Raw genomic sequence first — 141,143 nt, 5'->3', positions numbered from 1 at the left:
ACATGGAGAGGAGAGGGTCTCCTCATGGGGGCCGCCATGTTTAGATCACATGACAAGCTGAATACTTCTCACTTGTGCTGCCCTCATGTGCTTTCGGAATCAGGGACTAAAAACGGTTCAAGGAACGAAAACCAAAACCAATAACGAATGAAATGTTTTGCAGAACGTAACCGAAAACTGGAACAAAGTGATTTTCAATTATTCCGGAGTGAAAACGTTATTTTTAAATGCTGGAAACCAGTTATAACTGGTTAATTTTGTTCCAGTGATTTTTTCATGAAACTAAAGGCCAAAGTGTTTATCACAGTATATTTTTGGAACCACACCACTTCATGTTGCCCGAAAAAATTAAACGTGCTTTGAACCTGAAGGAAGCTGTTGCATCAAACATTTCTTTGCCTAATTGTCCGTTGTGGATGTCGTATTCTGTGAATAAAGACCTTTTTTAACAGCTATGTATAATTACCACATATACATGCACAGCTAATTCAGATACAAGGAAAACATTGTTAGATGTAAAAATTACTTTTCTCAGTTGTTTCCAAGTCTTCACAGAATTATTGTTAGATTTGATGCATTAATACAGATTTGATGTTGCTGGGTTTTGACTCAGAAGGCAGCAGATCTTTAATTACAATTCTACTTACACTGGTAGCCAAAAGTCTGGAATAATGTACAGATTTTGCTCTTATGGAAAGAGTATTTTTATTCATCAAAGTGGCATTCAACTGATCACAATGTATAGTCAGGACATTAATAACATGAAAAATTAAAAGAAAAAAGCTCAATGGGGTTATGATCCATAACACTCTTTTCCAATTATCTGTTGTCCAATGTCTGTGTTTCTTTGCCCACTCTTATCATTTTCTTTTTGTTTTTCTGTTTCAAAAGTGGCTTTTTCTTTGCAATTCATCCCATAAGGCCTGCACCCCTGTGTCTTCTCTTTACTGTTGTACATGAAACTGGTGTTGAGCAGGTAAAATTCAATGAAGCTGTCAGCTGAGGACATGTGAGGCGTCTATTTCTCAAACTAGAGACTCTGATGTACTTATCCTCTTGTTTAGTTGTACATCTGGGCCTTCCACATCTCTTTCTGTCCTTGTTAGAGCCAGTTGTCCTTTGACTTTGAAGACTGTAGTGCACACCTTTGTATGAAATCTTCAGTTTTTTGGCAATTTCAAGCATTGTGTAGCCTTCATTCCTCAAAACAAAGATTGACTGATGAGTTTCTAGAGAAAGCTTTCTTTTTTGCCATTTTTGACCTAATATTGACCTTAAGACATGCCAGTCTACTGCGTACTGTGCAACTCAAAAACAAACACAAAGACAATGAAAAGCTTCATTTAACTAACCAAATAGCTTTCAACTGTGTTTGATATAATGGCAAGTGATTATCTAGTACCAAATTAGCAATTTAGCATGATTACTCAGGGATAAGTTGTTGGAGTGATGGCTGTTGAAAAATGGGCATGTCTAGATTTGATCAAAAATTACTTTTTTCAAATAGTGATGGTGCTCTGTTTTACATAAGTAATGTCCTGACTATACTTTGTGATCAGTTGAATGCCACTTTGGTGAATTAAAGTACCAATTTCCTTCTGAAACAGCAAAATCTGTACATTATTCCAAACTTTTGGCCGCCAGTGTAACTGTTAATTAACTGTATGCTCGTTATAATTTCTATTTGCTAATGATCCTGCATCAGTGTGGAGTGGCATGAAACAACTCACAAATTACAGGACTCCTACCCCCAACCTCTACTGCAGATTTGAAAGGACCAATCTCACACCCCACACCCACTCTGACCTTCACTTCACACAAACACCAACACCTCCTGCAACCCCCCTCCTCCCCCCTCCTGCTACTCAACCTGCACTTAAGATCTGTGAAGATGATGTGAGCCGTGTCTTTCGGAAACAAAAGACGAGGAAAGCTTCAGGCCCAGATGGCGTCTCATCAGCGTGTCTTCGATTCTGTGCTAACCATCTGGCCCCCATCTTCACACAGATCTTCAATAGATCACTGGAGCAGTGTGAAGTCTCATGCTGCTTCAAATGCTCAATCATTATTCCTGTCCCAAAGAAACAAAAATCACAGGACTTAATGACTACAGACCTGTCACCCTGACATCTGTGGTCATGAAATCATTTGAGAGACTGGTGTTGGCCCACCTGAAGAACATCACTGGACCCTTTCTAGATCCCCTTCAATTTGCTTATCGAGCAAACAGGTCTGTGGATGATGCAGTCAACATGGGATTGCATCATATCCTGCAACATCTGGACAGACCAGGGACATATGCAAGAATCCTTTTTGTAGACTTCAGTTCGGCTTTCAACACCATCATCCCAGCTACACTCCAGAATAAATTACACCAACTCTCTGTTCCCATGTCTGTCTGTCAGTGGATTACCAGCTTTCTGACGGACAGGCAGCAGCTTGTGAGACAGGGGAAACTCACTTCCAGCACCTGTACAATCAGCACTGGTGCCCCCCAGGGATGTGTGCTCTCCCCACTACTCTTCTCCCTCGATACCAATGACTGCATCGCCAAGGACCCCTCTGTCAAGCTCCTGAAGTTTACAGACGACACCACTGTCATCGGCCTCATCCGAGATGATGATGAGTCTGCATACAGAAGGGAGGTTGAACAGCTGGCTGTCTGGTGCAGTCTTGAGCTGAACACACTCCAAACGGTGGAGATGATTGTGGACTTTAGGAGGAACACCCCAACACTGACCCCCCCTCACCATTCTATACAGCACTGTGGCAGCAGTGTAGTCATTCAGGTTCCTGGGCACTACCATCTCACAGGACCTGAAGTGGGAGACACACATTGACTCCACTGTGAAAAAGGCCCAGCAGAGGTTGTACTTCCTTCGCCAGCTGAGGAAGTTCAACCTGCCACAGGCACTGTTGATACAGTTCTACTTATCGGTCATTGAGTCTGTCCTCTGCACTTCAATAACTGTCTGGTTTGGTTCAGCTACGAAATCAGACATCAGAAGACTACAAAGGACAATTTGGACTGCTGAGAGGAACTTTACACTTCCAGAGTGAGGAAAAAGTCTGGAAAAATCACTCTGGACCCCACTCACCCTGCCCACTACCTTTTTGAACTGTTGCCTTCTGGCCGACGCTTCAGAGCTCCGAGCACCAGAACTGTCATGCACAGGAACAGATTTTCCCTCAGGCTATCCATGTCATGAACAGTTAAATTGTCCCATTGAGCATTAACTATGTGCAATACACAGTTAAGACTTCTTTTATATATTTATCCAACACATCCAACCTCTTCTGCCATTTCATTCCTCTGAAAAAAAATTAAAAAATTTTGCATTGTAAATAACAGATTTGTATTTGCACTGTACATAACAGATAACAGATTTGTATTAGATTGTGTGTGTCTGTGTGTGTATGTATGTATGTGTATAACTATTTTTTATTTTTTATTATTATCTATGTCTTGCTGCTGTTTTTGTATTGTTTTTGTATTGTTGTACACTGGAAGCTCCTGTCACCAAGACAAATTCCTTGTATGTGTAAGCATACTTGGCAATAAAGCTGATTCTGATTCTGATTCTGATTCTATTATGATAAATTGCTTATTTTTTGTTTATTTTGAGGCAAGTGGCTTATTTTTCCAGACCAGGTCGCTTGTTTCTCTTGTGAGATCTGGCAACACTGTAGCTGGTATTTCACCCACCCCTTAGTGCAGAGGACAGGCATTTTAAAAAGAACGTCATTAATTTTATTTTGTTCTAACGGTAACCATTTGGAAGGAGGCTGTGTATCTTTTGAACCAAAATGAAAAACATTTTGTTTTTAGTCCCTGATCAGAATTATCGTAAATACGAGTTTCCCACTTGGAAGTTGCATGAACGACCCCTAAATTCGAAATTACGATCGTGAAACTCTGAGATAATTTTGATTTTCAGTTTCAGAGTTGGGAGGAGATGTAATCACTTCCACTCCCGGTTAGGGAAAGTGTTAGGTAAGGGGTTCCCTATATCTTTAATGGCGGTATGGAGCTCCCGCTCCTTTTTGGAGTACTGCCTGCAGCTGTATCCTTTTCATATTAACCTGCACAACACAACCAAAATTACTGAGGTGCACTCTTGAAGGCCTACCTTAGAAAAGAAACATTTAATAAGAAATGTATTTCATCATATAAGCAACATAAACTTGGAATAGGTTCAGGATGAAACCACAGAGGGCCGCAGAGAAAGTTTAGGCTACAACAATCCTTATAAAACTGTTCAAAATATTGGTGCATGAATATGAGTGTTTACAACAGGATCAGTCTGGTTGTCCATCTCATTTCCATAGGTGAACCAAAATATAAATATATAGAGAGAGAGAGCAATTTTCTGCCTATGACAAAGAAAGCTTGTTCTACTGCCTAACAGTAGCCTACATAATATTTGCTTTAAGTGGTATTATCCTAATTTAATTAGAATAATCTCACTGAATTTAAACACTGCTTTTTTGCTTACATCCTTTGACTTTGTAAATCCGAAAACCTTCTGTGGACAGAAAGATCAGTACTCCATTCATTTGTTCTGAGGCAGAGTAATTTCATATGACCCATCTCCTCTGAAGATTTTAAATTTGATTTAAGTAATCTACAGTATGTATCTCCAGTTGTGGATGGGTGAAGAATCAATGGGATTATTTATAGCTTGACACTGAACTTCACAAAGAAACCTGAGTCTGATGGAACTAAAGAGAGGCTCTAAAAATCTGAGCTACACATTGGTTTTTAAAACATCTTCAGTATTTTACAAGCATGGTTTTCCCATAGAATTATATACTGTTGGTGTAAGAGAATAATGACTGTCCTGATAATATAAACCTATTGATATAAACCCAAGAGGGCCTTGTTACCCAGAGGGGGGCAGTCTTACTTCACTGTGGCTCATAGAACTAAATACAAATCCAATTCCTGGCTTTTCAACAAGGACTTTAGTTGCACAAATACCACCAAAAATGCAAGACCAAAGATGCTGCAGAACACAGAAGCTGACTTTGCAAATCTACTGATCCCACAGGAAATACCCTTATTGAGGCCTCTTAAATTCATTTGACATGGAGCAGGTGCTCTCCATATTTTCAAATACACCAGCGGGGTTCATTCGGTTCAGTAAGTTGCACAGCTCTCAAGAGTAACAGCTACGAACAAAGCAGGCAATTTTCTTGAAAAGCATTTAAATGTTAACCATGACGCATGAAAACATAACACACAACACAAAATAGAGAATCACAAATTATGTAATAATTCTGTGAACAAAATAGATTCATGTTGTGTAAACATATACATATAAGTGTACTGCAGTCTTTAAAAAGCACATTTGCCATGACATTGTACAGCCATTCTTGTTGTGTTTATGGAGGGCTTGTGGCAGCTTGCAGACATCCTGTGTTTCCACACAAGGTAACAGGATAGCTGATAGAAGAGCTGGCCATCAATGAGATCACCAAGTGTTTTCTTTTTTAAGTTCCTCTTTTTCACTAGCTGTTAAACTATTTCAAAGCACCTACTGTATGTTAGCGAGAAAACTTCGTTTTGTTTCTAAATGTCCATCACTGTAGACATAGAGTACAGTGAACATCCTCAACATCTGTTAATTTTGTCTCAACAGCAGTAAACAGTGGTTACAAATTTATAATTAAAGAATTTACAAATTCATTTTAACATTTAAAATTATACAAAAGAATACAAATATATAATATTACAAATACAATCTAAAAAGTATATAGGCCTACTATAGAACCTCAAATTAAATTTATGAGGAATGAGAGGATCATGACTTTATATAGACACTTGTTTTTTAAGGTGAAGTATGTAATTTCTGCAATACTAGTGCCACTGAATGTAACTGCAAAAATAAACAATGTTTTCAAAACAGCTTTCTGAATACACCCTTCATCTGCCATTGGTCAAACAAAGATAAAGTCCCGCCTCCAACTCACGCAATTGGTTGAGTAACGTTGTTGGGGCAGGTCTAAGCGGGTTGTTCAAAACAAACACAGGATTTTTATCATGCCACTGAGAAACAGCGTCTAGTTAGTTTTCAAGAAAATTAACATGTGAATAGCTTACAGTTGTTTGTGCACATTAAGCTGGGCATAAAAGTATTTTAAAAAAAAACAAAAAACAAATACATACTTTGGCTTAAAAAATAATTAAAAAACAGGCAAATGAACAGAATGCTTGCAAATGATATTCACAATTTTTACATTATAATTTCAGCACCACCAACCAAAGGAAATGGGACTAAATAGAAAAAAAAAAAGAGTCATCTGCCATCACAATAAATGGCTCTGTGACAACAAGAGATAATTCAGTACAGATGCAATTTGACTATTGCTTATATTATTCTGCCTAAGGGTGTCATATTAGGCAGAATAATGCGTGACAATAAATAATACTTAAATGTGTTAAATGTGTCTTCTTGTGCTGTGTGATACTGAGGTAACGGATGGCTGTGCACAGATGGCCACATCTCCCTTAGTCTTTTTGTAGGACTGTGGCAGATACCGGTGTCTTCAGCTGCCTCTCTCTGCTGGCCTTGGCCACAGTGCTGTGGATCTCTGCTTCATAATCCCTGGCCTTGGCCCTCAGTTTGGCAATGCTACAGCAGCGGAACTCCTCTGGACTGGACATCTCTGTCCCCTCCTGATCTCGCGTCCTCTGAACCATGCTGCTCACAGGGCTACGAATAGCTGATGATGAGGGTTTGGGCCAAGTGGGGCTTCCTCTCTCCTGTTTCCTGTCCCAGCATGGGCTGTTGCTCCCATGGATCTCTGGAGCTGTGCTCCTGCTGGACAAGTCGACCTGTGTATCATCACTGTCAAGCCTGCCGCACTGCTTCTCTGCCTGGCTCTGGAGCTTCATCTGTCTGCGCATTTTAGCCCTGCGGTTTTGGAACCACACCTAAATAAACAAAGATTATGCATTTTTTAATTTTCTATTGTTTGCTATTTATTTATAGTAATGAGATTAAATTATGCAATGTATAGTGTAAAAAGTGTGATTGTTACCTAAAGAAGCCAATTCTACCTGATCTGACTCTTAAAATCAGTTGTGCTGGTTTAACTAATGTATTCAGGCTGATTCAGATGTTAAATAATATTTAGGGTTAGGGTTAACTTGAATCAAACCAGTTAATTTAAATGTTTCACATGAAGCACATTTTTAGGTTAACATTACACTGAAAAAATTGTACTAATTTTAACTGTAAAAGGATGTAAAAATGCGACAGTAAAAAGTAATTAATTTGTTAACGGGTAACTACCTTAACATATACGGTAAAAAAATTACAATATCTTTAACAAGACAATACAGGTAATTGTATGGTAAAATATTTTAAAAAATATCATTTTACCTTATAATTAACGGTAAAAATTTATATTATATTTAACAAGAGAATATATGTACTTTTTACAGTAAACTATGTAATATATCAACTAAATTATGGTGAAAAACATTAATCAGGCATTCCCAGAAGTCCCTGCTTGACCCATCACATTTCATTATATTTAATGGGAATAGTTATGTTTATGTTGTTTAGTTAATTTTTATTGCATTATTTTAGTGTCACATGTGTTATCCTGATGGTGTTTTGTATTTGGGTGAGGAACACTGTGCATTGTACATGTGTATTGGTCATTGCTCCTAGAAAGGCCACTCTTGATGAATTGTTGTGGCCTTTTGTAGTTACTACAGTGATTTGCAATACATTTTAAAGTGAAAAGAAGATTTTTATAGTTCCAGAAGGTTAGTATATTAAGTTTATATCATTTAATTATATAACCATAAAATAAAAACGATGACTTCTTTACTTTAGCATTTGGTTAAAGGTTGAAGAATTAATATTGTCGCATATTAAAAAAAATAAAATTCAAACAATAATTGTTGGACCCTATGCAGTACTGCCATGGACCCTATGCTCATTTATGGGTGGGACATGTCCCTACTAAATTTTTTGCCATGCAAATTTTGTGCCCACCACTTTTTGAAACAATTTTCATTAGGAAAGTGCCTAATGCAGAAGAAACATCCCCATTTCTTGAGCAAGAGTTTCCAATTAATTTGTGTGCATTATAATAAGTGGTGATCCAACACTAGAGTTTGTTATTTTTACTGTTTTGATGAGTGCTCGTTGTGGCTGTTATCAGTGTCATTGAGTGACAGCTGGCAGCGAGGTCCTCTCATGCACACTGATGTGTGATCTACTCGCTCCACTGCTCTGCAGCTTACGCTCTCTTCCAGTTAAATCACAATGCAAAACGCAAACAGATGTGTTAAAATTGTCTTCAAGAAGGACTATCAAAACAGTAAAATATTATTTGACTATCTGCACATAACCTAAATAATATGAGTTACGCCACTTTGTGACATCACCCCCCTCCCCCAAATCTGTCCCCACCACTTTTTTAAAACAAAGTGACGCTAATGTCAAGACCCCTGGTGTAGGTATTAGTATTGCTCTTAGTATTAGTATTAATAGGGGCATTTGAACAACTGAAAAGTGTGTGGTGGTGGGGGACATTTTCAAAAAGTAACATTAATCTCACAAAAAAATGGAGAATGCCAAACGCAGTGCTCAAAGTGACTCAATTTGAGTAGTACTGGACAAAATACATTTTTAAAAGGGGGGTGGGAGGTGTGGGCATGTTAAAAAATGTTTAATCTAGGCAAAAAAATGGCAAAACTAGCTACATAGTGGTGGAAAAAATATACAGAGCATTATAAAGAAGCAAAATGCTACTTAAAGCAAAATTCTAATCTGAAAAGTGGTCCATGGAACATCTATAGGAAATATTTTTATAACATTGTTCTGTGCATCACAATTATAGTAAAAGAGAGTGGAGTGACAGCAACCTGTACTCTAGCCTCAATCAGGTCCAGTCTGAGGGCCAGGGCTTCTCTCATGAAGACATCCGGGTAGTGGGTGCCCTCGAAGGCCTTCTCCAGCTCTTCCAGCTGCCAGCTGCTGTAGTTGGCCCGTGCTCGCCGCTGCTTCACTGGCCGGGGTTCATCTGGAAACCACATCACAGCCACCAGTTAGACAATTGCCAGAGGCTGACAAGGAACTAATGACTCTAGATTGCATAATTAGAGCAGCGTTCATTAAGCCCTCTTCAGCAGAGCCGGATAATTGATTGTTAGTTATGAGTTGTTAGCCAATCCTTTGTAAACATTTCCAATCCTATTAAATACTGTTAAATGAGGATGGACAATTATGAGAGAATATGACTCATAAATGGCCTCTCTTAATGAATGCTAGACATGTGATTTGTTAAAGGCATATTACCCAAATTAAAAACAACACCTTTGTGGGCCACCTAGTGTAACCTGTCAAGAGGTACGATATTTTTCTTTTAGGCTCTTCACCACACTACACATTATATAAGATGGAGATCTCTGTTCTCAGATATATTTTATAGCTCTCAAATATACTTTTTTCTGATTGGTCAATTGTGGTAAACTGTGATGAAATATTTTTGTATAATGGCCACTAAACAATTGTCCCAGTAAATCACTCAAAGTTCATATCCTTCTTCCATTTTATTAAAGTTTAAATAATTAGCTCAATAAATAATGTAAATCAATAGGCCTATTTAATGTCTATTAGCTTATTAGTAAGTGGCCTTGTAATACGGTGGATAATGTATAGTCAGAAAAATAAACTCCTTTAGGGTGACCCTGAAATTCCCCCTGCCGAAATTATCTTTTCGGATAGTGACTGTCTGACTCACTATACATTATCCATTACTTATTGAAGTGTTTGCTTGCTCGTTTAAATGCAAAAAGCTGTATGTATTGACTGCTTTGTCAGTCAAAAAGATTATATTGTTAATTAAAGTCAATTAAAAATGAACAATTAAAGAATAAAAGATGCCACAACAAACATGACAAATGATTACAATGTGCTCACCCATATTCTCCGCATGGTGCCTTGCGGCCTGAGTGGCCAATAGCAGAGCCTGTTTGCAGGGCTCCGGCTGCAGGTAGCTGCGCAGGAGTTCGTAGCTGAGCAGGGGCCCAGGGATGAGGATCGGCGGTGAGTTCAGCCTGCTGGGGAACGCTGGGAAGAAGTGTGCAGCCGTAGAATGGAGGACTGCAGGAGATAGAGGAGACACCAGGTGCCCAGTGCCAAACATGGCCCACGTTCAGCAAGGTCCTGTCAGTCCAAGGGTAAGACAAACTCTGGCGGTAACTCAAACTCAGTCCAGAAATAGTTTAAGTTGATGACTTCTTGAATAACAGATCTTCTCAGAAGATGAAAGACTTATTAGAATATCAGAATTGTCCAAAAGTGCAATGGATGAGAACATTTCATGCTCCATACAAAAGACAACTTTTTTCACCTGTGTCAGGTGTGAGTTCCACTTTCATGGATGTCCCACCCTCCTCAAGTCACATGACCCAACTTTGACCATCAATCCCAGTAAAACTGGGCTGGGTTTGAAGCAAGCATCCAGTCATAGGGGACCATTGATTCCACGGTTCATTTAAGAGAGGTTTCTTACAGCATCACTCATGGCCATGATGACGCCTAATGCTTTCTAATCCACACCTCAGCTGCACTGAAGAAATAAATGTGTAACATCCCCCCAGTTCCATTTGGGGAGGGGTAAGGAAAGGCCTGTAATGCTGAAGTATTTCATAGACAAGTTCAGGCACTCATCAGCTTCTGTGTTCACTTATAAATATGACAAACCAGACATTTGGAATTGGAGTGTGGCAAGAGGATGAGAAAAAAGTGCCATTCCTGAGTCTTGAATGCTTTTAAAGACACGTACAACAACCAGAGAGGCCTTAATCATGTACAAGGGTTTAGGTCTTAAACAGATGGATATTAAATCATTAAGGGAGAATCAAAGGTTTCGCAGCTGAGAATTGTTCAATAAGAAAACCCAATACAAACAGAGCTTTAGCTGAAATCTGCAGAGAGCACAAACAAACAGTCTCTGTTTACACGGTAAACACATCACACTAATTGGCCCACATAATTGACATTCATTTACAAGCTCATTTGTGGCATTTGGGTGTTGGAATGACATTCATTTGTGATATAATGTGACTGAATTAAAAAAAAATCCTTCAGGAAAGGCTTTGATGAGTTTTTATAACCAGTGTGCTTGTCTTTGAAAAAAACTGTTAGTGGGGAATGGAGAATGTGTGGCAACTGGGAATTCTGCTGTCAGATTAAAACCAATGCCTTTGTTCCAAAAGACGTCTAAACCTGTTATCTCACTCAAAGCCTCCTTCACATTAGGAATAAGATCACCTGTCCAAACAAGGTGTATTGTTCAGGCCTGAGTTGAGGACAGAGTTCACCAACAATGGTTCTGGGTCATGGATCTCTGGTCTTTGAAAACAGATCACTTTTCCAACTAATACTGAACTGTGCTTAGAGTGGAATGCAAAGCTATTCATTTCAACATGTCAAATGGGTAGAAGAAATTGCAAGTGCATACTGTATTGTGACAGAGAATTATGGGCCAATGACAAATAAGGATGTATGGGATTCTTTAAAATGCCTATACCAAGTTCTTAGAATGTAATCTTTGTATTCATGATGGTTTCTCACATTTTTGAAAAAGTTTTTAAAAATGTATATTAATTATGTAAAAAAACAGGTCAAGTGGTGTAACCATCAAGTAAAAACTACTGTACTTAAATACAATCCTTACACCTTGAATACACAACTATATTATAAAATCAAAGATCAAAATATCATATTTGTCATGTCATCATTTTTATTTGTATAGCACTTTTCACAATACATTTTTTTTGAAGCAGCTTCACAAAAAATTATACTGTAATACTGTAATCATTGTTGGGTAAGTTACATAAAAATAGTAATCCACTACAAAATACTAATTATTTATTTAAAAAATGTAATCAGATTACTTTACTAATTACTTAATTGAAAAGTAATCACATTACTAATTACTTTACATATAAGTTACTTTCTAAAACACTTTTCCGCTCAACAAATTCAAAATAATGTCTATATTTCTTCCTTGTTCATTGTTACACACAAGTCATATACTCAGCACCTCACATTTCTCCTTCACTATGACTCGTCACAGGGCCATAATTCATGTATTCGACATAAATAATATATTAGAAATAAACCCTATAATGTATTTAAAAGTAATGAAATGACTTGAAATTCAGTCAATGTAATCTGATTACTAATTATGTTGTAATTGGATTACACCCAACACTGACTGTAATATATAAAGAAATTGCCAAAATGACAATAATAATAATAATAATAAAAATGACTTCCTAGACAAACAATCATGAGGGTCTACAGGGGTCCTCTTTGCAATATAATTTCCAGTTTTATGGTTTCCTTGACACTTGGAAACAAAATGTCTTTAAATGTATCACAGTGGCAGACACATTTTTTTAAAGATATTAATGATATTTTATAATACAAATGCTTATTTAAAAAAAACTATTAATAAAACACTTGCTGTTTTTTTCAAGAATTTCAGCCTTTTAATGGGACTCTTTTTACTACAGTTGAAGTCAGAAGTTTACATACACTTAGGCTGAAGTCATTAAAGCTCATTTTTTAACCACTCCACAGATTTAATATTAGCAAACGATAGTTTTGGCAAGTCGTTTAGGACATCTACTTTGTGCATGACACAAGTAATTTTTCCAACAATTGTATACAGACAGATTGTTTCACTTTTAATTGACTATATCACAATTCCAGTGGGTCAGAAAATTACATACACTAAGTTAACTGTGCCTTTAAGAAGCTTGGAAAATTAATTAGCCAATTAGCTTCTGATAGGAGGTGTACTGAATTGGAGGTGTACCTGTGGATGTATTTTAAGGCCTACCTTCAAAGAAGAAAATCAAAAGAAATCAGCCAAGACCTAAAAAAAAAAAAAAATGTGTGCACCTCCACAAGTCTGGTTCATCCTTGGGAGCTATTTCCAAATGACTGAAGGTACCACATTCATCTGTAAAAACAATAGTACGCAAGTATAAACACCATGGGACCACGCAGCCATCACACCGCTCAGGAAGGAGACGCATTCTGTCTCCTAGAGATGAACATAGTTTGGTGCAAAAAGTGCAAATCAATCCCAGAACAACAGCAAAGGACCTTGTGAAGATGCTGAAGGAAACAGGTAGACAAGTATCTATATCCACAGTAAAACGTGTCATATATTGACATAACCTGAAAGGTTGTTCAGCAAGGAAGACGCCAATGCTCCAAAACTGCCATAAAAAAGCCAGACTACAGTTTGTAAGTGCACATGGTGAGAAAGATCTTACTTTTTGGAGAAATTTCCTCTGGTCTGATGAAGCAAAAATGGAACTTTTTGGCCATAATGACCATCGATATGTTTGGAGGAAAAAGGGTGAGGCTTGCAAGCCAAAGAACACCATCCCATCCATGAAGCATGGGTGTGGCAGCATCATGTTGTGGGGGTGCTTTGCTGCAGGAGAGACTGGTGTACTTCACAAAATAGATGGCATCATGAGGAAGGAAAATTATGTGGATATATTGAAGCAACATCTCAACACATCAGCCATGATGTTAAAGCTCGGTCGCAAATGGGTCTTCCAAATGGACAATGACCTCAAGCATACCTCCAAAGTTGTGGTAAAATGGATTAAGGACAACAAAGTCAAGGTATTGGAGTGGCCATCACAAAGTCCTGACCTCAATCCGATAGAAAATTTGTGGGCAGAACTGAAAAAGCATGTGCGAGCAAGGAGGCCTGCAAACCTGACTCAGTTACATCAGTTCTGTCTGGAGGAATGGGCCAAAATTCCAAGAAGCTTGTGGAAGGCTACCCAAAACGTTTGACCCAAGTTAAACAATTTAAAGGCAATGCTACCAGATACTAACCAAGTGTATGTAAACTTCTGACCCACTGGGAACGTGACGAAAGAAATAAAAGCTGAAATAAATCATTCTCTCTACTATTATTCTGACATTTCACATTCTTAAAATAAAGTAGTGATCCTGACTGACCTAAGACAGGGAATGTTTTCTACGATTAAATGTCAGAAATTGTGAAAAACCGAGTTTAAATGTATTTGGCTAAGGTGTATGTAAACTTCTGACTTTAATCACTTCTTTTCTTTTTTTCTTTTTTTTTTTTTTACTTTTAGCCTCACAAATATAGTAATTTTATATAAATATTCATATATGTATTAAATCATTCATTTTAATTCAGAAATTGAAAACATGTTAGTCTTAGAAAATGTATATTCAAGTTTTTTTTTATGAATTGGATTTGTTATGTATTTTTGAATGACTTGGGTCCTAAAAGATCCTGACTATAAAAAATTAGTGTCACATCACTGAATCTTATACACATTTCAAGAAATTTTTTCAAGAAAAGCATTTTTAAGGTGTGTGTAGAGCCAAAACGACTGGTGACACAATAATGTTTCAAAAAGTGTTCAGTAGATGATTAATAATTTGGATCTAGATGTTCTTACTGAAAGCAGAAAGCATCACCCTCAGAACATCTGCATCACTGGTGTTGAAGGACGAGTGTCGTCATGATCTCTCTGGGAACAAAACACAGGTGCGTCAATTAATTCTCTGAAACATTTCACCTCAAAATCATCTTCAGCCACCCTCTATCCGCTAAGCAGATCAGACTGCGGAGAGATTTGAGAGCTGTCACCAGCATCAGTTAACCGCTAATCCCAAGCTAACTTTGATCAGATCCAGACATTGACGGCACACAGCTGGCCCGATCTATGTTCAGTGAGTCACTGACTTTGTAGGCCTCAACTGCATGGAGGACAAAGACTCTTCAGACACCTGTCAAAACATCAAGGGATATGAGTCCTACCTGTTTTCCTCAAACTTTAAGAATGGTAATTACTTGAGTATTCTTGTGTATTCTTGTGTATTTTTTTGCACCAATAACCTGGCAGAATTCAAATTTGGTGGGCGGTTACTGGCCCAAAATAAAAAGAGCCCAGCCCTATGATATTGCATGAGTAAAATTAGATATTGCAAATGATATTCAAAAGAGCCCAGTCTCCATGATATTCTGGTCCCTAGATCTGGGTTTTTTCACCTGTTTTATCATCTACCAGGTGAAATCTGTTAGTACAGTCAATTAGAAAAGCCATAGCACAGATCTATTTAATAAGCCACATGATTGAAAGTATCATTATTTAGCACAAACAGTGCACAACGAGTTATGTAAGTTAGGGTTAGGGATTTGTTCGCTTTCATCACTAACCAGACTGAGCCATTCCTAGATAATTAAAGGAAGCATTAAAATAGCAATGCCGACAGTTCTTACTGGTCTATATTGATCTTTTAGGCTCACAGTTGTCCGAGACTGTGTGCAGCCATTTGAATACACAGGGGGCTTAACATACAGATAGAGTATTAACAGTGGACTATAATGTTGGCAGGGTAATGCGTCTCTATAGCACTTAAGACCAATTGAGATTTAATTTTAGGCTCAAAGTGTTTGAGAGAAAGAGTGATGAAACAAGACAAGAGCATGAAAAATCCCTTGAGAGTGAAATCATAATTAAAGCAAATCTTTGAAACATAAGATGGGAAATAGACTGCTTAAATGGGTCGCCAACATCAACAAACAATTAATATAGCACACTATTTGAAATGCTCTTTAATTCATGTTGCCATTACCCAATTCAAATTAGCTGGTGGCTAAGAAATGAATGGCACGTGTTTTCATGCAGCAACAGGCAATGATTCTTGCATTATTTGACTATTAAAGAAGGCTTAAACTGCCACAGCAGTCCTTGCGACACGTGTCATATTAAAAGTCCTCTGAATACATAAAGAGTTTTAGTATGAAACAACCCAAATTTTAAGTCATTTTGTAGCAAATATTTTGACATCCGTTGATTCTTCATGAGCGCAATGTTTCACGGTGTTTTGCTAGTTCACACAAGAACTTGTGTGCGACAGTTAACATACTGCAGTTAACAAGATTTTTCCCTTTAAAATGACTTACATTTTGTCTTGTTTCTCACCTAAGCCTATCGCAGGCCTTCAGAAGACTTGAAATATGACACAAAAGTCACATGGAGCACTTTTTATGACACTTTTGGGTGCTTTTTTAATTTTAAAATTACTGTCTACTGTCATTGTATTGAAAAGGCAGATATATATTAACCTCCTGAGACCCTAGCACAGGGGTCCCCAAACTTTTTTCTGCGAGGGCCACATAATTTTTCCTTTCTTTAATGGGTGGCTAGGGATGCAGCGATTAACCGGTTTCGCGATTAACCGCGCTTTAAAATGTCACGGTTAATTAATCGTAAAGGTTCTGCTAAACCAAGTGTTTCTGTTACACAGAACGGAACTGCTGCAGCTTGCGCAAAATGAAAACAAAGTTACACTAGCGGTGCACCATCTTAAAATGACGTGCTTATCAGAGGCACGGAGGCTGATTCAAAATCAAAACATTTACTTACTTATGCATATTAATTAGTGTGAACTGTGGGCTTGCTTCTGGCTGGTGAGAAGTCCAATGTCAGGTTCCATTCCTGTCACAGCCAGTCTCAAAGACTGATGCAAATGTTCATCAGTGAGTCTTGATCTCATCTGAGTTTTCATCAGTTTCATGCATATTTCAATAGCAAAGATAATGTCTGTTTTCTAACAGGTTTCCTGAATACTCCTGTTACAGTTCGGGAAAGGAGGATCCGGGAACCGGAGTAACAAACAACAAGACTTTAATTAACACAAACGCTGAACTGAAAACATAATGACACATCGACAAACACACACACACACACACACACACACACACACACACACACACACACACACACACACACACACAGAGCAGCCACGTGCGTCTCTCTCTCTCTCTCCCTGGCAACTCAGCGCTGGGTGTGAAACCTCATGGCTCAGCCACGCCCTCCTCCTCATCACATTCCTCCACCACCCGATTCAGGCCGGGGTGCCATCCGGACTGGCTTACCACATCTCTGGAGGGGAGACGCTGCCCTTCCTTCCGTTCCCGCCTCCCAATGGTCTTCCCTGCCTCCTGAGAATCTGAGAGAGATCAGGGAAGGTAGGGGGAGAGAGAAAGAGCGAGCGGGAGAGAGAGAGAGGAGAGAGAGAGAAAAGAAAACGCTCTTCTTCGGCTCCCTCGGGCACGCCGCCCACTCGAACCTCAGCAGTTCCTCCGCCTCCCGGTGGACGGCAGCGGGTCCTCTATCCCCTGGTGGCCAGCAATGGCTCCACCGCTTCCTGGCAGACGGCAGCGACTCCACCGTCCCCTGGCGGACAACAGCGGCAAGTTCTCCCGGACAGCGTGCCCTTCCTCCTTTCCCAGGTTTCGGCATCAGTTCAGGAAAGGAGGATGTGGGAACCAGAGTAACAAACAACAAGACTTTAATTAACACAAACGCTGAACTGAAAACATAATGACACATCGACGAACACACACATACACAGAGCGTGCGTCTCTCTCTCCCTGGCATCCCCGGCTCTTCCCTTGTCTCCCTCACGCTGATTAGGCAACTCAGCGCCGGCAAGCATCCTCACAGCCCAGCCATGGCCTCCTCCTCGTCACAGCTCCCCTCCCTCTATTTGCAATTAACCAGACAAACAGATAGTCTGGCCCCAAACTCCTGCCATTGGTTGAGCCAAATTCTGTTATGTCAGGCTAGTCAGGGTGCTTAAACTTTGCATTGTAGTGAAAGCAACACAGAGCCACAATGTTTACACTTTTGGTGGGTATCAACAATAAAAGGCTTACTTATAGTTGTCTATGTAAATTAACCTGGGATAAGAGAGTAAAAAAAATTAGGACTGAAAAAGTGACACACTTGACCTTTAAATTAAATATTGAGATAATTATAACTATAGTTATAACTAAACCACTTTTTTAAATACTGCATTAAGACACAACTGGACTAAGAATTGTTTACACAAGCAAATAAAAAATAAAAAAACATACTTAAGTCAATCCACACAGTCTGTAATACTGGCTTTGAAGTGATCAAATTCTCCTGGGGATATGCCAGGACAGGCTCTTGGATGACAGAGAAAGGGAACAACGCATAATATCATTAATACACATTTGAGTGACACTTAAGAATACACAACACCTGTAACACCAAACATGATGGATGACTGTACACAGGAGTCATGGGAAAGTGTGCTTTAATTGGCAGACTATTTTATTTTTATTTTGTTTTTGTCTGAATACACTTCCTAGTCCAAAGTGCAAGTGAAAATGTAGACCAATTGGCCACTCTAATATGGTTCTTCAGATGAGTCCATGCAAAACAAAATGTAATCTTTCCCTTACAAATAAGGACAACAATGGGATTCCCAATTAAAAGGATATATGTGTAAAGATAAGTATATTTTGGTGATCACCTATCTTTAGAGGCCCTCTATTTCTCTTTTTGGTAATTGTATCTCCCAGGCAGTGAGCTAATTGGTTTAGTCTTGGATCACTGGCAATGGGATAAACCTGAGAGCCCAGGCTGCTTTTCATGTCAAAACCTTCAAGTAGAGCGGCTGCGATCCAAAAGCAATCACACTTCACACTTCAAAGCGCCAGGGAAAAGGGAGGCGAGAGCCGGTCCACATTTTTTCCACGCTAGCCAGGCACAGCTCATGCGTGGAGGGAGAGGAGATGATCTAAGGCGAAGGTGCTGTTGAGGAACACAGAGCCGACAGGTGTGCATGGGCAGGTAGTGGCACATCTCAGTCCTTCCCAAAGCTGAGACATAAGCCCTTCACTCTTCTCTGCTATACTCTTAATGTTTGATGACAACTCTCTTATTTGTGGTCACTTGCTGGTAGTTCTGGATTAAACCCGTATAAAATTTACCTTGGTTGCCATAGCTTTTATCAAAATACCAGTTACTACAGTCATTGATACTAAAATAAAACTTTGGGAACTTGATATAATCAAAAAAAGAAATTGTTTGACAGAGGTTCCATGGAATATTTTACATGGTTTTCTGAACACTGCCATGATAATCCAGTGGTATTCTTTTATTTATTTATTTATTTATTTATTTATTTATTTTATTATTTTCTCCCCTTTTCTCCCCAATTTGGTATGCACAATTCCCAATGCGTTCTAGGTCCTTGTGGTGGCGTAGTGACTCCACTTCAATCCAGGTGGCGGAGGACGAATCTCAGTTGCCTCCATGTCTGAGACGTCAATCCGTGCATCTTATCACGTGGCTTGTTGAGCGCGATACTGCAGAGACCTAGCACGTGTGGAGGCTCACTCCACGGCATGCACGCACAGCTCACCACGTGCCACACCGAGAGCGAGAACCACATTATAGCGACCATGAGGAGGTTAACCCAACGTGACTCTACCCACCCTTGCAACCGGGCCAATTGGTTGCTTAGGAAGCCTGACTGGAGTCACTCAGCACGCCCTGGATTCGAACTTGCGACTCCAGGGGTGGTAGTCAGCGATTTTACTTGCTGAGCTACCCAGGCCCCATCCAATGGTATTCTTTAAAGTATCTTGGAATAGCATGTAAATACCGTGGTATATGAAAACGGTAATTATACGCTGAAAAATGAAAAAATACTCAAGGCACCATTTGGGGTTTCTCAGCAGCAATACTAGTAGAACCTTCTGGAGATCCCCCAAGCCCCCTTTTCTGTTCTCTGACAAACTCACTCTTACTTCCTACAAGAACTCTAAAGAACTCTAAGGAGTGTCAATGGTTCCTTAAGTAACCGCATCACAAGGGAAAGACTTTGAGGCATTTGAAATATATCTTGAAGTTCCTTAAGTACATAAACCATATCTTTAAGGTTAATTTAAAGAGTTTCTGGAGGATCTCCAATGGGTACTGCTGGCATGGCAGCTGAGGAATCCCAAATGGTGCCTCAAGTATTTTTTTAATTTTACAGTGTACCATACCATGTTCTGCACTATATGTCGACACCCCCTTCTAATTAACAGGCTATATCCAATTCCAGTCATTTCTATGAGGACAAACACTCACTGAGCACTTAAAAAGAAAAAAGAAAACTTCACTCATTTATATTTTGGAATCCAGTTGAATATTATATATTATTTTCCAGTCAAGTTTATTATTATAATATGATACTGAATTCTTTTTTATGTTGTTATTGGTGTTATTTTGAAGATTTGTTTTACACAATGGTAATATACACTCACTGAGCACTTTATTAGGAACACTATGGTCCTAATAACGTGCCTGACGTGGTCTTCTGCCACTGTACCCCATCCGCCTCAAGGTTCGATGTGTTGTGCATTCTGAGATGCTATTCTGCTCACTACAATTATACAGAGTTGTTATCCGAGTTACCATAGCCATTCTGTCAGTTCGAAGCAGTCTGACCATTCTCCATTGACCTCTCTCATCAACAAGGCGTTTCCGTCCATAGAACTGCCGCTCACTGGATTTTTGTTTTTGGCACCATTCTGAGTAAACTATAGAGACTGTTGTGTGTGAAAATCCCAGGAGATCAGCAGTTACAGAAATACTCAGACCAGCCCATCTGGCACCAATAATCATGCCACAGTCGAAATCACCGAGATCAAATTTTTCCCCATTCTATTTGTTGACGTGAACATTAACTGAAGCTCCTGACATGTATCTGCATGATTTTATGCATTGCACTGCAGCCACATAGTTGGCTGATTAGATAATAGCATGAATAAGTAGGTGTACAGGTGTTCCTAATAAAGGAAAGTTTTGTATAGGGACCCCTAGTGTCACTACATCGACACAACGTCGAGTGAGTGAGAGATAGGGAATGTCATGGTTACTTGCGTAACCTCCGTTCCCTGATGGAGGGAATGAGACGTTGTGTCCCTCCTGCCACAACGCTGAACTACCCGCTGAAATGGCCGGACCTTGTCTCGGCTCCTCAGCATAAAACCTGAATGAGTGGTTGCATACCAGCTCATTTTATACCCGTATGTCCGGGGGAGTGGCATGCAAATACCACTCGCCAATTTTCATTGGCTTTTATCAAAGACCAGAGGTTGTCTCGGGCTCCCAAGGGTGACCCCTAGTGTCACTACATCGACACAACGTCTCGTTCCCTCCATCAGGGAACGGAGGTTACGCAAGTAACCAGGACATTTTCCACCTGTTGTCGTGGAGTGATATTAAGTCTGTAAAAGCAGCTGGTGGAACAAGTTGAAGAGAGTAAAATGTTTGGATTTGGTATGATTTTTTTGACCACTTCTCTATTTTGGTTATATTGTCCTTTCAGTTGAAGTGTAATTTGAATCTAGAAACACACTACTAAGTTTTTATGATTTTTCTGTCTTTGTTTATATTGCTGGTGGAATGGAAGTTATAATAGGATGCAGACGGTGCCAGAGAAGAACCTCAGAATTAAATTGCACATGACCCAGCCTATTAGCGCTTTGCGTGCGCAGTTTCGCCAAACCTATTTGTGCTAAGACTTAGCGTATGCTAGCCCAAAAATATCAAAAATTCATGACCATGCCCATTGACTTTGTGTGTATGACTTATCGCATAGTGTTGAGTTTAGTGCTAGCGCTCTTAAAATAGGGCCAATTATCTTTAACTATATTTTTTATTTCATTTAACATTTTGAATTGGCTACAGTGGTATTTCGGATTAATTTAAATTATGATTTAAAATAATTTTTATGTAATTTCAGAATCAGAAGAATCAGAATCAGAATGAGCTTTATTGCCAAGTATGCTTACACATACAAAGAATTTGTCTTGGTGACAGGAGCTTCCAGTGTACAACCATACAAAAACAGCAGCAAGACATAGATAATAATAAAAAATAAAAAATAATTATACACATACGTACAGACACACATACATACATACACACATACACATGGGTAGTGCAAATCTAATACAATCTGTTACATACAGTGTAAATACAAATCTGTTATGTACAGTGCAAATGTTTTTTTGTTTTTTTCAGAGGAATGAAATGACAGAGGAGGTTGGATGTGTTGGATAAATATAAGAAAGACTAAACTGTGTATTGCACATAGTTATTGCTCAGTGGGGCAGTTTAACTGTTCATGAGATGGATAGCCTGAGGGAAAAACTGTTCCTGTGCCTGACGGTTCTGGTGCTCAGTGCTCTGAAGCGTCGGCCAGAAGGCAACAGTTCAAAAAGGTAGTGGGCAGGGTGAGTGGGGTCCAGAGTGATTTTTCCAGCCTTTTTCCTCATTCTGGAAGTGTATAGTTCTTGAAGGGGGGGCAGGGGGCAACCAGTAATCCTCTCAGCAGTCCGAACTGTCCTTTGTAGTCTTCTGATATCTGATTTCATAGCTGAACCAAACCAGACAGTTATTGAAGTACAGAGGACAGACTCAATGACTGCTGAGTAGAACTGTATCAGCAGCTCCTGTGGCAGGTTGAATTTCCTCTACTGGCGAAGGAAGTACAACCTCTACTGGGCCTTTTTCACAGTGGAGTCAATGTGTGTCTCCCACTTCAGGTCCTGTGAGATGGTAGTGCCCAGGAACCTGAATGACTACACTGCTGCCACAGTGCTGTTTAGAATGGTGAGGGGGGTCAGTGTTGGGGTGTTCCTCCTAAAGTCCACAATCATCTCCACCGTTTTGAGCGTGTTCAGCTCAAGGTTGTTTTGACTGCACCAGACAGCCAGCTGTTCAACCTCCCTTCTGTATGCAGACTCATCGTTATCTCGGATGAGGCCGATGACAGTGGTGTCATCTGCAAACTTCAGGAGCTTGACAGAGGGGTCCTTGGCGATGCAGTCGTTGGTGTAGTGGGAGAAGAGTAGTGGGGAGAGCACACATCCCTGGGGGGCACCAGTGCTGATTGTACAGGTGCTGGAAATGAGTTTCCCCTGTCTCACAAGCTGCTGCCTGTCCATCAGAAAGCTGGTAATCCACTGACAGATAGACATGGGAACAGAGAGTTGGTGTAATTTATTCTGGAGTATAGCTGGGATGATGGTGTTGAAAGCCGAACTGAAGTCCACAAAAAGGATTCTTGCATATGTCCCTGGTCTGTCCAGATGTTGCAGGATATGATGCAATCCCATGTTAACTGCATCATCCACAGACCTGTTTGCTCAATAAGCAAATTGAAGGGGATCTAGAAAGGGTCCAGTGATGTTCTTCAGGTGGGCCAACACCAGTCTCTCAAATGAGTTCATGACCACAGACGTCAGGGCGACAGGTCTGTAGTCATTAAGTCCTGTGATTTTTGGTTTCTTTGGGATGGGGATGATAGTGGAACGTTTGAAGCAGCATGGGACTTAACACTGCTCCAGTGATCTATTGAAGATCTGTGTGAAGATGGGGGCCAGCTGGTTAGCACAGGATCTACGACATGCAGGTGAAACGCCATCTGAGCCCTGTGCTTTCCCTATCCTTTGTAGTCGAAAGACGCGGCTCACATCATCTTCACAGATCTTAAGTGCAGGTTGAGTAGCAGGAGGGGGGTTGCAGGAGGTGTTGGTGTTTGTGTGAAGTGAAGGTCAGAGTGGGTGTGGGGTGTGAGATTGGGCCTTTCAAATCTACAGTAGAACACATTCAGGTCATTAGCCATTTGTTGGTCCACCACAGGGTTGGGGGCAGGAGTCCTGTAATTTGTAATTTGTTTCATGCCACTCCACACTGATGCTGGGTCGTTAGCTGAAAACTTGTTTTTCAGCTTCTCAGAGTATCTTATTTTAGCCATTCTGATTCCCTTATTCAGTGTGTTCCTGGCCTGATTGTACAAGACTTTATCCCCAACTCTGTAAGCATCCTCTTTGGCCTGATGAAGCTGCCTGTGTTCTGCTGTAAACCATGGCTTGTCGTTGTTAAATGTTAAATAAGTCCTGGTAGGAATGCACATATTGTCACAAAAACTGATATATGATGTAACAATTTAATTAATTATATTTATTTATCACACATTATACATTTGCACATATACAGTGAAATTCTTTTTTTTTTTTTCACATATCCCAGCTAAGCTGGGGTCAGAGTGTGGGGTCAGCCATGATGGGGTGCCCCTGGAGCAGTTAGGGTCAAGGGCCCAACAGTGGCATCTTGGTGGTGCTGGGGCTTGAACCCCCAACCTTCTGATCAGTAACCCAGAGCCTTAACTGCTGAGCCACCACTGCCCCTTATAACAGTATCTATGAGCCCATCCAGATTGGTGTCTGCAGCCTCAAAAACACTCCAATCAGTGCAGTCAAAGCAGGCTTGTATTTCCAGCCCTGCTTCATTGGTCCATCTCTTTACAGTCCTTAATACAGGCTTAGCAGATTTTAATTTCTGTCTGTAGGTTGGAAGAAAATGAACCAGACAGTGATCTGATAGTCCCAAAGCTGCTCTAGGAACAGAGCGATATGCATCCTTTATTGTTGTGTAGCAGTGATCCAATATATTTCTGTCTCTGGTTGGGCATGTGATGTGCTGTTTGTATTTGGGCAGTTCACGTATGAGGTTTGCTTTGTTTAAATCCCCAAGAATAATAATAACTGAGTCTGGGTATTGTTGTTCCATGTCTGTGATTTTATCAGCCAGCTGTTGCAGCGCTGTGTTCAAACACGCGTTTGATGCGATATACACACTCACCAGAATAAACATGGAAAATTCCCATGGCGAGTAGAAAGGCTTACAGTTAATAAAGAGCGCTTCCAAATTAGGACAACACATCCTCTTTAACGTTGTTACATATGTACACCAACATTCATTGATGTAAAAGCATGTTCCACCACCTCTCGTTTTCCCCGTTAACTCAGCGATGCGATCCACTCTGAACAGCTGAAAGCCTGGCAGATGTAAAGCGCTGTCCGGAATGGATTCACTCAGCCAGGTTTCTGTGAAGCACAAGGCAGCAGAGGTTGAAAAGTCCTTGTTTGTGTGTGTGAGGAGATGTAGTTCGTCCGTTTTCTTAGGGAGAGAGTGGAGATTTGTTAGATGAATGCTCGGCAGCATTGTTCGAAAGCCGCGCCGACGGAGCCTGACCAGTGCGCCTGCTCGTCTCCCTCGCCTGCGTCTTATAGCGCGTTTAAACAACACAGCTGCGCCTCCAACTAGAATGTCAAACAAAATGTCCAAATATTCAAAATCCGGGAAAATATTGACTGGTGTATGCTGTCGAATGTTCAGCAGTTCATCTCTAGTAAAACTGACTGAAAAAAGATTACTAAACACAGGACAAACAAACAAAAATAACAAAACAATAGAAGCGCTCCACACCGAGGCGGCCATCCGAGGCGCCATCATGATGTATAATGTTTATGAGCAGATAAACAATTATCGAGATACACCAATCAGCCACAACATTAAAACCACCTGACCAATATTGTGTAGGTCCCCCTCGTGCCGCCAAAACAGCACCAACCCGCATCTCAGAATAGGTCCAAATCCATGGTCCAAATCAAATTCTTTCCCCATTCTGATGGTTGATGGGAACATTAACTGGTGCACCTGACCCTTATCTGCATTATATTATGCCCTGCACTGCTGCCACACGATTGGCTGATCAGATAATCGCATGGATGATTGTTGGTGCCAGATGGGCTGGTTTGAGTATTTCTGTAACTGCTGATCTCCTGGGATTTTCACGCACAGCAGTCTCTACAATTTACTCCAAATGGTGCCAAAAACAAAAAACATCCAGTGAGCGGCAGTTCTGTGGATGGAACAAGTGGGACCTAAACATTATTAGGCAGGTAGTTTTAATGTTGTGGCTGATCGGTGTATATTGAATATCTTTAACAAGCTGAAAAATAGAGATATCATTTTTGGAGATATATCGCCCCACCCTTGTCAGATGGTGAAAAGGAGCCCCTGATTGGACAGTTGCTTAAGGCCTCGGAAATCGTAACCCTGCTCAGACCTGAATATTTGACACTTTTCGCATGAACTGAAACAGACTGTGTGAGAGGTCCCAAAGCCCAACATTAGTGCCTGAACTCCCAATAATGGAAATAATAATAATCACCTTAGCTAGCCCCTGTATGGTAGTTTGTCGTGCTAATCTGTTAAAACTGTTATTTATTAACAGCCATTTTTAGTGTGCAATCATATTCAAAACCTATACACACCATCTAACCCACACAAACTAATAGCATATATCCATGTTAAACACTTGGCAGTAAATCTTTTTCGTAGCAGGAAGGGCATGCCTCTTGAAAAGGTTAGCGTTTGTCATTGTCAATAGCTCATCAGACTCACTCACAGAACCAACAGCTCCGCCCAACCCATTCTGTCACTCATCTTTGTTCCACCCCAGTGCAAGTCAGCCTATGAGAACTTGCCTGGGAATCTGACCAAAAGCATCTGGGGCAAGTCGATGACACTCCACTAACAATGTTTTTGAAATAAATCTGTGTTATGAGCAGTGTTAGGTGTAATCTAATTACAAGGTAAATAATTACTGGAATTGTATTATTTTTATACAAAAAGTAGTGTAGTGAATTATTTTTCAAATTCTTGTACAGTCACTGACTTTTAATAAAGTTACTTTACTTGGTTTACACATTTCTAAAATATTATATATTGATTGATTGATTGATTGATTGCATTACTTTATTACTCCCCAAAGGGTAAATTTCTTTATTACAATAGCACATAAATATTAAACTGCAATTATTAAGAAAAATACATACAATACAACATACTGTATATACAGCAACACTAAAAAAATAAAAATAAAAAAATAGTTAAAATTACAATTCACAGTAGTGAATTAAAAACACCAATGGCATTGGGCGGAAATGATTTTCTGTGTCTTTCAGTAGTACACCAGGGCATGATAAATCAATTGCTAAAGGTGCTCTTACAACTCATTATAGTATCATGTAGTGGGTGTGCAGAGTTACTACCCACAAATCATGGACAATAACTTCTTCTCAGTCACCACATTTAATGGGTGCATATTAGTCCCCTCGACAGACCCTGCCTTCCTCAGCAGTTTATCTATACTGTTGGTATCCACACCTTTAACACAGTTTCCCCAGCACTTCCAAGTATTTGTATGACTGTATCATGTCATCATCCTCCCCCCTGATAGAAACTGGAGAGGTTCGTTCTTTCTCCTAAAATCTAGCACATCTTTGTTTTTTCCACATTTAACCTTAATGATTCTGCTCAATCAAGTCAACAAAATCACCAATAACTCCCCTGTATTCTCCATCCTCACCCCCTTTCACACATCCTACAATCACTGTGTCATCTGAATATTTTTGTAGGTGACAAGTCCCAGAGTTATATTTGAAGTCAGTGGTATAAAGTGTAAATAGGAAGGTAGCCAAAACCGTCCCCTGTGGAGCCTCAGTATTACTGACCACCACCTGATCTGACACACAGTCCTGCAGCCAAACCTAAGGTATGTAGAGTATATTTAAAACATGAATTACGTTAAAGGGATAGTTCACCCAAAAATGAAAACTCTCTCATCAGTTACTCACCCTCATTCCATCCCAGATGTGTATGACTTTCTTTTGTTCTGGCCACTATTCACTTGCATTGTATGGACCTACAGAGCTGAGATATTTTTCTAAAAATCTTCATCCTCATTTGTGTCCTGCATACACATCTGGGATGGCATAAGTGTAAGTAAAATCTGTCTGTTTTATGTGACAGTTGAAAGGCATGCACCTCCTAACGAGTCAATGAACAATGAGCAAATATAGACATTATTTTGAATTTGTTGATCAGAAAAGCTTTTCTGTGAAAAGTGTTTCAGAAAGTTACTAAAAAGTATTTAGTAATGTGCTAACTTTTTTGGATTAAGTAATCCGTAGTTATTTAAGTTATTTAAGAGTACTTTTTCCAAGTGTATTTGTCTGCGTCCTTCAAGACGACAAGGAACACCTACTCGAAGTAACGGCCCCCTTTGGATCATAATGCGATTCTAAAATAACTTTTAAAATCCTATGCTATCGCTGCATGATTCAAATTTGACAGAATAACTTATGTTAACGTATGTTAAATTATGTCACATATCATATAATGAATCTGAAGATACAAATGGTGACATTAAACATTTCTCTGTTCTGTTTTCTCCAGTTAACTGAAAAGCTAATCGGTTTACCTATTAGCTTATCAATTGCTAGCTTCTTCTCTTCATTTTCATCACATTTCTCCTCACTGTCACCACATAGGTCAGGGCCGTTTCTAGGCACCACCTGCTGGGGGTGCGCCAAAGAGGAACCCCCAAATCTATGCCCTTGCTTGTAGTAGTCTTGCAGGAGGCAGACCCTTCTTACTTTTTTTGAGCAACCTACACAACACTGGTTATGAAACACCTAGCAGGTGCAATTAGGACTGATTAAGCACATCCAAATGATGGTGAAAATTGACTGCAGCGTCTCTAAGGAAATTAGGAAAGCGTTTAGTCATAACACTAAAAAAAGACAATCAAGACATCTAGCCTTTGTGCAAGGATACAAATCAGTGCTTGACTCATACATCAAAAAAGTTTTCATACAAATTTGAACAAATGATCTGCCAATTAACTGACAACAGTGTTTTTCAGTCTAATTTTTCACAGAACGTGAAGGTTAGATGGGTGGCAGCAATTTTCTTTGACGGCACAATTAGGAGAAACAAATCAAAGGAGGCAGCGTTAAAAAACACTGATGAAGTGTGAAGTCCCCTGCATTCCACTTATGACATGTTAAAAGGAGAGCGGAGAGCATGCATGAAATCGACTGGAGAAGGAAGCTCCTTTCATCAGGCGGACTTTGCTTAACATGCTGAGCGGCTGTCAGTCGCGACGGAGGACTGCGTTCCCCTGCCACCAGTGCGGGCATGTCCACCATTCTCCTTCTACAATACACAGATAACCCGCTTCCTCAGCCTCCACTGTAACCAGACACCCACACACTCACTCTCAGCCCGGCTCTAAACAGCCTGCCCCGATGCACCCTTCAGACAGGGGTCTTTGGTCTGTGTGATTGAATAATTACCGCCACAGTTAATTTAGCCGGAGCTGTGAGCGACGCTCACCAGCATGCCGGTGCACTGTTCTTCTTCTTTCCCCCAGACTCCATACAGAGGTTTTTAGATGAGATCAGTGACACTGGAAAAGAACAACTTGCACTTTCATGGCAAATAGACTTCCATCACAGCATTTGTTGCATAGCTTAGATCTGTCAGGGATAAAATGTGAAGGAAGGGGAGCCGAAGAGCTCAGATTCACTCATTTGCAATCATGCAAAGAAATATCATAGTCTTCCCTCATTTACCCACAAAAATAGTTATTTTACAAACAATACCAATCTTGTTGTGTTCTCAAAAGAGAAAAAGTTGTAAAAGAGCGACAAAGATTACAAGAAAACAAAACTACAAATAAGATAAGATGTGTTTCTTTGACTCATTGTTTTATTACTTAAAGCAGTAGACAAAAAGATGTATGCCAGCAATATTCCCAGTAGACACAAATATTACTGAAAACTAAATGCTTCTTAATTTGATGTTTTCCCAAATATGTGAACGTCCAGCTCTTCAGGTTTATATCAATGATTACAGGATGAAAGTCAGCAGTGCATGACACCTCGAGTTATAGTGAAACTCTGTGTAACATGTTTAAAACGGAAGTCTATGTCGTCCCCTCCATGCGCAAGACCTTCATGGATTCTGCTATCATGGAACTTGTGTCGATCTGACCGTAGATGCCCACTAAAAACGCCTTATGGAGCAGAATATCAGCATGCTCTGAAAAAAAGAGAAAAGAACATTACAGTGGTATTTCCTATTTAATTTAAGCAGAAAGAAATGTTTGAAAAAAAATAAAAAAATAAAGAAATAAAAATAGCAAAAACCGTTTTTACATGAATGCACTTACAATCTATGGTGCAAGGTATTGTACCAAAATAAACTCCTGTCATGACTGTAATTCTGGTAAACATGGTAACTTTCACATGATGGGGACTGTTTACATAGAGAAAAATTACAGGAATTACAATATTTTGGTAACGCATAACCAGAAATTCATCCACAGCTAAAAAGCAATTTAGACAACTTTAAAGCTCAAATAACACATTTTCGTAAGGAAGAATGAATATAAGCGCTTTAACTAAACTACAAGCTGCCTATTTCTGCGTTTAAACACTCTGGAATGCCTTGCCCCATAGACTTTCATTATAAGTGCATTACTGTAAATCCAATTTGTATCTGCTTTTACAAAATGAGAGACAAGCCATTTTATTTTCTGTATTTTCATGTAACAACGTGCCTTAGATGCTGCTTTAGTAGAGTTTAAGTAGTACTGAACCCAGAACATTCCTTTAAAACAATCTCATTTAAAAACAAAACAAAACATTGCTTCACTGAGTAAGGTCAGAGCCTGTTTGTATACCTTGACAGAGGAGCACATATTCAGGCAGGTTCCTCAGGGCTGTCTGCACCACATCAAAGTTCCCACTGCCCAGACAGTACATGAAGGTTGGCAGGAATTCAGCAGCCATACTAAAGACAGCAAAGATAACAAAGAGAGTGTATTTGTACATGGCATTTAGATTTGATATACATTATATAATCTATAGACTGTAAGGAAGCGCCATCTCACTTGGGGATGTTCTGCATACACCGCAGAGCCAGACTGAATGCCATGTTGCGGCACACCTCTTCAGGCGAACTCATCAGTCTCTGAAGATCATTCTGATAATACATAACAGGTTAGTTGTACTTGTTTAATCTTGCTATTTTTTGTCAATGGTGCAATGTAACCATGTACTTACAACAAAATACTGAATGATTTCTGGATTCCTTTTGGACTTCTCATCCACTTCAGTCAAACCCTCAAACACATCTAAAAATAAATAAATAAAAAGTTTGTTAAACAAAGAATTTTTTAAATATGAAATAAATAAAAAACATCTTTAATAGAATTACATTTTTAATTATTTTATTTTAAATATTTATAATGAATTCTAGATATAATTGAATTTTTTTATTTTTTATAAATGTATTTATTATTGTAAATGTTTTACTATAAATATAAATTTATATAATATAATTATTTTTTTTTTTTTTTACAAATAATTGCATAATTTGAGAATTTAAACGCATCATCCACAAATATCCTATCCCTATCCTTTGCATGTTTAAAGATATACCTTATTGCATTTTAAAAGAGTTCTGATAAAATGTCTTTTAGCTACTGATGGGAGTGTAGTACTATCAATTCCATTTCTGTATGGGCCACTTACTTAGTCTACAGGATAGCTTGTTAGGAGGCAGGTTAAAAAAAGTCTCACCCTCAATTGCTTCTCCTTTGGAGATCTTCTTCAAGCACTTGGTCATGTCAGCTGCAGTCAGAGGCACGGAGGCTGAGATGTTAACCAACGGGAGGGAACCTGAGGATAAATCCTCAGCTGAAAAAAAGACAAAGGAGGTTTTTCCATGAAGAGCATCTCTCATGTTTTTTATTTTCACTGATGTGGGGTGTTAGGTACCCTACCGTCTCTGTCCTCAGCAGTGCTCTCAGAGGAACAGGACTTCACAGGCAAAGTCAGTCCAGCAAGCAAAGACTTGAGCTGAACCAGGTCAGGATTCTCTGTGGAGAGTCCCCTACAAGAAAACAAGGAAACTGTTTAGAGAAAAAGCAATAAGTTACAAAATAAAATTGAGGAAATCAAAATGCAACATTGGGAATGCTTGATAATGCAGGTTTGAGCTACGCAAGCAAAAAAATCTCTTACTGAAGAATATCCGAGTGTTTCTGAAGGAAAGGCACAGCAGACGCTGCATCATGGGTAATGTATTTTTGAATGAACTGCACAAATTTGTTTATGATCAGCATACGAGATGATCTTCTAAAGTTCTGAAAGAATGAAACATTAAAAAATACAGAAGGAAGGTTCCCAACATAGAATTGCTTATACAGTTCTATTAAAAAAAAAGTACGAATTTAATTTTTTTTTAGCAGCTTGGAAAATTCCAGAAAATGATGTCAAGCCTTTAGACAATTAGCCTCTTTGCTTGACATCATGGGAAAATAAAAAGAAATCAACTAAGACCTCAGAAAAAAAGTTGTGGACCTCCACAAGTCTGGTTCATCCTTGGGAGCAATTTCAAAACGCCTGAAGGTACCATGTTCATCTGTACAAACAACAGTATGCAAGTATAAACACCATGGGACCACGCAGCCATCATACCGCTCAGGAAGGAGATGCATTCTGTCTCCTAGAGATGAATATAGTTTGGTGCAAAAAGTGCAAATCAATCCCAGAACAACAGCAAAGGCCCTTGTGAAGTTGCTGGAGGTAACAGGTAGACAAGTATCTATATCCACAGTAAAACGAGTCCTATATCGACTCGGCAAGGAAGAAGCCAATGCTCCAAAACCACAATAAACCGCCAGACTACAGTTTGCAAGTGCACATGGGGACAAAGATCTTACTTTCTGGAGAAATGTCCTCTGGTCTGATTAAACAAAAATTGAACTGTTTGGCCATAATGACCATCGTTATATTTGGAGGAAAAAGAGTGTTTCCTCCAGCAACTTCACAAGGTCCTTTTCTGTTGTTCTGGGACTGATTTGCACTTTTCGCACAAAACTACGTTCATCTCTAGGAGACTGAATGCATCTCCTTCCTGAGCGGTATGATGGCTGTGTGGTCCCATGGTGTTTATACTTGCGTACTATTGTTTGTACAGATGAACGTGGTACCTTCAGGCATTTAGAAATTGCTCCCAAGGATGAACCAGACTTGTGGAGGTCCACAACTTTATTTCTGAGGTCTTGGCTGATTTCTTTTTATTTTCCCATGATGTCAAGCAAAGAGGTACTGAGTTTGAAGGTAGGCCTTGAAATTCATCCACAGGTACAACTCCAATTGACTTCAATTAGCCTATCAGAAGCTAACTGGTTAATTGCCTAAAGGCTTGACATCATTTTCTGGACCTTAAATCATGCCAGTCTATTGCATACTGTGGCAACTCATAAACAAACACAAAGACAATGTTAAGCTTAATTTAATGAACCAAATCGCTTTCAACTGTTTTTGATAAAATGGCAAGTGATTTTCTAGTACCAAATTAGCAATTTAGCATAATTACTCAAGGATAAGGTGTTGGGGTGATGGCTGCTGGAAATGGGGCCTGTCTAAATTTGATCAAAAATGACTTTTTTCAAATAGTGATGGTGCTGTTTTTAACATCAGTAATGTCCTGACTATACTTGGTGATCAGTTGAATGCCACTTTGGTGAATTAAAGTACCAATTTCCTTCTGAAACAGCAAAATCTGTACATTATTCCAAACTTTTAGCCGCCAGTGTACATATACAGAGAGTAAAAGGTTTAGACTACACTTAACCCCGGATTAAAACCTTCTAAACCCCTGGTTAAAGTCATTTTTAACCCTGGATTAACATTTAGAGGCGTGAAGAGCTCATAACTGTACTTAGAATTGTACATTCAATCTCAAAATGCATCTAAAGCCTTATGCATAAATGTATAAATAAATGCATAAATAAAGATATGTTGTAAGAGATTGTTGTACATGATGATAGGCAGTCCATGTTCCCTGTTCTCTATACCTTTAGAACTTTGATGAAGGAAAGCATACAGTCCTGCAGTGCCCTCTGGTGGTCAGAGTGGAACACCAGCGGCTGCAGCAGCTCCAGGATGGCCAGAACATCACTGAAGAAGGTCAGATGGTTCTGCTGCCTAAACTCCTGCAGGTTCAAATGGATGCGGCCATGCAGGAGAGCAGCGATCATGGGCAGGTGTCTGAAAAATATTATACATACACTTGCATTTAACTTAACATATTTACAAGTGAAACATAATATTCATCTGGAAGTATTGTAGGGTGGGATGTGATTGTATCCATTGGAATTTAATTTTACTGTGAAAAAGTAGTAGGCCTATTCTGCCCTGCAAATGCAAAACATAGTTACTACACATTTTGTGAAAATTGAGTTATGACTGAAATCGGGTCTCTTAGACTTTGCTATGTGATGTGAAAAAAGGTTTAGCTCAACTATGCTCAGGTTTAGAGAAAAATTAGCGTGAACATTTGATAATCCACATTTGGATGGACAACTAAAAACTTTTCTCAAAAGCCATTTTTTTCCAGTGTTGGTACCGGAGATGGATCACTGGTATTAAAATGAATGGGAGAAATTGGAATGCACAATGGTCAAGGGATGTAGCAAAGGAAGTCTTCCGAAGTGATGATGTTGGTTTTGGGTGAGAACAGACCAAAACATAAACTTTTTCACTGTACATCTTGACAGCAATTTCCTTGGCGATCATGATTTCAAGCTCGATTACACTACCTATAGCGCCATCTAGCGCTCTGCAAATGCGTCAAGCACTAGGAAGTGTACTCAAGCTTTAAATCATGATCGTGCCTAAAGACTGTTACGACAAGATGTACAGTGAGAAATTTGTTAGAGTTTTGTCTGTTCTCACCCAAAACCAACAGGATCGCTTCCGGAGACACTTATTAAACCACCGGAGTCGTACTGATTACTTTTATTCTGCCTTTATCTCTTTTTTGGAGCTTCAAAGGTCTGATCACCATTCACTTGCATTGTGTGGACCTACAGAACTGAGATATTTTTCTAAAAATCTTCATTTGTGTTCAGCAGAAGAAATAAAGTCATACACATCTGGGATGGCATGAAGGTGAGTTCCTATAAATGATGAGAAGATTTTAATTTTTGGGGTGAACTATCCCTTAAAGTCAAAACAAAAATTACAAAACAAAAATTGTTTGATTTTGATGAAACATTATTAAAACAATTCTTTTAAAATAAATTATGCAAAATAAGAACAGAGACGGTTCAATTTTGATTTCATGCTATCTTTGAAGTTTAAACAAATGCAGCACTGCTTTACAAAACCAACCATGACTTTTAAAGCATGTCTGATTCTTAAAGGAATATTCCAGGTTCAATACAAGTTAAGCTCAATCGACAACATTTGTGGCATAATGCTGATTACCACAAATTTTTATTTTGACTCGTCCCTCCTTTTCTTTAAAAAAAGCAAAAATCTGGGTTATAGTGAGGCACTTACAATGGAAGTGAATGGGGTCAATCTGTAAATGTTAAAATGCTCACTGTTTTAAAAGTATAGCCACAAGACAAACAAAATGTGTGTTAACATGATATGGTAACATTTTATTTTACAGTGTCCTTGTTACACAAATTATATGTATTGACTAGTAATAACAGTCAATTATGCATAATTACAAGCAACTAACCCTAAATCAAACCCTAAACCTATAGTAAGTATATGTTGTAAATTAGTAATAACCAGTAATTACTTGTGTAATTACACTGTAACAAGGACAGTAAAATAGTGTAACCCATGATATTAGTGTGATAATATTGCTTACTAACCTTTTCTGTATAAGTTATAGCCAATTTTACAACTTTGTTGCCATGACAATGTAATGTCAACAAACCGTAAAATTACTGTAAAATTACGATATAAACAACTTTACAGCTCAAATAATACACAAGTTTTAACAGAACAATAAATGTAAGACCTTTCATAAAATGATAAGCTTCACATGTCTGTCTTCAAACCCTCCAAAAATTGTCCCCATTCACTTCCATTGTAAGTGCCCCACTGTAACCTAAATTTTTGCTTCTTATTTTTTTTAAGGAGAGACGAGTCAATGTAATTTTTTGTGGTAATCAACATTATGCCACAAATGCGGCTAACTGAGCTTAACTCAGTGGCGAGTTCTCAGGGCCAGCAAAGACTTCTCTGCTGGCGTAACATGCCTAATAAATAAATATTTTTTCATCCTTTCATTCTCATTGACCTTTTTGCCTATGTATTTTCAATTGCTTTCAACTTCTAATTAATCTATAAACGAATAGCAAAAAAAAAAAAAAAAAAAAAAATGTATCCTATCAGAACTTATTCCTCGATGCTTACAAGCAAAGTGTGACAACTGTTTCACAAATCGCATGCCTGAAGCAGTGCGTGAGTTTGAGCTCCACTCCGTCAGGCCTTAAAAATTTCCACAGAATCCCTCAACAATGCAAGTGAATAGGCATCTAAAGTCAGACTGTCAGATTCATCAGCCAATCAGATTGATTTACTTGTTCTTGTGGGTATGGTTTTTAGGATATGTCCCGGTCCAGGCCTTCTAGCTGGCCTTGAGTGACGTAATCACGCTTTAAGTGATGTAATTTGAAGGCGAAGAGCGCAAGATCTTGCTGATGAGTCGGCTGTCATCACTGCTGGTATTGCCGTTGAGAAAGAGATCCATGATCTTGCGATTGATTAATTAAAAAGGAAAGGAGGACTGATTTTCACTACAAGCAAATTGGTAAATGCTTTTTGCATTGTTATAGCAACATCAGGAGTTTTCTAAGTGTAAATTAGGCTGCTTAAGCATTCAGTATCAGATCAAGTTTTGAAAAGTAACCATGTACCCTGACGAAACAAAATGAATTGCAAGCTAAATTTAAAATCGCAAATATTGTTAGAGATATTTGTTTAAAATTTCAATTGGTATTATTAGTTGACTGACACGTAATGTATGATGGGCATACGGTGTCTTATTCATTGTGAAACGGTGTTTTCTTAATGGCATGAATCGCACTGAAGGCCTAGACTTAAAATGCATGGGACGCGGCTGGCTTAACTTGAATTGAACTTTAAGCAAAACCAAACAAACCTGAGTAGAAGCACCGGATGTGACACAGCTAGTTTCCTGCAGGCCAGATTGGCATCAGACACACGGTTCTCTGCTGTTTTGGAGTCTCCTGTGTCAGCTAGCAGACTGATGAGACGATGCACTAAAACATCCAACTGTGTAAAAACACACACACAAACAAACAAAGTATTAATCTGCCCAAACATTGTTAAAGGGAATCTTATTATCTGAGGTGTCAAAAGCTGCATTATTTACCTTGCAGGTGCTGCCATCGGCTGCTCCCTCTCCGCTCAGTGTGGTTTCTGGTAGGCGGACGTGTTGTATGACCTCCGGGAAGTTCAGGTAGATCTGCAGCAGCAGCGTCTGACACCTCTTACTCATTATGCTGCAAATACAGCATAAATAAGAACTTGAACAGGCACAAAGTGCTAACATGCAAAATTTCATAAACAGTTGACCTAATGTTATAATAAAGCCAGTTAAAGGAATATTCCATGTTCAGTACAAGTTAAACCCTAGGCATACTTCCATTCTGATGCGAACGCCCAGCGTCTGCATACAGTCAAATGCGAGCCTGTCAAAGTATACTCCATATAACTGTGCGCCCATACACAGGCGGATGGCGCATGCACACTATGACTGCTATGTGACACTGGACTTTCTCTTCAGGTGTTTTGACCAATAAAGACATCTTTATATTTCCTCAGACTCAAGTTATACAGATGCAGGTATCTCCAGACCTCCTCACACACACACTCTTGACTTGTACATCCACTGATGTTGTTTTTACCTTCACCTGCTGTTGTTTAGCGGCGGTTACATCATCTTCTAGCGCTTCTTCATGACAGCAACAGCTCAAAATGTAAGTTTTGCCAATTTGTGGACCCACTAATTAGTGCAAATAACTCCAAGAGCATGCGCATCCTGCACACTCAAATATGCGCGGTTAAAAAAATTGGGCTGCGCGTGTTCAGTACTCGCACACTCTGCTAATGACGAAATTTGAGTCACGTGTCCTGTACGTGTGAAATTGGTTATAATTTTACACAGAAAAGGTTAGTAAGCAATTTTATGACACTAAAGTCATGTTAACATGCATATTGTTTACATCTTGCGGCTATTCTCCTGAAACAGTGAGTATTTTAATGTTTACAGATTGGCCCCATTCACTTCCAATTTTAAATGCCTCATTGTAATCCAGATTTTTGCTTTTTTTAAAGAAAAGGAGGGACGAGTCAAAATTTATTTTTGTGTTAATCATTATTATGCCACAAAGGCTGTTGATTGAGCTTAACTTGTATTGAACCCGTAATATTTTTTTAAAAGTGAGGCCACACTACAAACGCTACATAGAAACACTACGGACATTACAAAGAGAGAGATTTACATGGCCTAACCAGAAAAACATCAAAGTGGCATGACAGACTTAACAACAAAGTCTTCGTGTTATTACCGACTGAAGAACACACACGCTCGTCCAGCCAAGCGGAGGCCCTCTAACCGACACTTTGTTGCCTGATTGTGGTTTACGCCTGCTAATCTGCTGTTGTGCTCACAAGCAGCAGATACAGAGAGAATGCCAAACACACATCCGTTTATCCCACACAAGAGCAAACACGCATTTTACATGGCAACATTAACCAAGCCTATTTTTTACCATAAAACAGCTTAGCCCAACTTCAAAATATTGTAATTCTGGGGGTAATTTTTTCATTTGACCTTGTCCAAAGTTTTTTTCCCTCCTCATTAAGGGGGTTTAATAACCAAAGGCATATTCATGAAAGGAGGAGGGCTGTAGTCACACAAAAAGCCGCAGTCTGATCTCATTGACAGCCCAGTCTGCGCTGCGATTCACAACAGAAGCCAAAGGAAGAGCTAGAGTCTTAATCCTTGTGAATTCATTATACTTCACTGAGCTCACTTACAGATCAGAGCTAAACGACTTTAGCTGCCTCTCATTTCACACCACAAGAGCTAATTACTAGTCCTCCTGCTATTGTGCCTGACAGAGAGTGTTTCTGCTGTAAGTAGAGGAAAGGCCGGCTATCATGCACATTTATCAACCCCTTTTAAGAGGCAAGGAGGAAGTTCAGTTCTTTTGCTTTGTAATGGCAGAGAGCGTGGCCATATGTTTGGTAACATGGGGCAAACCATAACCTCCACTTGACACTGGTGTCCTTGCTGTTAAAGTTTTTTGGCCATTTTTTTAATTGATAGATCTTGTGGTCAGGTTTTTCCAATGGCCAATTCTGTATCCGATATCTAGAGAGTGGGGTGGATGGTGTAATGCTAATAAGTGCCAATCTGATTGGCTGGTTTCACTTTCACTTTCAGATGTAAAAGTGAAATTAAACAGGCACCACATGTGACTTTCTGATGTAAAAGTGAAAGTGGAGATTTAGAGTAAAAAAAGAACTTACATTTGGATCAGTTTCTCACCCACACCTATCATATTGCTTCGAAGATATGGATTTAACCACTGAAGTCATATGGATTACTTTTATGTTTCCTTTGTGATTTTTGGAGCTACAAAGGTCTGGTCACCATTCACTTACATTGTATGGACCTACAGAGCTGAAATATTCCTCTAAAAATCTTTGTTTACGTTCAGCAGAAGAAAGAAAGTCATACACATCTGGGGTGGCATGAGGGTGAGTAAATGATGAGAGAATTTTCAATTTTGGGTGAACTATCCCTTTAATGGAATTGAGAGTTCACTGGCCACGTTATGAACACAGTTCCAATTTTACAAAGGATTTATTTTCTAGAAAAGTAAATAGATTTTGGGGATTTTTTATGATGTTTGTACATGATAAAGGATCCTGTTACCTGTTTCCCCACTTCTTAACACAGCTGATGAGATACTCAGAGACTTTCTTGATGTTGTCCAGATCTGAGTGGAGACAGCTATGAAGCAGGGGCAGGCGGGACTGGAGGAGAGAACAGGAGACCTGGTCCAGGGTGTTCTTGGAGTTGTGTGAGTCACGGCAGTTCAGCTCTGACTCAGACAGGATGAGGTCCACCAGACTCATTAACTCCTCAGAACTCAGCTTAAACACAAACTTCTCTGTGCGCTTCTGCCGAGACACATACAACCCCAACGCATACTTTGATGCCAAAATCATCTCTTATATCTAAGGTTATAAAATGTATGGCAAAGCTGTCTTGCTTTGAGCTACTGACCACTGAAAGTAACCAGGTCTGGGTAACGATATAACTGGTCTTAAAGGTGCACTCAGTAATTTTTCCTCATTAAAAAGGTTTAACTACTTAAGACATGAATTGTAATTTTGCAATATAAGTAGGAAATCATGACCACTCACATTAAAATGAAGACTCCAGTCATATCAGTAACATTATTAAAGCTGTTTTATTCTACATGGAGAGAGTCCACACATGGGGGCTGCCATGTTAGAATCACATGACCAGCCGAATACTACTCACTTAATCTCAGTAACCGTCCTGTTATTTGATACTTTCACTCATTGATTAAAGTAATAATGGCTGACTGTGAATACTAACTTTCTACAAATAACTGAAAACTATTGATTTTAAATGATGCTGCATCCAAGCCTCTAGGTGTCAGTGTAAGTCCAAGATGACAGAAAGACAAAAGTTACTGAGTGCACTTTAAAGACTTTTGTACCATTTTATAATTTCTTTCCTGTTTCAAGTATAAGGCCCCACCAAGTTGCTGAATACTGAAAAGGTGTTGCTATGTAAACATGCATTATCATATGTTAATGTTCTCACAGTTATGTTAGTTTTAAGAAATGGTTTTGGTTTTATCTTTAGTCTTAATCTCAACTCTGGTCAAACCTGGGGAGTTTTCTGATCCCGCCCCTGCCAGATTCGGGGAATGTGACTGCAGGCCCAGAGGAAGTCCAGAGCTGAGGTTGGGTCCAGTCTGGAGAAAAGATAAAATACAGAGTCACACACTGTGGAGGTGTGAGAACAGAAGAAGACAAATGGCTGATAAGGAGGTGATTACCTTTGCTCTCTGTGCTTGTTGAGCAGAGAGCTGATGCACTGGTGCAGAGTACTCCAGTTGGACTGGTGCGTAAGCAGGGCCAACAGATAAGGCCTAAAGGATGGGGCCACACATACACCACTGCCTTTGGTCTGGGACAGACAATAAAAGAGTTAGACACTGATGGTACATAACACAGAGTCTCGTATAGCCAGACTTTTGATTGTCTGGTGCACACTGCAGCTTGTTCTAGCTGAGAACCACCCAATTAGACAGGAAGAAGCTGTCTGACCAACCACAGTTCGCTTATTTTTAAATATGATTTTTAGGGGTACAATATACAGTACAGGTCTTTTTAACTGCTAATAATATCTAAAAGAAAACTGAATATCTTTCTAAAATTCCATTCCACGAACCTCACAAACTATTGCTATATAAAGAGTTCTTCAACTATGCTCATGTAACCTCTACACCTGACTTTGTTTCCCAGTGGAGTAAAAACTTGTGCTCCCTGTCTCCTGGAAATTGAATAAAGCCAGGCAATCAGACTGGAGCTTGGCATTTTGAGTAAAGTCATGCAATTTCATGTCTGTGGGCGGTTTCTCTGAGGCCGAGGCAAAATATCTTTGAATTTTACCTTGTTTTGGGCAAAGAGCAGCTTCTGCTGAAGATCTGAGCACACAGAGGTCACCTCGGGGTCAAGCAGCTCCAGCCAGTCCACCAACAGCCCTGAACACGAGCCAGGCTTCTTTGACTCAGATCTGCCAGGAGGGACACACATCAGACATCAACTCATTCTATACAATATGTTCTTAGTAGAGAAAAAACATGACACATTATTCAGATAATAGTGTCACAATGTGTAATTGGTTACCCTGCATGTCACTATGGAAACTTGGGCGGTTCGATGCCAAATAAAAAAAAAAAAAAGGGTTTACAATTTCAGCTGTGTTCCTTCCCCACCTAGAAACAGTATCACCAGCACAAAATAAAATTAAAAAAAAAAAAGCTATCAAGCGCTGTTGGCTCTGTGATGAGGCACTGTAGCCATGATTTTAAGAATGACTCATTATGCTCACATTTTGGAATCCACCTCTATTTTCACCCCTCGCTCCTCTGTTTCCTGTAGCAGAAGAGAAATCACCATGGCAACAGGCCCCGCTGTGTTTCCTGGGGTTCCAATCTCTGTACTGACGGTCATGAGCAAGGACAACAGCTCCTCTAGATATGGGGACTTTATCTCCATGAGCCCCTGCAACACTAAAGCACACAAGTTTACATTAAGATTATATTAATTAACTTTAGTGAATGCATTATGTATCACAATCTAGCAATTAATAATTTTTACAGCATTAATCTTGGTTAATGTTCATTTACAAATACAACAGACAACTATAGAAGTGGGTGCAGCATCACAAAAAAGCAAAAGTTTTCAGTTACAGGTGCCGTTATAGAAATATCTTTACATTTATTCCTTATACCCATCTACATTTATTCCTTTATTGAAAGTTTCCGATAACAGGGGTTTACAGTAGTATTTAGTTGGTCATGTGATCTCAACATGACGGGTCCCATGAGTGTGCGACCAGCTCGAAGTAGAATAAAGGCCTATTCACACCAAATCTGTAACCAATTTGCGAGATGAGCCGCCGGTGAAAGGTCTATTCTCACAGAGACAAAAATGAATAAAATCAGTAAAAATACAATATTTGTATATTTGCCCACTAAAAAAAACAATTTCACCCCTGTACAGTAGTTCGCTGTTCTTCAAACATATTTATTATGGTTTACTGCACATTCAGCAGTCAGCAATCAATAGAGCTGTTCAGCTTGTAGTCCACAAACCCGGAAGAGAATTCGCTATGCGTTCCCTCTGGATTTTCCTATGGGTTTTTATAATGGGGTTTTTGAACTTATGTGTAAAATAAGGTCTGTGGTAAACATTACTTAACGATATTTGGACAATTTGTTCTACAACATAAATTACACACTTTCATACCTAAAACGTGAATTTTAAAGCCACCTTGCATTTAAAAAAAAAAAAAAAAGTATGTAATTGAATAAGGCTTCAAAAAATCACGTTTGAGGTATAAAAGTGTGTAATTTATGTTGTAAAACAAAATGTCCACGTTTCATCAAGTAATGTTTACCATAGACCTTATTTTACACATAAGTTCAAAAACCCCATTATAAAAATCCTGAGGGAACCCATGGCGAATTCTCTTCCAGGTTTTTGGACTACAAGCTGAACAGCTCTATATATTTTGCGCTGTTAAGGCATTTATTCACCTTATTTGGCATAACTATTTCATTATGTTCTTTTTGATTAAGATGAGTAAAGAGCAGTGTTGCATAAATCTATGTCCCATGTCTTTATTTGCACAATTTTGCTACAAGTATATTCCAAATGAACTTCTGAACCCAACTTCTTTTGGAATGCCTAGATAATTCAACACAAGTTAGGCTATAGTGATATAAACACACGTGTACATTGAATTAAAACAGGTATGGTATACTATTAGGGCTGCCAACTTTCTACCAGCCAAATACAGGACATTCCATCTTTAAATACGGGACATTTTTTTCCAGTAAGGCTCCGGTGCGAGATGCTGCTCAAAGGTTAAAGAGGTCCATCTAGGGCTTATTTACATAGGAAAACAATTGGAAAAGGGCATGGACGGACGCAAAAACATGTTCGGTGTGAAAGGCCCCTAATACACTAAAAATGAAAACCGCTTTAATACAACAACCAGGACGAATCAAATTTCTATCAGTCTTCACTTTTAATAAACACTACTTTTTGCCAAATGAACGAAGCTGCGATCAGTGGAGAAAGACAATATTTTTGTCAAACGTTTTCTTCCCCGTAATTAAAGTTTAAGACTTATCCGTCTTCAGAGCTTAATGAACCAACTTTCCGTTAAAATTAGGGTTCATCAGTTTGTAGACAGAATATGACTAATAGGTCAAAAATACTAGGCTATATCACAAAAAAAATAATCTGGCCTTCCAGGGCTACTGTATATCAAAACACACGTACACCAGAATGACTTTTGTAAGGTGTAAAGTCTAAACAATGCCTTAAATCCAAAACAGAGAGCTTGCACGCTTACTTCCTGCTAAATAAATAACCATGTGGTTAACGTTTCGATGCACACAAGAGTCTTCATCAGAACTATGAAAGTGTATTTCTCCTTGGATTACAGTGTCATTGTTTTGCCAGTAAATAGAGTTTATTACAAGGAAAATGTAAGAAAATCAAATTAAGCATTTTAACTAAACCTGTACTGTCTTGTAGTTTCTTATTGCAGCTTTTCTTACTGTAATTTTGCTGAGTCTCTCTTCCAGAACAAGCTCTGGGTAACATTTTACAATAAGGCTCCATTTGTTAACATTACTTAACATGAATTAACAATGAACAATACATTTACAGCATTTATTAATCTATGTTTATTTCCACAAACGGTATACTAATTTATAAAAAAAAAAAAAAAAAATGTTGTTTATGTTTACATTAGTTATTGCACTATGAACTAAAAATAAACAATTGTATTTTTTATTTGTACTTACATTACCAAAGATTAATAAATGCTGTAAAAAAAAAAAAAATGTTTTTCGCTGTTAGTTCATGATACTTAATGCATTAACTAATGTTTACGAATGCAACCTTATTGTAAAGTGTTACCGAGCACTGACATTTGCAATGCAATGTAATGTTATGGCATGAATTACTGGTGTTTTTGGAATCGCAATGGTGAGAAACAACTATCATGCACTTGAATGCTATATGTTTGACAAAATGATCCTGCTTTTCACTGAAAATACGACAGAAAACTGCGCTGACTGTCATTGATCTTTCCCCGGCCTCTTCTGTCAAGTGTGGCCTCAGTGTACATTTAACAGATGATATCGCACACAACTCACGCTAAATGTGTTTGTTTCAGGTCAGTTTCTCTCGGTTTGTAAAAATTTTCAGCAGTTTGGGTGTAAGACGCTAAAACACAGGACAAACTGTGTCCTGTATGGATTGCATACGGAACACAATTTTGATACCTCAAATACGGGATGATTCCGTATTATACGGGACGGTTAGCAACCCTAAATAAAATGATGCAATAGAACATTAAAAAAATAAACACAGGTTCACAGTATTTTCTTTATAATTATTTAAATAAATTCCATTACAGGAATACTTATATTATCAAGACTTTGAAAATAGCAGTGAGGTTTGGCAATTTGTTAGCTACACTCGTAGTAAAGTACTGCATGTAAATTTGTTGAATCCAGTGTGAATGGCACCATAGGAATCCACTGTTCCTATTCAAAAGCTTGTTCACAATGAACATTCACACCAAAAATTCAGTCTTGTTGTGAATAGGTATCTTTTTCTGAAAAAATGATGTCTTTATCTTTTGTGAGTATACATCATTTTAAACATTATTCAAAAATACTATTAATTTATTTATGAGCAAAAGAGTTACTGAGTGCATCTTTAACCAACGTTAACTACTACGACCGTATTATAAAATGAATTACCTTTTCTTTCCTTTTTTACCATTTTTGCACTCTTGTGAAATACACAGGACCAAAAATTAAAAACAAGCCATCACAGCCAAAACCACATCGCAAGAATGAGAACACCCACATGCTTGGTTTCTGAGTAATCTTGACTTCAGACCTCCAGCACCACTAACTTTCGTGTGGATCTATCTTTCATAAGTCACCCCTGGCTGTTAGAGCTGTTGCTGGACATAAACAAGCTCTGCAGTGGATGAGTGGTTCTGCAGAGTGAAATTGTTTTTGTTTTGGAGAGGTTTCAGAGCGGCATGGTAAAATCATAAAGAGAAACACATTCAGGACAGAAACGTTGATGCCGGGGCATGAGTCAAATGCAGCCGTCTGGAGAGATTGACTAATGCTGGCAACCACTCCAAAACCAACACACATAGCTTAGCTGCCTCTAGAGATCTGACTTACCTTTCTCTCCACATCAGTTGGCCTTACATTTGCCACAGACATTTCACCAACAAAAGCTATTCAAAAACATTTTCCATGGCATGCATTGTTTTTAAAGAACCCCATGTGATTCTAGAGGAGCTTTAATTAAAGTTAATAACATCATACATAGTCAAGTGCTATGTAATGTAGGCAATACAAACATTTAAAGGGGTCATGTCATAATTAATTGTTATAAAATATAATAATAAAACAATTAGATTTTTCTCCATGAGGTTCACTTACAATATGTTAGTTAAGTTATATAGAGCAAAACCTCAATGTAGAGTTTTTGTCTCTAATCCTAGGGTCTTCAACAGGGGGTCCGCGGTGGTACTGAAGGGGGTCTGCAAATTATTATTTGATCCACCATTGGCATCTGTAATAATCACTGTAATAAGCACGTGAGCGATAGCGAGAGAGAGGAGTATGAATTTTAGTCTATTGACAAGTTCGCAGCTGCATGCCAAATCTTAAAGTGTGACTAAACAGCGCTAGTTAGCAGAAGGGCACAGCCTGGACAAACCCTTCACGCGCCCATGCTCATCACGAGCCGCTCACTGCGCGACATACATCAGGTTTTGCAGCACTGCAGTGGAGGGTCGCGTGAGTAAACGCATCTGCTCTGCTTTGGTCACGCTGTGCGGTTGAGCAGATGACAGCCTACAGTTTCTTTTATTATTAGTTGCGTTTTGCTTTCAGAACAATAGCTTCCTTGCATGGTGTAAATAAATAGTTACTGCTGAGATTATCAAGCTGGCGTACACGGTCCTCAACGTTTGACACACACAAGACGGTGACTCTCAAATCAACATAATTAAAGGTGCACTCATGCAGTCATTGTTTTCCTCATTACAAATTTGTACTCAATGAAATGAACAGCAATTTTGAAATATATGTATAAAATCGATCACTCATATGAGATGAAGACTCCATTTTAGTAACCTTATAAAAGTTGTTTTATTCTGCATTTCTGTCTGTCTGTCTGTCTATCTGTCTGTCTTTTTCTTTCTTTTTGGAGGAGGTTTGGCACAGGGATTAACAAGGAAAATTAAAAATGTCACTTCTTGTCAAGAATGTTGCAGACCCAAGCTGGTTGGCTGGTTTTAGCTGGTCGGTTAGCTGGTTTCAGAGGGGGTTTGAACACTTTTTAGCTGGTCAGGCTGGGAGACTAGCTAAGACCAGCCAAGACAACCCTGACCAGCTAAGACCACCCTGACCAGCTAAGACCACCCTGACCAGCCTCAGCCTGACCAGCTAAGACCAGCCTGACCAGCTAAAAAAAAAAGTGTTCAGAACCCCTTTAAAACCAGCCTGACCAGCTATGACCAGGCTGGGCGACCAGCTAAAACCATCTTATGCTGGTTTAAGCTGATCTTTTCAGCAGGGCAGCATTTAATGATTATTTCATTGGCCTTGCAATGTAAACATCATGTAGTATGTACATACAATATTATGGTAGCATACCATACACGTTTTTATAGGCATAAAACGAAACACTAAATTTTATACAATATGTAATGGGGGTCCTGGCTCCGTCTCTCTACCCACCAAGGGGTCCTTGGCCTGAAAATGATTGAAGACCCCTGCTCTAATCCTTAAAATTAAAGGCTGCTGTGCCTTTAAAGGGATAGTTCACCCAAAAATGAAAACTCTTTCATCATTTACTCACCCTCATGCCATCCCAGATGTGTATGACTTTCTTTCGTCTGCAGAAAACAAACAAAGGTTTTTAGAAGAATATTTCAGCTGTGTAGGTCCATACTATGCAAGTGAATGATGACCAGTGTCCAGTGAGTTAATCAATGTCTTCTGAAGCGATCCAGTTGGTTTTGGATGAGAACAGACCAAAATATAACTCTTTCTAGAGAACAGACCAATAATATACATTTTTCACTGTAAATCTTGACAGTAGTCTCCATGACGATCATGATTTCAAGCTCGATTACACTTCCTACAGCACCATCTAGTGCTCTGCGCATGCGTCAATCACTAGGAAGTGTAATCAAGCTTGAAACCATGATTGTGCCAAGAGGCTGCAATGGCAAGATGTACAGTGAAAAAGAAGTTATAATTTGGTCTGTTCCCACCCAAAACCAACTGGATCACTTCAGAAGACATTGATTAAACCATTTGAGTGTTTCTGATTAATTTTATGCTTTTTCGATTCAAAGTTTTGGCGATTCAAAGTTCTGGTCATCATTCACTTGCATTGTATGGACCTACAGAGCTGAGATATTTTTCAAAAAATCTTCATTTGTGTTCCGCAGGAGAAAGACATACACATCTGGGATGGCATGATGGTACATAAATGATGAGAGAATTGTAATTTTTTGGTGAACTATTCCTTTAAGAGTTCAACATAAATGTCCTCTTTGCATGTAAAATGAGATCCAGTGCTTTGCTGCATGCTGCGGGTCAGGTTCAATATAGGTCTAATATAGTTGCACAAGGTCAGATTGAGACGTTTTTTCAGCTTGACCACGTTTACACCTGGTGTTACAATGCATCTCATTACTGTGTCTGATGCTCATCACTGTGACACACACCTGGGGCCTCATGTATAAACGTTGCATATGCACAAAAATGTTTGTACGCCGCTTCTCACGCTCAGGATTAGACTTATAAAAAGTAAACTTGACGTGAAAATATGCACACCGCCACACAAGCTCTACCCCTTGCGTATGCACTCTTTTATTGCTGTGTGTGAACTGGCCACTCCAGCTGGACAAATAATGAACTGAACAGACTGATTATAAACTCCGATTTTCATTTTATTCACCACATTTAGAATAAAAAAGTATGTAGCACTTGAATAAGAATGAATCATCAAGCCAATAGTAGGCTATATTAGTATTATGTAACTAATTGAAAAGGCATTCAAAAATAAGCTATAAAGCGGAAATATTGGTTTTGGATGCGCTGTGTTTGGAGGAATTTCCCGTGTCATCATAGAGAAGGAACATACAGTAACTAAAAATGACAGTGAAGATTTCTTAGTTTGTGATATTTTCTGTTCCCAAAGGCTATTACAGGAATCATGTACTGAGATAAGAACAGCATCTGAATAAAGATGATCTGTGATGCACACCTAATTCTGACTGACGTGAAACAGCTTGGTAAAATGGACAATATAAGACAGGCACTGCTGGAACCATTCAGTAGTCGAATGCACCATTGGAGGGACATGTCTCATCAGAAACAGTATTGTACAGCTGCAAACAGGTACAGCAATGCACATAAAATGCACATCAAATGTGCTGCCTGCTCCACTTCATCCCGAACCTCATCGCAATGAAACCCCCGCTCTTGTCTAATAAAAACATCATGAAGTACATTTGCAATTCAGCTGTTTTTTGAATATAAAATACCAGTCAAATATAAAATCTTAGTAATCCGATGATATCAGACAATGCTGCACAAAGAATTTTAATAATTTTCGTTTTGTTTCCAGTATTAAATATTTAACTTCTCAATAAAAACACCCTTAAAACAATTTAAAATGTTTTCTGAGAAGCAAAATTGCTCAAGTTAGATTTATGTCTGCAAAAATAAAAACAGTTTGCCAAGGGATATTCAAGATATATTCTTTGAAAACAAGTTAATATCTTATTAATTAATATTTCTCCATGGTGCAGCACCTAACCTTTGGGCACATGTGACATTTACAGTCTCTATTATCTTCAATAATACAGTTTCTCGGATCGATAAAAGCAGTAATCACGTGTCTGTATGGTGAAATGCATATGGTAATCGTATGCAGATTAGTATATGCATAGCAAAAACAGGTGTTATACACTCCATATATGGTACACTGTAAAAAACAATCCTGTTAAATTTACGGTAAAAAACTGGCAGCTGCGGTTGCCAGAAATTCACTGTAAAAAATAAGTAACCACGCTTCAGGCTTTACGGGATGTAATTTTGATGCCTGTATATTTTACGGTACATTACCGTTTATATTATTAAATGATACTTTAACCTTCTGAAACTGTAGAAATCTGCTTTTCACTTTATAATGTATCGTTACTCACTGTAGTATTTACAGAAAGGCACATGATGACATGAAGTTCATCAGTAGTGGCCTTTCCAAGAGCAATGTCCAATAAACATGAAGAGACACTCACACAAACACTAAACACCATCAGGGTAACACGTGAAATTTAAATTATACAATAAACATCAACTAAACTACATCAAATATAACACAGAACACCCCAATGTAGATAAGTGATATTAAAAATAAGAAGAAACAACTATTCCCATAAAATATAATGAAATGTGATGGGTAACGCGGGTTTATTATTTAAATAAACCCGATTATTGTTTTTTAAACCATAATTTTAACAATAATTTACCGTAAAAAGTACATGTACTCTCTTGTTAAACAATATACATTTTCACTGTACTGTAAAATTACATGTATTATTATTATAATTTTTACCATATATTTTAAGGTAACTGCCTGTTTACCAATTAACGTTTTTTTTACTGTAGCATTTTTGCAGTCATTTACCGTTAAAATTACGGAAATTTTTTACAGTGTTATTTTGGGGAGGAGACAGGGTGCGGAATGAATCACGTACATGTACGCACAATCTTCTGCTAGCTGGGATTTATTAAGGGAACTATGCGCAGGTTCTGGCGTACGTACAGTTTTAGAAATATGATTTTTTTTGTGCGTACACAAAATTTGACTTCAGTGCTTAAGCAAACTTTTAGGAAGAAATCTAAGCAGAGTTTTATACATGAGGCCCCAGGTCACTTAAATGCATCTTCTGTGACCACTTGTGTTCGGATTTGAAGGGGAGAGTCTCTGTTTCATGATGACATACTTCAATCACTATGTCAGTGTGTTAATGTGTGATAATAAAGTGCAACAAAGTCAGAAAAGACAAAAAGCGAAAAAAAAAAGAAAATTGTTTGGTTGAAATTTTATCTAAGCACAAACGCAACATGTCAAGCAGAATTATCCATTATTTTAGTGGATTACCTTTATTAAAGGAGCTTCAGGGGTTTGTGCTTGTCATCTATGTTGATATCAGACACACTAAAAAAGATCCATGAAGCTCTCGTTATTTTGTATGTATCCGCTTTTTAAAAACGTTCCAATTGGACGGTTATTTGCTTTTAAAGCCGCTTGTAACAGTCAAAGTTTAATCTCTTGTTTTAGCGCAGCAGTTGATTGGCATGTAAGGGGCTCACTGCTCCACTGCTGCTGGGACGCATACAGGATAAGCGTTTACACCTCAAATGCGATGTGGTCACATGCGATTTTGACCACATTCGTATGTGTTTTTTGTAATCCAATCACAAAATGGTTTGGACCCCGTTTATACCTGTATTTAAGGCTGACCACATGTCATCAAAACACATCTTAATACCAGGTGAAAAAAAATAAAAAAATAAGGTTTTCCTAACAGATTACACATTTTAATATGTAATTGTTTTCTGTCCACTCTATTTTATAATTAAATCAATTATAATTAAAGGTTTGTATTTATTTACCCATTAAAGAGTACTCCCAATCAGTTCCACACAATGAGGTATGGATATTCTAAACTGATTAAGAACAAACAACAACACTGGTATAAGATCAGGATCTTCATCGGTTGATACTGTTTCGGAACTGGATTGGGAGAGAAAAGTAGTATCGGTGCATCCCTTCATATGACCCCTTTAAGTGAAAACATGGGGAACTCTGCACTGCTAAAATACCTTTTCTTGTGAGTTCAGGTTCAGCATTGCATCTCTCTCCAGCTCTCAGTGAGGCAATGATGCCCCTCACTGCCACCTCAGAGTCCCTTCTGTACGCCAGCGCCTCAGCCAGGTGCAGAAACCCTGTACGAACTGATGACACAGGATGCAACTGAATACACCTTTAGTGCATGCGAAGACTAAAAACTAGCAAACTGATGAGGATCAGGTGTATTCCAACTTCAATCTGAGCTCTGTGCTTCCAGTTGTAAATGTTAAAATGCTGTTATCTTGAAAGAATAATACACCGATCAGCCACAACATTAAAACCACCTGCCTAATATTGTGTAGGTCACCCTCGTGCCACCAAAACAGTGCCAACCCGCATCTCAGAATAGCATATTCTTCTCATCACATTTGTACAGAGCGGTTATCTGAGTTACTGTAGACTTTGTCAGTTCGAACCAGTCTGGCCATTCTCTGTTGACCTCTCTCATCAACAAGGCATTTCCGTCTACAGAACTGCCCCTCACTGGATGTTTTTTGTTTTTGGCACAATTCTGAGTAAATTCTAGAGACTGCTGTGTGTGAAAAACCAACATTCATCCATGCGATTATCTAATCAGCCAATCATGTGGCAGCAGTGCAGTGCATAAAATCGTGTAGATACGGGTCAGGAACTTCAGTTAATGTTCACATCAACCATCAGAATGGGGGAAAAAAATGTGATCTCAGTGATTTGAACCGTGGCATGATTGTTGTTGCCAGACGGGCTGGTTTGAGTATTGTGTATTGAGTAATGTTGTTGTGTAATGTTGTGGCTGATCAGTGTATATCTAATGTAGATGTGACCTGACCTGGCGAGGCTTCAGGATTAGGACCCACTCACCATCTGTGATGCGATGTTTGTGAGAGTACTGAGCTGCCAGAGATTTCAGCTGGCTGTGGAGTGGCCCTGCCTCCACCGCTGAGTTCTCCAACCAGGTCAACATCTGCACCACTGCATTAAAAAACAGCGAGGAGAAGCCAACGTCCTGAGAAACCAAACTCTGAAAAAAAGAGATGAGTGAGCAAAAGAGAGAAAGCACTTGTTATGGTAGTGAGTATGAAGGTATGAGTAGGTTCCATGCCTGGTAGAGATGGAGTTGGCGCAATAGAGGGCAGGAGATTGTGTGGCTGTGGTGCATTGCCATGACCAGGGCTCCAGCGTGGGCGGAGCCTAAAAGGGCTGCTAAAGCCTGTAGGAGTCGCCCAGCTGCGCCGCCCTGCTGAATGCGACCCTGACGTGCACGCAACACTTCCTGGGCCAGGGCTTGTTGCAGCGCTAATGCTAGAGGTCGGACTGGGGGTGGAGGCCAGCGGGGATCCACCTTCAGTGGGAAGAGCTGAGGCAAGGAGAGAAAAAAATTCTAAGATTCAAAATCAGTTCAACTACAAAATCATCACCATAAACCTGAAAGGATATTCTTGACACTTATCTTCTTAGTATCAATGGGTTATTTTACTTTTTCATTTGCATCTTTTATTTATAGAAACAGGAAATAGGACAAAAAGAGAGGGGGAATGGGATCTGCACACTTGCAGCTCAGACTCAAACCTGCATTACCTGCATGAGCACAACAGCACAGGTGCTAACAGCAGTAATATTACATTATTAGGAATGAAATGGCATAATTAATTCTTTGGTAGGAGAAAGAATGACTCTAATAATAGAGAATAAACAGATCAAAAGTAGATCTCTTACCTGTAGTAGGACCCCAGCGAGATCATCATCTGGGCCCACGACTGGCACCTGACTCACCCCTCTCATCTTCACAGAGCCATGGGGTGTTTCCACAGTAACCTTTGCCCTGCTCACCTCTGAGCTGTCTGAAACACATTAGATCAAAGAGATCATTAGTGCAACATCTGATCACATTGCGTGGTAAACACTGAATGAATCATGATGCTAATCAGTACTGACTGATGCCGTGGTATAAGGAATTAGATCCTGACCTCTACGTTGTGGGAGTGCAGCACTGAGTAAACTGTGAAATGTGTGTCCTCCTGTGGCTCCTCTCTCATGCTGGACCTCCACCAAATGAGCCATGTAGTCTACAGAAGAACATGTAAAAAAACATTACTGATCAATGTTTTTGCTACTTTTTTTTTATTTATAGGGGTAGTAAAGAGAGGACAGGAAATGATGAGGAGAACAATGGGGAAAAGGATCGGGAAATGACACGACTCGGACTTGAACTCATATCTCTCGCATGAGCACCATGGCTTAACGTGTCTGGGCATGCGCGCTAACTGCTAAGCCATGGCTCCAACACCCATTCGCCTTCACTGCAAACCCTTATATTGTCATTGCTGGAAAAATCCAGTTGTCTTAATTAAACATTACTTGTCAAGTTTTAGGCTCATAACTTAAATATCTATGTTCCTTGAACTTATTTTTAAAAAATCCACAGACTTAAGTTTTAAGTGTTAATAACTTAATCTATTGAGTACAAAATTGAGGCTATGGGGAATAACCATTATGCATAGCGCTTGAATTATGCATAGCGCTTGAATTTAAATATGTTTACTTGGTCAAAGGGAATATACACTGATATGACAAAACATTGACCACCTGCCTAATATGCTGTTGGTCCTCCGTATGATGCCAAAACAGTGCCGACCTGCTGAGGCGTGTACTCCCTTGAAGGTGTCCTGTGGTATCTGGCACCAAGACATTAGCAGCAGATCCTTCAAGTCCTGTAAGTTGTGAGGTGGAGCCTCCGTGGATCAGACTCGTTGGTCCAGCACATCTCACAGATGCTCAATCAGATTGAGATCTGGGGAATTTGGAGGCCAGGGCAACACCTTGAGCTCTTCATCATGTTCCTCAAGCCATTCCCAAACAATGTGTGCAGTGTGGCAGAGCACATTATCCAGCTGAAAGAGGCCACTGCCTCAAGGAATACAACTGCCATGAAGGGGTGTACCTGGTCTGCAACAATGTTTAGGTAAGTGGTACGTGTCAAATTAATATCCACATGAATGGCCAGACCCAGGGTTTCCCAGCAGAACATTGCCCAGAGCACAGTCCCTCCACAGGCTTGTCGTCTTCCCACAGTGCATCCTGGTGCCATCACTTCCCCAGGTAAACGGCACACACGTACATGGCCGTCCATGTGATGTAAAAGAAAACAGGACTCAATGGACCAGGCGACCTTTTTCCACTGCTCCAAGGTCTAGTTCTAACGCTCACCTGCCTATTGTAGGTGCTTTCAACGGTGGACAGGGGTAATCATGGGCACTTTGACCGGTCTGCGGCTACGCAGCCCCAGACGCAGCAGGGTGCGATGCTCTGTGTGTTGTGACACATTCCTCCCGTAACCATCATTAAAATTTTGTGCCACAGTAGACCATCTGTCGGTTCGGACCAGACGGGATAGTCTTCGTTGCCCTCGTGCATCGATGAGCCTTGGGCGCCCAACACCCTGTCGCCAGATTGTGGGCTGTCTCTCCTCGGACCACTGTCGGTAGGTACTCACCACTGCTGACCGGAAGCACCCCACAGGCCTTACTGTTTCAGAGATGCTCTGACCCAGTCATCTGGCCATAACAATTTGGCCCTTGTCAAAGTTGCTCAGGTCTTTACTTCTGGCCATTTCTCCTGCATTCAACACGTTGACTACGACAACTGATTGTTCGCTTATCATCTAATCTACCCAGACCTTGACATGTGGCCTTGTTAGGAGACGATCAATGTTATTCGCTTCACCTGTGAGTGGTCATAATGTTTTGGCTCATCAGTGTATGTGGGCATTTAAATAGTTGTTATAAATAATACTACAAAAGAGGCTTTGGCTCTTATTTATAGAATTATGTTGTTTTGTTGCAAATAGTTTAGTGTGATCTGTGTCCCATCAAGTTGGGCCCTGTTAATACCATCTTCTCCTTTTGCATGTGCAACTTAAGTACAGGTGTCTATGCATTTCTGTGGAGAAATAATTATTGATTTAATGATTGACCTAGAATCAGTTATAACCTTCTTTATTTAAGCTGTGTTACTGTATGACCTAAATTTGAGTCCGTTCAATCACAGTTATTTAGTAGAAACAACAACATTTATATTGCAAATCTAAATTAAGTCTACTTGCATCTATTACCTTAACTTAAATAGTTAAATTAATTCTATATGATCAAGATAAGTTAACTTAATTACCCAATTTTTTGTAGATGCCATTACTCAATTCAATTGAGGGAACGAGTTTGCTCAATCAATTGAGTAAAGTCAACCTATTAAGGTTTTCAGTGTTGTTAAAATCATTTCATACACACTGAATGATAAACTAATGTAGTGCAGAGTGAAATAAATGTCCTCACTCTTGTCCATGATGTTCTGCTCTAACGTCTGGGGGTCGTGGGACACAGCCTGGTCCAGATACTGAAGCAGTTTACTCATGCTAGAGACAGGGATTCCGAAGGACTGGACAAACAACAGCAGCTGCTGCAGCTCCAGATCCTGTAGGGCTGTGAGTTGTCAAAGACACAATATTTGATCTTATCAGCAAACTTTACTACAAAGGCAAGAAAACATATAAGAACCCTTTGGAATTACCTACATTTACGTATAAATTTGTCTTAAAATTCGGGTTGATCTTCATCCAAGTTACAATAATGAACAAACACAGTCTGTTTTAATGAAAACACACAAATTACTGTATTGTTCTTGCAAATATTAAATACATCATTCAAATATTCACAGTGTAGGCTGGAAAAAATACAGGTGCATCTCAATAAATTAGAATGTCGTGGAAAAGTTCATTTATTTCAGTAATTCAACTCAAATTGTGAAACTCGTGTATTAAATAAATTCAGTGCACATAGACTGAAGTAGTTTAAGTCTTTGGTTCTTTTAATTGTGATGATTTTGGCTCACATTTAACAAAAACTCACCAATTCACTATCTCAAAAAATTAGAATATGGTGACATGCCAATCAGCTAATCAACTCCTGCAAAGGTTTCCTGAGCCTTCAAAATGGTCTCTCAGTTTGGTTCACTAAGCTACACAATCATGGGGAAGACTGCTGACCTGACAGTTGTCCAGAAGACAATCATTGACACCCTTCACAAGGAGGGTAAGCCACAAACATGCATTGCCAAAGAAGCTGGCTGTTCACAGAGTGCTGTATCCAAGCATGTTAACAGAAAGTTAAGTGGAAGGAAAAAGTGTGGAAGAAAAAGATGCACAACCAACCGAGAGAACCACAGCCTTGTGAGGATTGTCAAGCAAAATCGATTCAAGAATTTGGGTGAACTTCACAAGGAATGGACTGAGGCTGGGGTCAAGGCATCAAGAGCCACCACACACAGACATGTCAAGGAATTTGGCTACAGTTGTCGTATTCCTCTTGTTAAGCCACTCCTGAACCACAGATAACGTCAGAGGTGTCTTACCTGGGCTAAGGAGAAGAAGAACTGGACTGTTGCCCAGTGGTCCAAAGTCCTCTTTTCAGATGAGAGCAAGTTTTGTATTTCATTTGGAAACCAAGGTCCTAGAGTCTGGAGGAAGGGTGGAGAAGCTCATAGCCCAAGTTGCTTGAAGTCCAGTGTTAAGTTTCCACAGTCTGTGATGATTTGGGGTGCAATGTCATCTGCTGGTGTTGGTCCATTGTGTTTTTTGAAAACCAAAGTCACTGCACCCGTTTACCAAGAAATTTTGGAGCACTTCATGCTTCCTTCTGCTGACCAGCTTTTTAAAGATGCTGATTTCATTTTCCAGCAGGATTTGGCACCTGCCCACACTGCCAAAAGCACCAAAAGTTGGTTAAATGACCATGGTGTTGGTGTGCTTGACTGGCCAGCAAACTCACCAGACCTGAACCCCATAGAGAATCTATGGGGTATTGTCAAGAGGGAAATGAGAAACAAGAGACCAAAAAATGCAGATGAGCTGAAGGCCACTGTCAAAGAAACCTGGGCTTCCATACCACCTCAGCAGTGCCACAAACTGATCACCTCCATGCCACGCCGAATTGAGGCAGTAATTAAAGCAAAAGGAGCCCCTACCAAGTATTGAGTACATATACAGTAAATGAACATACTTTCTAGAAGGCCAACAATTCACTAAAAATGTTTTTTTATTGGTCTTATGATGTATTCTAATTTTTTGAGATAGTGAATTGGTGGGTTTTTGTTAAATGTGAGCCAAAATCATCACAATTAAAAGAACCAAAGACTTAAACTACTTCGGTCTGTGTGCATTGAATTTATTTAATACACGAGTTTCACAATTTGAGTTGAATTACTGAAATAAATGATCTTTTCCACGACATTCTAATTTATTGAGATGCACCTGTATGTGAGCCCCAAAGCTAATGACATCAACAAAAGCTAATTAGAGTCAGGAGTTGGCAAACCTGGCCTCCAATTAATGAAACATGATTGGAGGTGTGGGTAAGAGCTACTTTGACTTATAAAAAGCCCTCACAAATTTTGAGTTTGCTATTCACAAGAAGCATCTGCTGACATGGACCATGCCTTGCAAAAAAAGAGATCTCAGAAGACCTAAGATCAAGAATTGTTGCTTAGCCTAAAGATGGAAAGGGTTACAAAGTTATCTTGAAGAGCTTAGATATTCATCTGTCCACAGTTAGACAAGTTGTCTATAAACAGAGATGATTTTGTACTGTGGCTACTCTCCCTAGAAGTGGCTGTCCAGCCTAGATGACTCAAAGGGCACACTATAGAATGCTCAATGTGGTAAAAAAAAAAAAAAAAGAGTCCAAAAGAGTGACAGCTGAAGGAATCACTGGAACATCAAAAAAAGAAAGTCCACCTTTTGGAGTGGCCCAGTCAGAGCCCAGACCTTAACCCAATACAGATGCTGTGGAATGACCTCAAGAGAGCCGTTCATACCAGACATCCTAAGGATATGGCTGAGCTGAAGCAGTTCTGTAAAGAAGAATGGTCCAAAATTCCTTCTAAATGTTGTGCAGGTCTAATCCGCAGCTACTGGAAATGATTAGTTGAGGTTATTGCTGCCAAAGGAGGATCGACCAGTTATTAAATCAAGGGTTCACTTACTTTTTCCACAGCACTGTGAATGTTTAATGGGATGCATTCAATGAAGTCATCAAAGATTATAATTGTTTGTGCATTGTTAGCTTAAGCATATTGTGTTTGTCTATACTTGTGACTGATGAAGATGAGATCACATTTTATGACAAATGAATGCAGAAAACCAGCTATTTGCAAAGGGTTCACATACTTTTTCTTGCCATTGTATTTTGTGTTGTGTTTCTAAATAAGGTTGACATGATGTTTCCTTATTAGTCGATACAATGACATGTAGCTTTGAACTCAAAGTATTTTTATGAATGACCAAATGCAACATTTGCATGACCACATTAATATCCATGAGCTAAGCCAGTAACATAAAATGATTTGTAATTTTGCCACCTGCGTATTAAATTAAATCGGTACTACCGACACCTTAGAGAAAAACTGGTATTGTCAAATTTTTTTCTTTTCAATTTTAGTATCAACTTGAGCATCAGAAGTTTTGACATTCCTATTCGTAAATACATTATCACAATCCATACCTGCATCGACCAATCGGGAGACTTCAGACCGGATCATCCTCAATTTCAGCCAATCGGGCAATAGAAGAGCTTCCTCAGACGTGTCAACCAGGAATGCAGTAGGAAGGGGCTTTTTATCAGGGAACCAGATATCCAACAGGGTGTAGAACTCACTTTCCCCTGAAAACACCACATTTACTACATGTAGAGCACAGTATCAATCATAGCGCTGCAACAGCACACAGAGCTGATACCCACCTTTGGGTGGTCCTAAAGTGAGCAGAATGACCATAGCATGGACCACCAGAATGTGCATAGTGGCCGTTTCTCCTGTAGTCCATCGCAGGAACACTTGGTCTTGAGACTCCGACTGTTGGGTTACAATAAAATAATGTCTTTCAAATACATACAAGCAAAAGAAAAAAAGGAATTTGTGGAAAGAATGTCCATCCAACTTAATTTTCAACTACCCAGCTGTAGAGGTCCTCTCCGTCTTTTGTCTTCCTCATGCGACTGATATAGGTGGAGAAGATGGAGATTAGAGCGGAGAGAACGGCATCAGACTCCGGCCTGCAGGAGTGCTTGGAGAACAGGCTGTTCATAATGGTGGAGCGCTCCACTATCAGCCGAGCCACATCCTAAGACGACAAGGAAATGCCAGCCAGGAGAGAGTAAACAGAGAGTAAGGCTACAAGCTACAGGTTAGACTTGATTATTGGACCAGTGCAGTGCAAGTATAATCTGAAAACCCATTTAACATAAGCAGCCATAAGTGGTGTCCTAAACCACAGAGCTCACCAAGGCCAGGTCATTGTGGTGTGCCTGCTCCTCCACTGGTGCATGCTGGGAAAGGTAGATCAGGTATGCACTGATGGTTTGAGGATCTGTCTCAACGTGAATGGCCTTGGGAAAATGTTTCAGATATTGATTATGTTGTAAAATGCCTGAAATCTACCACCACTTACCATTTCAGTTTGATAATAACATAACCCCTTGTAAGCTGTGGAGGTAGACTGACCTGTTGCAATGCATTAGAGGTCAAGCCTCTCACACTGTCAAACAGAGGAAGCTTAGGGAGGTCCTGAAGGAGCCACTGGTAGCCTGGTAGTAATTCAGTATCTCTGGAGTCCTCCTCCATGAGCTGATCTCTCTCCTCTCCATCCTTAAGCCCTCCCTCCGTCAGCACCAGAGACAAACCCTGATACACATATCACAATCAACTAATCTCATTTAACAAATTTTAATGAACAAAGCATTTGTGAATGATTAATTAAACAATTTTGTGGATCCTTGCATACAGTTAGTTACATACTTGCATGGCAAGCACTCTAGAAGCCACCTGAGAAGAACTAAGACGGCGAAGGAAGTAGTCCAAAACCTCACATGTGGTCTGTTCATCAGCTTTAGGACCCAACAGTAGGTCCTGCAGTCGGCCAAGCAACTGCCTTTGCTTTTGCTGCCTCTGCCAAGCGAGAGAAACCCACCATACATTTTAAAAGGGACATTTCATGGAAAACATTACTTGCTTTTTTGTTGTACTGTGTAGACATACTCTAATATTCATAAAACAAAGTCTACCTACACCGTTTATTGAAACTAAGCTGTAAAAAGTGTCATTCAAAAGCTATCAATGTTGGCTAAGCATCATGTTGTGTAGTGACCTGCCACATTTATACATCCGAGGCATATGTTTTTAGCAACTTGGTCCACCCTAATGAACCTCAGTGTGAACGTCTCAGTACACAGAGGACAGCCAATCATAACAGATGCCATTTATATATAGAAACTTAAAGGTAAAGTAGCAGAAACAGCCTGTTTAATTCTAAGCTGCAGAGAGAGGCTGGAAAATGGACATGTAAAACTAAAACAGTGCAAGGAAACTTGACTAACATTTTAAGTGGATTTATAAAGCTACAAAGTGTAGACTATGGCCCCTTGAGAACAAATCATAAATGTAAGATCATGCTGAGCTTTACTTGTCTTTTCTTCACTCTCTGCTCTTTGCTTTCTCCTTCCTCGTCATCATCAACAGAAGAGGTGTCATCAGCAGCGTCATGGAGGAGGAATTCGCACAGGCACTGAACAGGCAATACGTCCAAAGACCCTTCGCTGGACTGGACGAGATCAGCCAGCCATGGCATAGACTGAGAGGAGGCCTGGTTGGGGTATAAAAAAAAATTATGACAACTTAACATGGCAGTAACTCCGCAAACAAGTTATTTCTGAGCAAGTTTATGAGAGTGTGTGTTTACTTGTCTCTGGATGATATTGAGAAGGAAGTCAGGGTTACGGCTTCGGCAGAGCAGATGGCCTAGACGTAAGGACTGGTTCAAACTCTTCACTTGGTCCAGGATGAGAGGTGGTGGTTTGCGTGGGGGACCCCTTAACATAAAAGTAAACAAAAGACAGGATCAGTCTCTTTAAAAATGGTACCATTGCCAGGCTGTACTCACAAAGACCAATTTCAAGCAAATGAAATATTTTAGAGCTGAGAATAACATTAAAATTTCACATTCACTATAAAAATGTCCATGACTCTTCCAGGCTGAGAAAAACCTTTCCATCAACACAGGAACCCTGCAATAGCTGACCTGCATTGGTGAACTCAATGGTGTTATCTCAAACACTAGGGTAACAAACAGGAAGTCATACTTTGGGTCAAGGCTGGTGAGCTGTGACAGCAGGAGGCTGTTGTTCTCCGTTATGGTCTGCTTGGTGGAGGCAGCTGCAAGATGGCTCTCAAAGGCCAGGATCTCCTGCCTCTCCTTCTGAGAGATCTGCAGCTCCCGGTTGATCATTTCCGTTTTGGTCTCCTCGTCGGCCACCGTGCACGGAGGGTAAGAGTAGTTGCTGAGAAGAAAGCAAAATAAATAGTAAAGGTTGCTTAAATGTTTGTAAATCCACATTTGTATCGGCTGTGATATGCAGAATTCTTACTTTGTCATAACCATCTCCATGAGCATTTTCAGAGTGGGGTAACCATCCCAGGCTGCCAAACCTGAAACCAGTAACAGCATCAGTCAGCGATCTAATGTCGTTCAATTATGATGTTTTTATGAAATGCAAGTACTGCATCATATCTGGTCCCCTCACCAATTTTCTGTGGGTTGAAGGCTGCCACCACAAGCAGCAGGAGCCAGGCCTTCCAGTAAAGTGTTGATATGGCTAGATTTGGAGGTTGATACCTAACATGGAACATTTAAAAAGTCATTTCACCCCCTTGAAATCTAAACAGCTTATAAACAGAGTAAAGGATGCCAGGAGCTCTAACCACAACATATCTTTAAACCTGCAATGCTATTAGTCCTTGATTCTCAGTAATTATTTATAATAGAAAGCTGTTGAATCACTTAAAATGAATACATAAAAGCAAGAGGGAATAAACTGGTGAAAGGCAAAGGCTGTACCCTGCAGGCAGCTGGATGTTTTCAGGGTGATGGTACGTGCAAAGGTTCAGCACAGCGTCAATGAGTTGGATCCTCTCCACCCGCAACACTTCCAGGTCTAGAGATGATGAAGCAAGAACAACATCAGCACACAACCAGTGTTAAAGTTGTGTTAAAAAGTTAGAATAGACTAACCAGGAGTGCTATCTTACCATCAGACTGAACTCCAGCAGCTCTCTTCACTAAGTGATCAGCCAGCTCCATTGCATCAGCTGGGCCCAAGGGCAGATCACGAGACAGACCGATCACCAAGATGCGCATCAGTGTGTCCTCTAGCAGGGGAACCTCAGAGCACAGCCGAAGAAAGAAACTAAGAAAGAAGAGATATGCTTCAGCTTCATATATTGGACAGAATTAATTCCTATTTACCAACAAACACTGTTTCTGTAAAATAGTTAGCCAAAGATTATCTCTTACTTTCTGTCACTCTCAGGTGGCCAGTTGTCCCATTTGTAATATGTCTCAGGCTGCTCTGTGAAAAGCACCTTGTGAAGGCTTTCAAAACAACAAAAATATAGGTAAAATAAACATCTGCATTTTTAATAGACTAACATAACAAATGTTAGTGAGTCATCATGAATCTTTATTTGTGGTCACACACAACAACACTATGAAACAGTGTTAAGTTACAATTGAGCAACCTGGGGTACAGGGTCTTGCACAATGGTGATAGTTCAAGGATTGCCCCTTTCAAGGTTTGAACCTACAACTTTTCATTAACAGCCTAGATGTTTATTCACTATGCCACACCATCCAACAATGTGGATGGTATTGTACTTTACTGGTATTGTCATATCTAAAGATCAGAAAGTGAAAATAAAGAGGGATGGAAAATTTAAAATTATGTTTTGACACACAAGAAACATCCTATTTGGGCAGGATTAGTTTTCTAAACAACGTTTGAGTTACAATTATTACCACCCGACATCTGTGATTTCATGTACCGAATCGGATGGGACTAAGATCTCTGTGTTTATTACTGAGGTGGGAGTTTCTGTTTTCTAAATGTGGGCGTTACAACACAAGGTTGAACACATACATTTTTTTTTTTTCCTCCCCAATTTGGAATGCCCAATTCCCAATGCGCTCTAAGTCCTCATGGTGGCGTAGTGACTCGCCTCAATCTGGGTGGCGGAGGACGAATCTCAGTTGCCTCCACGTCTGAGACCGTCAATCCGCACATCTTATCACGTGGCTTGCTCAGCACGTTACCGCAGACGTAGCGCGTGTGGAGGCCCATGCTATTCTCCGCAGCATTCACGCACAACTCACCACGCGCCCCACCGAGAGCGAGAACACCCTAAATTCGAACTCGTGACTCCAGGGGAGGACCAAAATATAGGTAAAATAAACATCTGCATTTTTAATAGACTAACATTACAAATGTTAGTGAGTCACAGGGGGAGGTAGTCAGTGTCAATACTCGCTGAGCTACCCAGGCCCCGTGTTAATTTAGGTAATTAAATTAACTTATCTTTTAAACTTTGTTTAAATTTTAAATTGACTATATATTTAAAAAATACATTTTAAATAATTATGTAATTATTTATTAATTATATATTATAAATGACTTATTATAAAAACCATATTAAAATCAACTTCACATAAAAAAGGCTGCTTAAAATAAACCCACAGCAATAAACAAAACTGCCTGTACATTATATAATTATAACATTGTGTAATTAAGCGGAGAAATTGAGGTATTTTACCTGACACTGATATTACAGCGGCCAGTCTTAGCAGTTGATTTTATTTTCTTATTTTTTCGTTGGATGGCAAATACATATTCTACATCCATATTGAAAGGTGCGCAGCAGGCTGAAGATTAGTTCAAGTAGTTTAAAATACACGAGGAGGGGCATTGTGAAAATTTTATATCAGCAATCACAGACATTTGCATTCGGATGGGATTAGATTTCTCAGAGGACCCTTAAGTACCAAAAAAAAGTAGGTAATTTTCTCTGAAATTTTTACAGAGGTTGTGTGAAAAAAACACAGACTTGTCAGATTTGGATGTGATTAAAATTACAAAGTACCTCTGTAAAACACACATTTACCTAACCTTCTCAGGGAAAACTATTCCCTTCCGAATAGGGCTTAACATTAAAAGTGGACCACTGGGAGCAAAAACACTAAATGATGATGTGACCCATTTAAAATGGTCCTACATTCCTCTTTTCCATACCAGTGCACGTAGTCTTTAGGTCCCACTTTACTGATGGTGGGAACCACAGAGTGTAGCCACCACACAGCATCTCTCTGGATAGCAGCAATCTGGTTCTGAAAGGCCCTCAGTACCTCCAGATCTGAAACACAGATATGGATATATCCATGTTAGCATCCTAAACACACATCTGCAAAAAGACTTGAAGCACTGAAAGTACAATGTATTTTACTCTTTTTCTCTCCTTTGTCCCAGACGATGCCAGCCTCTTTGACCTGAGCTGTGATCCCCAGCATCATTGACACTGTCAACAGATCTGTCACTTGGATGACAAAACGTTCCTAAGAACGGAAGAAAGAGTACAGTAAGTTTCTAAAAGCTAATAAAGCATATATAGCTATGCAAATACAAACTCCAGAGGATGAGTCCTCACTTTAAACTCCATGTCCACATAACTGGCCTCTTTCCTCTCCTGCATGAGGCCCAAACAGAAGGACTGGAAGTTGATCTCATGCTTGGTTTGTTTAATGATTTCCCTGAGTAAAGCCCGGGAGGCCCGCAGGTAATCGTCCTTATTGGTCAACAGGTCCTGGAACACCATGGCCAGAAACTGGAGGGACATAATCAAAACACATGGTGAAGAACAAATGCTTATTAAGGCCCTAAAAAACTTCATACAAAATCAAAGAAAGAACAGGTTTTTGACTCAAAAGTTTTTGAGTTTGTTTCTGTGGTTTGTAACAGCTCGCCTGGGCAAACTTTCAGGAAAACTTCTTCCTGGCTCCTAAATACCTTCTTACTGCCATTGGTCCACATCATCGGTAGGTGTGAACTGAAGGTCCACCTACTTTGAGATGGACAGCTAATTCTGTTTACGTTGTTCAGTCAGTCAAAGTCAGTCAACATGAACACACCGGTGTGCAGTTATTAGTGAGCTGGTGCAAATTTACCTAAATCTGTACGATAGTTCTCATAGAGACATTTTCCAAAAACATGTCATGCTATTTTTGTTTTGTTTAATTAGTCTACAAAAGGACTCAAATCTGCTCAAATACTCTCAAGTGCCCATTCACTCATGTGCCATCTGCACCGAAATCCATTCACACGTATGCCAAAAGATATGCCTCTCTTCTCATCATTCTTTTGTCTGTATTCTGCACATTACCACTCTTTTATACACTTATCTTTGCAGTAGTATCAGTCTCATCATAAATTACAATAACAGAGTATAACCGGCACATATTATGGCCACATATAGCGTGTTAGCTCAATAGCTCTATGAATTTAGAATGTAAACGACAAACATTTTCTACTGCATATATATTACTTTAAAACATCAATGAGTGGTTAAAACAGATTCCTTTACTGACCTCATGTAAGGCATTAAAATGTGTTACAATGACTTTATCATTGATAACACATTTTAATGTCACATTAGTTAAGGTTTTACATGTAGTCATTAGCGTGCTCATGCAGCGGGTGTCTGAATGTTCGCAAACAGTATACCGTTGGTCAGCTGTTTAGAACTTTTTACATCTGAATGCAGAAGGAAGAAGAACTTCTCCAGAAGTATATCGGGGCATTTACACTCTACAATACAAAATTATAGACCCAATGAACTAAAAACACTATTTTTTTGTGGCTTTAAGCCCTGTTAGCTTCAAAACCATCTATATCCAAGCATACTTTTAGCAGATTTACACGTTTCAAATTTATTGTCAGAAAAATACACCAAACTACTGACTAATTCCAACTATTTCCCTACCAACACAGACTAGCAATAGCAAGTAGCAAATCATGTTTTTGCCAGGTTGGGGGTAAACTAAAGGCTATTGGCTATTTTATTTTTTAAGGAAGTCTTTGTTATATCCAGCCCCAAATTCCTGTTTCAATTTGGAAATTGTGTGTGTAAAAGCATTACATAGTGTATTTATAAAAGTCACTTACTGAAAGCCATAAATGTAAATCAGTTTGGGATTTTATCCTCTTAAATATATAATAATTTCAAAAAGATATACAAGTAACAAAACAAGAATGTTTCTTAAGCTCAAAGTCACCTTGGGTGCCTGCTCTGGGCTGTGTTGCAGAACTGTATGGAGCACTTGCATATTATTGGGATTTCTGGCATTTGACAACTCATTAAAGATCACAAACTTCACCATGGTGCCCAGGTTATCTCTGTGAGCATTCAAAAGCTCCCTGCAAAACAAGTTAAAATAAATTGTTAAGGAAATAAAAGCATTTATACTTTACAGTACAATATTTCTGTGAGAGTACAGGTCAGAAGGAGTGATGCTGACCTCACACACAGCATGTAGTGGTTGAGGAGAACTTTAGGTTTGAGACGGATCTTGATGAGGTTAGAGATGACCTCCATGTCGTCTGAGCCATGTGTGTTACAGTTCATACACAGAGACATGAGAAGATCCTGTGCAGGACGTGTCAGCTGGAAAACAAAGAAAAACAATGATATGTCCTGATTTAATCAGACTGTAACTAAAACTATAAATGGGTAGTTGATAAATAACATGTCTATGAACTTTTTTTCCACATCAACTTCGGATGGAAGGTGCTGTGACGACACATTTACTCTTTAAACATTTCCTTGTTCTTGTACCTTAGGATTCTGCAGCCACATCTCAAGTCTCTGCACGGCCATCAGTCTGACTTCTTTATAACCACAGGTGGCGGTGAGAAGACGCAAAAGGTTTCTGGAGACATTGTCCATGGGCTGTCGACGGTTCAGCTGATCCCTCAAAACATCCAACACATATTCCTCCACACTTTCAGCCAACTCTTCATATCTGCAGCCAAAGCATATGAAGGTTACAGCTACAACTGCGGTTTGAAAAAAATGTCACAATCAAAAACAGACTTACATACCTTGGCATGACCTGTCCATCATCCTCTGGACTGAGTTTCTCCTCTGCGATTAACAGCTCAGTTTGACCTTCATCTTCATCTGGAGTAGAAGGATGAGGGCTGTTCCCTAAAAGTCAGAATATGTGTTAGTAAAAATATTATCCAGACCAATAAAGAAAAAAAACAAGTGCACAGTCCCGGGCCACTAACCTGCACTGAGATCGCCCCCTGATCGCCCGGTTTCTGTCTGGAGCAGCATACTCTTGGGAGGCATCTTGGTTGAGAAGGCAGTCTGGATGTTGTCAACAAAGGTTTTACAGTGCGAGCTGTCCACCCATATACGTTCTCCAAGAGAGTCCTCTATGTAGACCTGAAGAACACCACAATGGCAACAAATCAGTTTTTCAGGAATAACAAGTTACCGATACTGTTATGTATAAGCTGGACAATGTGTTGTAAATTAAGTGTTGAAAATTACTTTTACAAATATCTCAGGCCAATTTTCATCCTCCTCATAGGCGGCCATCAACAGGTTGCAGGCCAGAACGGACACTAGGTTGTTCCCCTTGGCCTTGAAGTTAATGGAGGCGTCACGGCGGAGCAAACTGCAGAGAGCCTGAACGTAGACACAAAACACAATAAGCTCATCATCAGCTGCAATGGTAAACATCATCACTACAAAATGACAGATAAAGATGCTCTCTACCTCTATCACACCCTCAGTGGCAAAGACATTGGGTTTGATTTTGGCCAGAAACATGAGGCTGAGGTAAAGGGTCATGTCAGGCTTGGCCCGGTTCATCTTCAGTTGTTTGACGGCCCCGCAGAGCACGCCCTCAATGCGGTCGTCATTGCCTTCTGACTCTGCTGCCTCAATTTCATCCAGAAGAACAGCAGGGGAGACTGCAACACAAGCAAACATTTGATTACATTATAATTACACATTGGGCCTCATTAATGAAACTTTCACAAATATGTGAGTATATTGGGAGTATTTTACACGTAAAATGGAGCTTCAAGAAAACTTTCCTCCGGATTCATGAACACTTCGTACTCCCCATATTTGATAGCAAAACGTGTGTATGTTAGTGAATTCCAAACATTTGTAAATAGAGTGCACGTGTAAGTTCATTCGCAGTTATCATAATCCACGCTCATAAAGACGCCATATAAGAAAGGCTTCAGACTCACTAGTAAATAAGAATAGGAAGCTTTTAACATATATGTTTAACATACATATAACGTGTAACATATAGTTTTTTTTTAATGGAGTGCATTCACATAGTAAAATATTGATGTGCCCCCCATGCCAAGCAATTCTGCTGGAAAAACGGTATAATATTTATGAAGCAGAGTTGGGAATAAACTATACTTTGAAGAAATAACCACAAATTTTAAACCCTCCAAAAATTGGCCCATTCACATCCATTGTAAGTGTCTCAATGTAACTTCGATTTTTGCTCTTTTTATAAAAAAGGAGGGACGAATCAAACATATTTTTTGTGGTAATCAACATTATGCCACAAATGCTGTCGACTGAGCTTAACTTGTACTGAACCCGGAATATTCCTTTAGGGTAAACACATTGAGTTGGTTATGCCTGTATAAGGCTTCAATTTCAATATGCCTACCTAAATACAGCTGCTGTTAGATACCTGACAAACTTCAAGCAGTGTTTATTTAATTTGTATATTTCATATTAATCTCACCTTCAATAGGAACCACAGATGGCTCTTTAATGGAGGGAGATATTGATCTCTTATCAACAGCAGCCACCTCAGCCAGGCGTGAGAGGGCACTGGGTGGAGTAGAGGAGTGCTTGGGCCGTTTAGACAGGCTGGACAGGCCCGAGGAAGAGGGCAGTGTTGAAGACGCCTCTCTCTTGCGGTCTGGAGGCAAACCTGTAGACGGCGGTTTCAAAAGAGCAGGGTTTGCTTTCGGCTCACTGCTCTGACTCTTCGCCCCGAGTGCAATGAAATCACCCGGAGGTGGGTGACCTGTGGGACATCACAAAGGGACATCAATGTGAAGGCATGTCAGAACTTTTCTTAGAATTTCAATGACAGACTTTCCACGTTCATTGCTTAAATTCTTACCTGATGGTTTGGCACTACTAGGACGCCTGATGCTGGTTGGCTTTGGTCGATTCATTGTGACACAATTTCAAGTTCAAACGTTTTTAAACTGTAAGATATATAAATTACATTGCAATAGAGGAATTATTATTATATTATAATACTTTCACATAAGTTGGATTCAGGTAAACAATAAAAGCTGAAACATTTTGTTTAAATGGCCAACTTGGAGCTGATAACATTCATAATAAAGGATGAGAAAACAAAATTAACGATGTATGACCATAAAGACATCTTATTTTTCTCTATATTAATGTTTTCGGTATTTATGTGAAAGCTAAATCTGATAAGTCTTTTATTGTATACAATCTTGGTAGCTAAATTCTTAGCATAAGACATCAAACATTAACGGAAAATGGATTTAGAAATAACGTCTGGCGCAGAGTCTAACATCATAACACATCCAAAAGACTTCTATATTAAGTGCAAAATATTCATTTATTTGTAAACTACCTCTGGTTTTGAAAGGCGCTGCTACATGATTAGCCGTGGGCAGTTTTTCTTCTTCGGTTCACTGGGAGAGATTATTAAGCGTGCTAAGCTCCACTGCGCCACCTACAGTGCTGGAGCTCGACTCAGTAGGTATTTTAGAGGATAAGGTTGCGAATTGCGATTTCAAGCTGCCGTGACATTTGAAGAAATGGAAAATACATCTCTGTGACTGTTTTAATTATAGTTTACGATTCTTCAATGCCTCTCACACCTATTTGAATCATTACAACACTGGGAATGTTAAAAGCATTTGGCGGGCAGGACATAATCGCCATACAAGTCACGAGTCACCAGTGGTGGAAATGGCCGAGATTCACTTGCGGGACTGGAGACTGTAGTAATTAAAGCTGCAAGTTTAGGACCTGTGAGGAGTCTGTTTCTCAAATTAAAGACTGATGTTCTTGTCTTCTTGTTGTTGTGCATCTGTGTTGTCCACCTCTCTCTCTGTCCCAGTTAGATCAAGTTTGTTTTATTCTTTCAAAACAGAAGTGCATGGAATATCTCTCAAAAGAACAATAAATTGATGAATTTGAGGAGAAATATGTTTCTTTTTAGTTATTTTTAAAACTGAATTTTGACTTGCAAGTGTAAAGTAATTTCACTGTACAGTAACTAAAAAAAATGCAATACCTCAGTATGGGTGAATTATGGACAGGGCCAGAGCCCAGGGGCCCTTTTCTAATAGGGGTCCAGGGGGGTGCTTGGGCTGCAAGGTCTCGTGACCCATCAACTTGGGTCGCAATGTTTATACACGCTTACATACGTGGGCCCCAAAGCCTAGACAAGGCTCCTTCAATAGGGCCCTGTGACTGTATAAGACCTTGTAATTTCATTTCAAAAATTTCTGCTATCGTGTTGTGATGCACTTATCGTTTTTATGTGAAATCTTTTCTGATTTTGATAGAGTAAAAGCAACTGTAACGTTTATATTGCTACTGATATCGAAGCAACGTGTGCTAACTTTTTTTGTACATTATTTAATAGAAAAGGTGTGTTGAAAATGTGTGTTTCAAATGTGATACAACAGGGTTTTGAGGTATATCTCTTAATCATAATTACTTTACATCCATGCCCACCACAATAAAAAAAAGGGGCCTAAAAGAAAATTGTCCCCAGGGTCCTCACTAGTCATAATCCACCCCTGTACCTCAGCTGGAAAAAGACACTATTTCCACACTTCATTAAGTAACACAACCACTTTAACAAAAAGAAATGTTACTTTATTACAAAGTTAACATATTAAATTATTTCTTAAGGATTATGTGACATTATTTTCTTAGTAGGCTGGATTAATGACAGCTGAAAATGGGGCTTTGCATCATGGGTAAAAATGTTTTGTTAAAATTAAAATTTTATTACAATTTTATTATAAATAAAAACACAAATCACATATTTCAAATAATAAATTGCAACATTTCTAATGTTTTTGCTAGTATTTTTGATCAATTTAATCCATCCGTGGTGAAGAGAAGCACTTGTTTTCAAAAACAACAAAAAAAGTCTTATTAGTGTTCTAAAACCTTTGAATGGTGGCGTATAATATAATATAGATTATATCTCTGTAATCTTGGTCGAAACTGAACATTCTGAACACATCTCTTTCCTTTTTTTTTTTTTTTTTTAATTGCCAAATCTACTGGATTGTAATGAATGGGCATGTGCTGTCAGTCACGCTAAACCACGCCCACAGCATTGCCCGTGTTTATACGTCATTGTCAAGACTGCAGAACAGGCATTCTCGAAGAATACAATAAAAACGGCTCAGCATTTATTTGTGCATTAAATTACACATACACTTTTGTACTTTTAGATGGTATTGTGAGCAAAGAAACCCGTATATTTGTGCATTCTTCTGGTGCGTGGATTTGTGAATTGAGCGCGTGTCGATCTGTTGCGTGAATGTGTGGATCGGTTGCCCGTGGATTCCCGTGTGCATCTGTCGATCTGTTGTGTGAATGTGTTCTGGCCACTCACATTGCGCAAACACAGACGCAGAAGATCCCACGCATTTATGTGCTGAACCCTAAGAGCTTTCGTGGGATATTTAGTGGAGAAAAGATAGAAATACTCTTTATTCCCCTAACCAGGGGCGTATCTAGTGGGGTGAAAGGTGGTAACGATTCTAGGAGCCCAAAGATCCAAGGGGCCCCACAACAAATTCAAAACTGTATTTTTTAATAGGAAAGAGGCCCAGACCAATATACAATCAGAGGGCCCAGATGACCTTGCTACGGCCCTGCCCCTAACAACTGTAGCCAGTTTGAACGGAACGCCATCACCCTGTGAGTCACAGAAGCCTTAATCATATACAGCTTTCATAGATCCTGTGACCATTTTTTATTGCACAGTGTTCATGTGCCTTAATAGATGCTTACCTTGATTCTTGTTTACATGATGCAAAAGTTTAAGAAAGGAAATTTGGATATCGTGTTCATTTATTTATTTATTTGGTACCACTTTACAATAGAAATTCTCTCATCATTAACTCACCCTCATGCCATCCCAGATGTTTATGACTTTCTTCCTTCTGCTGAACACAAACAAAGATTTTTAGAGGAATATTTCAGCTCTGTAGGTCCATACAATGCATGCGAATGGTGGCCAGAACTTTGAAGCTCAAAAAAGCATATACAGGCCACATAAAAGTAATCCATGAGAATTCAGTGATTAAATTAAAAATGTAATGTAAAATTCAATGTTAAAGTCCTTTTACTATGAATTCTCCTCCCTGCCCAGTAGGTGATGATATGTACAAACAATGTGAATCACCATAAATAAAAGAAGAAGAATGTGAAAGTGAAAGTGGAGATTTATACTACAAAATTACTTAAATATTGATCTGTTTCTCACCTACGCTTATCATATCTCTTCTGAACGCAATAATTTAAACACTGGAATCTTATAGATTACTTTTATGCTGCCTTTATGTGCTTTTTGGATCTTCAAAGCTCTGGCCACCATTCACTTGCATTGTATGGACTTAAAGATCTGAGATATTTTTCTAAAAATCTTTGTTTGTGTTCAGCAGAAGAAAGAAAGTCATGCACATCTGGGATGGCATAAGGGTGAGAAAATTATGAGAATTTTCAATTTTGGGTGAACTATCCATTTAATGCATTAGGTATCATTTTTTACAGCATTTATTAATCTTTGTTAATGTTAGTTAATAAAAATACAATGGTTCTTTGTAAGTTCATGTTAGTTCACACTTCACGGTGCATTAACTAATGTTAACATATACAACTTTTGATTTTAAAAATTTATTTTATGTTGAAATTAACCAAGATGACAGAAATAAATGCCATGTTAACTAATGCTGTTAAGTATTGTAAACAAATTGATCCTTATTGTAAAGTGTTACTGTGTTACCATTTATTTTATGGCAAAATTGACCCATTGATGTTTTATCCTTGACTTTCACAGCAAGTAATAAAGAACAGCATCAAATTATTTGAAACTAGTCTTTGGCTTAAACCACGTATACTACTCAGGCTGATTAGATGTCTCTGGGTGGCACTGTTGCTATAAAGCCTTTGGGGACTACAAGGAATAATGTTTCCAAGAATCTTCACGTTAAGAATGATGTCAGGCATGGAAACAGACATTCCTGTGCATGCCAGACAAAAGAAAACAGAACTTTCACCCAGAAAAGAACACCACAGAATGCACACTGTAAGGGACTCAACAGAAACAACACGTGCTTGTAATCCGACCTCGATGGAGAAAATACACATATGTGCCTGGTTAAGTTGCTGTAAGTATTGTCAAAATTATACTCCTTTGACAATTAACTGTCTGCTTCTGAATTCTTCCAGATATCATTTATAAAAACATGCATGCTGATGCTAAAATGTTGTGAGTGGAACAAAATATCACGTTTCCTGGCAAACACAAGTAAGACAGATTTGCAGAGTATCTTTTAAAAGTATTTCCCCTGGATCTTCCTATAATTGGAAGACTTGCACGCTACTAGGGCTCACTACTTACGGGTCTGCCACACCAAACTGCCCACTTGTTACACAAAGTGTTTTTCACATTAAGAATATTTTGATGATGTCAGTGACGTGCTCTAAATATAAATTCAGTGTCACAGAAAAAAAATAAAAAATAAAAAAACTATATTTCTGGACTCATACCTCGCAATTAATTGGTTCTACTGTAGGTCACTGACTCTCTCACATGTGGAGATGATGATAAAGACATGATTTTCTGTTGACAGTATGTTTATATAAAGAATTAACACTGTTTATACATATCTTGGAAGATTAAAGCAGCTCTGTCCAATGTTTAGCTAAAGCTGACATGATCTTAATAAATTCAGGATGTGTTTCCACTTATTTCTCCTTTATATTGATTTCAACATGGTGGTTTCCCACAAGTCCCATAGGAATCCCACGGAAAGCAGAATGTCAGTCCATCTCTTTTTTTGTGTTATTTGAGCTCCATTTGTCTTTTTTTCATTTAACAACAAACAGAGGTACGCATGTATATAGATGAATGTTGCTTTGCAGCCTAAGAAAGGTCTTGAGAGAGAGAGAGAGAGAGAGAGAGAGAGAGAGAGAGAGAGAGAGAGAGAGAGAGAGAGAATAAAAGAAAGAAAAAAAAATTGGTCCAAAGATCAGGTGTGGGTTTATTTCCACCTTTTAAGTACTATTTATAATGGAGAGATCAACTTTCATCAAACTTTAATTGATTATTAACTTAATTTAAACCTTTAAATAGTTAACTTCAGAGCTTTCCATACATTATTTTGTGCTTTTGTCTCAATATAAAGCTAAACTAAACTATTTTACCATCCATGCACAGTGAATAGCTCTGTAAAGTTGAATAATTTTTTCATACAAACAAAAGGCATGATGTTTTCAGTTGTCATATTGTATAATTTTCTGCACTCAATATACTTGTTGATACAGATCTGGGACTATAATAAAAGCCAACCAGAATTCTGGGCATGAAAGAATCAAGAACATAGAAGCCCAAACATTTATATCATTAAACCCATAAGCTCCTCAGAACAAAATGTATTTGTGTTGTCACCTGCTACATGCAAAGACAAAGAAAGAGAAGACGAATGAACAAGGTAGGTGGAGCTACATAATCTGCTACATAAACAAACAATAAATAAATTAACATACTTATGCTTAAATTAGTGAAAAAGTAAATATGAACATGTTTTAATCCAAAAATACATACCGGAAGTTTACATCTGTATGCATAAGTCTTTTTTCACCCCTTTTTTATTACTTAATATAAAATGTTCAGATTTAGAATACAAAAATATTCACATTTACATTATTTTTATTAATTTATTTGTGTGCATTTACTCATTTCTTTCACATACAGAAATAACGTGGCAATGCGTTTTTTCGAAATCAGTAGCAAGAGATACAGTATATGCATAGGATTAATCAAAGGATGCAGAATGACACAGCAGTTGCCTTCCACGTGGAACTAAAATGAGGTGTGACCCGAGCAGCAGGTGTTTGAAACTGCTTCGTAAGCTTATTTGCATCAACTGGGAGGATAGAGCAATCTTTTTCTGAGAGACAGGTGGCGCTGTTCTTTCCTTTCCTTGCTTGATATGTGCGACACAGCAATTTATGATAAACATAGACGGTTGCAGATAGACCACAGAATGAAATAAATGGGTGTAAATGAGCTCTGATAACGGACTACTCTTACCACAAATTTATTTTGAAAGACTGACACACAAATTCGACCTAGCTCAATATAATTCCAGCGACAGTTGTAATAAATCTTCCTTTCTTGTATATATAATTTGTTCTCTGGATTCGGTTAATTTTTCATTCTTGGCGATTAATAGAACAAAAATTAATAGAAAACTTTTAGAACTCTCTAAAAGTGTTCACCAGTTGCGTCTATTTCTGGTCTCCCCTGGTTTCCCGCCTGGCTGACGTCAGCATTAAGTTATTTTCATGAATGGAGGGGGCGGTCACGAGGAATCGGTGACGTCAGTGCTTGCGGAAGCAGCGAGTGGAATGTTGATACATTGTTGTTGTTTTGTAGTTAATTTAGTTCAGCGAAACATTTCACTTCGATTGCAGGACGCGTATTCTGACCGAGGCAAGGCTCAACCTGTTGATTCCCGGACACTCTCGGAAATATCTGCGCACTCCCGACTGAAATTCCGCGTTCACGCAAGGTAAAGTGTACGAGCTTTTCAGGGAGATGTTTTGAAATTCCTCTCGAAATTGCTGATGTTCTCACGATGACGGAGGGTAAGGATTCAGCCTATCCGTCATATTTACCCAGTCGACCCGTGTATTTTAAAATATATTTTTTTCTTTAAAACGGCAAAGTTTAATAGGAAACTACAAGTAATATAGAAAATAAACTTACTTTAGTAGTTATGTAATATGTGATGCATTTAATTGTAAAAATACAAATGTATCAGTCAGTCTCGTATATACACGTGTTGCAACTTGACAACAGGATTACGCTTATTTATTTCTGCTTTTGTAGTATACTAGAACAAATCGCATTACGAAAGCATTAAGAAGTTTTTATATATATATATATATATATATATATATATATATATATATATATTCGTTCACATTTTAAAGTGAATAAGTCAATCGTAGGCAGTGCACCTTTAACCAACGGCTTCTCGTTTTACTTCTAGAAAATACGATAGCAACTTTTTGTCGTTTTTATTTTTACCTGTGGCTAATTTCAAAAGAATTCATATTACGACATAAGGAGATATTATGTGGTCTTTATTGAGGAATTCTGTGACAAAATGGCACCATGTGTGGGGTCGACCAGTACTAGTGGAAAAAACGTCGAGTTCTCACGAGCGTCCGGACTCTGAGCCGCGTGGAACTATTGCGTTTTCTCTTTAATCAACATGAGGGTTCAAGACAAGGTTGACTTTATGTCGGATCCTCAGTGCACGTCGCCGTGAACGCGCAATGTGTGGGGAATATTAGCTTACTTTTAGCCTCGAAGAAGCTCTTGCGAAAGGTCGGCGCCACTAAACCGCTGTACCTGCCTTTATTACTGCGTGGGAGGTGTGTGTTATCGTAGTCTATTACAAATGCGCATGATTGTCGAATAAATAAAATATCATAACAGTGCAGCGTAGGTCAGAAGGCTCTTTCTCCAAGTCTACCAAACTCTAGGACAGTGAATAAGATCTAACCATATTTTAAAAATGGAATATTGTCATATTGTTAAATGAAGAGCACCTAAAAAAAAAAAACAAACAACGATGAAATGGAATATATATAACTTTATTATGTGTGGATGATTGGAAATATTTAAGAACAGAGGTTTCTGTCCACTTTATTCTGGCAGGTTAATACTAGAGCTACGCCCACACAGGAGAAATGAGTCATAACTGGATAATGTGATTCATTTCCACAATGGATGATAAAATAGCTGTCCTGAACCAATTTCAAGTCATAAAAACAAATTAGAGTCAGTCCCTTTTCTGTAATTAGAGGAACGCATTTAAACCCAATGCTCAAAGAGAGTATGTGTTGAACTATACTTGGTATGACACATGACCGTTTAAGGAGAATATAAAAAGACCACTGTCCACTTGTGAGGGACCGCTTTGGTCCACTCTGATAATTTGGCTTTGTGCTTTCAGAGTCAGCAGAAGATCAAGTGTTGACACTGAGCTGCTAGATCAGCACCAGGCATTGCCCTGGAAGCGCCCTGTGTGCAGAGCGAAGGGGATACTGTATTGGTTGGAATGTTTGTCGTTGCACTGCGTCTGAGATGCCAATGCTCTACCAGTTGCTGGGGCCAGATTAAATTGAGCTTTCATATGTTTCATCGATTTAAGGGTGCACTGTGAAGGACCGCACAGAGAATTGCACAGAATTTTCAGAATGACAAGCGTAATGTCGGGACCATTGTACCATCTTGAGTGGAAAATCTTGGAGGAGGGCAACCTTGCCATGTTTCCTTTTTCAAACTGTATGTGTGACCTCCACAGAGATCTGCAGTGATTGCCTCCCACATCTAGTACGTTGTCTTCTTGCTTCATTTAGAAACTCGGGGGAAGTGCACGCACTGCACTGTCATGAGACTCACACATGGGACGGTCACTAGAAGGGGTCAGGCATTTGTGTCCTGTCACTAAGTAATGCTCTGTGAGTAAACGGTTTTTGATGTTGGTGTTATGCTGATCATATGATGTCAAATTTGAGTTTGAGTTTCTTTTGATCTGGTTTCAGATGCGTATTGTTGTAGTATCAGGTACCTCACACCTCTAAAGCGGTGGCGAAAAAATTGTGGTTTGACTGGAGCATTTGGAGAAGCGGAAGAGACTTGTACAGTACTCTTTGTGGTTAGGGCATTGGGTTTAGAAAGTGAATGAGACAGCGGTAGTTGGTGAGTTAATGACTCAAAATGAAACACGGGAACTCCGAAACCTGTTCTCACGACAAGTGCGCCTGTTGTTTTCTGTTTGAGCATCATGTCTTGACCTAGGTTGCGACATTTTCACCAGTCATCATGAATCCAATCTGGTCTCATAGAATCACGTTACTGTACCTACATTTTTGCAAAATGATTTTTACTTGGCTCGTTGTACATATTACTGTAGTTTCCTGGTGAAATATACACTTGAGGCGCAACAACAGACTTTTATTCACTTTCACACACATCACACGCACGCAAAAGGGCAGATTATAAATTTATAATTACTTTTAATACATTTTTACGTTTGCATTACATATCCAAGCTTGTTCAGGTGCGATCAAACGGTGCGGTAGCTCAACTGATGAAACGTTGAACTTCAAGCACAAAGGAAAGTGGTACGAGTCTTCCAAGCCGACGTGTGAGCCGAAAGTGTCATAAAAGCACCACAAAATGAAGTGGTTGCTTCAGCCATTGTGTCTTTGATTTCACATTTTCTTTTATTATACTGTTGGTTAGGTTTTGTTTTATTTTTTTTTTTTTTTTTAGGTTTTATTGATTTAAAACTCAATAGAGCATTAACCTTAAACCTCATCTGTTTGGGAGAACATTTTACTTGCTTTTAGTGTCACACAGTGAACATTTCACCTTGAAACTGCCATGATATGTGTAATGAACCACGTAAAATCAATTTGCAACATAACTGAAGATCAGGCTGTATGAATCAAAGTCTTATTGATTTAAATATGTCTGTAAAAGAAATCACTTAGTCACTGTGATTAAATAATTTGATTGTGCCAGAGAAGATAAACTGTGACGCTTTTGAAGTCGTCGTTTTGGATATCTTGGAGAAGCATATGTCTTATTGAGAGTGAATAGGGATGTCTGGACCACAAAGCTGCAGCCTGCTCTTTTTCTGCTGCCCAGTTTCTGGATTGGAGAGGAGTGACCTCACCACACTGTGGTCAGGTCTGTGGAAGAGCTGTCTGGTACTTGTTTCTCAAGACCTCATTTGAGTAACTGGATGTTTATATGTCTATGATGTGTTAATGCTGCATTGGACAATCCTCATGTCTGTCCCGTTTTTTTATGATCATTAGTTAGGCATAAATGTTTAGTCGCACAAGGGCGGAGATTGAAGAGCTGATGTTACGTCAGATATGCATTAAAAATGAGTGGTGTGGGTTGTAATTTGGTGCCACACTTTATCTACTTGTTGCTCTTTACTTATTAACCACGTTGCACTGGCTTCCCTGTTGTACATTCTGGGCGGGTTTGTTTTTGGTTTGTGAATACTTGACATTCTTTCGAATCCCTGCGTCCCCAGTTGGAAAGGAGCTTTGCTCTTATAGCTACCTCTCCGCCCCAATCCGCAGAAAGTTCCGGCGGTCCCGCCAACTGTTCCCAAGGTTCCACGTACTTTTCCTTCCACCCGCGAAACAACAGGATTTTCCAGGAAACGTCAGTTCGGGAGGGTGTGATTCCCTGCCGATTGTCCTTGCTTTTACCAGTAAACAGCTTGACTCACAGCTCTGCTATGCTCTCCATTTCCTTTACATAATATCACTGTGAAAACGCTTCTGGGCTGTGGAATAGAGTGGGCTGGAACCAAATGAGACGGAGCTCTCCACATCTCTGTGAAAAACAGAGCCAAGTCTCTTAGCAAAGACTTCTCCAGCTCACTCACACAGGAACGTAGCAGCTGGCCGTGAAGTGGAGCAGTATGTCTGTAAGGTGCTGAGCCCAAACATATTAACTAATTGGAGCAAATGAGGAAAACAAACAACAAGGACAAGCCTGCCCTCCATTAATAATGAGAACACAAGCACATATGGGTTTGAAGTGTTGTTTGCTTAGCCCAGGGCCTTACACACTAACTTTCATAATTGGTCAAAACAAGAGAATCACACATTTAAAACATGGCAACGGTGACGTCAAATTCCATAATAGGGGAGTTTCTTTGTGGGTTGTTTCTGAGAAAGTTTGCAAAATCTCACAGCTCAAATATGCAGTTACCAAGCCGTATTGCTCAGGGAGCCTAGTACGTACGTCATTTCTGTAAACAGCCAAAGCATGCAACATTATTTGTGCGGGCCAGAGGTTTAATGATCTGCCTCGTTTGGTTTATTGAGATTTAGATGTTATGTAAGTAATTACTTGACACTTAAGTAATGTGACACTGAGACTTGTGTAAATCATGGTTTGTAATAGATGGAAAATGTCGCGATATTTGTCAGAACACCTTGACAAAGGCAATCCTTTCCATTTTAATCGAAAGTTGGGCAGAATCATGAGTTTCTACACTAATGTACAATAGACAGACCAATCTCACTGTGAATTCAGTGACAGGCTGAAAGATCTTGAGCTGAAATTGATCTGTATTTACTGAAATTTGAACCACTGTCCCAGTGGCTGAAGCGCGTAGTGTTGTTGAACATATGTGCATATGTGAGCTCCAGTTTCCGGGTGAAATGTCCACAGAGGGGTGACCAAAAGAGAGTTGTTTTTAGTTGTAAAGGATGCAATATAGTAAACAGGAATACATATTTTAACCCTGTGCTTAAACCTCAAGCCTATACTTAACCGTCAATGGAGTAAATAGTAAATGCAACCTCTAAATTGTATTCATCATTAATTATGTGAACATGATTACTTCATGGTTTCCATGGGACCAGATACCGTGTCCCTGAGACTACTAACACAACCCGCTATCAGTAGCAGCACATGAAAACGTAAACGCATTTGAATTGATGCAAAAATGTCTGATGTGAGATGGCGCTTGTCAGAATGCGGTCAATGTCAGGGTACTAGAACATTTGGAAATATTAACAACATAATAGTTTGTTGTAGGTGTTACTTCTGGGCTTAGCACCATGACCAACATCCCATGATGCCACTGACATGTCTTAACAGCTTCACCTTATGATTACTGAATAGTTTCAGTTCTGTTTGTGCTTACATATTCCTTAAAGCACTACAAATCAGGGATGCTGCTGTGTATATAAAGATGTGTTATAGGGTAGATCTTAAGTAGTAAGGCAACCCAACCACAGTAAGCTGCCTCAGTCTGGGAAGTAAGTCGTTTTTTTGTACTGTATTATTGTTTATTCTTAGCTTGACACAAAAGGAATGTTGATGTTGGGATTTCCAAATCTGTCCCTTACATCCATTTTATGAGGTAATTGTTCAGTACATATTTGAAACATGTTGAATGGCTTCTCCACCACAAGGCATTCACAAGCAGATTTATCCATTTTGTCTTTTCCAACCAAAATGCTACCCTTGCAGGAAATAAAATGGCCAACTCCTTGGAGTAATTTAAATTCTAACAGGCTTATTAAAAGATGGCCAGTAAAAATAATCTGCTCATAAGTGATATTTATCTCTGTTCTATGTTTTCTTCAAACATAACTTGTCTCATATTTTATTTCAAGCATGCTCTTCACTGACACTTTTGTCGACTTGGTTAACAAGTACACTAACTTAAAAAATTATTAGGGGCAAAATTGTTTGGTGTGGTGGAAATTATGCCACATCTGTATGGCGCAATTTTTGAAAAAGATTATATAATTCATTTTCACAAAAAAATATTAAATTATTATTATAAAAAAATAATAAAAAAAATAAAATAAAAAAAGCTGATGTAGTTTCTGCGACACTAGCGCCACCGAACGGAATTGCAAAAATAAACAATGTTTTCAAAACAGCTTTCAGAATTTGCCTCGTCTGATGTTGTTCAGTCAGTCAGATTGTTCAACCCCCAACTCATACCATTGGTTGAGCAACGTTGTTGGGTGGTGTCTAAGTGGGTCGCTCAAAACAAAAACAGGAATTTATAGCGCCAAAGAGACACTGTTTACAGTTTGAGGAAATTAACCTATGAATGGGTTACTAAGAGTTTTCTCTGAATGTTAAGCTGGAATAGAAGAAAGTATTTTAACACTGAAAATGTTACATACTTGAGCTTTAACTCCTTATTTAGATTATAAACATAATAATTTGTATTTTTAGAATGGATTTTCATACTATAATGTTGAAAGTCTATGTCTGGGACGTCTGGGTAAAATTGTGTTTGTTACATTATTTTAATTGTTATATTAACCCTTAAACTCTATGGCAGAGCTAGTCAACTGGCGGCCCACGGGCCAAATCCGTCCCGCCAATCATCATTTTCTGGCCGTCCAACTGATTTTTTTATTAAACTGCCTCGCCGTCTGAAATACCAGAGCGCTCTCTGTGCAAAACTCAGCGTTCATAGGCGCGAGCCTCAGCAATCAGCGGTGAGTTTAACAACGCTTAATGGCGCGTGCTACAGTACTCAACCTTCATCAGTTGTCCAGACCGCAGCGCGTGTTTAAGCTTTTCTTGCGATAGTTTAGTTACACTGCTTTGCTAAACATTGATCGCACCGTTTAGGTGAGCGTTTGATAGCGTCTCTTTCAAGCAAATGTATTTTATATAATTTCTTAGTTGTGTAGAGTTCGGTCAAATCTACAGATGTAAAAAAATGATCGCAGTTGTTATAGAAAAGTTGTCAGCACGTATGCACATTAGGCAACAAAAGCAATCGATTATGAAAACTGAGTGTTCAAAGAAAATGCGCTGAAAAGTTTGCTTTTATTCACTATTCTTGAAGTGTTAAATGGTCATGTCTCATCTGTGCAGGGTCTCTTCAAAAAGTGATAATGTAAAAAAAAAGTGATAACTGAACCTGGAAATATCCAGATTATATTTGGTTCTATACAGCTGTGAATCAGCCCTCTCAATCATGAACAGCATCAACTCAGTTTGTTCTTCTTTTCCCTATGATTATCTACAGAACTCATTACCCCCTCACTGAATAGGATGATACTTTATAGAGAAAATGGAAGAACATTTTATCTTTTCTTTAAAAAAATAAATAAATAAATTACATTGAAATGTATTAAGTAAACATGGCATTTCTGTATGGCCACTGTTTTCATGTGGGTTGATATTGTGAGAGGGCTTTAGCAGATCTAAATGTTCCTCCACAATTTTCATAATTTGTAACAAAAAAAAAAAAAAAAAAAAAAAAAAACTTTTTTCAAAGTAAAGTTGATTAAAGATGATTTGTTAGTTAAGAGCCAGTTTTTATGAAGGAATTTATGGACAGACCTTAAAACATGATAACTCAATATACAGTAATACAGTATACCCTGTGAATATTTTAATATAAATAAACTCTAATATTAAGGGTGTTTTTTGCTAGCTAAAATGAATAAGGAATATTTTTTTTTTGCCCCTGCCAAGTTTTCATCTGGATAATCTGGCCCGCACATGAAAGTAGTTGAAGAGCCCTACTCTATGGCAAAATAGAGAAAGGGGGCGCAATATTGTGAAAAAAGTTTACCCTTAAAACGTTAAAGTCTCCGTATACATAAGTCAGGCAAATGAGGTATAATTTAAAAGCTTAGAATCTGAACTTTTCAAAGATAACACTTCGCATTTGTTACTTAAAATAACAAAATAAGGCATCAAAACATTCGTGTTGAAAATTTACCCCAGAGGTAAAGTGGTACAAATATTTATATAAATATAAAAGTCCTTCACATAGCAAATAAGTGGACAAGTCATATATCAATTGAAAGCTCTCACTCTCTGGAATGTGACTGTACAGTTATTTTTGTTGCCCTAATTCCACAGTTCAAAAGATTTTCAAAAGAATCACAAAGTCAAATATAATTTTTATAAGTACAAACATCTCTTTTATGCTCTGATAACTGCTGCTGTACACCCCAAATATCTAAAAACTTTATATATGCTTTTATCTTAGGAAGTTCTCTAAAAATGTATTGTCTGTGAGCTTGCGTGGCTGAATAATCCATCTTAGATGTCAAGAATATGCCATCCAGAAGGAAAAGCATGCAAAACAAATCATCAGAAAAATATGTTTTCGACTATTGATGATAATAGTCTTTAGTAGATAATAGATTTTATCATCAATAGTCGAAAGCATATTTTTCTGATGATTTGTTTTGCATGCTTTTCCTTCTGGATGGCATATTCTTGACATCTAAGATGGATTATTCAGCCATGCAAGCTCACAGACAATACAGTTTTATATAATCGCAAAGGGGAGGATCTCAGCATTCTAATGCACATAGATAGAGCTTCTAGTCCACTCAGAGGCCAGATATTCAATGAAACAAAAAGGGTGGTGGTTGAACGGAAAATTAGACGGAATGTCTATGGATGAGCACATCTTTGAGGGCTAAAATGTGTTTAGAGCGCCACCTACATTTCAAATCTGTATATTGTGATGGAATGTGATAGAGAATTATTTTCTTTCTTGTGCTTTCTGCCACCTAGTGGAATAAAATGGGACTTTTCAAAGTGAGGTAGAGTGAACAGAAGCAGAAATACAAGTTTACAAAGTTAGGACAACAACAATGCATGAGTCTTTTTTTATTATTATTTGGGTGGTTCTTGAAAAATAATAATTTTTTTGTAATTAGTACACAGTATGTGTGAATGGTGAGCTTTTAAATTTGTGTGAAAAATTGCAGGCGTCAGCTTGAAGATGATTTTTTTTCCCCAGTTTGGTTTTTAATGAGACCTTCATATAACAAAAAAGGGAAGAAAACAAAGTTGAAGTCTGTTTGTTTTAATAACCATCCCATTGGGCAAATGTGCCTGAAGCTGATGAAAAAGCCATATATTTTATTCAATTTTGTATGTATCTCACCGATTCATTGTCTTGACAGTACACAGCTCATTAATTTTTCAGTTTTGAAAACTATGCTTATGCATTTAAATGAATAGCATTTATAGTTTTGATGTTGTTGCTGTAAGTATACTGTAATAAGTAGAACTAAATATAAAGTGGAGTGAAATTGGTTATATTTAGATTATTGTAGTAGCGGAATAAGAACATTATGCGTAGTATTAAGTATGCAGCTCTCTAAATGGAAACTAAGTGGGGCCCCTTACTTTTCTTAGACTCAGTATGTGTTTGGAATGTGGCTCAGTTATCCACACTTCATGCACTCTCTGTGGCTCCCTTCACAGGGCCTTTCCCTGTAACATGGATTAATTTTTGTGTTTCCTGGTCTCACAATCCATGATAATAGGACTAGTTTTCTTATGGCCTATCAAATGTTCAACATCAAAGTCGGTGTCTCAATCCATAAATTGTGTCCAGGAAACTATGAAAACATGACTCTGGCCTTGGGACATTAGGGCTTTTCCTCTCTGTGAGGGCTGAGCAGGAAAAAGGGGCCCCTATCAGTTCACCCCAGTTCTCAGTGCACATGGAGAGAGGGGGACCATGTGCTGAAGGAATTTCAAGGAAGTGTGTGTGTGAGAAAGAGCTGAAAGGCTGGAGGCACCATGAATAGAGCGGGAAGCATTTTTTAATCTCGATTCCATGGTCCTCTCTAGAAAGAAAAGCAGGGTCTCCCCTGTCACAGCCATTTTAAAAGCTGGCACATTGAGCCAACTTGCTGTCTAGGAAAGTTCGTTTTGTCAGAGCTGGCCTTGTGTTGATTGTGACACAGTTTTAGATGTTTATGCTTTAAGACAGTTCAGATTTAAAATTTAGAGTGATTCTGTTTAAAGAGTACATTGTTTAAGGAAATCATACATGCTTGCTCACAGTTACACTTACCTTTTAACTTTACTTTTTAAAAATGACTAAATATATCACATAGTTTCCTTGTTGCCTGTTTGATTATAACAAAATGAGTCGAGGGGCCCTAACGTAGCCCTCACATCAAGGGCCAGATGGTATGAATCAAGCCTCGAGTACTGTTCATGGTGGTGTTTGGTTACAACTGCTCAGGTCATACCTAATCTATACTCTTTTGTCCCGTCATAACTGAAATATTTAAACCAGCAACTGATGCATGTCTGGTGAGGTTTACCAAGACCAAATCAAATGAATGACTAAGAATTTACCAATCATGCCAAAGGCAGTGAATCTGACTGCTCACCAGTCAAAGATCCTTAATGTAGCCAATACCAAAGAGTTCCCTCCAAGACAGTGATGACTTAAAAAGGTTGAGGTATGAAGAGGTTTTAATGATAGGACTGGAGAAATGCAGGAAGCTGGGACTATCTGTACAAGATATGTGCTCCAAATGGAATGCATCTTTCATCCTGGAATGAAAGGCGAATATCACGAAGGAAAAAAATCACACATGAGATAGTTGCAGGTAAAAGCGTAGGTCACATTGGGCATTCCACAATATTTTCCTTTGTAATTAGTTGTTTCCATTCAAAATTGTGTCACTGGCAACTGGAGTTTTGTGTCAGCACTTGGCACACTGTGTGCTATATATAACAAGCACAGTTAAATAAGGACATGAAACGAGTCAGGAAAGCCTCATGTAACAGGACCAAGTCTTTCAGCCACAGTTCTAAACTTGATAAAGTACATTGTCTAAAAGCTCAAATATAACAGTGACTGTATAAGGGAAACTATTCCCATGTGACAGACTACCTCCTGGAATGTTCCATTTACTGAATAGCAAAGAACAGGCTTGACTTAATTAAATCTAAACATTACATTCTAAAAATGCCTCTGTGTGTGGTCTATACCACTTCTTTGTATATAAGCGGAAGGTAGGTAGGTAGATAAATTGATAGATAGATTGATTCTGACGCTCCCGAAATGGAACCCGAGGAACGCGTGTTAATCAGTCCAACGGTTTTCTTTTTTTCTAAGTTGGCAATGGCGGGAGTCTCGAGGCCATGAGCTCGAACATTCACAATGACATTTTTTAAAAATAGCGCAGCGGCCAAAATAGCATTGCATGTACGGCTAAAAGGAGAGATCAGTCACAGTCTCATGCCGAGAGCTGACCTGCTTCTATTGTACTCTTGTAACAGTCTAGTGAGCCACATCGTGAGAACGCAAGATCAGCAAATAAACAGGGTAACCCTTGCCTTATATTTTGCAGTGTTATACTGACCTCTGGTGATAGCTTTAGGTAACTTCATTTAACTCAGCAGTTTTATTGTTCTGTTTTGATCTGACACAGTTGTATCAATTTCTACCTTGCTTACTTTAGGTGTGATTATATGTTCATTTTTTTTCTGTCATTTTCTTTGAGACAGATTTTTGAGGAGTTCTGACTAGCTGCTTGTATGCAGGGTATGACGACTCATTTTAAAGCAGGCAAAGCTTTAAAGGTAGGAACATGTACCTGATGTTCATAGATATGATATGATCTATATCTTTGACGGACATTATCTAAAATTATCAGTATCTAGATATAACTATTATTATATATTATCTAACTAAACATTATACTAACCCTAAAAGAACACTTTTTTTCCACAGGCAGTCTAACTAACCCAAAATTCTTAATAACCTGGACTGACTGCTCCAAAAAAATAAATAAATAAATAAAAAAGAAGAAAAAAATAAAAAAAAAGAAAAGAAAAAGAAAAATATATATATCTCAGACCCCCACCCCCATATATTGCACATATATTGTACCATATTTCTGCACTAGCCACTTCAAATAATCTCAACAATCTCTTGTTACTTTTTAAACTGTAAAATCTACTATAATAATGCTACACAACTCACTTTGATTCCTTGCAACATATTTGCACCTGCACCACCTGATTTTATATTCACTATTGTTTGTATTGTTCTTCTTGTTTATTCATTGTTTGTGTATATTGTTGATCTATACTGTGTTGTTGTGCATTGAAGGTTTTTAAATGTATAGTTCACCCAAAAAGGAAAATTCTCTCATCATTTACTCACCCTCTTGCCATCCCAGATGTGTATGACTTTCTTTCTTCAGCAGAAAACAAACAAAGATAGTCTGTGTTTTGTTTTTGCTCTCTTGCTTTGTAGGAACAAAAGGATTATATATTATTTGTATCGAATTAAACGGACTTTAAATAAACTCTGACTCTCTGTTGTCTTATTCCATGGTTCAGGTAAAGAAGGAGGTGGGTGAGAATGCCCCGGCGCTCAGCGACGACGAGCTGGTGGCCATGTCGGTGCGGGAGCTCAACCAGCACCTGCGCGGGTTAACCAAGGAAGATGTGGTTTGGTTAAAGCAGCGGCGGCGCACGTTAAAGAACCGTGGGTACGCCGCCAGCTGCCGCATCAAGCGGGTCACGCAGAAGGAGGAGCTTGAACGACAAAAGACAGAGCTGCAACAGGAAGTGGACAAGCTGGCCCGTGAAAATGCCAGCATGCGGCTGGAGCTGGATGCGCTTCGTGCCAGGTACGAGGCCCTGCAGTGCTTCGCCCGGACTGTCACCCGTGGGCCTCCCGGCAAGGTGGCCACCACCAGCGTCATTACTATTGTCAAGTCCGCCAATCACAGCCCCAGCTCCGCTCCCTTCTCGGCACCTTCGTAGTGCTGGTTGACCTTGCCTACCTAGCTTCTTCTGGTCCAATCCGGCTCTAAACCTAGACTGGTCCATTGGTTGCCACCTGACCCGCACTGAGAGGTAGTTCAGTGATCTGACTCAGCGGAGGGTGGAGGCATCAATCTGCGTGATTACAGAAGCGGCATCCATTTTTTTCTATCTTTGTCTTTACACACTCACAGATCACAAAAATACACTTTATATTGTCTGTGCACTGTGCTATTAACTCCCGGCACCGGCAGGGCACATTGGCCATTTATTCTACTTCATCACAGGCTTAGACTTAGCAGAGATGAGCACATGTTAAAGTATGAGATAGTACTTGATTTAGACTGCCATGGCAGCACTGGTCCGACATCTCTGATGCCTGTGGCATATTGCATATACATTAGAAACGGAACAAAATATTGTATCATTAAAGGACATAACAAGTACTTGGAGATTATTGCAAATTTTCCTAGTTCATTATGTCATCTTGGAATACGTTGTCTCAGACATTGCGAAAGAGCAGTAAAATGCGACATTTTCGACATTTCCTGGTTTAAACCATGTGTAATTCACACAGTCCATGGTTTAGAATGGTATTATCTACATCAAGGGCAAATCATTATCCTGAAGCATTCATTGCTGATAAAAACAGGGAAAATTAACCATTGGGAAATAAGTCGAGCCTCTAAAAGTCAGCAGTTTAAACATAAGAATTCTAAATGGGAAAACGGCACTTATTTTACTGTTGAATTACAGTATAATTCTATGAAGCTCTTGCATAGCAGACTGACGCATGTCAATATTTTAGCCGGAAATGACAGAGTAACTGAGGTTCTGGAAGAGGGCACTTCATGGTGTTTTTGTGATATTTTTAATTATTCTTGAAGTTTAATGACAACGTCTACTAAGCAACACATCTGTGTTGTCAGTTATCTCAAAAGATGTACTGTTTTTCCTGACCTTTCTCTATACAATGCCATAAAAATGGTAGGTAATCCATATTGGACACATATCCTGTGATAATAGTAGTTGTCTTGGCAAAAAATGCTGTTCAGTTATAACCTGTATTTTGCAGAACTGAGTTACAAATACCGTCAATTTAAGCTCCCAACTTCGTTATATAGAAAATTCTGTCCACTCAGAAAGCATTCCAACTTCTAAGTCATGAGAGGTGCCACTGCCGGTGTTGGTAACCCTGATTAAATGTATATACAATGCAATTATTTGATATTTTGTCAGACTCTTGGGTGTCCTGATGCAAAGTTGTGTTGGATGTTGTTTAAACACATATAGCATTTATGCTCTGTTGTTTAATTCTCTAAATTGATCCTTTGTAAATTCAGGTGGCTGAAATCAGGATTGTCTCTTACCTAAGTGGCTATGACTGTTCCTCCTCTAGTGAACTCTTCCACCACTGCAGAGAGCATTAGGGAGTGTAGTGCTGTTGGGAAGCCCACTGCTAGCCCCAGGTCTCTGGGGTCCTGTTGTGATCTTAGCACACAAATTTTATATCTCCATGAGTGTTTTATGTGTCATTTTATCCCCAAATGGTATCTAGATCTGATTTCTCCACCGTCTCTATATTTTATTTGTATCCTGGACATGAAATACCTTCAGTTAATTTTCTGTTTAAATTCAGTGGTTTATTTGACTGAGTTAGTTCAGATGTTGTAGTTCAGTTCAGTAGTTATTTCTTTTACTAATCACACAACAGTGTAGCCTTAAAACCCAAATTCACACTTTCTCTATGTACATAATCTCAGTACATATTACTCATCACATTATTAGTGTTTACGTCAAATGTTAGCATTAACACACAGACGCTATTGTAGATTTTTATTATGACAGTACAGATTTTTGAAACATGTGACTTCAGTATTGGTCATTTATATGGCATTGTGTTAAACTGACCTTTAGCATTTCAAACCACATCAAGATGTCTGTTTCTGGATGTGTCCTTTGCAGTTACACATGATGTGCAGTTCTTTAAATGTGACTACAGCTCTAGTTGGCATATCCTCTTTTGTTGGACGTGTGGGTTTTTAAATTAAGGTCTTAACTTTCCCTTTAGACCACGGATTACATTAAGAGGAGACAAAAAGCCCAGGAATTTCCCATTTGTCACATTCTGGCCAAATTTTCTGTTCCTCATATGTCCACTGTGTTACATAATATTAGAATTCTTCGGAATTTTTAATCCCTTGAAAGAAAGTGCTACATATCACTACTACTACTTTATGGAATAAGAGTGTACAGTGATAAAGTATACAATGCTTTTTTTGGGAGGGGGTGGGGCAACTGCTCTTTCTGTGCTTTACACTGACATCTGGTGGTGATCTTTAATATTTCTTTATTTTTCATAATGCTGTGAGCGAATGCTGATGACACCAAGATCTGCTATGTCTTATCTTGGACTATTGAGGCATTGTTGCTTTGCTTTGTTCGTTTCAGCTGCCACCAAAGCCATAACCTACCTATATGCTTACTTTTCAGTTCAGTTAATTTATTTCAGTTTCATTGTAAATTAAATGAATCTACACCCTCCGGTAGCTAGACCATAATGCCCTAATTCATACTAATAAGGACAGAACATGCTGTCACGGGACTGATCAAAGTTCTGTCATTTTACAGTGATAACAGTGTTCCTTTGGCCAGTTTAGAAAGCAATAACTGTACCCATGTCGATTATTACTAAATAGACAAGATTAGTACTGAAAGAAGGCATTACACGTATCTCTACAACTTGAGCATCACCCTGTGATCTGCTAGACTGAGACCTGTAGACAATTCCTTATTCTGAAACAATACAATGCAGTAAACGATTCTCCTAACACAGTTAGATGGTGAAGATGGTCACTAAATTAAGTGGGTACTTTTTCCTGTCTTTTAATTCTATGTATGCTGTATGTGGCCTTCTGGGCTGAATAAGATAAATTATTCTATATTTTACACATGAATATATCTATTTTTCAAAGTATATAATATGTGCTCTGTCAGTCCTTAAAAGCTTTTTACCATGAATGCACATAGGAATTTTAATCAACACACTTGCCTTTAAAAATCATAGAGAAACTCCATGACATATAAAGTATGCTGCTCCAAATTATTACTTTATAAGTGTCATTGTAAAGATTAAACTGTATTGGGGGAAGTAGTCATGTTAATTGTAGGTAAACCAACATACTGCCTTTTAAATTTAAGCATGTCATCTTTTTAAGTACTGTATGAATGGGTGTGGTTGTTTTGTAAAATCTTTTCATGTGCAACCACGTGGAACAGATTTGCCTGTTTGATAGGTCTCGTAGGCGTATTTGTTCTGCTCTAGCCTTTAAAAAATAGCGATTGTAAATACAGACATGAAATGCATCAAAATCTAGGCTTGAATTAATCCTATTCATGATTCTTACCATTAATCTGCTTGTATAACATTGAACATTGATATTTATTTTTGATTTTGTTTTATTTTCAACATAAATTATTTTATTTACATTCTTTTTTCCTTCCATGAACTACACTCATGTACAAATGAAATCATTGTTGTTTTTTTCATTCTGGCTAAATATGAGGTGGTAAATTATTCCTGTACAAAGTCTGCAGTGTTTGTTTTGTACTTTTAAAATAAAGCTTTTTCTCATGTTATCTTTGGGTTTTATTCAGAAATCATGTTTACAAAAGAAATATTTAAAAAAGCAAATCTCTTTCCCTTTAATCATTTATTTCAAATGAGAACATGTTTCATCAGTAAACAAAATGTAGCTAAAATATCAGTTTTCAGTTACCCTTTAACATTTATTGTCTGTTGACATACAAAGTGTAGATATCATACTCTGATTCACACACTATTCATGACTTAACTATATGTTACATCACTTTCTTCTCCAGCATCTGTAAGGCAGCAACCATTGGCACAAGGCAAATTCATTAGACAGACGAGTCACATGTAATGCCTTCTCCTGACATTTCTTCAACAAAGAGAACATACATGGCTCTTTTATGGATAAATTAAGTGGATTTGAAGAGCAACTTTGAAACTAACCCTATCTCATATGGTTGTTTAATTGTGTAGTCCAGATCTTTGAAGATATTATTTTTTAAATAAGATCAAACAAATATACCTATTTACATAGAATACATCAAATGACAACTCTGTTGCCAGATATAACATGGTTTGAACTAAGACATTTCAACAGCAAGGACTTCAAAGACAGTTCAATTCTGTTTATAAAGAACGGACCAGGACTAACTTTGAGGTAACAAGAAGTACATACATCACCATTTCAATAGCTTTGAAGGATACTTGACTAAATACATATTATTTTGTATTGTTTATAAATTCTTTTAAAGCAAACCATTAAATAAGGGCAAGAGTTTTGAACTGACAAACGTTTTGTATTATTACATTAAACTAGGTGAAAATGACCTTTAATGTTAAACCGTGGGGTACTAAACAACATAATTTAACATATTAACATGCCCTGGTAACACCTGCATAAATTATGAACTTATAATGACATAGGTATACCAAATAATGGCTGAATACGAGTTATCTTCAATTAAAATACACCAAGTGGAGACTCGCCTCTCTGCATCAGATCTTACACACTTTGAAGGCATGGTGTGAAAATTAATGAACCTCCAAATCAAACGGGGGCACTGCTCAGCCTCCCACTTTGTCCATGTGGTGTGATTGATACAAAGGTTTCAAAGAACGGCAGATAACAGTTTGAAGTGCAAGCTCCAAAGCCAGGGTGTCTTTGAGAGCCGGTTCAATTCATCATGAGACCCAGCAGAGGGCTGCTGAGCAAATACTTCAAATGGGTAGATGCAAGATCGGCTCCCTAAAGTGTCAGTTCCAGATTCATGCCGTCTCAACAGCTCCTGACGGCTCATGTTTATCAGCCACTCTTCAGAACGGTCAGATCATCCACTGCTACAATATATCAGTAGAGGATGAGCTTCTGGACTACAATGGGCAGAGAGCATTCCCTGGCACCGTATTCACTCTGAGCTGTTCAGCTCTGATGATCCCTTTTATATGCTCTTTTGTTTTTTAAGAATCATGCACAGATTTACATTATTAGTGTCCTTATTGAAGTTAAGAAGAGTAATTTTTGGATTAAATAAATAGACAGATCAAGACAGTCAAGATTAGGGCACTAGAACTCATCATCCGTGTCGATCAGCACCACTTTGTCAGATTTCTTTGAACTCTTGGATGTGCTGACTCCTGCCTTGCCATTCATGTTGGGTTGCACTACTTCCTGGGTGGACTGCTGGGTGTACTGTTGGTAGGCCGGCGAAAAGTTGTGGATTGCATCCTGAACCATGTCTCCAGGGTTCATGGTCTCCTTCAGGCCACTGGATATGCTGTGCATAGGTGCTACATTTTCTACAAAACAAAACAATAGAGAAAAGCATCAAATGTCACATTACATATTTGCGATGACATTTGAGACTTCAAATGAGGAAATCCAAATGCTTCGGTATGCTATGATCTCAAAAGGTGTGTGAAACTTGAGAGGATATTGGTTTTTGATATTGGAGTACATTCAATTGCATTCTTTAGAGAAGGCGGCCTGAAATGAAATCCTAAAAGTCTTAAATTCTGTTTTGATGAAGAAAGAAACTCAGATACATCTTGGATGGCCTGAGGGTGATTAAATTATCAGCAAATATTCATTTTTGGGTGAACTATTCCTTAAAGCCAGGGTTTTTGAAGGCCAGCAATGATCTACTCATACATATCAGCAACCATTAAATAACATGCTGTTATACATCTACATCACACTATGAAAGAAGACCTTGCACTAAGACAGAATATTACCATTCAAACTGACATAAGGATATCTGATTGGATGAAATATAACTCAACAGTCAGACTTCTTGGAAGTCAGAATACAAACCTAATTCACCTTTAACATTCAGTAGCGAGACTGGCATTACAGCCTAAATGGGTTGAAATAGAAATTTTCTTCGCCATCTTGAAAATCACAAGAAGAAGAATATGAATAATCTGTTAAGCGTGGAGTATGGCTTTTGTACCCATTAGGCTATGCTCGGAATAGAATACTAGCAATAGCTTACCGCATACTGAGCAGTACATACAGAAAATTAATATAGTATGCACTATACACATCCTGCATACTCCAAAAATAGTATGTGTGATATAGTAGTAGTCCTTCCAAATATAGCCATAAGATGGACATTGCAGGAAATCAAAATAGAGAAAATTTTGTTTTTGGGTGTGATCTTAACTTAGCATATTGTTTTACTACAACCCCAATTCCGAAAAATTAGGGACAGTATGAAAAATATTAATAAAACCAAAAAGGAGTTATTTGTGTATTATATTCACCCTTTTTGGGTGTGAATCAATACCCTATTTTGAAAGCACCATAACTACACATAATATGATGTTTAACCTTTTGAATTTTATTGTTTTTTGAAAATGTACAGTAATTTCAAATCAGATGATTGCAAAATGCTCTAAAAAAGTTGAGACAGGGGTTTTCAAAAAACAATGAAATTCACAGGGAAAAACATCATATTATGTGTAGTTGTAGAGCTTTCAATATAGCAAAGGGTGATTATAATTTACAAATGAATTTCTGAATTGGGGTTTGTATAAGAAAACACCAGTTTAAGATAGATCATTTTCTTTTCTTTTTTTTCTTTTTTTTTCCTCAAATAAAATGGTGAGTTTCTCAGCACACAGGAGTTATTTGAAGCTCTTTGTCTTGCTGGTGTGAGTTGAGTTTTCCAGCAGTCCTCTGAACTCTGAGTCATAACCCTCCCAGGAAAAAAACTTCCAGTTGCCTCATAAAGGCTCACTAAGTTTTTAAGATCTTCTGAACAAATTAAAAAGTTCTGTTGTGTTTATCGGAAGTGTCAGATTTGTGAGAATCCTTACCTGGTGCTTGACTCTTCTTCTCGCGGTAAACACTGGAGGTAAAGGCGTAGCGGAGGGCAATGGAGGCGAAGAACATCTCGATGCAGATTATGAAGTTTTGCCAGCCAGCTGCCACTGTGCCAGCACCCACCTCATGCCCATCGATGACCAGAGCTTCTGGGATCACACCACAACGCTCCAGAATAGCCAGAACCATACCTGAGAAACAGACAAACAAAATCATTTGCATTTATATAGGGCAACCAATCGTCTAAAAATTAATTTCATATAAGATAGAGAATGACAACATTCTGTATACTGTATCCATAATATCAGTACTAAGGACTTAATCATTTTGAGTCATTTTGACCCAGAAACACATTGAGATTTATACACTTAATTTTTTTATGTTTTTGCTTCCTAATGATGTGATTATGTTTCTACTCCAAACAGCTTCTAAGATATAATCATTTAAATGCTGGCTGAGTGTAGAGCGGAGGAGGGCGGGGCCGGGCTGGAATGACGCACGCCCGGTCCCCAATCAGCCTGATGGGGCGTGCGAGGGATAAAGGTGGCCGGGGACGACAGTTTGAGAGAGAGAATTACAGGCAGCTGCCCTGTGTGTGGTTATGTTTGTGTGTTTTTGGTTAAGTTGATCATTAAACTATTATTTATATTCTCAAGCCGGTTCTCACTGCCTCCTTTCCCTCTAACCCCCTTACACTGAGATTTTCCTTTATTCTTTAGTACATGCAGGACGCACACACTGACTGGGGCTTCCTAACGTTAACTATTCTGATTAATAAAATATGTTTAATGTTGTTGAATTTAAGCAGTTAACTTATGTTTAATACACACAAACAAAGATGCCATTGATCAGTAAATAATGATGGAGAAAAACCTTCTTAACAGCTTCTTTCTTAATAGCTTTTTTCTTAATAAATCAGGTTTTATACAGGGATGCAAACTCATGAGAGGTGAAAAAGGTGAGGAAGTCATAGCAGATATTACAGTTGATTTGTTTGTTCATTTTAAAGATTTTTTTTAAGTGTTTAAAGTACCTACACTTAAAGGTTCTTTACTGACCTTAATATTTCTATTTAGAACCATATCTTCCTGAAGAACTCTTTTGTGCTCAAATGGTTCTTTGCGTAGGGCATTAGGGGTTCTATATTCCCGCCTTTTTGGTTTTTTGAATGTAACTGTCAATAAATTATTTCAAAGCCACCTCGTCATTGATTCACTTGCAGCACTGAAGTCCTGGCAGCTCAACTGACCAATTTCACAGACTGTCAACACTCTCCACAGAGAGCTTTTTTTAAAAATATTTATCCATTAGTAGTTTTAGCAGGAAAGTTATCAGTGATAACCAATCCCATTAGCACAGTTAAATGGGAGTGAGCATTTGCTTATTTTTCTTTCGCTTCACTCTATGTTTTTGAAAGTGAAACCGTAGTGAATTAAAGTTTACAGTTTATGGTAAATGAGCTGTTTGGGAGCAAGAGGTTGGCCAAATCTGAAGTCATGATTTTTAACACTTTTGTAACCGCTATGGCAGTAACTGTTCATGTTGGGGAGATCACATTTTCTCAGCTCATTCACATCATAAGACAAATATACAGTAAACTGTGTGGCGAAACTTTCCCCAAGCTGTTACTATTTTATGCATTAACATGACTAATTGAGCAAATTTATTTTTCTTGTTGCAACATTAACCTCTACACATTCAATAATTATAAATTATTTTACTCAAAGCTTCTTAACCTTTAGATTTAGAAATGTAGCCACAATGCCCAAATAAAACCTGCATCCAGTTATTTTTTGCAAATATATTTAATAATCCTAATGAGAATTCAAGAAGATAGAACCTAGAGCTCATGACATTTGTTTTTCTCTCCCTGCAGGACATGAGACTGATGGACCAACTTTATTGCTTATAACCTCTAAATAATAAATCACAGAACGAATGAAACGATGCCTGTTATCAGACAACAGACGGTTTTGTCACTGCTTGATAAAGGCAGCACAGAACATGGGTATGTTTTTGCAAAATGTTGAGCAAGTCCATATTAAGCACTTTAAATTTTAACCTATACAAAGTACAACTTTCTTTAACTGGTGGCTTCATAGCCATAAGATTTGTTTTTTTTAAATTTTATAGATCGCTACCAGAACATACAACTGTGACTAACTCAAGAGGTGAGCTGTCATTTAAAAAAAATAAAACTACTGACATTATGTTCTGAAAAAAGGAGGTAATTTGGGATTTTTATTTGTTTTCAGGTATCCATCCCATTGGCAGTATGAGTTGTTGGTCACACTTTATATTAGGTGGCCTTAACTACTATGTACTAACATTAAATACATATAAGACTATGTATTTACTGTGTAACTACATGTTGTTCTGCAAATTTCTAACAATTGCTGCTACTGAGTTTGAGGTACGGGTAGGTTTCGAAGTAAGGGTAGGGTTAGGGTTAGAATTAGGGATTTGAGTTATGTTTTGGGGTAAGGGTTAGGTTAGGGGTAAAGTTTATAGTGTAACTACAAATGTAGTTAAATGCAAGTACTTTAAATGTAATTACAATGCAAAAACATCTATGTACATAATAACTGCATTGTATCAAATGGTTAAGTACATAGTTAAGGCCACCTAATATAAAGTGGGTCCGAGTTGTCTGCTCTGATAACAGCATATTCCTGCCTTAAAGCTATCAGATTATGTGAGCTTTAAGTAGTCCTTTTTATCCCTCTTTCCTTTTTATATCAATTTTTGCCATTAATTTATACACTATGATTATTTAATATAATGTAATTTCTTTGTCTCATAAGTTTACATTTAAAAAGCAGCTACACTATGTCTTCCAGCTGTGTTCTGTGAGGATACTTCTCTCCGCTTCTCCACAAAGCAGAGTGATAAAGACTGAATTTGTGATCCATATAGAATTTTGGAATATTTACTTGGGTTTATGCATAAAAATTTTGCCCAGTCTCAAAATAAATAAATAAATAAAATAAAAACCTATCACACTTTATTTCACTTTTTCACATTGTGAAGGGCTCACTCACATTGTCCACATATATTGAAACACTGACTCTGAACCTAATTGTAACTGTGTATTTCTACTCAGACAGATGCTGTTGGAGCCCATAACTTCTTTACCTACAGAGAGGGGTTGCCACTCAATTACACAGTGATGGACGGTGAAGACATCATACAGAGGATTGTGCAGATATTTTAGTGAAATTTAGCCTTCATTGCATCTATTTTGTGTTTCGATGGGACTTTGCTCTTCCTTGAACATTTGGTTGTCTCTATAAAATATAAAAGAATGTACACGTTTCTGTCCTAGCCTTGATGTGTGGAGCAATGCGGGTCTACTAATTCATTTGCATATGCATTTGACTCTTTCCAGTCAATAAATTGTTGATGTATTAATGTAAATATGCATATATAATGTATATATATATATATATATATATTATTTTATAAATGAGTGATTTATGCATTTTGAATTATTTAATCACAATTTATTAATTTATTCAGCTAACAATTGCTGTAAAAGCATTATTTTTTCCACAAGTTGTCATTTAAACAGAAAATAAAAGTACTTAATTGGCACATGCCTTACTTTTATTTATGTATTTGTTTGTTTGTGTTTATATTTAATATAAAACCATGATTGAGGCTATAATGTTTTATAGGAGCAGAAATATAGAGCAATAAAAAGGTTCTTTATAGCACTTTTGAAGTTCTATATAGCACTTTCAAAGGAAGGTTCTTTATGGAACCTTGAAAAAAGGGTTCTATTTAGCACCAAAAAGGGTTCTGCTATTGTTACAAGCCAAAGAACCCTTATTTGGTACTATTTAGAACATTTTACTTAAGAGTATAGGATTGTCATGATTATGAAATTTGGCTGATGATTAACTGTTAAACAAATAATTGCGATTATGACGATTAATTGTCATACAAATTATCATACTTTTGTCATAAGTTTATTTGTGCTTCATAAACTTTAAGTCTATTCATATTTAACTTTTACATGATTTCCTTTAAGGCTTTAAAAACTTATGAATGACATTAAAAATAATATTTTAAACATCAAAATATTTCAAAATATCTGTGTCACTTTTTGGTCAACTTCAGTCTTGGCCCATTTTGCATTTATGCTGTTGTTGCTGGAACCCAGCCAACCTGAACAGCTATTATTTTATATTGTATTACAGTATGCAATAGTGAAATATTTCTGTGCAAAATTCTTCACTTTCTCACGTTACTTTAAGGCTCTCCGATTAAACCCACGAGCCCTTATTTCACATGAAGATCTCTGAGATTCTGTTTCTTCATTCTATCATCTCCAAAAATAGAGTAAGTGGGCATCTCCTCTGTGTCACTGCATGTCATTAACGCTTTGCGTATGAACCCACAATGACAAATAACATTTGCCATTACACGATCGTTAAAGTGAAACTGGAGCGCTTAGCGTTCACTAAAATCCTCGTTTATGTTTGCGGGAGATTGACGCGAAACTCCACAGACGGCGCGTACATCACAGCACTTCAAGTCCGGTTCAGAAGCGGTTAATCTTCACGCGCACTTCAGGAGCTGCACTCAGTGCAGCTCAGTGAGACAGTTGAAGTTTCACTGAATGAGACACTCAAACTGTTGTTCCTTCTCTTATTTGGACAGTAAAATGTAATTGGAATTGAAAGCGTACAATAATCCTACGATCAGACGACTATTTAATAAATGCTACAGGCCTAAAAGTAACACATTCAAGTAATTTTAATAAAGAAAATGTAGAAAATTTTACACAAACAATTTGGGCAAAGTATCTTCAGAAAAGGTGACTAGCTGAAAGTTGAGTAGTTTGCATCCCTGTTTTTAATTAATAGATGGAACACATAATTTGCAGTAATTTGCTTTGTATGCCCAAATTTAATTATAGAAGCTCAACGAGTAAAAAAACAAAAACATTGTTAATAAGGCTAAGATGCTAGTTGCAAACATCTTTAATTATTATAAGTTTTTTGTTTTTATCAAAAGAGGAACTGAATGCATTAAAACTGAATGCACAATTTTGGATGGAATTTATGTATATGTATATACATTTTTCCATCGAAAATATGGTGCATTAAGTTGAAATTAATCATGAACAAATCATGAAGCCAAATCACAATCAATTATTTTAATCTATTGCCAGCCCCAATATTAACAAAATCTGTATAACACTCATAAAAAACAAAACTTTAATGTAATGTCTCATTTAAGAACACAACAAATTCCTGTTTGTGCCGAGTGACCTACCTTGCCAGAAAGAGAGGAAGATGACGGATTTGATTGTGAGAAACTTAAGAACAGGCTCATAAGGTCTCAGCAGGTCACTTGTGGCAAAGTAGAAGAGGAAGAGGGCATAAAGAGCCAAACTGACTGAGAAATTGTAGATGATTGTGATGTAGAGGTAACCTCCCGTTACACTATACGAAGAGAAACAACACAAGCAATTAAAACACACTTCCATTAATAATTGGCCACCATTAACAGCTTGTCCGAATGCAAAGAGTGAGGCCATGTTATTATGAAGTGCTGATGTGAGATGAAATGAATGAATGAATGACAGGGCTGCTCACTTAAAATCTCCGTCATGATATTTGCCAAATGCCTGGAGGAGGATGGTGATGACAGCCATGATGGGTTTCACAACACAGAACTGAAGTGTGGCCTGGATGACAACATTAGCAACAGAAGCATGTGAGTAATGAGGAAGCACCTTTTACTGGAGATGTTTTTTCTGCTATTTAGTCAACATGGGTGTCCTAATATAGTTTGTGTGACAGAGGACTTGCAGTTCTAATCATTTTCAAAAGAATTGTAATGTTTCATACTTTTTTGACAGGAAGTGCTCATTGCCTGCATAATCAACACAAAAGTTTGTCATGATTGACAAATCCACTCATTGAGAACAGCATAGATGTGATTTCTTCCCCAACTTCATGACATCCAAGTAGGAATTAGCTGCTTGACTCATCAACAGGGAATTTAAGATAAAATTGAAGCTGTTTGTCTGAAAACCTGTCTCAAAATAATCAAAGTGTGCTCTGTCTGATATATCACAAGATGATACTTTAAAAAACACCACATAAGGCGTCCAGTCAGACAGAATCATGCGTTTTAAAATTCCACTTTCTATAAAAAGTTCAATTCACTTTCTTTCCAGCATTTTGAGGACGGGGCTCTCAAATCCAATTTCCATCAGTATTATTCTCAAAGTGCGAACAGCTTCCTCAGCTGCTGCACAGACAGTGGTGCGCTGAAGGCAACAGCTATTTATTACATTTATTATCGAGCTACTTGCACCTGCTTCATACTGTTTTTAATCCTACTTAACCACTGGAGCTCCTCGGGAAAGCAGACGTTACGATGATAACAGCTGCAACTTCACAACAATTCAGGTAGAAAAGGTAGGTCAAAGTTGAGGAGACAGATGTTACACAAATTCAGGCCCTCTATTAACAAAAACTAACTTACTTGCTATTTATACATAACAGTATGTCCCAATACAACTGCAGACCAAAACAGAATGGGATGTGAGACATATGTCATACATAGATGCTGTTTTTGATTTCAGAGAAGAAAAAAAAAATAGGGAACAAACCTGCTTGCAGAACCTTAAGAACCCAATGGAGTAGCTTATTCCTACCAGGCAGCATGTGCCATATAGACAGCTCGATCTGTAAGAGGCAAAAGAAGAGGAATATATGGAAGGTTGAACCTATTCTAGTTTGATAAACATATCTCATATAAAATGCATCATAAGGAAGTAGAAGCAGCCAGATTAAAAGTTATTTTTCATATACAGCCTTATAATAGACAATGTTGTTAGAGCCTTGACCTAGTGGTGAGCATAAAAGCTTTGGCTAATTCAGCCATGGTGCTCATGGTGCTAAATTCCAACTCACAGCCCCAATTTCCCTCTCTTCATCTCATCATTTGATACTCTTTTCTCTACATAATCCACTGGTTTCCATGACAATAACATATAAAATTAATAAAATAATAAATATGTCATCACTGGATGGCAGTCACCATATTAGTGCAAAAGAGGACCTCTATAAGATGTGATCTACAGAGTTTAACTACGTTGAGAGCATTCACGGTCTTAAAAAGAGACATGAGGAGACTCACTGAATAGGCTTCCCTCTTATTTCCGACATGATGGCACTCTCTCCTCCGAGGTATTCAAAAGACAGGCTTAGAAAGTTGTATATCACAAATGCTATAACAAGAAAATAGAGAAAACAGTCAATATAGAGTAAGTCAATCATACATGGCCGATTAACTTGAACTACAATCAATTTGCAGTGAGAGGTTTAAACATTAAGCAAACAGAACATAATTTCCCCCCATTTTGATACAAGTAGGCCTGTTGCGATTATTATGGTCTGATCGTGGTTATTTGGTCTAAATAACAAAGTTATAGATAATATATAGAAATGCCATGAACAGCATGTTTGTGTTTCCTATTTTCCAGTGTTACTGCATTATGTTAGATCTCCAAAAATGAACTCCGACCGTCTAAGCTGAAGATTAACTGCTTCTTAAGCACTCAGATGAATGCACCGTCTGCAGAGGTTCGCCCCAAAATCCAGAGGATTTTGATAGTGAATGCAAAGTGCTCTGGTTTCACTTTAATTTAACATTTGTTTCACGCATTTTAACATAAGGGCTCGTGCCTCGTGGGTTTAATCGGAGAGCCTTAAAATGACATGTGAAAGTGCTGAATTTAGGACAGAAATATATTATTCTACTGCATAATTGAACATATTTTTATATTATAATAGCTATTCAGGTTGGCTGGATTTCAAAAACAACTGTGTAAATGTAAAATGGACCAAGACTGAAGTTGACCAAAAAGAGAAACATTTTATCTAGGGGTACAGGCATTGATACAGATTTCCAATTCGATTCGATTCCGATTCACAAGCTCTTGATTCTATTAGATTCTGATTTCTATTCGATTCAATTTTGATTCATACGGCTATATTTCCTTACATATTGAAGTAATTCTCTGTCAGCTAATGCTGTAAATTATACAGGGGACCTTATAACTTGGTACATTATGAAATTATTCATTTTACAAATGTTATTTCATCATTTTGGTCACATTTGAGCTTTTTAAAAAAAATGAACAAATTCCATGAAATCCATCAATAAAAATTACGCCTTAATATATGATAAATTACAGTTATTATATTGCATATACACTTTGTTACATGTTTATTGTTTACATGCATAATTTATGCAGTTTGCATAATATTAGCATCTGGAACCTTTTGAATTCGACACTGAATTTTTACTTAAGATACTATGTGAATTCAAACTAAATTTAATTAACACATTTCTATAGGACTAGTTATTATATTCTGGTTGTACAAAAGAGCACTTTACTTTTAAAAAAATTCATCAAATATCAAAATTGTGACAGCCCTAAATGAGAGCTGTATTTGTGTCAAGAATATCCATCTTAATCTGAGCCTGCTATTTAAAGACAGCTTAGCTGCAGCTAATGCTAGGTTAGATCTCACTGTCGTTCAGCGTTTACAACAGTTGATTTGCTTCAACCTCTGGTAAGAGTTCAATTTTACTGACTGCCCTGTGCCCTTACACCAGAACTCAATATCTTTACAATTACAATGGCATAGATCACTTAACAACATTCTCGTATAAGAATTTGTTAAACATATTGCTATAATTCACCTTCCTCACGCTTAATGTGGCAACTTAAAGTAGTGCAGCTGAGAAGTTTTAAAGTGCAATTCAAACTACATGAATATTTAAATAGTAAAGCAATCTAAATCAGGGGTCTTCAAACATTTTCAGGCCAATGACCCCTTGGTGGGTAAAGAGATGGGGCCAGGATCCTGTTACATTTTGTATAAAATTGAGCTGCGTTTTATGCCTGTAAAAACGTGTAAGGTAGGCTACCACATATTTTTATTGTGGTATTGCAAATTTAAGTGTCACTATAAGATCAGGTGGTCCATGGTCTTTTACATCACATCACATGAAAAAACTACAGTAATATACATTCTAGCATTCAGAACAAGCACAGATAAATAATGCCTGTTTCTTTGTTCATTCTTGATAAGAATCAAACTGTGCGTGAATGTTGACCTGTCTCAAGTTCTCGGGACCAGGTGGGCATCAAGTCCTTTGGCGATACTATTTATCTAGATTAGGTCTATTTGATCTTACAGTCAGGGGTACATTGTCTCACCTCTGTTTAACCCCTGTGTGTAAGGCCAGTATGGATAAGGACTGCCTACTGAATGCCTATAAAATACAGTGTATGCCTCCCTTAGTTAGACTTGATGACTGCCGCACAAGACAGCACATTCTGACCTGTAGACTGATGCCTCGTGATCTTCTACAATAAAGGATCCTGCTTTACCCAAGTCTCCTGGTCTTCTCTGAGAAGTTTCCAACAATATGTACAACCACAATTCCGAAAAAGCTGGGACAGTATGAAAAATGCAAAAGGAGTGATTTGTCAATTATATTCACCCTTTGCTATATTGAAAGCACCACAACTACACATAATATGATGTTTTACCTTGTGAATTATTGTTTTTTGAAAATGTACAGTAATTTCAAATCAGACGATTGCAATACGCTCCAAAAAAGTTGAGACGGGCAATTTAAGATAAATAAGAATTTGATGAGTTGAAATAACAAGGCGATGTGAAACAGGAGATGTGAAACAGGTGAGGCAGTTGTGTCATAATACTGTATAATGTATAAGGAGCCTCCAAAAACAGCCTAGTCCTTCAAGAGCAAGGATCGTTCAAGACTTGACAATTTGCCAACAGATGCTTCAGCAAATAATCCAGCACTTTGAGAACAAAGTTCCCCAAAGACAAATTGGAAGGATTTTGGGCATTTCATCCTCTACAGTGCACAATATAGTTGAAAGATTCAAGGAATCTGGTCAAATCTCGGTACGTAAAGGGCAAGATGAAAACCACTTCTGAATGCGTGTGATCTTTGATCCCTCACACGTCACTGTCTTAAAAAAAAAATGTAATTCAACTGTAATGGATATCATGAACATGGGCTTGGGATAACTTTAGTAAACCTTTGTTAGTCAACACCACTCGCTGCTGCATCCACAGATGCAAGTTTAGCCCTACATCAACACTGTCCAGAAGTGCTGCCGACTTCTCTGGGCTCAATCTCATCTTAGATGGAAAGTAGAATAGTGGAACTGTGTTTTTTGGTCACAAAAATAAAAAAATAAAAAAAAGGCCAAAGAGGAAAAGGACCATCCAAGCTGTTACCAGCGTCAGGTCCAAAAGCCATTATATACTTAGCCTGGCCAAGCTGGTCCAGTAAAAAGTGTTCAAAACCCCTCTGAAACCAGCTAACTGATCAGCCTGGCGAGGCTGGGCAAACAGCTAAAAACCAGCCAACCAGCTTAGGCTGGATTTAGCTGGTCTTTTCAGCAGGGTGTACAGCAGGGGTATGCAACATTTTTGACATTAAGTGACATTTTTAATTTTCCTTGTTAATCTCTGTGCCAAACCTCCTCCAGAAAGAAAGAAAAAGACAGACAGATCGATAGACAGACAGACAGATAGACAGGTAGAAAAATAGACAGACCCTGTCCATGCAGAATATAACAACTTTTATAAGGTTACAAAAATGGAGTCTTCATCTCAACCTGATGTGTGTTGCACTTTGAGTGTCTCGTGATGACCAGTGGTCACGTGAATGGTTTGTCCGGGCTGCGCGCTTCTGCTGACTAGCACTGTTTAGGGACAATTTGAGATTTGGCATGCAGGTGTGAGGGACTTTAACATGTCGATGGATTAAAATAAAAATGCCTCCCTTTTGCTATCACTCGAGTGATTATTACAAATGCCAATGGTGGATCAAACAATAATTTGTGGGCCCTCTGTTGAAGACCCTTGATCTAAATAAGTTGCAGTTTTTAAGTTCAAAGTGACATTGGCATCCTCTTTACTTTTTATAATGGGATATGAATCTCCACACTGGAGTGTTCCCATGTAACTTAAATAACACAGTAAAAACAATGCTTCAAAACTTCATTGTCTAAGAGTAGTGGGATAGGCCTGCAAGGATGATAACAGAGGCATTTAGTCCTCCTCCTTTCATCATAATGGTTCACTGGGACTTGACAAACAGGTTTGTTCAGTTACAGTAATCCTGTTTCTGTTACCCTCTATGACGCCTGCTACCCAAGTTCTGTAAAGCAGGCTCTCCTCCCTCACTGCAGGCTATACTTCTAAACAACAGCACACATCATACCAGCACTCTGATATTGGGGGTGAGTAATATTATGACCAGTGGGTGTGGTGGGTAGGAGCAGGGTGGCACTGGATTTGATTATCAGAGGCATTTTTTTTTCCATTGAGGGCATATTCTTTCAAACAATATAAAAATATAGTGTGTATGTGTGTATGTTAAATCAAATACTTCAGTTTTATCCATCTCATACGTTATATATGCACCTAGATTAAAACACTGAAAAACATGTAAGATGTTCATATATACATATTAGATATTACAAATATAAAGCATTATCGTCACATTCTGTGGCATTTTTGCCCCAAGCCCCCATTAATTAATTTCTGACCATGAGTGGCAACCATTTACCGTACCTTCATAGCAATCTCGAACAGAGTCAAAATAGACATAATACTGGTCATTACTGATGAACAGCAGACTGAGCCAGGAGTCAAAAGCAAAGATAGGGACAATGAAGAGGATCCGGATAATGTAGCGCTGCTCGTTTGGCACCGTGTAAGACCTCAGGTGCAGGTAGATCTAAAAGACAAAGATTTTTGTTAAGAAGGGCTCAGATGCACTTTGCCAATTAATTACAACAAATCTGGCACGTCTTTTTTGCTTTGATTTACAGCGAAAAATAGTGAAATGCGGTGATTAAAATGTGTATTGAAGCAGCAAGCTGCACAGCAGGTCAAAAGGTGGCAAGAAAACGAGGAAATTATTAATCATCTGGCACCATTGTGGTAATAGGTGTTTGGAAACGTCATTATTTACACCTGAAATGAGTTTGACTAACAGGAACTGGTATGCAATAATACCAGTGATGTTGGATAACAGTAATTGGATAACTGTAAAAGTCTATAACAGTATATGGATGGATAATTGAGCAAATAAAACAAGGCAGTGCATACATAGTTAACACACTAATGTTGACAGGATATTAACATTTACACAAACCAAAGTTAAAACCTGGCTGTTAAAGACACACTCAATGTGTTTGTTTTTTTTAGTTATGCATCAAAACACTGGACATAACAAGTCGCAAATTACAGTAATACAACATAATAATGACAATGCAGACATGTTTGATTATTATAAATACAACAAGTATGATTAATAGTAATTAAAAAATGTGTTATTAAAGCAAGTCACAAGCACTAGTGTATTACACTGATTTTACCACAACTAAGGGGTGTTCTTAGGCATCACGCAAAATGGAGATATGCCGATATGGGTTTTAAATAGGTCATTTAGAAACGATTAATACCAATATATATTATTATACTGTCAATACAGTATGATACAATTTAATCATAACAAATACAATCCAATTTAAAAAATACATATACAATTTAATTACAGCAAAGTAACAAAATTGTTATCCATTGACAAGGCTGTTGGTAGATTTTGAAAGTGACACTAGGCATAATGATCCCCTCCGTTAATCGGCCAATCAGGCACAGTTATCGGCTTACACCGATAATCTCAAAGTGGCCTGGTTGATCTATCATATAGCTGATACTTTCTTTACTCACTGGGAGTATTAAAGCACCATTTCTGTAAAGCTACTTTGAAACAATCCCTGCGTCCGAAATCGTGTACTTCACAGTATGTACTGTATTTGATGAATGATGCACTTCTTGGTCGGTAAAACAGTACATTCTTTACGCATGCATGTGAGTAGCATGAATAGATTTCGGACATCCTTCACCTGAGGACTTGAGCATTATCTTGTGACCCGAATATATGACGTAAGAACAACAACTGCAAAAATAATCCGCTCTGGTTTTGTTAAACAAGCACCATTTAAGCACAAGGAACAACTTACTTGGTATATACAGTATATCACAGTTGAAAAGAGACGTCTGACTCACAGTTCTCTGCCATTCTTTTAAATCCAGCATTTTAAACATGACAACGCCTCAGCTCCCCAGGGATTATGGGATCGTTAAGTGTTCAGTTGATGAGCACTTCAGAATCTCACCGGATATAGTCATAGGTCATTCGGGTATTTCTGGCTTACTGCTTCATGAACACTGAGCATTCGGACATGCTACTCCGTTAATATTTGTCACATTAATATAAAATTCAACTGAAGTGCGGTCACGTGTCAGCTATTTTACAATAGCTTTTAACATGGCTAATTCTATCAAAATTAGGGCTGCAACTAATGATTGATTGAGATAATTGATTAATCTAAAGATTATTAGAACGATTATTCGGCGATTATTGCAACGATTAATCATTAGCTTTTAACCGATTATTCAGCTTGTGCCCCGACTTAAAAGGTTGTATTAAACGTGCTTACTAACAATAAAGAGGACAAAATCATCTTTTAAAAATTCCTCTAAATGACATTCACTGAATTAAAGGGGAAAAAAACCCAACTTTTTATTAAGTTTAATTCAGTAAAGAAATTCACTGCAAGAAATCCTGTTTTGTCTTGTCCATTTTGGACTAAAAATCCTTAAAACAAGATACATTTACTTGAGAAGCACCATAAGATATTTAGACTTGCTTTAAGAGAATGTATCATAAATATAAATGTATTTTTTCACTTGGTTATACTTCTGCAAGTGCAGTAAAGACAAATTATACTTATATTCAAGATATATTCTCTAAAAGTAAGTCCAAATATCTTATATGCTGCTTCTCAGGTGAATGCATCTTTTTTAAAGGATTTTTAGATATTTTAAAATATTTGTATTTTTAATATTATATTCAACATTCTCAGATAACCATTTTTTATTCTGCAGTATAACTGCTAAAGAAAATGTACGTTGTTTTAAAGGAGTTTTAGATATTTATATTGGAAAACATACCGTAACAAAAACAAATCAAAAACGTATTTTGTTGCAGTGTATAAAGGGTGAAGACTACCCTATCTTACCTCTCTGTTCACTTCAATCCATCTTTAACACACAAAAAAACAAACTCTCTCTTAAAACATGCGTATTGCCAATTTCCTTCACAATAATAATGCACAGTGACACATATATTATGATTCAATAAGTCACGAGCAATCACGTTATAATCTAGCTGCATTAACTATGCGCGCTCGAGGGATGAGCGTCCCTGCAACAGATTGTGCCTCAGCCGGGTGCAGTTTCAATCTCATCCCTATATATTGGGACATTCGTGCAACTCACAGAAGAGGGGCTGACCGCACAGAGAAATTCCAGTTTCGGAGTTTGTAGTTATTTTCATGATCCGCTTCTGTATTATGTGAACTTTAATAAAGCTATAACGCATTAAATATAACTGCATTTAAGATGTAACACTGGGGTGTTTCCTTTAAAGAGCTCCGGCTCTGCTTATTCCACAACAAGAGTGCTTCTGTATTTACTCATTTTGTATTTTTGTATTATAATTCCCTCATACTTTGCGATCTACATCACCTGAAGCTGTTTGGAAAGTTTAGAGTGCATCTGGACTGTGAGCTGTGTAATTCTTCCTCTCCTCAATCAGGCACATTCTGCAGTGCTGCTCTCACGCATCATCATTAGAGTTTAATGTGATCTCATGTTACATTAAATGAGATCAAACAACTACTCGACAATGAAATTTTTTGTCGACGTTGTCGATAACATAGACTAATCGTTTCAGCCCTAATCAAAATTTTGAGGTAGAACTATCTGATTTACATTTGGAAACACTATGAAGTTTGTGAGGCCTGTCCATGACATTAAATTCCCTTTGAACTCTACGTAACACCATTACTAAGGGGGCTCAATGTTCTGTGGCTTCTTTAAACTTTAGACATTTGAAATCAGATTATTTGAGCCCTTCATTACACAGGTGGCAGATTGATGTATTTGTGGGCTTCTTAAAAAAAAAAAAAAAAAAAAAAAAAAAAAAAGCGAGTCACTCTCTGAACTGATGTCCTCCATTTCACCTAGCCTACAGGGGAAATGAGTTCATAGTCTCCCAGACTCTATAATGCAGAGCTGACAGTGAGAGAACTGTGCTACTGTAATGGCTCTGGCCATTGACTGTCTGCTGCAGACAGGAAATGCTATTGGAGTTGCGAAACTAAAGGCTGGTGAATCACAAGGTGTAGCTCCAACTTTAAGACCATAAACTTGTAAAAATTAGAGTGCTGAGAAATGGTCAACCCAAGAGTGCTGTTGGTGCCTTGTCAATGCAGTATATAACAATTCACTTCAGGTTTCAGAAAACTGGCCCAAAAGGTAGTTATGTTTTAAATAGCAGGTCTTCAAAGACTCCTTTGATATTCCCTGGCACTGATGGGAAAGTTTTGCTGGCAAATCAGTAACTTCAGAACAGGGTGTTTTAGAAATGCAATCTCAATTTCTGCCTTTTGTATGCAGAGCATAAGGCAAAACTCCACCGGGAGAATCTTTTGTAGCGAAACGAGAAAGACACTGAAATACTAAAACAATCCTGAGGGCTCCTTTAATCTCCTCAGGATTTACATATGTTGCCTCACGCAACCCTTCACCAATCCTCCCCAGACTGCTATATTTGCAAAGCCGTGGATGAGGTGGCGTTGGATGAGTTATTCTGCTGCTAGGTTTAGGGAGAAAGAAACAGACTGTTTTGACTTGATTATGGCTTCAAGAGGAAAACTACTACACAGGAACTCATTTTCAGTCACCATATACCATCCCAACATAGTATAGCTGCATCAAAACCATCAGCTTGTCAGAGGTATTGGCTTTTGAATGGTGCACAAGATGTTTTGGAGGCAATCAAGTCGAAGTCCACCGGGTACACTGAGCGTGCGCTGCAATTCAGAGCACAAGAAATACGGTTTCTGACCCCTGCTCTCCATCAGTAAAATCCCAGTAGTTCAATTACATAACAGATGCTTGAGAAACATATTCTATATTAAATTTCTTTACGGGTCATATAGGCTGCAATGAAAGTGGATTCAAGATATACCACCAATAGCTGGGAAATTAGATTTCAGCCTTTCCTGAAAGTGAACCATGCCGCCCAACCAAATTTGGTAATTTGATACACATGATGAGCATTTTCATACTGTGCATGCACTTTACCTGACAATTACTTTCTGCACTTGAAAAACTCATCCACCTCCAACTGATTTCATCTTTACCTTATTGCAGTTAAAAAGTAATGTGCACTGCCCCAGGCAACAGTCAACTCATTCATATCCTGCAGATATGTATACTCATGTAGGGTACTTGTTTTTATCTGCAATGAACAAAAAAACTAAAAAAAGACAAGGAAATTAAGCACTCCTCAGCAATGGGAGAGCATTTATATCTACAAAGTAATAATCAAACTCCAGCATAAATAGTTTATCGAACAGTCTGACGGCTGAGAAAACAGCACTTATCTCTTTTACAGATACAGCTGGTGTAAAGGTTAGTGAATGATGTTCTTTGATCGACCACAAAAGAACTTCCTGTATAAACAAGGGTTGGGCACACAAATGTTGGTCTCGTTTTGTTTTCAGTCTTTCACACTTCAAACACGTCAACATCCGAGGCACTATGGAAGGATTATGTTCCTATAACATAAATATCTAAACTACTACGCTAAACTTCCGAACACCATCTACTACTTAAAATAATGCTAAGCATTACACATAAGCTATGGTTCAGTTTCACTTATTTTCTTTAAAAACAAGGTCCTGCTACTTTTTAAATAACTCTTCGCTGAGATAGCAAAAGCTAAAATGCACTTTGCAGATGGCACATCAGTGTATATATCCTATTGTTTACACATCGTAGCATTAGATCATCAAACTTAAAAAGCCCACTAAAGCCATATTCTTTGTTTACACTGCACACTTATCAGCACTTGGAACAGGCACCACTCGGTACTGTAGTTACCTTTGGCTGATCAAGGACAGCTAACAGTGCCAATAAATGGATAATGGATAATTTAGTGCAAAGAAAACAAGGAAGAATGTCCAGTACAAACAGGCAGGTATTTATTGACCTCTGATGAACGATAGCCAGTGGACACAGGGAAGGTAGCTGTGGCAGCGGGGGTGTGGTCGAGCGTTTGTCCGGAGAGAGAGAAAGCGGTAAGGGTGCACACACCTGAGCCTGATAATGTCTAACACCTGTTTCTAGTTGCAGTAAGCAGTGGGGAGAGCGGTATAAAGCAACCACGCCTGAGACTGACGCCTGAGGGAAAGAGAGAGATGCAGTGAAGCTGTGTTTCTATGTGGAGCTGAAAAGCACCCCGTTAATGTGTTCATGCTGCTGAAAAGCACTGGTGTTGGATGTCTTTGTTATGTCTTTGTCTTATGTTGGATGTTTGACTGGCTCCCGCCTCCTTCAGTGAGTCCACTTCTTTACAGTAGCGTTAGTTATTGTTGTTGTTTTATGACTGTGTGGCATGGACAGTCAATCTAAAATTACATGGTATTATCTAGATCCACAGTTCATAATGAGCCTTTGGTCAGGTATGAGGGAGGGGACCACGTGTAACAGCTCATGTTTCCTCCGCCTAGGCTATTTACTTTTATTTGCCTGTGCTCTGAATTAACCACAGCTATTAGTGCCTCCAGCCTTTCCCGTGCCACAATACCTCACCATTTAATGTCGAGATTTGTTCCTCACCTAATGGCCTGTACAGGCTTTCAAAGGTTTCTGTGCTGGCACTGCTTTAAAAGCAACATAGCACAGCCTTTCTATTCTTTAGCAGTGTGGCTCGTGGCCTAGAAATTGTGTTATGTGTCAGTGCCTGGCTCTAAAAGAAATATTATGAATTATTTGTCCTCAAACACATAAGTGACATTTCATTCAACTAAATTAGCTTACCTGATGGCAGGTGATGATGAGCGCCGACCAAACGAAAATCCCAGACAAGGCTTGAGCAGTGGGTGTGTTGAGGAAGATCCGGTCATTCTCCACTACTTCAGTCCCATTACTTGACCTGATCACCGTTATGTTAGACATGTTGGTTATATTTGACAACAGCACTGAGTATGACAACTGCGGGACTGAATCATTCATGTTTATATTTGAATCCATTGAGAGAGTCGACTCCCTTGAATCATTCATCTATAAAAACAAAACCTTTAATAAATTAATATGACATAAGACATAACAGTAGTAACATACTTTTTGTATACAGTATATACTGTAATTTATAAATACATGCAACGTTAACTATTGAACTATGATATTTAACATAAATTAAAATATCAAATCAAGTTTACACCATCATATAATAAAATAATATACAAAAAAACCATACTTAAAGAAATATTCCGGGTTCAATACAAGTTAAGCTCAATCGACAGCGTTTGTGGCATAATGTTGATTACCACAAAAATTTATTTAGACTCGCTTCTCCTTTTCTTAAAAAAAGAAAGAAAAAAAAAAGAAAGAAAAAATTGAAGTAACAGTGAGGCACTTACAATGGAAGTGAATGGGGCCAATTTTTGGAGAGTTTGAACACAGAAATGTGAAGCTTATAATTTTATAAAAGCACTTACATTAATTCTTCTGTTAAAACTTGTGTTATTTGAGCTGTAAAGTTGTTTAAATCATTGTTTTACAGTCATTTTAGGGTTTTAGTGTTTTTGGCTTTACGTCATCATGGCAACAAAGTTGTAGAATTTGATATAACTTTACACAGGAAAGGTTAGCAAGCGATTTTTTTCACACTAAAATCATGATAACACATATATTGCATACATTTTGTGGCGATACTTTTGAAATAGTGAGTATTTTAAAGTTTACGGATTGACCCCTTTCAATTCCATTGTAAATGCCTCACTGGAACCCAGATTTTTTATATTTATTTATTTATTATGAGGGACAAGTCGAAATAAATTTTTGTGGTAATCAACATTACGCCACAAATGCTGTCGATTGAGCTTAACTTGTACTGAACTCGGAATATTCCTTTAAAGTCATTGTTACTACAACAAAACTGAATTAACTTGGTAATTCCCCATTACTATAAATACATATATATATATACACACACACACACACACACACATAAACATACGTAGTGAAAATCTAAATAAAGATCGGTTATGTACAGTGCAAGGGAAAAGGGGGGGGGGGGGGGGGGGGGGCTGTCACTGTGCCTGACGGTTCTGGTGCTAGAAGTGATAGTAATTCCAGCCAAATGTATAAATAGTCATAGTCTATTCAAATGGGATACTACATGTCTTAAATATTCGTCAAGTTGATATAAAACTTTCTATAGGCTACACTACACAAATTGACAGATCGAATCTGAAAGCTTCTACCACTGTTTGAATGAGACTCCTATTCATATCAATTATGATCTCGCAGTGAAAACAATACAGTAACTGGTATTTTGGTAGAAATTAAAGTTACCATGGTATATTTTGTAAGTGTAGCTAAACACATGAGATTTACATTTGAAATAACACATATGCGTTTAGAAATATATTCCTTTAAAAACAAAGCTGTTTATGAATTATTTGTATTAAAGAAGCTGCAAATCAACTATTCACGTCAAACGACGTATTTTCACAGAAATGCAAGATGTGTAGACAGATTTCTGAAACACTTACCTTGTGTCAACACCTGTGTGAGTTCAGACTTCCTGCTATCAAACGCAGTCCTCAAAACTCAAATGACTTTATAATAATAAACGTCACTTAATTCTGTTCATCGTACTGGTATTTAAACAATACATTCATAGTATATATCACAAGCTGAAAAGCTCAATAAAACACACGTAGCCATACATAAAAACGGCCCGTGAAATGACACCGATGAGTAAAGCTCCTACTTCCTTGTTTTATTATTGACAGGTCTAATCGAAGTCAGGTCAGTAACTACTTTAAAAATTATTTATCGCGATAAAAATCCCGGCGTAGAAGCACAACCACACAATTATTTTCCTTAAAAGCTTTCTTCAATTCCAAAACCAACAAATTCGTAGTTCCGTATCAAATGAGGCAGGTGTACGTACGTCTCAATGCAATGCACACCCAGGTCATGTGACCTTGCGAGCGACTTGATCATGTTACATGAAAAGGAAGAAAAAAGCAGCTGTTGAAGGTAATAAAGATTGCATAATTTTAGTTAATAAACTGATATGATGAAATACAAGTACAAATTGAAATAAAATAAACTTATAGTCAGTATCAGTGTCTGCTAAAAGAAATTGTTTATATGTGAGTTTCTCTTCATATAACAAAACTGTAAAAACTCATTCAAAAGGAACATACTATACGTACAGTAGGGATATGTGGTAAAATAATTTATACTAAAACAGAGATAATGCAAACTATGTATGGTTACTTTGCCCAGTGTTGTTATAGTTAACAAAAACGAACTAAAATCCTTTTCGTAAAAAAAATTAAATAAATACAATTATTGAAAAAAACAAAAACAAATGAAACTCCAAAACTAACCAAAATATAATAAAAAATGATCTCGAATTAATTTGTTTTTGATATACTAGGGTGAATATGGGAGAAGTGGGGACATTTTTGGAAATTGTACTTTTCTTGACACTTTGAATCATGATCATCCAAATGCCACATAACGTAACATTATACCTTTGAAGAAAGTTTAGGATGTTTTCTACTTTAGTCAAAAGCAAAAATGAAGAAATATTCAATACTGGGAAAGTAGAACCTTTGAAGATCCTCTTTTGACCAAATCCCAGATTTAAAAGATCTGGGATTTTGGTAAAAGATTCATTTTCCAGTGGGAAAATGAAATGAGCTCTGCCACACATCCCAAAGTAAAATCATCAATTTAAAACATTAAAAAGATAAAGGCATAATTGACCCAAAAATTAAAAGTCTAATCTTGTTCACCCACATGCCATCCCAGATGTGTATGACTTTCTTTCTTCTGCTGAACACAAACAAAGGTTTTTAGAAGAATATCTCAGCACTGTAGGTCCATACAATGTAAGTCAACAGGGTCCAAAACTTTGAAGATCCAAAAAAACAAAAAAAAAAAGGCAGCATAAAAGTAATCTATAAGTGGCTTAATCCATGTCTTCTGAAGTAATCTAATCTGTTTTGGTTGAGAACAGACCAAAATGTAACTCCTTTTTTACTGTACATCTTGCAATTGCAGTCTACAGGAACAATCATGATTTCAAGCTCAATTACATTAGTAAAGTTCGCAGAGTGATAGATGGTGCTGGGAAATTTAATCAAGCTTAAAATCATGATTGCCAAGGAGACTGCTGATGTCATGATTTACAGTAAAAAAGGACTTAAATATTGATCTGTTTCTCACCCACACTTATCATATCGCTTCTAAAGACATGGGTTTAACCACTGAAGTCTTATGGATTACTTTTATGCTGCCTTTATGTGCTTTTTGGAGTTTCAAAGTTTTGGCCCTGTTGACTTGCAGTGTATGGATCAACAGAGCTGAGATATTCTTTCTTCAGGTTCTGTGTTCAGCAGAAGAAAGTCATGCATGTCTGGGATGGCATGAGGGTGAGTAAATGATGAGAGAACATTCATTTTTGGGTGAACTATCCCTTTAAAGGTTTAATCCCCAAAGATTAGTTTAGTAATGATTTATAATGATCTAAGGAAATTCATATTGATACAGCGGGGATCAAGCTTAAATGTACTTCGTCACTTTGCCCATATTCACCCTATATTATAAAATTTGCAACACATACAATCCAAATTAAACATGAAAATACAACTACATAGAGGTAACAAGAAATGCCCTGAGAAATGTAATGATGTTAGACTTTTTAAATTACAACAGTAAAAGCTCAGCATTGGCAGCCATAAAAAAATACTAAAATAACAACTAAACTAAAACTACAAAACACTGAGAAAACTAAAACTAAACTAAAACTAACAGACAAACTGTGAAAACTAAACTAAATTTTAATGACAAATTGAATATAAAATAAAAACTAAATGAAAAATCCCAAACTATAATAACCCTGACTTGGCAGAGAGTGGCATGTGAGGCTAATGTGTATCCTGACCCTTCTCCAAAGGTAGTGCAAGGCATTTAAATAATCACCAAAGTTAGAGGTAAAAAATATAACTTTAATTAAACATTAATTAATCTAATACAGCTGAAAGCCATGCACTAAGACAGACACCTAAATTCAAGACAGAAAATCCAGGTTTATACCAAAACAGGACAATTATTTGTGCAAGACACATCACTTGTCCTCATCCAAAAATAGTGTGCCTGTGACCTCCACAAACATTCTGTTTACCAAACTTGACACCCTTTGATCATATCTTTAACAGTTTTCATAGTTTCAGCACTATTGTCTTTAAGTGAGAGCCCCAATAGAACTGGTCGGTTGCCCGATTCCTGCGAGACAAATGTTGTGACATTTTTGGCATAGACATGTGTCAGAGGCTGCAAGGAAGACAAAAGGACAAGGGTGAAATACAAACATGGCTTTATCTCACATACTGAACAAGAAATGACCACTGATTGTGTGCAATTGATTACCTCATCCTTTCCTAAGAGTACTTTGGTAGTGAACATGGGTACATTGATGTCACCAGACTTTGAGTCAGATGTTATTGACACAAGAGTCCCAATTTTTCCATACTGTGTCAGAACTATGAAAATGTAGTTGCTGAATTCTGTGCAAACAACTTGAGTTATTATTCCATTTATTGTTTTTTCTGTCTGTCTTGATTTGATGAGGGGTTGAGGAGCCATTATTTCAGTTCACCTGTAAATGAATGAAACTAAGAGTTAAGAGACATTCTGCACTGATACAAGTCTGGAACAAAATTATTTAACAGTCGAAAACGCAGATAATAAAAAGGGGGATTTAAGAAATTTATTTTATTAAATAAGAAGCAAAACATGCATCTCATTCATTAAGCTAGGAATGATGCCAAGCTTGTCCAATGCAGTTTAGAGTTGCATGCTACTGCCGAATTGGGGAGCTACAGCGAGAGCAAGCGACATGCTGTCGCCGACATCTAGTTCTCAAAAGCGGTCACACGTCACAGGAAACACCGAGGCTTCAAAATTCCCGCTGAACATACTCGATGTTACAACAGCAGAATTTGCTTATACACTTAAACAGCGCTTCAGTCGCAAATAAACGGTTAAAACAAATGTTACATTTCTTACCGCTAGTTTAAACTGGTAAATTATCCCATGAGACTGAACGCAAGTCAGTTTATAAACGGCCTCTTTGCGAAAGTGGATGTTGCATCTGCGCACACGGTAGAGATGAAGATGCGGTCAGCAAAAATGGGCTGTGTAGTATATTGTGTTTCCAGTCTGTTGAATTTATTTCAAAAGAAAGTTTTATATCAACTTGACGAATATTTAAGACATGTAGTATCCCATTTGAATAGACTATGACTATTTATACATTTGGCTGGAATTACTATCACTTCTAGCACCAGAACCGTCAGGCACAGTAACAGCCCCCACCCCCCCTTTTCCCTTGCACTGTACATAACCGATCTTTATTTAGATTTTCACTACGTATGTTTATGTGTGTGTGTGTGTGTGTGTGTGTATGTATGTATATATATATTCATATATGTATATATGTGTATATGTATGTATGTGTATGTATGTGTATGTATGTGTATGTATGTGTGTGTATATGTATGTATATGTATGTATGTGTGTCTGTCTGTCTGTCTGTCTGTCTATCTATCTATCTATCTATCTATCTATATATATATATATATATATATATATATATATATATATATATATATATATATATATATATATATATATATATATATATATATACACTATATTGCCAAAAGTATTCGCTCACCTGCCTTTAGACGCATATGAACTTAAGTGACATCCCATTCTTAATCCATAGGGTTTAATATGACGTCAGCCCACCCTTTGCAGCTATAACAGCTTCAACTATTCTGGGAAGGCTTTCCACAAAGTTTAGAAGTGTGTTTATGGGAATTTTTGACCATTCTTCCAGAAGCGCATTTGTGAGGTCAGACACTGATGTTGGACGAGAAGGCCTGGCTCCCAGTCTTCGCTCTAATTCATCCCAAAGGTGCTCTATCAGGTTGAGGTCAGGACTCTGTGCAGGCCAGTCAAGTTCTTCCACACCAAACTCGCTCATCCATGTCTTTATGGACCTTACTTTGTGCACTGGTGCGCAGTCATGTTGGAACAGGAAGGGGCCATCTCCAAACTGTTCCCACAAAGTTGGGAGCATGGAATTGTCCATAATCTCTTGGTATGCTGAAGCATTCAGAGTTCCTTTCACTGGAACTAAGGGGCCAGGCCCAGCTCCTGAAAAACAACCCCACACCATAATCCCTCCTCCACCAAACTTCACAGTTGGCACAATGCAGTCAGACAAGTACCGTTCTCCTGGCAACCGCCAAACCCAGACTCGTCCATCAGATTGCCAGATGGAGAAGCGTGATTCGTCACTCCAGAGAACGCGTCTCCACTGCTCTAGAGTCCAGTGGCGGCGTGCTTTACACCACTGCATCCGACACTTTGCATTGCACTTGGTGATGTATGGCTTTGATGCAGCTGCTCGGCCATGGAAACCCATTCCATGAAGCTCTCTATGCACTGTTCTTGAGCTAATCTGAAGGCCACATGAACTTTGGAGGTCTGTAGCGATTGACTCTGCAGAAAGTTGGCGACCTCTGCGCACTATGCGCCTCAGCATCCGCTGACCCCGCTCTGTCATTTTACGTGGACTACCACTTCGTGGCTGAGTTGCTGTCATTCCCAATCGCTTCCACTTTGTTATAATACCACTGACAGTTGACTGTGGAATATTTAGTAGCGAGGAAATTTCACGACTGGACTTGTTGCACAGGTGGCATCCTATCACGGTACCACGCTGGAATTCACTGAGCTCCTGAGAGCGGCCCATTCTTTCACAAATGTTTGTAGAAGCAGTCTGCGTGCCTAGGTGCTTCATTTTATACACCTGTGGCCATGGAAGTGATTGGAACACCTGAATTCAATTATTTGGATGAGTGAGCGAATACTTTTGGCAATATAGTGTATATATATATATATATAGTGTATTCTATATATACTTTTTTATTTTCAATATTTATCTATTTTCTATTCAATTTTAATTATTTTTTAAAAGTCTTGTTACTGTTTTTGTATTATTGTGTACTGGAAGCTCCTGTCACCAAGACAAATTCCTTGTATGTGTAAGCATACTTGGCAATAAAGCTCATTCTGATTCTGATTCTGATATGCTGGTCAAAGTTATTTTAATTATTCACAGTCCATGCTGGTGTAACCAGTCCAACTCCACCGCTCTGAGTGGGATTCCAACTGGCATCTTCAGCATGGGATGTGGGCACGTTAACGAGGAGGCTAAAGGCTACAGCCCCTAGTATCATTCGCTAGTGCGCCTCTTGAGGCTAGGGGAGTGAGGTTTACACACTGCACAGTTACCTACCAGCTGACTACCATTACACTGGGAAAAAATATGTGAACCCTTGTGCTTAAAGGTGCACTCAGTAACTTTTGTCTTAGTGTCATCTTGGACTTACGCTGACACCTAGCGGCTTGGATGCAGCATCATTTAAAATCAATAGTTTTCAGTTTCAGATGCTTTTGTAGAAAGTTAGTATTCACAGTCAGTCATGATTACTTTAATCAATGAGTGAAAGTATCAAATAACAGGACAGTTACTGAGATTAAGTGAGTAGTATTCGGCTGGTCATGTGATTCTAAAATGGCTGCCCCCATGTGTGGACCAACTCATGCCTTGTTCTAAAAGAATACCATAAGTTTCGGTGAGAAACAAACCGAAATCGAATGTATTATTAAGTGAAACTCTTGGCTGACCATTGCTGTTCTTTACATATAATGCCAGGTTCACACATCCTCCGAGAGCGGGGCTTGAGCTCACGCGCCGCTTGCGTTGGACATTCACATTGGCCGCGTCTCTTCCACGAGAAACAGCAGCGCATCTGGGCAGAAAATAAAGTTATCTATGGGGTCCTATGGCAAATTTTTTCTTTAATAAGGTCATAACAAGCTGAGGTTATTGCTACTTCAAGGACAACAGCGGGCAGTCACATGCACTTCATCTTTATCAGCACACTTGGTTATGATTGGTTAATGTTGTATCTATACTGTACACCTATATACACAGAATGGCAAAAGCGGCAAACGGCAGTTTATTAATTCTTTCCTTTATTAAGTTATTTTATTGAGTTTACTTGCATGCAGACATATAAATTGTAGTGTACTATAGGTTCAGTTTGAATAATTTTGATTTGCTTTTGTGTCTTTTCTATAATCTCCTGATTATTTTAGTGTTGTACTGCACCCAGAGCTGCTGAGCTCAGCGTGAGCTATCCGCTCACTGCTGAGTCTGGGACGCGTCAACTTGCGACTCATGCTTGCAGTGGGAAAGGTGTAATCTGTTAATATGGGCGCCGAAATGAAAATGCGCCGCTCACGCCTCTCTCACTCCCCGCTCTTGGAGGATGTGTGAGCCCAGTGTTAGTGCATGAGAGCAGCAGTTACGCTGCACCCTTTTGCGTGACAGGGCGTTCAAGTGAAAATTTGTTTTGTGTATCTAAAAACAGGTCCACCACAGCGATTAGTAACAACAGAACACAACACAGCTGGACACAAACCAGAGAACAAAACTTACAAAACATGTCTGAAGAGTCGAAGAAAATATGCATTTCTATGCCCAGCCTTATTTGTTTGAACCAGAATACTCAAACAAACAGAGAGATAGTGGAGTCTCCTTAAGCAGCAATAACCTTCACCAGACATTTCCTGGAGCTGTTGATCAGCCTTGTACAACACTGAAGAGGTAGTTTACACTATTCGTCCCTTTAAATCGTTTAAATTTCATTAATATTTATGGGATTTATTATGCTGTCCTTTTCTGCATATCGCAGCCCCCTTCGGCATATCGCGGTGCCGTTTTGCAGCCCTCTTCAACTAGTCGCGTCCCATTCGGCATAATGCGGCGGCCCGTTTTAGCTTATTGCCGCCGGTTCAGCCTCGTTTCGTGGCCTGCCCACCAAGAAAAGTCCCGGTTCTCCCTATGCCAGTCAGCCCCTGCCCAGGCTGTACTGTTTCTATAGAGCAGGGCACCTCTACAATCCCCACATGCAATCTCAGCTCATTGACTAGAACACCTGCCTCCAAATGAGCTTTTTAGGAGTCATTAGCCCAGAGGTTCACATACTTTTTCAACCCTAGACTGTGAATGTTTAAATGGTGTTTTCAGTATTGACAAGAACAAGTGCAGTTAATTGTTTGTCATTACTTTAAGCAGATTGTGTTTGTCTGTTATTAGGAGTTAGGTAAAGATCAGACCACATTTTATGAATAATTAATGAAGAAATGCAGGTATTTCCAAAGGGTTCACAATCACATACCCTTTCGTGCCACTGTATACAATTGCCTATTGAGCAATATGTTCATAATTTTCCCCTTAAGTAAGTTTCATGTTTTTGCACTTCTGAAATGTACTGCAAATCATGTGAAATTGTTTAATGACACGTGGCATACAATATCACATTGCAAATTATGGCAGCTTGATGTAGCCCTTAGACTCTTGCAGTGCATTTTTAAATTTATATAAAAAGCATAACGGCATAACATGATTTTATAATTTAATTATATAGTCATTTGCTTCCGTTTATGAATGTGTCATGTGAGTTGTTGTCACTGTACTCACTATGAAAAGGAGATCAGCTTGTTGCAAGCTTAAATATTTGATTAATAAGGGAATTTCCAGAAGGGCAACATAGACATGCACATCAATTTCAAATTTGTTAATAATTATCCTCTCTATCCACTCGGAACACCTTCATTGCATGTAAAATGTGTGCAGTTTTTCTGGATAGCTTTATTCTCTGATTGCCCTGTCAGTGAATCTTGTGTGGATGTGTCTTACTTTTACTGAGTCTAGTCAATTTAACAGTGTGCCATGTTCACTGGGGCTGCGCTTTGTGTAGCAGACTGGAGCTACTCTGGCAGACTTACTCTGAAGCCATTTAGCTTTACATCAACCTGAAAGAAGTTGCCGTCTTTGCACTTTTGTCACAAGATTGACTAAAAGTGCTAAGGCTTTTTCATTCTCTCTCTTTTGCTCTCTCTCTCTCTCTCTCTCTCTCTCTCTCTCTCTCTACACACACACACACACACACACATACAGACCATCTAAATATGGCAGGTGAATGGAGGATTATTTCTGTTAAATTACATTTAAAATGTCACTAATTTGCATGAACTTATCTTGTTTCACAATTAATTCTACAATGTGGTGTCGGTCAGTTCTTTTATTGTAGTTCATTGTCAGATATTTTTTATTTTTTATTCTTCAGTTTGTAAAATATCTTTTGTATACATATTTTACATGGCACAAAGACTAATTCCAGATTCCCTATAAAGCATTACAGCTTGGTCTTGTACATAATATATATATATATATATATATATATAAAACATCCAGATCACCATTTGTTCTGTCATTACACGAAAGGTCTTGCGAAATACAAGATGATGTGCCCCACAATATTTTGCCATCATGTAAAGTGAAACTCGTCTGCCAAATCAAATCTGAAACATGGTGTTTTTCATCAAAAGCACCATTAAGTAATCACTCTCACAGCTGTTAGCATTAGGTAAAATGGGCACGCATGCAATAAACATACTGAGAAGTGATTTGCTCTTCAAAGTGCTATAAAGAGGCAGCAATCAGAAGCTTTATGGGTTTTGTGTTCTCCTGTGGCAGAGGTAGAAATGAGTAAGTAGCAAGCAAAATGCCTATCATGACCAATAAAAGTTAGGAACATGCACATTCATTGTTCATGAACACCTCCCACAGAAGAGGACTACCATTTTAATATCCCTTTAATGTTCTGGTGGAAATATGCGTGTCGTTCAGGTTCTTTCTGTTCCCACAGCAGAAAGATAAGCCTGACTGGCTGGCAGGATTTAATTAGAAGTAAATTTTATCCTCAGTATTAGTCCCACATTCTGCCACATACCTACACTCTTTTGTTCAGACTCCCTCTCATTTTAGTTCTGGTTTCTAATGAGGAAAGGATTATACAAGCAATGATGGACATCCATTATTCAGTTTAGGAGATGTGACTTTAAATGCGATAATTAATTTTTTTGTTTCATTCATGTTAGGACTAATTAATAACATTGATTTGAACAAGACTTTTAATTAAGTACCAAATAAGGCCTTTGCTCCTTACATTTGGGTAGTTGATTTGAAATATTGGGAAGCTGACATGTCCTGCGGCGTGACATGCTATACTCCATCTAAAACTATTTTAAACACCAATTTGAAAGAATATTATGAGTTTTTGTACTTTTAGAAATTTCACCTTTTTTTGCCAATGTGTGAACGGCTTGTAACACAACTTAAAAACTGAGCCCTTCCTGGACTTCCTAGGTTGCCTTTTAAAGCCTGTAGACTGATTGTCATGCGAAGGGAGCGGGTTGCTTTTGCCGTGAAAATCCAAAGTATGTGACGTTTATGCGTGCTCCCAAGAGCCTTGCCTCAGTGCTTCCGCTATTCAACAGCAACAACAAACTGCAAACGTCCAGCAAACATCCGGCTCCCAGCACAACACCGACTCCTACGCAAACTCAAGTAAGCCAAAAAAAAAAAAAAAAAAATGATCTACTGAATCCCATCTGGCTAAGCGGGAACGTGATCGTGGTCGAGCGAAAACTACAGTGAACATCGGCAGGGCATTTGATTCCTGGAGGGACCTTCGTTCGGTTTTGGGGATCAAAATCGACCATGAATTGGCGTTCTTCTTATTGGACAGGTAAGCTTACATAACTGCAAAGCATGTGAAATATAGTGCCATAAGGATTGAGCTGTGTAATTTTAGCTAACTTGATCTTGCCTGCACAGTAAATGTCATAATCAATGTTAATCTGTAAATATTCAGCAAGGTAAACTACAATAATACATGAAATGAATGCTAGACAATGTTCAAGATAATGCAAAAAGCTCCACTCATTAGTGTAACGTAACTTGGTTATACAGAAAATATATACAATCTATTATTATAAAACAATAGCGCATCGATATATCAAAATGACAGTTGTACTGTCAATACTGAATTGTGTCAACATATTTATAATGTACAGTCTATTTTATAAACAACCACCAAATTTAGCTAACAGCTATTGATAAAGCTGGCTAGCTAGCTAACGCCAACTTAGGCTATCGTATAAATGCAGTCAGTGTATCATGCAAAGAAAAGTGATTACTTCATACAGTCTCGCATAGTCAGACCTATATCCACACTTTGTTTTAGCCCTGTTCCAGCACTGGAGAGTCAAATATAATATACAGTCTCAAAGTTTGTAGTAAAACAATCATAACTGTGTAATTTTAATTATGATACCTCATCTGTCAGCATGATTTCGGTGAATCACGTTGTCTCTTTGTACGTTATGTCATTGTTTTTGGATGCTGGCTCGCTCGCATCCCTATGGAGTGTGTGCATGAGCATGAGCAACAGGTAGCTGGCTGCAGTTCACTTAACGGCCACAGGTGTCATTAATAACAAGGGTTTCTGAATCTTACATACTGCACTTTTAAGGTAAAAGTCAACATAAAAACCGCATTCAAATCCATTTAATTTCCAAAACTTGGAATTGCTTGGATAATTAAAAGTGGTTTCTATATTAGAGGTGGTTGGAGGGGAGGGGGTGAAAAATACTCTTTGGTGACTATAGGGAACCAAATGATTTCATTAACAGTTCTTGAGCGTTTGCAAGGATGGAATGCCATAAAATTATTTGACAACATCTCCTGCAGCTCTGTTCAGCAGCAGTGCTGTGCCTACAGAATTTACAACACATAGGGAATGGACAAACTGTTTTACTTTGAGTTGTGAGCTTGCAGTCTGAATTGAATGTGATGAGAAAGAAAAACTGAAAAGTTTCAGAGGTGAAGCAAGTCATTTCGTTTTAATAAAAGTCTTTGGAATAACATGTTAAGCATCACTGTGTCACAATAAGCCAGGAATGAGCATTAAGAGTCCATTTTGAAAACATATTGACTTTAAATATGCATAAATTATCAGAGTTACTTCCTCTTGCTTTCAGTGATGTCATAAATGTGTGTCTTTTGCATATTCATGGGCATCTACGTCACTTGAAATACATCATCAGCCCTCTTTGAGAAAAGCTGAATGCACCGGTTCATCCACTGCATCTCCGTCTCAGTCGCTTAGCATCTTATTCATATCGATCTGTAAGGCTAGAATCATGATGTGAGTGGAACTCAACAATACATGTAATGAAAATTGCTCTTTTAACATCTGGTGCCTTATGTCAGATGCGCACACACACACATTCCCCAAGTGACCACTAGAGTGCTGTGCTGCAATGCTGATAGTAATCTCATGTTCAAAGATGGTTAAACACACTGACAACATATTAGATTTGTGGCCTTTTTAAAGCAGGCTTCACAATATGGATTTTCCATAGTATTCATAAACCTCTAGAGATCTTTAAGCCTTGGAGACATTTAAAGAAGATATTTAATCAGATTTATTATTATTTTATTTGTGATATTTAATGATACACATTGTAATTATATAAAAAAAGAAAATGCTTGAAAATAATTGTTTTGGGGACTTTGCAGTCCTTGTTAAATTATATATTTTTCTTATTTGTTTTTGTTTTAGGTTATCAGTTTTTGAGGAACATTCAAAGCAATTGCAGTCTCTTTGTAGCAATGAGAATGTCGAAAAACTAATTGAGATTCATGTGACCACAAAAATGTAAACTGTAAAACATGGCATAGTCTGTAGGGTATTAAACAAAGTTAGAACTAAAAAGTAGAATACTCTTAATATTTACACCACTGTATTAAAAAGATAAATGATAAAAAGTTGCAAAAAGTCCAGATTGCCTAAATCCATATCAGTTTAGCTTTGAATAAGTATACTTAGAAATAAATCTCACCAGTGATACTGTTTGAAACTGTTCCTTTAAAAGAATATCACACAATAAAATAATAATAACATACCCCAGAACACTGCAAATAAATTGAACATCTCATGATGTCATAGAAATATAGATTTTGTATTTTAGCCCTCTAATCTGATTGGATCTGTGGCATTCCAAGAGTTCTTTAGTATAGTAAGAGATATTTAGTATAACAGCACGGGGACGTTTCACTGTTTTTATCTATGTTTGTGGCGTTCCAGAAAGGTCTGCGAGACTTTGCTTTGCTCGGCACCGCTTTGATACTGCTTTGGCTTTGTTTGGAAACATTTTAGTTCATGGGGCAAAAATAGACAAAATAAATGACCATGTTGTGTCTAAAATGTAAGTTACTCGATATTAACTTCTTGTAACTGTTGTATATAAAATCACTGTAAATCGCAATCACGCTGTTGCATTGAATATCAGTATGGCTGTGAGTACCTGCTGCCGTGCTGATATAGGCCTTTATTCACACTTCCGCTTACAGCAGAAGCTTCATTTTGTAGCGTAAAACGTCCGCTGCAGTCTGTTTCAATGACAGTGACCTTAGCGCAAAATTATTTTGGTCTATTTTTATATCGAACACTTCATATAAACAGACCTACTTCACCTTCCAATGATTAAACAAACAAAGAAAAACAGTGTCCTGTTATTTGATGGATTTTTTTTTTTTTTTTTAAGGAGAGTACAGGGATGTGTCACTTCGCAGAGTATAAATATGTTTTTTTTATTAGAGGAATGCAAGAATATAGTACAAATAATAGATTAACATGCTGCAATAGTGAAATTAATGACATTTATCCTCTGGGAGGAACAGCCCGCAGCTCCTCATGAACCGGCAACACTTTGCCCTGATAATTGCCTCACTCAGATAGTGTTATACATGAAAGTGGAAGATAACACATATAGTGAAGTGCTGTGTTGAGCCACAGAAACAATTTAAATGTCTGATGTTTACTGCCTAGTGCATCTAAGTTAGTTTAATTTATTTATAAAAAAAACTGTCTATCGTCCACAGATAAACTATGGGCTGAATACGGTTTGATTAAGCTACTATTTGGAGCTGGATGTGACAACATGCGGATTGTGATAATGATCTATTTAGTACAGACTGATTACACTGTAAATTTGGCAACAGTAGGTCGAAAGTTCTACTGTTGAAATCAGTCTGTACTTGCTGAAATTCGAATCCCTGACTCACGGTGGCCAAGGCTGGGCGTGCTTTTTAAAGTATGGTCACGTTTGATATCTAGTTTCTGGGTGAAATGTCCACAGAGTGGCGACAAAAGAGATTAGTATTTTTAGTTGTAAATTATGTAAAACAGTCAACAGGAATTCATATTTTATTAACTCTATACCCTAAACCTAACCATCAGTGGAGAAAAATGTAATATTTGAGCACCTCCTAATCAGGCTCACCATTGTTTATGTGAATGTGATAACATCCTGGTTCCCACTGAACAAGACCCGTGTCTCAGAGGTTGCTTGCGTGAAATGCTATCAGTAGCTCCACAAGGAAATGGGTAATGGTGCTTCTCAGTAATTCAGATAAATGGGGTAGGCCTACATTACAGGGTACAGAAACTTTTTTAGAAGCAACATGTCGATTTCCCATGCAATCATTTTGTTTAGTACAACAGCACTCTTGCTCATGCGATATTGCTTAATTATGCATTGCTTCATAGTACTGGTAGCAAAATACATGCAGTATGAGTGAAAAACACTTCATCAATGGTCCAGCTCTAACCCTGCAAATCTAATGCAGTGACTTTGTGCAGTTGTGAGGTGACTGTAACTCAGGTCCAGCAACATGCAGGGCAGGACTTGTGGAGGTGGCCATAGACCTAACGAGGGTTGAAGCTGATTAAGAGCCTCTGCAGTGCGTGTAAGAGAGCAGGACAACCAGCTCCCATGCTTAAGGCTGACCTTGCACAATTCAGCTCCATGAAGCCAAGTTACAGCTATCCCTCTGCGAGAAAAGCCTGCTGACCATATGGGTCATACCAATAAAAACTGTTTTCCTTCCTGTCATACAAACACCGCCCACCCACAGAAATGCACATGCAGCATTTAATGTTGTAGCTACCCACAAATGCAATGAGCCACAGGGAGAACATTAAATTTGACAAAAATACAATGCTGTAACTTAGGTTTAGGGTTGGAGTTTGGGTTAGGGGGTAGGGTTAATAAAATATGCATTCTCGTTGACTGTACATAATTTACAACGTAATTACATAATCATCTACAAGCTTTTGGGCCATTCTGTGGACATTTCACCTGGAAACTGGAGATCATACATGCCCATTTGTTCAACAAAACTTCCTGCCTGACCAAACCAACATAAAAAATCCTTACTGTTGAGACCGGGCAAAATCTTTTGCTTCAGAGCAACTTTCAGGAAAGCTTGTCCTCACAAGATGAATGTTGCTTCTTATTCAGGGTGAATATAAATATATTGATTTGTGCATGGGGGTGCATTAGTGTGGATGAGGTAACAACAGACACAACAGCTTGTCTGATTAGTTTGTTGGTCAGAGTATGAGAGGAAACCAGTGGAGGTCTGAATAATCAACGCATCCTTGTGTGCTGTCTGCCAAAAGACCCCCTCATTACTGGGATGTTGACAATCAGCTACAGCAATGGTGTCACTGTTTCCTGGTTCTTGGAGGCGGGTTCTTTTGAGTGTCATGGGGGGAAGGCATCATGAAGCACTTGTGTGATAGAGAGAGATGCTTTTTAAAACAATAGCTTGTCTTTTCCAGTGCTTTCACATATTCTGAGCTTTCTGCCATGTTCTGTCCACAATGTTCTTTCTTGTTCCATCTCTCTAGTGGCACTAATTACATGGTTACACTAAGCTATTATTAGTAATCCCTTTTGTTTACTTTAATGCTGTCTTTGTATGTGTGTGTTTTTTTATGTAGCCTTGGTTTCCAGGCGAGTTTGCAATCATGCATATTTGTACAATCACTACTTAGGCAAGATTTAAAATAACTCAGATACTATCATTCCGCCATTTATCTGTTGCACAGAATTATAACAAAATCTAGAAAAATAATCAATAGGATTTGACATCACTCTGGACCTCGGTGTGATTAAATAGAATCAATCAGTCTCCGTAGGAAAGAAAAATCACAAATGAGATCTTAATTGTTTCTCCTAGACACCAGTGAGATTAAATGGAGAGCAAATTGAGAATTTTGCTTCTCAAATCTTTCTGCTTCTCAGAATTTTATCCAGAAAAAAGACCAGAGTAATTTCTTATGTGTCTTCTCTAGAGTTTCAGATAAGATAAGATTTGCCAGAGTGCCAAATTTCAACATGAACTTAAAAAATTTTCACCAAATTATCTGAGCCATGATTTTCAGCTCTATACTTCTACTGTCAAGTATGTCAACAATGTATCATTTGTTTCTATTGTTTTATTTATTATTTTTTTATACTTAGGAGATACGTATGAGACATAGTTGATACCTAAATGAAGCATAATTGTCTCCTGAGCTATGAAAGATCAGCCTCTGAGTAATAAAATCTTCCTCTGGGTTATATACTAACATAATAGCTCAAATCAAAACGTATTTATAGAGTCACTTTTGAATGCTTCATTATAAATTACAACGTAACTTGATGCTCTTACAAAGTACGACAGATTTGATGAGCTGAGAGAGGTTAGCCAATTTTACACAAAAAAAGTTCCCATTTGGTAATGTTAGTTTTCCACATCATCCAAATTAAACTTAGTTTGATTAACTTGTGACATCAGCTGTCACAGCAGGACTGGTCCATCTCATGAAATTCAAATGATCCCTTTAATGCTTTTTTTTTTTTTCAGTATTCAATTGAAATATCATTAAACATTTAATGAAATTCATATGGAACCCAAAGTAACCTGCCATGACTCTGTTCTATTATTGATATAACAGACGTTAATTTGATTAGAACTTTAATTTATGTATGTTTATAATGGGAAGATTTATCCTGGTGCTTTGGAAGACAATAAGTGTCATGATTTAGAAGACCAGTTTCATTTCCATTATGACTAGTGCTTTGCTCTAATTTAAAATAGAGCCATGAGACTTTAAAAGTTAATTTCATTATTATTACCTGCATCATTAGGGGACTTTACCATAATGAGCATATTCACAATGGAAAACTAAAGCATGACAACATGCTTTAGTCGCATGCTACTGTATAAGATACCTGGGTATTCATACAGAAAATGACATCATTAAAATTGATCAAGTGTAAGAGGAAAATATCAGGAGCTGTGGAGTGAACCCCCTTTTCAAACAAAACCTTTATAACTTGTTATCAAATTCAATCTAACACACCTCCATCAGACCCCTGTTGTCATCTAAATCCTATGTGTTCACCCAGTCTCATTGCATACATATATAAATGAGCAGCTATAAGCGAAAAGAGTTTTGCTGATGAGATTTGGGGAAATATGAGAACTTGATTTGAACTTTAGATTCACACAGATTAGGTAATAGAACCAAGCCAAGAAGGAAACCTTTCTTCTAATAGTATGGAGCAAAAGTTCAAGGTTTGGCTGGTTAAGCATGGCCCTATTAGGCTACCAGCACCATCTCGACCAAAAACCCATCTTTCTCCATTGACGGCCATTAAAAATGAGCAGTTTGTAATGAAGCATCCATCCATCTGTCTGTCTGTCTCCATCATGAAAACTGACATACTGTTGTCTGTCGACTGCCTTTCATGTCAAAGTTTAGAATAGTTGTTAGTGAAAGGCTTGGGATTATGCATGTTCTTGTGGTGCCATAAGCTGTAGGCCTAATCAACATTGTCAAGACATAATTTTTCTGTGGTTCCAAAACAAGCAGCTCAAAAATACCTGAAGAAAGCTGTCTGTAAGCATTCCCATTCATTTCATATTCGAAAGTATGAGTATGAGGTGGACAAGGGTGTAGATTTGTCTTGAACTTTGGTGGTGGTGGGGGGGGGGGGGGGTTGTGAAGCATTTCCATTGACTGTGTTATAAATACTGGACAGGTATTGTGGAGCTTGATGGCTCAGGGGAGTACTCCAGCTGCGACCCCGGCCACAGCCATGTTCCCGCCCCACATCACACTCATGAAGATGGGGCCACAAGATGATCCAGAGGCCTTCATCGAGCTCTTTGTGCCATAGTGTGGGGCTGGCCTAACACCAAGTGGGCAGCCCGACTGTTGCCCTTGCTTTCTGGGGTAGCCCAGCTTGCTGCCATACAACTTCCGGTCGCTAACGTCCTGGAGTACGCAGACCTAAAGTGGGTCATCTTGCAACGGTTCGGCCGTAACCCTGAACAACACCGGCAGCGCTTCTGTATGCTGCCATACAGTGAATGCGGTTGCCCGTTTGCCTTTGCCCAACTGCTCCGCGATGCCTGTCGGAGGTGGCTGCTGGCAGAGGATCGCGCCGCAGAAGCTTTCATCTGCCTCGTGGTACTGGAGCAGTTTGTTGGCTGCTTACTGAAATAAAAATCAGAGTGGGAACAGTGCCACCACCCGGCATCACTGACGGAGGAAATCCAGCTGGCTGAGGACCATTTGGCAGTGTATCCGGGGGCCGGCGAGCACTCTTCTTCTCTTTCTCTCTCTATGGTAAGGATTGACACCTGTGGGAATTTATGTCTAACAGCTGGTGTTGCAGTGAGAGCAGGAGAGAGATAAAAGGACAGTCCAGACCACTGGAGGCGAGAGAGGAGTGACACATGGTTGCTGTGTGTGTGTATGTGCTGTGTGTGATTAAAGACTTGTTGTGACACTGAAAAGTGTATAAAGAAGCTAAATAAATAAGGAGAATGGAAAATTAACCTGGCTCGCTGCTTTCTTGGAAAAAAAAAAAAAATAAGTCAGAAAACAATGGAGAAACATGCTTTTTAACATCAAGGGTGTAGTTCCAGCATCTACCAGCAGGAGCTATTGGGGACCTGTTAACCAGCTAATATACCTTTTTCACAGACTGTGATTACACAGCCTTATGCACAGTGTAATCGAATTTTTTAATAATTATTTAGTGTAAATTAATTACATTGTGCTTTTTTATATTACCCTAGAATTGGTTTAAAAAAAGATATTTTCCACTGCTGTAATAGGGTTTCTAATACAGCTGCTGAGGTAATGACAGTAAATTTGGCATCTTCTTCTGACTGACGTAATCCACTGCTCTGCCACCCAACCCCCACCCCACTGGAAGCAAAAATAAAATCAATGGGAATGCTAACAGACAGCCCTCCTTGGTATGAAGCAATTCTTCAAGCCATGGCTATGTCCAGTAGCGGATTTAGGCATGAGCGACATGTGCAGTTGCCCAGGGCGGCATCTTGCAGGGGGCGCGGCACGAGGCACCTACACAGACTCCGGGTTTCGCACAGGGCGCCATACAAGCTAGAACCGCCACTGGCTATGTCTATTTAATAAGGGCTTCTGCTGAGTCTATTTGTTGAATGAAAGTTGCCTTTAGCCTGACCCTAAAAACTATTTAACCTGTCATATTTATTTCGCCACTGTGTTTGAGTAGATGGTGTTACTTTTCAGACTTGTAATTTCACAAGGAAACAATTAAAGCTTTATCTTTGTCTGTGAGAGCACTTTTAAACTCAGGAAGAATTTAACTTGCTGTTCAGCAGTCTCAAGGTGGCTACACTTTGAATGACTTTTGATTTTTAATTGAACACACTAAGACATTCACAAGGCCCAGGAGATACCAGGGATGAGGTGAGTCCGAATACGGAGTGTTATGCAAATGGATTAATTCTCTCTCTCACAATAATTAGGATAGATTCCCTAATTCCACTGAACTTGTTACTGACTTCCAATGGCTTTCCTTTCTAATACAAATGCAGGATTTCAAGCTACAAATGAAAGAAACCAAAATTGAGGCTGAAAGTTTCACACCTTGCACCGGCTCATCGGCCAGTTCATATGAGAGCGGAAATCAAAACACAGATGAACTTCATCATGCATACTTTACAGGGCGCTTCACTCTAAAATCTTGTTTTGCTATTAAGGGGAGGTGAGCATCTGATTGCATCCCATGAAGAATGCATTTCCTCAAGATCCTATTATGGAAGCTACAGTGCATACAGAATTTTAATGGTAGGGAGAGCTCAGCCAACAAAACAGCAGTTGTAAATCAATCAATGAATAAAACAACACTGCTGGCTTCTCAGCGCATGGGCACTTTTAATTTCCAGCCCAAACTAGCCTCTGTGCTCTTTTAAATTTTTCAGCAGTCGCTCAAAGTTGCCGCTTCACCAAAGCGTCTCCACAGAACTGCTTTTGTGTGTCTCGCCCATCCTACCACCATCAGGAAAGTGGCTGGAGAGGCTTCTCCTGAAAAAAAGGCCCCTATTAATTACTGATGTGGTCTCAGAGCAGGGACATGACAGCAGGTAAATGAGATTCAGGAGGAACAGCTGCAGCTCCTCATCTCCTGTGTCGGCTATTCTTAGAAGATAAAGAGCGGGCTGGATGGCCACTTGCCGAACGAGCCAATGAAATTAACAGTTTCAAAATATCCTTGTATAATGGACTTTTTCGCCTGTATAGTGGCCCTATTCCATGATTTTTGCGCATCATACGGAATTGGGTTTAAAAGGACTGGAGAAAGAACAAGGGCAGAAAGAATTGTGAGGAATGCGAGGAAATGTACAAATGCAGAAATCTAGCATATTTCATTTGATAATTTTAACACCCGATATGACATTTGATGATTCTTTGGAATTGAAGCAGAGAACGCAACAACCATTCATCATTTTTCTTTAGTCTTTTCTAAGGGACGATTCAAAAGATAAATTTGTTCTATAAGTGAATTCCTCTTCCTGGAGAGTAGGGCTGCAACTAACGATTATTTTCATAATCAATTAATCTAACGATTATTAGAACGATTATTCGGCCATTCTGCGATTTTTGCAACGATTAATCATTAGCTCTTCAACTTGTGCCCCGACTTAAAAGGTTGTATTAAACATGCTTACGAACAATAAAGAGGACAAAATCATCTTTTAAAAATACCTCTAAATGACATTTATTGAATTAAAGGGAAAAAAACATTTTATTAAGTTTAATTCAGTAAAGAAATTCACTTCAAAAAATCCTATTATTATCAGTATTTTGTTTTGTTTTCTATTTAAAATTGTCTAAAGATCCTTAAACAAGATTTTTTCACTTGGTTATACTTCAGCGAGTGCAGTAAAGACAAAATATACTTATATTCAAGATATATTCTCTAAAAGTAAGTCCAAATATCTTATATGCTGCTTCTCAGGTGAATGCATCTTTTTTAAAGGATTTTTAGATATTTTAAAATATTTCTATTTTTAATATTATATTCAACAATCTCAGATAATAATTTTTAATTCTGCAGTATAACTGCTAAAGAAAATGTATGTTGTTTTAAAGGAGTTTTAGATATTTATATTGGAAAACAAGCCAAAACAAAAACAAATCAAAAACGTATTTTGTTGCAGTGTATAAAGGGTGAAGACTACCCTCTCTCACATTTCTGTTCACTTCAATCCATCTTTAACTCACACACAAAAAAAAAGAAAGAAAAATAAATAAATTCTCTCTTATTAATAAAGCTGCGTATTGCCAATTTTCTTCACGATAAGAAATGCACAGTAACACATATATTATGATTCAATAAGTTGCGAGCCATCATGTTATAATCTAGGTGCATTAAGTGTGCATGCTCGAGGGATGAGCATCCCCCTGACAGAGTGTGCCTCAGCCGGGTGCAGTTTCAATCTCTCCCCCTTAGATCGGGACATTCGCGCAACTCAGAGGCACTGACCGCACAGAGAAATGCCAGTTTCGCAATTTGTAGTTACTTACATAATCTGCATCCGTATTATGTGAACTTTAATAAAGCTATAATGCATTAAATATAACTGCCTTTAAGATGTAATGCCAGGGTGTTTCCTTTAAAGAACTCCGGCTCCGCTTAACAAGAGTGCTTCTGTATTTACTTATTTTTTATTTTTGCATTATAATTTCCTCATACTTTGCGATCTACATCACCTTAAGCTGTTTGGAAAGTTTAAAGTTCATCTGGACTGTGAGCTGTGTAATTCTTCCACTCCTCAGTCAGGCACGAACTGCAGTGCTGCTCTCACACGTCATCATTAGAGTTTCATATGATCTCGTGCTACGTTAAATGAAATCAAACGAATATTCGACCACAAAAATTGTCGATAACGTCGTCTAATGATTTCAGCCCTACTGGAGAGTAAAAAACAAAAAACAAAATTAAGATAAGTAGATTCAGCAGCAAAGTGGGACAAGGGTCAAATGCTTTAAATGATAATTGATTTATGCATCTTTAAATATTGCCACAGGAGTAGGTGTCATGACTATGCCCAAGTGGTGAGATTTATTTTGCAGGCTAGCCAACAGTAGTTTGTATGTTCATGGGAGAACTTGCATTGTTTTTCAAGTCATTGCATGAACACACGTGACAAAAGGCACTGTGAACGAGCTTCTCTCGTGAACTTTTATGATACTTAAAGTGAGTCACTATTAACTGGCATTGTATTGTAAAGACGGACTGGGATATTCATTAAAATATCATCCTTTGTGTTCTGCAGAAAAACGCAAGTCATATAGGTTTGGGATGACATAAGGGTGAGTACATTAATAGCGTTCATGAATGCGCAACAAAAGTCAGGATTTTCCATAAAATGCTTTATCAAGTTTTCAATTAACAAAACCTACCTCTCTGCCCTAAACCTTAAACCTAACCAATAGTGTCATAAAAGCAATTGTGATATGAAAAACACAATTGCTGAAGCAACAATGTGATTATGTGGTGCTTCTGTGACACTTTTGGCTCACGTGTCGAATAAAGCATGCTCTCACCCTGATCTTTTCGCATTGCAAGTGCAACTTGATTGCGCTGGAATAAGCTTGTAAATGTAGTTGGTTATGTAATGCAAATGTTAAAATGTATCGACTTACAAGTCATGTGCTATAATAAAAGTCTTACTAAAATATAAAAGTGTGAGGAACAGGACAAAAAGTGTTTATGAACTGATAAGCAGCTGTTTTACTTTTGATTTGTGTGAAAGGAAATAAAAGTAATTGTTGTAGTGCTTCTATCTAGTTTATTTAACTAGGAAACTGACACAATATGTCCCGACCCTGTTAAAATAATTTTGCACAAATTTAGTTATAGTAAGTGTCATGTGTATTTTGTTGATTTATGTCTTTTATTTTGAAAAGTTTAGTTCCTGTTCCCTGGTCATGTGATTTCATGTTTTCCCTCCATGTTCATGTGTCATGTTTTCATTGGTTTATTGTTTAATTATCTTGTTAGAGTTTGTTTTTCATTGGTTAACTTGTCTTGTTCTCCCATGTCTTGTATTTATGCCCTCATGTTTGCCATTGTATATTGTCAAGTATTGAATGTTGAATGTGATTGTAGATGGTTAAGTCAAGCCAAGCCATGTTTATGCCAAGTCACAGTCAAGTTTATGTTTGTTTTATGTTTCACGTTTGTAGTCAGGGTTATTGGCTCTCACTTTGTAAATAAACTACACTTGGGTTCTCTACACTACGTCATTGTCTTCGTCATCATCATTGCCAGTGCCAGCACACGTTACAGTAAGGCGATTTTATGAGACCATTTTTAAAAATTTTATTGGGGGACAGTTCAAACTTTCTGAGGGACATGAACGTCACCCACTCTAACCATCCTCTGGCCATTCAGCCATATACTTGCTGTGTATCATATTCACATTAACACCACTGCCATTCATCATACCACATGATGAATTCATTGCAATATCTGTTTATTTTGGAAAAATGAATAGGTTCTGCATTTTGCAGCAACAGTGATGTTTTTGTAGGCGGACTGATTTGAATTTGGACATCAATCTCTCCCTCTGCCTGCTGATGATGGGAGGTTCAAGGCAGATGCTGAGCACAGGTTAGCTGAAAGGTCCCAGATCCCAGTGTGGAATTATTTACCGTGGTGTGAGACACACACATTCATTACAGACATCTGAGGAAAGGTCATAGAGAAAGATGGAGAGCCGCAGTAAATTACCTCTCCATCACATTATTGGGCTTTCATATTGCCAAGTCAGTCATACTGGCACACGAATGGCCTTGACCTGATTGGTTATTCCATACACTAGTAACTTTAGCCTGGATGTTTGATAGATGAAATCCGGAAGCCTAATAGCTAGAGAGGTGCTTGATAAGACTTTAAAAGATGGTGAATTATATTTCCAAGGTTATTACATGGATCTCTGAAATACAGTTGAAGTCAGAAGTTTACATATTAGCCAAATACATTTAAACTCAGTTTTTCCTGACATTTAGTTGTAGAAAACATTCCCTGTCTTAGGTCAGTTAGGATCACTACTTTATTTTAAGAATGTGAAATGTCAGAATAATTGTAGAGAGAATTATTTATTTCAGCTTTTATTTTTCATCACATTCCCAGTGGGTCAGAAGTTAACATACACTTTGTTAGTATTTGGTAGCATTGCCTTTAAATTGTTTAACTTGGATCAAACATTTTGAGTAGCCTTCCACAAGCTTCTCACAATAAGTTGCTGGAATTCTGGCCCATTCCTCCAGACAGAACTGGTGTAACGGATTCAGGTTTGTAGGCCTCCTTGCTCGCACACGCTTTTTCAATTTTGCCAACAAATTTTCTGTCGGTTTGAGGTCAGGGCTTTGTGACGGCCACTCAAATACTTTGACTTTATTGTCCTTAACTTAAGCCATTTTGCCACAACTTTGGAGGTATGCTTGGGGTCATTGTCCATTTGGAAGACCCATTTGTGACCAAACTTTAATTTCCTGGCTGTTATTTTGAGATGTTGCTTCAATATATCCACATAATTTTCCTTCCTCATGATGGCATCTATTTTGTAAAGTGCACCAGTCCCTCCTGCAGCAAAACACCCCCACAACATGATGCAGCCACCCCCATGCTTCACGGTTGGGATGGTGTTCTTCAGCTTGCAAACCTCACCCTCCTCCAAACATAACGATGGTCATTATGGCCAGACAGTTCAATTTTTGTTTCATCAGACCAGAGGACATTTCTCCAAAAAGTAAGATCTTTGTCTCTATGTGCACTTGCAAACTGTAGTCTGGCATTTTTATGGTGGTTTTGGAGCAGTGGCTTCTTCCTTGTTGAGCAGCCTTTCAGGTTATATCGATATAGGACTTGTTTTACTGTGGATATAGATACTTGTCTACCTGTTTCCTCCAGCATCTTCACAAGGTCATTTGCTGTTGTTCTGGGATTGATTTGCACTTTTCGCATCAAACTACACTATATTGCCAAAAGTATTCGCTCATTTGCCTTTAGACGCATATGAACTTAAGTGACATCCCATTCTTAATCCATAGTGTTTAATATGACGTCGGCCCACCCTCTGCAGCTATAACAGCTTCAACTCTTCTGGAAAGGCTTTCCACAAGGTTTAGGAGTGTGTTTATGGGAATTTTTGACCATTCTTCCAGAAGCGCATTTGTGAGGTCAGACACTGATGTTGGACAAGAAGGCCTGACTCGCAGTCTTCGCTCTAATTCATCCCAAAGGTGCTCTATCGGGTTGAGGTCAGGACTCTGTGCAGGCCAGTCAAGTTCTTCCACACCAAATTCGCTCATCCATATCTTTATGTGCCTTGCTTTGTGCACTGGTGCACAGTCATGTTGGAACAGGAAGGGGCCATCCCCAAACTGTTCCCACAAAGTTGGGAGCATGGAATTGTCCAAAATCTCTTGGTATGCTGAAGCATTCAGAGTTCCTTTCACTGGAACTAAGGGGCCAAGCCCAGCTCCTGAAAAACAACCCCACACCATAATACCCCCTCCACCAAACTTCACAGTTGGCACAATGCAGTCAGACAAGTACCGTTCTCCTGGCAACCACCAAACCCAGACTCGTCCATCAGATTGCCAGATGGAGAAGCATGATTCGTCACTCCAGAGAACGCGTCTCCACTGCTCTAGAGTCCAGTGGCGGCGTGCTTTACACCACTGCATCCGACGCTTTGCATTGCACTTGGTGATGTATGGCTTGGATGCAGCTGCTCGGCCATGGAAACCCATTCCATGAAGCTCTCTACGCACTGTTCTTGAGCTAATCTGAAGGCCACATGAACTTTGGAGGTCTGTAGCGATTGACTCTGCAGAAAGTTGGTGACCTCTGCGCACTATGCGCCTCAGCATCCGCTGACCCCGCTCTGTCATTTTACATGGCCTACCACTTCGTGGCTGAGTTGCTGTCATTCCCAGTCACTTCCACTTTGTTATAATACCACTGACAGTTGACTGTGGAATATTTAGTAGCGAGGAAATTTCACGACTGGACTTGTTGCACAGGTGGCATCCTATCACAGTAGCACGCTGGAATTCACTGAGCTCCTGAGAGCGGCCCATTCTTTCA

At 38.5% G+C, this 141,143-nt stretch overlaps 5 protein-coding genes and 1 long non-coding RNA gene across 10 annotated transcripts; 2 read left to right on the top strand and 4 right to left on the bottom strand.

Moving 5' to 3' along the window:
• Window positions 1–6,470: 6,470 nt before the first annotated feature.
• Window positions 6,471–15,274, bottom strand: LOC127452247 (paired mesoderm homeobox protein 2-like). Its single transcript, XM_051717595.1, has 5 exons — window positions 15,262–15,274; window positions 15,033–15,066; window positions 9,945–10,171; window positions 8,888–9,045; window positions 6,471–6,937 (listed from the first exon to the last, which is right to left on the bottom strand). The coding sequence occupies exons 1-5, from the start codon at window positions 15,272–15,274 to the stop codon at window positions 6,512–6,514; spliced, it is 858 nt and encodes a 285-aa protein (XP_051573555.1). The 3' UTR covers window positions 6,471–6,511.
• A 14,037-nt stretch (window positions 15,275–29,311) lies between these two features.
• Window positions 29,312–69,934, bottom strand: LOC127451616 (integrator complex subunit 1-like). The gene is made up of 48 exons (XM_051716421.1): window positions 69,860–69,934; window positions 69,368–69,455; window positions 68,981–69,268; window positions 67,978–68,174; window positions 67,750–67,887; window positions 67,482–67,641; window positions 67,293–67,398; window positions 67,027–67,213; window positions 66,710–66,855; window positions 66,467–66,608; window positions 64,843–65,019; window positions 64,642–64,750; window positions 64,431–64,551; window positions 62,663–62,740; window positions 62,398–62,555; window positions 62,207–62,303; window positions 61,893–61,984; window positions 61,737–61,797; window positions 61,452–61,649; window positions 61,052–61,181; window positions 60,776–60,955; window positions 60,112–60,261; window positions 59,818–59,997; window positions 59,598–59,702; window positions 59,270–59,437; window positions 59,058–59,169; window positions 58,821–58,979; window positions 55,599–55,745; window positions 53,238–53,336; window positions 52,987–53,111; window positions 52,373–52,627; window positions 52,132–52,291; window positions 51,264–51,395; window positions 41,630–41,810; window positions 41,188–41,311; window positions 40,572–40,702; window positions 40,400–40,487; window positions 39,410–39,657; window positions 36,836–36,965; window positions 36,602–36,735; window positions 33,492–33,684; window positions 31,651–31,772; window positions 31,410–31,519; window positions 31,207–31,323; window positions 30,688–30,758; window positions 30,516–30,607; window positions 30,306–30,415; window positions 29,312–29,662 (listed from the first exon to the last, which is right to left on the bottom strand). Exons 2-48 carry the CDS (start codon window positions 69,420–69,422, stop codon window positions 29,547–29,549), a joined length of 6,579 nt encoding a protein of 2,192 aa, XP_051572381.1. The 5' UTR covers window positions 69,423–69,455; window positions 69,860–69,934; the 3' UTR covers window positions 29,312–29,546.
• A 5,943-nt stretch (window positions 69,935–75,877) lies between these two features.
• LOC127451377 (transcription factor MafK-like) lies at window positions 75,878–92,119 on the top strand. Of its 5 annotated transcripts, XM_051716035.1 has the most exons (4): window positions 75,878–76,061; window positions 77,517–77,896; window positions 87,371–87,445; window positions 88,211–92,119. In XM_051716035.1, exons 3-4 carry the CDS (start codon window positions 87,401–87,403, stop codon window positions 88,637–88,639), a joined length of 474 nt encoding a protein of 157 aa, XP_051571995.1. In that variant the 5' UTR covers window positions 75,878–76,061; window positions 77,517–77,896; window positions 87,371–87,400; the 3' UTR covers window positions 88,640–92,119. The 5 variants fall into 5 exon arrangements, with proteins under 5 accessions (XP_051571995.1, XP_051571993.1, XP_051571996.1 ...); XM_051716033.1 differs by lacking the exon at window positions 77,517–77,896; XM_051716036.1 differs by lacking the exons at window positions 75,878–76,061; window positions 77,517–77,896 and adding an exon at window positions 76,108–76,137.
• An 812-nt stretch (window positions 92,120–92,931) lies between these two features.
• Window positions 92,932–115,780, bottom strand: LOC127451376 (transmembrane protein 184A-like). Its single transcript, XM_051716032.1, has 9 exons — window positions 115,343–115,780; window positions 113,604–113,846; window positions 107,214–107,379; window positions 102,718–102,808; window positions 102,188–102,263; window positions 101,163–101,254; window positions 100,840–101,009; window positions 95,550–95,747; window positions 92,932–94,028 (listed from the first exon to the last, which is right to left on the bottom strand). Exons 2-9 carry the CDS (start codon window positions 113,844–113,846, stop codon window positions 93,796–93,798), a joined length of 1,269 nt encoding a protein of 422 aa, XP_051571992.1. The 5' UTR covers window positions 115,343–115,780; the 3' UTR covers window positions 92,932–93,795.
• Window positions 95,756–98,874, top strand: LOC127451379 (uncharacterized). Its single transcript, XR_007899099.1, has 3 exons — window positions 95,756–97,564; window positions 97,690–97,727; window positions 98,660–98,874. It is a non-coding gene; the product is annotated as an uncharacterized LOC127451379 (long non-coding RNA).
• A 2,018-nt stretch (window positions 115,781–117,798) lies between the features above and the next one.
• LOC127451378 (proteasome assembly chaperone 3-like) lies at window positions 117,799–119,176 on the bottom strand. Its single transcript, XM_051716039.1, has 3 exons — window positions 118,878–119,176; window positions 118,239–118,467; window positions 117,799–118,142 (listed from the first exon to the last, which is right to left on the bottom strand). Exons 2-3 carry the CDS (start codon window positions 118,452–118,454, stop codon window positions 117,990–117,992), a joined length of 369 nt encoding a protein of 122 aa, XP_051571999.1. The 5' UTR covers window positions 118,455–118,467; window positions 118,878–119,176; the 3' UTR covers window positions 117,799–117,989.
• Between the last annotated feature and the right edge of the window lie 21,967 nt (window positions 119,177–141,143).

The sequence above is a fragment of the Myxocyprinus asiaticus genome, chromosome 14 (genome assembly GCF_019703515.2).
Source record: "Myxocyprinus asiaticus isolate MX2 ecotype Aquarium Trade chromosome 14, UBuf_Myxa_2, whole genome shotgun sequence".
In the NCBI taxonomy this organism is placed as follows: Eukaryota; Metazoa; Chordata; class Actinopteri; order Cypriniformes; family Catostomidae; genus Myxocyprinus; species Myxocyprinus asiaticus.
This window is presented reverse-complemented; position numbering and strand designations above follow the sequence as displayed.

Bases quoted from the DNA above. Each gene is read 5' to 3' on its own strand.
- LOC127452247 (XM_051717595.1), bottom strand. The intron at 10,172-15,032 runs TTGCAATATCTA...CTGAACGTGGGC, and splicing joins TGGGCTCTTTTGAATATCAT to CATGTTTGGCACTGGGCACC. The intron at 6,938-8,887 runs GTTGCTGTCACT...TTGTTTATTTAG, and splicing joins TGATTGAGGCTAGAGTACAG to GTGTGGTTCCAAAACCGCAG.
- LOC127451616 (XM_051716421.1), bottom strand. From the start codon at position 69,422: ATGAATCGACCAAAGCCAACCAGCATCAGGCGTCCTAGTAGTGCCAAA. The intron at 67,888-67,977 runs GTAGAGAGCATC...GTCTACGTTCAG, and splicing joins CCACTGAGGGTGTGATAGAG to GCTCTCTGCAGTTTGCTCCG. The intron at 33,685-36,601 runs GTTTGTTTGGTT...AATATTTTTCAG, and splicing joins CATCCGGTGCTTCTACTCAG to ACACCTGCCCATGATCGCTG.
- LOC127451377 (XM_051716033.1), top strand. From the start codon at position 87,401: ATGCAGGGTATGACGACTCATTTTAAAGCAGGCAAAGCTTTAAAG. The intron at 87,446-88,210 runs GTAGGAACATGT...TCCATGGTTCAG, and splicing joins AAGCAGGCAAAGCTTTAAAG to GTAAAGAAGGAGGTGGGTGA.
- LOC127451376 (XM_051716032.1), bottom strand. From the start codon at position 113,846: ATGAATGATTCAAGGGAGTCGACTCTCTCAATGGATTCAAATATAAAC. The intron at 95,748-100,839 runs GTAGGTCACTCG...TCTGTTTCTCAG, and splicing joins CTTCCTCTCTTTCTGGCAAG to GTATGGTTCTGGCTATTCTG. The intron at 94,029-95,549 runs GTAAGGATTCTC...TTTGTTTTGTAG, and splicing joins GAAGAAGAGTCAAGCACCAG to AAAATGTAGCACCTATGCAC.
- LOC127451378 (XM_051716039.1), bottom strand. From the start codon at position 118,454: ATGGCTCCTCAACCCCTCATCAAATCAAGACAGACAGAAAAAACAATA. The intron at 118,143-118,238 runs GTAATCAATTGC...TCTTCCTTGCAG, and splicing joins TACTCTTAGGAAAGGATGAG to CCTCTGACACATGTCTATGC.